This window comes from Euprymna scolopes, chromosome 2 (assembly GCF_053919585.1).
Source record: "Euprymna scolopes isolate OS-2025 chromosome 2, ASM5391958v1, whole genome shotgun sequence".
Taxonomy (NCBI): Eukaryota; Metazoa; Mollusca; class Cephalopoda; order Sepiida; family Sepiolidae; genus Euprymna; species Euprymna scolopes.
The window spans coordinates 104,627,367-104,771,545 of NC_136483.1; the positions used below are offsets into that span (position 1 = coordinate 104,627,367).

The following is a 144,179-nucleotide window of genomic DNA, read 5'->3' on the forward strand; positions in this document are numbered from 1 at the left end:
GAGGCGGAGACTCTTGACACTTCAAATGACTCATTGGAATGGCTACAGGAAGACTTTGGTGATTGTCTCATCGTTAAGAGCTATCATCTTGAATGAGTTTCACGCTTAACAGGCGATAACTCCCGCCCGGATTTTTAGCTGTGGAATTATCATTCATACGTTTTAGTATTAGTGGATAATGTTGAAGATTTTGGAATCAATCATATGATGTTAAAATCATATGAGATCTATTATGGTCATTTGTGCACCATAGGGAAATGTACGAACCCAAAATCGCTCTTCAGCTATGGGTAAAAATAGCAACTTGTGTTCAATTAATCATATTCAATAAATTCTTCACAACTTTTGATTTTGACATTCTAAAAATACTGATTTGCTGTAAATACTATCTCGTTGATTTAGGAGATTATTATTGCCAATAATAACATTTTCATAGGTGGCACTTTTATTTCGGGGATTGGGTCACCCTGTATGTATCTTGGTAGTTATATTTGCAATCTTTCAGCTGATGCATTTATGGTTATAGTTAGCTAAATGTGCTTCCTAATTTCTGCCATAGCGCTACCAAAAGTGCTGACAAAGCAAATCAGTTCCTTCGCTTTTTCTTTCACACCTGTATCTCCCCTGTACATGTACTTTTTTTTATTATTACATTTTTCCCCGATCTTTCTTTTTTTATTTAATAATCATTAAAAAGTTTTGTCAGTCTTATTTATTTAAAAATTATTGAAATTAGTTTTTTTTGTGTGTTTTTTTTTAAAAGAATTATTGAAAATACTTTTTTAAATATTTTAAAACTATTTTGGAAATATTATGTATCGGATGCGTTTTTTTTTTTTTTTTTAATGATGTATGAAATTTTGTTGTTTTGATTTCAATAATTTCATTTTTGTACTTTCATAGAGATATTTATAATATAAATTCAATTTTAAAAAAAAAAATCTTATTTTTAAAATTAAAATAAAATTATTTTTATAATTTCATAAACATATTTCTTAAAAATTTCAAATAAAATAAAAACTTATTTGTTAAATTTTGTTATAAAAAGTGCAAATAAAGACTAATTGCGTTATTTTTATCTTTTTATAATTTTTAAAATTTTTATTGTATATTTTTCAATAATGTCCTTTTCTTATATTTCATTTCAATCAATCGCTTCACAATAGAAATACTGAAGAATAATAAAAGTAAAGGAACTGATTTGCCTTGTCACCACTTCCGGTAGCACTCCATAGAAAATTAGGAAGTATGTTAACTGACTATAACCATATTTATTTATCTCCATTCAGAGTGGTCAGGCACGAGATTGAGGAAAGTGTTTTTGTGGAACGAACTAGATTTGAACCTGGCACACGCAGGCTTTTAGTCCGTGTCGTTAATCACTTAGCATCCATGAACCATAGTTTCAGCCAATGTAACATGCATCTTGACTCCACAACTGAAACTTGGTGAACACGTTACCAAATATGGTCGGAATTGCAGAAAAGATTCTGAATTTTATTAATGTTTACATGGCGGAGGAGGCAGGAGTGGACACCTTGTATTATTTGTTACATTACTGTCATGTTGTAATTTTTTGCTTCGTTTTCCCTTCCACAGATTTGTATGTGGCAAAGTAAAAAAAAAAAGAAAAAAAGATGACCCCATCAACAAATAAGAAAGGCATCTCCACAATATGCTGTAAACCAATGATTATCTTCCGTACAATTATTGATTAGAGTTGACCAAAACGAAGGCGAGGCCTCACATCTTAAGGTTATATTTGCTGTACATGTAGACCGAAGAGCAGACCAACGAGGCACCCAGTACAAATTGTATTGTGAGATGAAAGTCAAACAGGTACATGGAGGCTATACACGAGATTATAATCGCTGCAGAAGTTGCAAATCCTTTGAGGATATTGTCTGCATATTTTACGACCACTGCTACCAAGAGGCCACCAAACGACTGTAACGAAATGGCGACCCACACAACCACATCATAACCAAAGAAAAATCCTTTTTCCTGAACTTTGATCCCATTCTGGATCTCCATCGTGATTAATCCGATTATGGTACCGAGAAATCCGAGTTGGACATTACGCAACCACAAGTTCTGTTTTGTTCCTTTAAGAATCTTTTCAAAATAGACCCCAGCAAAGCCAGACATTAAGCAGGCGGCAATGACGGCCATCAAGCCTTTAAGGGGTTTTTGCTCTGTGCTGACGTTTTCAGATGAGGCTTTTGTCTGCAGCTGGACGCAGGAGACGCCAAGAAAGAGGATGAGAAGAGAGAACCACTGCATTTTACTCAGCTGTTTCTTGAGCATGAACACGGAAAACATGGCCGTCGTGAGAATCTTGAGTTGATATGTTACCTGTGAAATGTAAAAAAAATCAAAAACAGTTAGCAACTGCTCAGAAAAGAAATAAAATACTTTCTTTTAAATACTTATGCAATCTTAGGAGAGTATCAAAACTTAGATCTTAAGGAGATTAAAAAGTGGACTTTTGTTTCACTTTCAGCAACCTCGTAACTTTTGCTTCTCTTATTTCGTCCTTACTCCTCACATTCTATGAGTGAAGTTTCTGACAAAGAGGGAAAAATTGCTGTTTTCTTGGTTGGAATTTATCTTCATTTCTGACATTGAAGTGTTTTTTTTTAGCTTTTACATTAAGTAGCTTCATGCTTTGTCTAGAGCCATTTCCATTAAAAAAAAAAAAATAATGTAATTATATATTCTGCTAAAGAAACTTCATCTCAGGCTACAACTTCTCTCCGAGAAGTGGTTAATTTATCACTAATCGTTATTGGTGGCTAGTTTTTGACCTCAAATAGCATTTTTTTTTTTTTTTTTTTTAGCTCCTTACATCAGATGGCTTCATGCCTTGTCTGGAGCGATGTCCATTAAAAAAAAAAAAAAAATTAAAAGATTTTACCTTTAAAGAAAAATTATTTTATTGTAAGTTTGAGAATTGATGAGGACACTGCTTGCATCCAGATTTCAATGTGATCACATATAGAACCAACAACGAAATAAACAAACTTTAAAGAAATAAGAAATATTACGAAATAAACAAACTTAAAATTACTGTCAAAATATTGAGAGGAGAAATTTCAACTTAAAGAATAGCAATCGTTCCCAACAGGCAAATCACAGAAACTTTTTCAACACACATACAACATAAACGTATTTACTTTCCAATTTCTGTCCCAAATGATAAATTACTCCTTTTTGTATTGAACTTAAAAATTACTTTTTCAAATAGCGCCAGCATTAAATTATAAGCATACTTATTGGTCAAGGGAGATAACTAACTATGATTTATTTACCCTTCTTATTTGTTTCTTTGATTTGATAAGGATTTTCTTTTTGTGTTTTTTGTTGCTTGTACATTGAAACAGTTTCATATAATAATTTTATTTATGGCAGGCTATTATTCTCATCTTTTTTAGTTGTTGTTTCACGTTTCGGCCAACTATTTCTTTGGCCTTCGTCAGGTGATAACTGCGACGGGATAGGAACGCAGAATCTCCTAACTGCATCCTCAGCAGTTATTGCCTTCCATAGTTGTTGTCTCACCACGTTTTGGCCAACTAAGCCTCTAGTTGGCTTTCAGTAGGATTGAAACCGCCATCTTCAGACAATGCTCAGGTTACCACCTGATGAAGGCCAGAGGAATAGTTAACCAAAACGTGAAACAACGAAAAAAGATGGGGATAATAGTCTGCAATAAATAAATAATACTCATCTCAATAATGAATTCCAATTAAATAATAGTTTAATGTAATATCTTTATTTACTGACGTAGTTGATCTAGTAGGATCGCCAGTAAATAAAAATGCATTACATGAAACCGTTTGGAAGCACGAAGAGGCTTTATTCCCAAATGTAAAAAAAAAAAAAATAAAATAAAAAAAAAAATTATCAAATGGAAGAGACATTTCCGAGCAGACAAGAGGGGATAACTATCATACATAGGACATCCCCCTTGACGAATAAGTTTGCTCGTAATTTAATATTAGCAGTTTTCATAGCGCTGATCATGCAAAAAATATTTGGATAACCAGACAAACACATCTCGACTTTGCTGTTTCAAATGTTTAAAATAGATACATTATGAGCCGTTGTTGTTCGTTATCACTGTTATAATGCTCGAATTATGAATAGTGCAAAACATGTGTTCTTTAAGTATGTGCAAAATGAATGGCCGATTCCTAAAATGCACAAACATTTTGACCTCTCCCTACATTTAAAAATTAATCAAAATTCAAGAAATTAACTAATTTTAATGATATTTTCAGTATTTATTAATTAATAATTGCAGAATATAATGAACTTACTATTTTTTAATTTAGTGAAAATGTATTTTTTTCTGCAAACCAAAAAGAAAAAAAATTTGCTAAAATTTTAAGTACTAAAAAAAGATGCATTATGTTTGTTTTTTTATTAAAAAAAAAATAAATAAAGCATTGTAGACGTTAATTCAACTTTTTTTTTTAATATTTCAGGAACATTAAGAAAAAACCCTTAAAGTTTGTGTTAATGAAATCAATATAACTTGAAAAAAAAAAATTTCTCAAACTATCGATATTATAAATAGGATACTTAAATGTATGTATATTTTTTTTAATCATTGTTTATTCAATATTTTCACCCAAAAAATAATACCAGTGAATTAATATTTCATGTGATTTTTAGTAACCATTCTCACAAAAATTCCAAATATATTTTCTTGTACACATAAGAAATTGTGTTTTTATTCCTGAAAATAAAAAAAAATTAACATCCAGGATAGCTAAGAAAAATATAATTTAAAAAAAAAAATGGTATTATTTTTAATAATGATCATTTTAGACATATACTGATGAGCAAAATTGTGAAATAATAAAAAAAAAAATTTTTAAGCAGGATTTGCATCCTACTCGCCGTATCCTTTTTAATTAATAAATAATTGTTTTTGCTTATTTTTTCAATGAATAAATTGTCAGTGTAATTAGTGATTTTACTTGACTTTTTCACACTTGAAATGCACTTTTAATTTATTTTCAAAAAAACTAATTTATCGATAAGACATGTTTGAGAATAAATCGAGATGTAATGTAAAAAAGTAAATAAATATTCTAATTAAATACGCACTTCCTTTTTTAATACAAAATACTTAAATTAATGTATATGTTTTAGAATCTTCAAAAATAAAGAAATAAATGTATATTAATGTTTCAATTTCTCTATAAATTCAAAATTAAACTGATTTTCTGACATTTTGGACTTCTGTAGAACTTATGTGCAACGCTTTGTTGAGCGACGCACATGGTGGGAGGGAAAGATTGGGTTGTCTGCTTATTTCAAGTCAATGTTCATATTTACAGCACATCAGCTCTTTTGGCGGGATTATAAATAAAAGCAAGATGTACCTTTCTATATCTTCACATCTATTGATCGTGTCAGCTACACTGGAACAAAAGCTTATAACAACAACGCAAGTCTCATTCTCTGGACAATTGGAACTTTATTTGTTTTACAGTTGAATGCCACGCCCTTGGTCTCTGCCTATCTTTAGGAGGAGGATGGGAATCTTTCTATTGATTCATCTTCCATCGACTATGCTTGTCGGACTCAGAAACTCGAACTGAAAACCCACATTGAAGACTGTAGACTAACAGTAAGTACATGCTCCCTCCTTTTATTATTAGGGATTGGAATGTGTATGCGATCTACAACCAGATGCACCTGCAACCAAACGCATTCACATGTCAGAGCAGTGTTGTCTGCTTTGACGAGTCTTAACCTTTAGACCCCCCCCATCACATCAAACAGCATACCGCACTATTCATGTCATGAACTTCCTAACAGTTGAAGTGATTGTGTGAAATTGAATCCGTTACTAAACTCTCACTTTTGGGGGTTCACTAAACTATTTTTATGCAAGAACAATGGCGTTTTTCTTTTTAATTTAATCGAATATCTTAAGACTTTACTAATTATCTTTGAAATAATCTAAGAAAATTAGTATTTATCTTTCAAGGGATTTTTACAATGAATTTATTTAACTTTCAAATTTAGCTAAACTTTTCAGTTTCCTATGCCGCCGTGAAAACATGTTTTTTATAACTTTTTTATCACATGTAATAATACTTTTTCCTTTTAGAGATTAACTTTAGGTTTTCTTTCAAACACAATCAAAAAGTATTCTTTATTTTATTTATTTGCGGACTATTATCCTCATCTTGTAGTTGTTCCATGACGTCAGGCCTTCATGTGGTTAACCGCGATGAGATAGGAATGTGAAATCTCTCAACAGCATTCACAGCAATTACTGCCTTCCATAGTTGTTGTCGTCTCACCATGGTTTGGCCAACTAATCCTTTGCCCGACTTTGGGTGGGATTGAAACTGCTACCTTCAGACAATGCTCATCTGGAACCGAAGATATTCCACATCTCTATCCACTGCGCCACGAGCCCCAAAGGGCAATCAAGATTGGATTTTGGGGTCTTATAAAGCCACGTTTTTATATTTGTGTTTCCATTGTCAGACCCATGGCGCAGTGGATAGAGATGCAGAATATCTACGGTTCCAGGTGAGCATTGTCTGAAGGTAGCAGTTCCAATCTTACCAAAAGGCAGTCGGAGGATTAGTTTGCCAAACCATGGTGAGATGACAACCACTTTGATTGCTGCGGGTGCAGTTGGGAGATTCGACATTCCTATTCCATCACAGTTAACCACCTGACGAAGGCGGGAGGAATGATTGGCCGAAATGTTGTGACACAACAATTAGAAAATGAGGATAATAGTCTGCAAATAATTTTTAAAATAATACAAATTACTCATCTAAAAAAGAATTCCAAGTTAATTCAATAAAATAACATTCCGTATACACTGACTGTTATTTCAGCACGGTACAATAAGTGCATAATAAGTATTAGGTTGTGTTTATCTAATAACGAAACCGAGTGAAAACTGCTTTTCTCAATTTTATATGCGTAATACTAACTGGATAACTAATGGTAATGATTCCTCATTTAGTAATGCATAATACAAAAATACTTTTAATGCATAAATAGATTTTTTTCTCATGTTCTTCAATGACTGCAATCGTTATAAAAATCTCCATCAATGACACATTTGTTAATGACAGTACACTGTGTGCCAAAATTATATGTATTCGATATTTTTGTTCTAATTTCAATAGCTTTTTTAAATTATAGAAGTTTGGCGAAACTAACACATTCACAGATCTAGAATTCTAAGCTAATCTGTGCAATAGAAAACAAATGGCAACAATTCTTTCAATGTAGCCCTACAATCGAAACATCCTGTTTTGAGTGCATCTTCCTATATACAGACCATATTTGATTTTCCTCTGAGGCCATCAGATCTAATCCTGTCTTTAAGACCTATGTTACACATCCATGCTATTGTTCTCATATCATTTCTTTCCATGCAACACGTGTCCTCAACCTTCATTGGCCAGGTTGCATTTCAGTACAAATGGATGAGAAATATTTTTATTTTCAGGATTCCAACCTAATTTTATGAAATGTGGACATTTAAAAAAAAGATTTTGTTCCATGTCAAAATATTTGCAGGTTACTCTTTATTGTTATAATTGCCACATTTATCAATTGATTCTAATTGCTGAAGAAATTCTATACTTATTCGGTCAGCCAAAAAGTTTGTTTGTTCTTTGAAATGACATCTTTACAACTTTACTAAAATTCATTTGACATTCCTGCTCTTCAAATTCTGTATTTGGTGTCGCATGTGTACGTATTTATTTACTTTTTTTTTTTTACAAGCGTATCATCACTTATCAAGACCCGAAGACCACTCGAGGATAAGAGTTAATGAATGTAAGGTGGTAGTGTAGTGATCGTTAATGCTGTAAATTGGGTAGAATTTGATTTTGTTTACATTGGACTTGAAAGCTACCATATTGTAATCAGCCGGGAAGCAGACCAGCAGAACAGTATTCCATAGGCAGGCAATTCTAGGAAAGAATGATGTCAGTGCGTAATAAGTAGGGCTGTGACAACAGCATATTCTTTTGACTTTTGAGTGTGTATCCGTTAACATCTTATATGTTTTTATATAGACTGATGTGGTTCTCGGTTGATTGACTGTGTCTTACTGTGTCGGATATATATATACTTGAGAATGAAAAGAATATGCTGTTGTCACAGCCCTAGTAATGAGCAGAGGAATTCTTATATTTTGGCTTGTGTTTCAGGCCTTGAAATGGAAGATCAAGCAGTTCACTACTGATATCTGATGCTTTTTTTTTTTTAACTACAGAAAATGTAAAAAAGCTACGGAAACCCGCATAAAGATATGCTATAACAAATCCTGTTACAGAACAGACGTGCTAGAAATGATTTACTCGTTTCCAAAAAGTGAAATTTTTAGTGAAAAATGTTACTTGCTCTGGCCGACTAAAGATGATTGATAATGATAAAGTTAAAGCCGTAATTAAACAAAATTGCTGTTTGACAAACAGACAAATCCAGAACATTCTCAACCTGCAAAAAGATATGCTAGGTGTATGGGGCAAATGCAGTTACAGAACAGATGTGCTTGATCACATGATGCAATGGGGAAAGAGGTGGCTGGTTAAATAAAGCCATTCTTAACATTTGAATTTAAACATGAATTTAACTTGAAAATACTATTAAAAAAATAGTGCCATACAATAAGTGCAAAAACACCCACAACATCAAATAAAATTCAGTGATCATTTTGTTTTGTGTTGGCTTATTCAAGTTAAGTTTTCAAGTTTATTTTTTCTCAATTATAGATGCGTAATACTAACTGGATTTTTTTTTATATGATAATGATTCCTCATTTAGTAACATTTAATACAACCAAAAAAATATTTTTAATTCCTAAACAAATTTTTTTCTTGCATTCTTCCATGACCGTGATTTTTATAAATTGCCGATCGATGTACAAGGAGATGGAGTTACTAACAACTTCATCTTGTGCAGTCACGTTATACTTAAGTCCCAAACAAGTAAGGCAATACCTGTAGCAGCCATCAAGGGAGGAAGATCATGCGGTATGTAGTTCATCGGGGATTGAACCCCGACCATTCTGCTCATAAGATAGAATCTTATTTCTTGTGTAATGATAAGATTTCACTTATGCAAATGAGCATCATTTTGCATTAATGAATTCTTGAAATAAAGATGAGAGACTTTTCTCTTGAGAAGAGAGTAAATTTGATGTACCTGGTAGAAACTACATTGAATGTTCAGCAAGAGAAAAGGAGAAAAAACCGAGTTGTCATCGTTTGTATCGTGTTACATGTTTTGGACAAGTGTTAATTACAATTTGAGAGTCATAGTTTTTGAGAATTGGTATATTTAGGTTTTGGAAAATTGTTCATACAATTTGAATCGGATTTTGATTTATTTTTTGTTGTGTGTGCATATTTAACTTTCATTTCTACAATAGCTTTCTCCTCTTCATCTGTACGATTTGTCAACATGAGCATGCAAACAGGCGAGACACACAAGATTAATATTAGGTTGAGAAAAAAGTTCTTGTGGAATTTTTGGATTTTGATTTCAAATGATGTATTTTTAAATAAGTTTTGGTTATAATACCTTTACTTTATATATACTTTTAAAAAGCATTTTTCGACCTATCTAATCATTTAAATTACAATTATGTCTTCTTTTCAGAATATTGAATACAAGATGAAATAAGAAAATTTGCACAATTTTCTTATTTCAATTCAAGCTAGGCCGAAAAGATACTGAAACAGTTCATAATATCAACAAAGGATTTGTCTCAGGAACCACTATTGAACGCACAGCACAATGATGGCTTAAGAAATTCCATGGCAATAGTTAGTGTCTTGAAGATGATGAGTGTAGTGGTCAGTCAGCGGATGTTCGCAACAATCAATTAAGAGCCTTAGTTAAAGTCAATCCATGCACAACTGCTCAAAAACTTACTTTTGAATTAGACCTAACATATACAATGATTTCCAACCACTTCAGAGAGATAGGAAAGGCAAAAAGACTTGATAAATGAGTGCCTCACAAATTGAACAACCAAAAGAAACGTTGGTATGAAGTGTCAACTTCCCTTCTTTTACACAACAAGAATGATCCGTTTCTTGACCGGGTTGTGACTTGCGATGAAAAGTGGGTTCATTATGACAATCAGCAATGCTCAGTTCAGTGGTTAGACACCGACGAAGCTCCATGACATTTCTCAAAGCCAGAGTTGCACAAAAAGAAGGTCATGCTGACTGTTTGGTAGTCTGCGACTGATCTCATCCATTAGTTTTTCTTTAATGCAGGCGAAACCATTACAGTAAAGAAGTACTGTCAACAAATGGATGAAATGTACCAGAAACTTCGATAACAACACCCAGCATTAGCCAACAAAAAAGGCCCAATTCTCCTCCGTGACAATGATTGACCGCCCATTGCTAAACCAACCCTGCAGAACGAATTGGGCTATGAAATTCTGCTTAATCCACTATACTCTCCAGACCTCTCCCTAACCGACTACCACTTTTTCAAGCATCTCTACAACTTTTCGCATGAGAAATGCTTCAAGAACCTATACAATATCAAAAACGTCTTCAGCGACTTCATCACCACCAGAACGCAAGATTTTTATGTTACTGGCATTGCGTTGGCAAATATGTGTGCTGATTTTGATGGTGCTTATTTCAGTCAATAAATTTTTGTTTGAGCCGAGATATGTTCATCTGGATTTAAAAGTTAAAAACCACAAGAAATTTCTCGTCAACTTGATAATTAATTTATCTACTTGAAGTAATTAAAGGATAGTGTGCTTACTATTTATGAAAATAGAACAGAAAAAATAATATTTTAGCCAAAGATTATCAGATTATTATAAGAAGGGATTAATGGTCTAATAGACAAAAAAATATTTTCTATTCAAATTCAGGGATCTGGGTTCAAATTATCTTGTTTAGACATTTGGTCAAATTAATTTTTCCATTAAAACTTGGACAACCAATGTGAGAAAATGCAGAAAGGCATGTCTTATCTCAGTGGAGATAAATTACGAAATTTCATGAATTATCTCCCCTTCACCTGTTAGGAAGATATTCCAGTGTGTCTCTTTTTTTTTCTATATCTGCTGATTTTCTTTTAGACTGTCAATAATGACGAGTTCATTTTGGTGACAGTTACATTATAAATAGCTGCACGGAAGACGAAAGACTTTCGTAGTTAAGTTTGTTGCATTATTTATTGTTATTTTTTATTAACTGCAAATGTTAATATTAACCATTTATTTCAGTTTTTAATTTATATTTGATTTGTTTTCTTTAATAATAGATCTTCTCATCCACTGATATCTAGCAAGTACAATATTAAGTGTCATTTTTTTTTTTTTTTTAATGGAGAGTAGACAATGCATTGTGGATGCGCTATCGGCAGCTTCCGTTACTCTCGCTTCTCCTAATTTGTCCCTCAGTTCTCATTTTAATGAGCGATTTTTCTGACTAAGAAAGAAAAAGCTGTATTCTAGGTTGGCAGTATTTTGTGTGAACAGTCGCCAAAGTTGTTGGAAATTTTCTGTTTCTATATCTATCCTTGTGGCCATGTCACTAGTAAAGGTGCTGGAGGTAAATGTTTTATCTGGGCTGACGTTATCCGTCTGATAGTCAGGGACCCGAACCTTAGATTAACCACTAAGGAGGCTGACCTATCAGCAAGTGCAAAGTACTGAGGCTGTTGTATTGCCATTTGGTGAATGGATTCACCAAATGTAGCTTCTGGTGGGGCTTCTCGATGCCATATTAGTGGGTAATTGTTACAGCTTTACCTTTTCATGTGCTACAGAAAAAAAAAAATTTATTTCTTCATTTCTTTTTCTCTCTTACTTTCCCTCTCTGCCCTGCTCTAAGCAAGTCTGTTGACCTATTCCACAAATCCCAAAACACCATCATGAAAAGTTTCCAGAAAAAATACACGATTAAACCCGGATCTCCAATTACCAATGTAGACCCCCCCCCACTACCATGTCTCATTCTCCAACATCAGGTGTCTACGTTCTAACCTTCCAGAGGTTGAAACCCAACTACAGAAGAGTAAACAAGACCTAACTGAAACTGGCATTGGACCGAGTGTTTCCCTAGATGAGTTCGTAGTTAAAGGATACTCTAACTTAACTTCCAAATCTGACCCCCAAGATTGCCATGGGCATGGAATATGTGCCTTTTATTAAAGATAGTTTTCCATGTGGTAGGGACATCTCCAGAGAAGATGTTCACAATGTGGAATAGTTAACCCACTCAAACAAGACAGATAATGAGGGGAAGTTCTGTCAGTTCTCCATTGCTTATGACCTCACTCAGATTGTTACAGATCCACCAGTGTGCAAGACACTGATGGCCAGTATGCTAGTCTCCTATACCTTTTTCTCACAACTTGCCCTGAGCTATGTTCATCTTCCGTTCTGTCTCCACTGGGATCTTCGGACCACTCGGTTGTATCAGTTAAGATAAAAATGAAATGTAATAAGTTCTCAGACATACCTCTCCATCGTACAGTATATCGATACGCTATCGCTGACTGGGATAGCTTTTGTACATTTATATCAGATCTACCTCTGCATTCCATGTTTAAAAAGGATGTGTCCTCTGTAGTATCAAACCTGACAGAATGGTTAATTGTAGGTACCGACCATCTCAATCCCTCGGAAAAATTCCAGCAAAATTCAAACAGTCAAGCGTGGTTCTCTCTAGAATGTGCTGCTGCCATTTACCACAGAAATCACTTTTTCCATTGCTTCCAACATAATAGATGTATGGAGACTAAAGCTGCTTTCAGGACTGCCAGGAACCACTGTAAAAGAGTAATAAAGAACGCAAGAGAGTTGTATGCTCAGTTTGTCAAGTCCAAAGTAGCTGAGCAGCAGCTTGGTTCCCACCAGTTTTGGCAAATAGCAAACAGGACCCTGAACAGAAGCGTGTGCTCTTTCCCAACTATCATCAATGAACCTGAGGTAATCTCGTTAGCATCAGACAAAGCCAAACTCTTTGCCAAGAACTTTGCAGCTAATTCTACACTATCCGACCAAGGCCGCCAACCCCCAGTATTCCCTCCTGTATCAGAAAACACTATGCGGCATACAAATATCTGTGTGTGATGTTGGCAAGCTAATCAAAAACCGTGATTCTAATAAAGCAATTGGCCCTGACGGCATTCCTATTATAGTGCTAAAAAAGCTTCAACCAGAACTAGCATTCATACTTACAAAACTGTTTAAGCGTTGTCTTAAGGAGAATTGCTTCCCAACACCCTGGAAAACCTTGTCAATATGCCCTGTATTTAAGAACTCAGGTGATAGATCATCTCCCTCTCAATACAGGCCAATAAGTCTCCTGTGCATCATGAGTAAGCTGCTGGAATCCGCGTTAAATAGAGAAATAATAAATAGTAAAAATAACATCCTTAGTGACGTGCAATATGGTTTCCGTTCTGCTAGATCTACAGCAGATGTGCTTACAGTTATATCTCAAAGGATTAGTTCATCTCTCAACGGAGGCTTTTTTTTTTTTTTTTTTTTTTTACATGGGGGTTACCACTTATCAAGGCCCGAAGGCCACTCAGGGATTAGGGTTATTGCGTGTACAGTAATCAATGAGATAGTATTGTAGTAATCATTAGTATTGGGGTTTTTGATAGATTGTCTTACTTAAGGGGGCGGTTTGTCAGAAGTTTTATATTTTGGACTTGAAGACGTCCAAGTTGTAGTCAGGTGGGAAACAGGCAAGCGGCAGAGAGTTCCACTGGCATGCAGTTCTAAAAAAGAAGCTTTGCTCATGGAATCTACATTTGGATTTAGGCACAGATAAAGAGTGGGGAAAATTATTGACAGTAGTTTCAGCCAGACGGGTGTTTCTCGTGAAAGATTGGTGAGGGGGAACGAGGGATTGGAGCTCAGACGAGCACCTGCCATGGAAATAACGATAAAACAAAGAGGCTCGCAACGTCTCTTCTGTGGGAGAGAGGTTGCAGGGAAGAGAAAAGGATATCCCCCCACTAAACCACAAAGTCTATTTTGTACTCTGTCAAGGTAGGATAGGCTGTTTTTAGCAGTTCCTGCCCAGATGTGGCAGCAGTATTTCATCCTTGGACGTACTTGGCTTTTATACAGATAGAGAATTGCATTAGTAGTGAGATATCTTCTGGAGCGGTAGAAGGATCCCACCATTTTCCCCAGCGTCCCTGGCAACAGATTTGATGTACATGTTTCATTTCAGATCAGGAGTAACGGTCAAACCCAGAAGCTTGTCAAAACATGGAGCCTCCCCAAGACGAGAGCCATTCATTTCAATTGATGCCAGATGGGGATCAGAGCGTTGATGATGTAAAGATAGAAGTTTGGTTTTGGATGCATTAAAAGTGACCAGCCACCTCTTCCCCCATTGTACCACGCGCTCAAGATCAGAGGACAGAGAATTAGAGAGAACTTTGTCATTTACAGCCTTTGATGTGTTTCCATAGATGTTTTTTTTTTTTTTTATTACATTTTCACCCCAAACAAGACAAATTGCTACTTTGGTGTAGGGGGCTACTATCAGGGGCAACAACTACTGGGGTACTATGTAGGGATTTGGGCAGCAAGATGTCAGTTCACGTTACACTTGAACTTCTGAACGTCAGTACTGATGGGGAAGCAGGAACCTGGAACGGAATTCCAGAGTCTAGCGGTTCTGGGGAAGAAACTATTGGAGTAAAAAGATCTTTTACATCGTGGGATCTCTACAGTGTGGGGGTAGGATTTAGCAGCCTGTCGGGTTTGTCGAGGGTGCTCACGTCGTGGGGGCACAAGTGATTGCAGTTCGTCAGAGCATTCACCACTAAAATACTTGTAGAAAAGGCAGAGGGATGCAACATTTCGTCGATGGGACAGAGGCTGAATGAAGCTTAGATGCCAGTTCAGGGCCTATCAGGTTTGCGACTCTTTTGAAGCTTGTCAAGGAGCAAGAGACTAGTAGCAGATGCACCAGCCCAGATGTGGCAGCAATACTCCATACATGGGCGAATGGTGGCCTTATAGAGGTACAGGATACTTTCGGGTGTTAGTAGTTTTCTAGCACGGTAGAGAGAGCCTACCTTTCTTGCAGCGGCCCTGGCAATGCCTTCAATGTAATTGTTCCAACTCATGTTTCCTGTGAACGTTAGGCCAAGGAGTTTGAAAGATGTACTCTCAGATAAAGAGTCGTTGGCCATTGCTATAGGTGGTAGAGAGGGTTTCTTGTAATTATTGAATGAAACTAGTTTAGTCTTGGCAGCATTGAACGCGAACCACCACTTTTGTCCCCATTCCACTACAGATTGGAGGTCTTCCTCTAGTGTTTCTGCCATTTCTTTAGAAATATGTTCATTCGTCTTCCTGTCGTGCCTGCCATAGAGTGTAGTGTCATCAGCATATATACCCATCTCAGAGGTAATTTTGTCGGGGAGGTCATTTATGAATATCAGGAACAATAGAGGTCCAAGGATAGAACCCTGGGGCACCCCCGCATTTATATCATATTGTTTAGATGTACGACCGTCGAGGACAACCTGGATTTTTCTCTTATCTAAGAAGGATTTAATTATGTTAAGTATTCTACCAGTGATACCGTATGATCTGATTTTCCTGAGGAGACCCTCATGCCATACCCTGTCAAAGGCCTTAGATATATCTAGAGCTACCGCTCTGCCCTCCCCCGCTTTGTCCAGTGAATGGTATATACGTTCAGAGATCACAGTTAGGATGTCTTCTGTGGAACGGGCTTGTCTAAATCCATATTGTTTGTTAGTCAGAAGTTTAGCATCTATAAGATGATGGACTAGAGCATGGTTAATTATGGTCTCAAATATTTTGGCAAAAAGTCGGAGGAGGCTAATGGGGCGATAATTTGATGGGTCAGTCCTTTCGCCAGAATTCTTGAATACTGGTACAACAGAAGCAGTTTTCCAACAGCCCGGAAAGTAAGCTTCATTAAGGCATTTGTTGTACAGTTTAGAGAGAACTGGAGCTACTTCGGCTGAGCACTTTTTTAATAGCACAGCTGGGATAAGATCGGGTCCACATGCTTTTGAAGTGTCAAGGTTTTTTATGATAGCATGCACCTGAGCAGGGGTGGTTTTCAGATCGTCTAGCGTGGTGTCTGTCCGCATAGGAAAGTCAGGTAGGGGGTGGTTGGAAGGGTCCAGTGTGGAGTTTGAGGCAAACCGACTGACAAGCATGTTAGCCTTGTCGGTTGCTGAGGAGACAACCTCGTGATTGTTGGTTAGTGGGGGAATTGTTGATTGCACATTATTTACTACACTGTTGTAGATTTTCCAGAAGTCTCGAGTTCCTAGTTTTTGTGCTTCGATGCGCTTTTTAGTGGTTTCCGTAAATTCTCTCTAAGCTGTCGCTATTTCTTTCTTAACGTTATTTCTAGCTTCTATATACTTCAGTCTGTTTGAACTGGACTTATGTCGGTTAAACCTACGGTATGCATGCTGCTTTTGAGCAATGGCAGTTGCACAAGTCGATGTAAACCATTGGGGAGAGTGGGGCTTACTATAAAATTTCCGCATGGGAACATACGCTTCGATTGCAGTTTTGAACCAGTCAGTGGTCTCGTTTGCACATTGTTCAGCAGGGAGAGAAAAAATATTTCTCCATGGGGCATCTCTAATTAGTTCCCGGATGGCTTCCCAATCAGCCTTTTTATAATATCTCGTTGTTTTGAGCACTGGCTCTTCAGTTTTGGCTCTAGAGTTTAGGGCGATTTCAACCATTATCACTGCATGATCAGCGTTCCTGAGTGGGCTGTGGGCCTTCATTATGCAGTCATCGGGAACTGTGGTCAAAAACAGATCTAGAAGTGATGCGTGTTGTTCTTCCTGGTCAGGGAAACGGGTTGGAAACGTAACAATTTGTGATAGGGAGTGAGATATAGTGAAGCTATGAGTTGTACTGCCCGCTGCATCTGTGTAAGTAGAGAATCCAAGCCAGTTTTTGTGGTGGACATTAAAGTCACCAAATACATGTATTTGTGCGCTAGTGTCGAGGGACAGTGCCGTGTCTATGCTGTCAGATACTTTGTTTATTATGGTGCAGTCCTGAGTCGAGGGAGAGCGGTAGAGAAAATAATAGTAGCTAATATTGTGTTGCATGTTTAGTCTAAAGCACACAAAGGCTTGACCATCTGTTTCTAGGTTTGTTTCTCTAGTCAAGGGAAGGGTATTACGAATGTAAACTCCAAGTCCGTGCATATGTCTGTCAGAGTCCTTACGGCAGAGTGGCAGATATCCAGGCATGTTAAAGTGGTTAGAGGGAATGGAGGAGTGTAGGTTAGTCTCACTTAGTGCTAAGATATCCGGGGTATTTGTTAAGAGAAATGCTTCAACATCAGCTAAATTAGTTCTAAGCCCACGGATATTTGTGAATGTAAGCCTCAAGGGAGGAGGCAAGTTGAATTTGTTTGTCCCTAATCCTGGTTTAAGCTTATTTTTAGATTGTACTGTCGTCATATATTTTTTTAAAGAGTTTCGGTTTAGGTAAGGGCGAGCTAAACAAGAGGTTATGCAGAGCTTCAGACATGCATCACAAGTAGACCATCAGCTGACCTTTCTCCAATTGGGATTGTGGCCTCAGGAAAGCCCACCAGGGATGAGTGCAGGGTCCCTTTCCATGCGTGTCATGGCACTACAAACAACCCGATATTACACAACTGTTGATGAAGCAGCCGCTCTAAGCGCTACCAAAGAGTTAGGGCTCCTGTACTACCAGTCGGGAACAGCAGCCAGGAACTGTCAATCCGGTACCCTCAACCCATTAGAAGAAGGTCAACCCAATCTAATTGCTCAGGCATATGTGGTACTCAAGCATTCTCAAGTGCCCAGCTTTAGGGGTGGGGTGTGTCAGGAGTGGGGAAACGGCGTTCATTGCCCTAGACAAGAAACATGATCTACCAATGGGTGTTTCTGTCGAATCACTGTGATAGTATCTCTGCGCCTGACTAATAGGCAAAGAAGGAGTATGGAAGCCGGGCGATAGGCAGGACCTATCTACTCCTTAAGCAATTTAGGTATTGCAAACCGGTGAATTTGTTTGAGTTACCAGCTCTAGGAAGGTTGTCATCCAAGACTGAAGAGGCCTCCCTCCCCTTTGGTTTAGTTTCAGAGTTTTCCTTCTCCTAGACGGATGATCTGGGAAGACCTACTGGGTCCGTCAGCACTGAGAGGGTTTTCTCCGCACCTAGGTTCTAATCCAGGTATTTCTGCGACCCCGCATGGTTAGTTAGTGTTACTGGGTTAGGTTGTGGGGGTTATATCTCTGCTGATTAGTTACACTCCTCAAAGTGATTTAGGGACATGCTATTTAATTGTTAATGGATAAAGGGGGTGAGTGAAGTTCATGCAGTGTAAGCGTCTATGATTGTAAGAAGGCTTGTTAGGGAGGAGATAATGTGGTTTTAGTCTTACCCTTTTTATTTATTTTATTGATGTTAGCTTAGGTCTAGGATAATGTTACAGTATGAGTAGGTATTAAGAATTGAGCTACGAGTTGTGCCCAAACTATTTTAGATGATAGGAGGGTTAAGATGTAAGTGCAATATAGTATGGATAAGACAGCAAGTTTTGAGTCATGCATAATTAGGTGAATAGATATATGGGCAGGTTTTCAGTAGGTGCGAATAGAGTTGAAGTTGTAGGTATTTTCAAGTAAGAGTCATGGGACATTTTGCATAACAAGGAGTGTCGTTTCAATAACGTATTAATCATTGCAAAACTCTTGAGAAGACAGTTATGTAATGCAGATCGCTTTGCTTCTGAGTACTTTGGCTGTTAAATACCTTACTGGATAGGAATGAGCTGTAATGCATACCTTAGAGGTAGAAATGTATAGATGGTTGTGTTATCAGCATAGATGTCAATGAATGATTTAAGTATGTGTTTTAGGAGATCATTGATGTAGATCAGGAAGAGAGTTGAGCCCAGAATGGACCCCTGAGGGACTCCAGCATTAATACTGTGGGCCTCTGATTTCTGCCCATCAACCACTACTCTTAGGGCAATCGCTCGACATATCAAAGGTCTTTGATAAGGTATGGCATAAAGGTCTACTCCACAAAATCTTCAGCTACGGTATAGCTGGAAATGTCTTCTCAATTATTAAATCATTTCTCTCCGATAGGTTCATAAGAGTAGTGGTTGATGGGCAGAAATCAGAAGCTCTCAGTATTAATGCTGGAGTCCCTCAGGCGTCCATTCTGGGCTCAACTCTCTTCCTGATCTACATCAATGATCTTCCAAATCATATACTTAGATCATTCATAGACATTTATGCTAACGACACTACCATCTATGGCAGTATATCAAAGACTGTAAATGACCAAGTTCTCTTTGATTCTCTCTCTTCTGATCTTGAGCATGTGGTACAATGGGGAAAGAGGTGGCCGATTTCTTTTAATGCATCTAAAACCAAGCTTCTGTCTTTACATAATCAATGCTCTGATCCTCATTTGGCATCAATTGAAATGAATGGCTCTTATTCGGGGGGGAGGGGGTGTCAATGTTTTGACAAGCTCCTGGGCTTGACCATTACTCCTGATATGAAATGGTACATGTACATCAAATCTGTTGCCAAGGTTTCTGGGAAAATGGTAGGATCCTTCTATCAATCCAGTAGATATCTCACTGCTGATGCAATTCTCTACCTATATAAGAACCAGGTACGTCCAAGGATGGAGTACTGTTGCCACATCTGGGCAGGAGTTGCTTGGAAGACCTTATTCTGCCTTGACAGAGTTCAAAATAGACTTCGTAGCCTTGTGGGGGATGCCCTTTTTTCTTCCCTGCAACCTCTTTCTCACAGAAGAGATGTTTCAAGCCTGTCTCTGCTTTGTCGTTATTTTCATGGCAAGTGCTCGTCTGAGCTTCAATCTATGGTCCCTCCCCTCACCAAACTTTCACGAGAAACACTCGTCCAGCTGAAAACACTATCAATAATTTCCCCCACTATTTATCCGTGCCTAAACCTAAACGTAGATCCAATGAACAAAGTTTCTTTCTTAGAACTGCACCCCTATGGAACTCTCTTCCATTTGGCTGCTTTCCGACTAATTATAATATGGTCGTCTTCAAGTCCAATGTAAACAAGTTCTTGAGCTGTTCCTTTTAAATAATATAATTTACAAAATTTCCACTACTAACAGTTATTACATCATTGTCCCATTGATCACTGTACACTTACTAACCCTTATCCTCGAGTGGTCTCTGGGCCTTGATAAGTGGTGACTCCTTCGTAAAAAAAAATGACTGGTTCATTTGGCATAATGGTTAAAACTGTTCACTAATGGGTCAGGAGATCACGGTTCAATCTTCGATCGAATCGTACCAAAGACTTTTAAAAAATGGTACTTGTTAAACACTCTGCATTCAAGAGTAAGTGGAATAATCCTGGGAAGGGAGTGATGCTTTCCCCTACATCTGTGTAGTAGCTAAAAAAAGAGAAACTGGATCGCCCTCAACTGTAGTCGACCATTTTATTATTTTACACAAGTTTGTGTGTCTATATTATTTCACAATATTATTATTAGTGTTTTCTGACAATACATCATTTTTTAAATATTTGCTTCAAAACCCGTTATGACATTTTAGTTTTCATTAATTTTAAACATAAATAGGCTTGACACAGACACATTAATTTATATGAATGCATATAACACACATACGCATACATTAATTTGCTACTATCACTACTGTTTTTAAAGGCTTTCCATTATTTTCATTTTTTTCGTACTGGCCTCTATAACTAAAACACAGCAATCCATTTGAATGTTATTGTTGACTTGTTTTATAGGCCAGGATCAAAATATATCTATTCTGTCCTCAATCAGAAAAATAGAAATCTTTCTTGACTTGGGCAATTTTCATTTTTGTCCCGTTCAGATCAGAGTATGTTTTTTTTATGAGGGGGGAGGAGGAAAGAGTAATGTTATCCCCACATAAAAAATATTACTTTTTGTCAAACTTGAATTTTATGGAAAATCAATTAAATAGAGACTGTTTCTAATTTAAACGATGAAGAACTTCATATTCTGTTTTTCATTTTGGCTTTAACCGACAAACAAGGACATGTGTTACATCAACTAAATTTTACCTGTCTCAAATCATTGTATAAATAAATACATTATTACTCTTACAATAGTAGTTGAGCACTCTAGCCAATTTTTCTCATATTACACAGTATTCACTAATATGCATTAGTAGCGGTCTAGGCTCGTAAGTTAAAAGTGACTTGAGTGAGTTTCGAATCGTGCAACTGAAAGAACAGTCATCTTCCATACTGATGATTCCCAAAAAAGGATGAAACGTGTGTAGATAAGTTTTTCAAATATATTGATCATAATATTGTTTATAACCCACTTAACATAGGATGTGAAGTTTAACATAATTAAAATTGGGTTGCCAATTAAAGGTGCCACACAAAGTTTCGTCCAACTAGATTGTTGAACACTTATGACAACCTAATAAAATATGTCCACTTTTATTGACATAAATAGACCTTAATTTTCCCCTTTCCCTGTAGCGGTTGGATTTGCAGCATAATTAGATATTCAAACTCATTAGTTAAAGATTACTTGGATCTGGGTGTTCACATGTGACCAGCAGAACTCTATACTGATGATTTCCGAAAAAGGATGGAAAGTGTATGTAGATAAGAAACTTTTAAATATATATTTATCATATTATATATCGTCATGCATAGCCAGCTGTTTTATTGTATTACTAGCTGAAGTACCCGGCGTTGCCAGGTTGTATATGATATATTTGAATATAAGCTTCTAGTTAAACTGGTTAAAATTAAAAATAGAAAAAAAGCAAAAAGTTCTGTTTATATTGTTTAAAATAAAAAGAAAAATATTCATATTGTTTAAAATAAAGTGTTTCTTTTTTTCTTTTAAGTTGTTTTTATATTGATTATTTTTTTTTAAAGAAGTTCTGCTTACTTAAAACTCGACTTCTGAAATACCGATGTCATTGTTTATATATTGTTGGCATAGTAACATAACGGTAATTAGGGAGTTTGGTTCCTTTGATTTGATAGAGGGTTCGAGATTATTTTGTCACCTAAACGCCCATCTTGACGGAATTTTTGGTACTTGTGCAGTGATTGAACCATGCTGAAATAACATTATTTAGAAAACCATTCTTAACATGGGGAGGGGACTTCTTAACTATTTTGCCCTTTCACCTAACAGTTCAACGAAAAAAGAAGCTATGTAAATTAAGGATATTATTTGGAGAAAAGAAACTTATCTGAAGGAAACAGGTGTATTAATTTAAAGAGAAAGTAATGTCGATTGGCACTTGTATCGATGCGAGGGCGGCCACAAACGAAACTTTATAAATAAAATTTCATTTTTAGAGCAACATCAAATTTTATTTAATTTTGTTTACAAAAAAAAAGAGAAAGAAAACTTCTGTTTATGTTTGAATGATTGCTTTAGTGTCAACCTTTCATGTGTTGAAATGATCTTGTAGCGATGTTTTGATTGAAATAAGTGGCAGACGACAATCTGACTATTTTGGCAGATTTTCATCAGTCAGGGATTCAAACGTGAATATATGATTTGTTTTTGTTATGAAAATCATATTCATAGAAATTACTTATTCTACTGTAAGTGAAGTAAGTGTCGAAGATAACAGAGTGCATGTATTTTTATGATAAATCATCGAGCTTTATTGTATGTCTTAATATGAAAGAGCTGTGTGACTGATTTGGTATGACAAACAAGGGAGATGACTCAACTTTAATGAAATTAAATTAAGGGTCCAATATTTTTAAACAGAACGTAACTGGATGATTCTTTTTTTCTAAAATATATCAAGCACATCTTCTCCTGGATCATTTTTCATAATTTTTGGAATTTATACTAATTTCGCCATTGCACTTAAATACGTAGTAATGTTTTCACCTGAAATGTGTTGGTTTAAAAGATCACTAATGTAAACAAGCACAAAAAAAAAAAAAAATGCCACAAAACTCTCAGTAATGTGAGGACACTTCTAAAAACGAAAAAGGGGAAACAGACTCACCTGATAGGTGGCAGCGTCCAAGTTTGAGACGGCCACATAGAGTAAATTGTTTTGTAATGTGTACACCAAGGATGGAATGGCAATTTTAAGACAGTCTACGGGTTGCATAATAATGTTTTCATGCAAATGTTTCAGCCACTTGGAAATGCTCCCTTCTTGGACGAGGATGATGATAAGACAGGTCGTGAACTTTAAAAATTCTGCAACGACGACTGCTGTTGTGGCCATGAACATGTCACCTGTACGAGTGCGCACATAACGCATGACAAGTGCCAACAAGGCATTCTGTAGCGTGAGTGATACCAAGCTAACGTACTTCATTGTTTTAGGTGGTTCTGGAAATACAAAAAGACAAGAATGTTCTGGAAATACATAAAGACAAGAATGTTCTGGAAATACATAAAGACAAGAATGTTCTGGAAATACATAAAGACAAGAATGTTCTGGAAATACATAAAGACAAGAATGTTCTGGAAATACATAAAGACAAGAATGTTCTGGAAATACATAAAGACAAGAATGTTCTGGAAATACATAAAGACAAGAATGTTCTGGAAATACATAAAGACAAGAATGTTCTGGAAATACATAAAGACAAGAATGTTCTGGAAATACATAAAGACAAGAATGTTCTGGAAATACATAAAGACAAGAATGTTCTGGAAATACATAAAGACAAGAAACAAATATAAAAAATATATATATAAAAAAAAAACGCTTTTTGAGAGGAGATCTTAGTAACCGACGCTGATAGATTCTGATTATATATATATCAATTTCCCATTACTGGTACTACTAATAAAATAAATATTTGTTGTTTTTAAACTACTAGTAAAATTAAAACCTATAAAACATAAAAATATGATATAAATTTGTTTTACTAGTGTTTAAAAAAAAAAAGAAAAAGGGAAATGTGAACTTTTGTCCAGTCCCTTAGCATTGGCAAGCTTGACAATGGGTAGCAAAAAAGTCTGGAAAAACATTGTAACCTGAAAAAAAACGTATCCTAGGGCCACTATATATGGGGGTTCTACTGTAATCTATAATATAAACCTTACCTGTCTGTTTAAATGTATGTATGTATGTATGTTTGTATGCCTGCCTAAAACTTTCGACAGCGGCGATGGATTTTCATGAGATTGGTATCGTTTTGAAGCTTGACCCGTCGGGCAACAAATATTGAAAAATTAGCTAAAAACAATTTCTTCGCCCACAACTGGGCACTTTTCTACAAGGAGGGGGGGGGTCACTTTTTTTTCAGATATTTTCGAAAGTCATCAACTCTTTTCGATTTACTAGCCTTAATTTAAACCTTTGCCACTTCCGATTTGGCGATGGACGTAACGGCAAAGCCGTCACTTTTTTTTCACATTCTTTTCCTCCTTTGCGGTAGGAGTTCAACCCTGCCTGCCGACTCCTCAAAAAAGTAAAAATATAAATAAAATAAACAAATGACATCAACGTTGCTTGATATGAGACAAGATAGTTGTGAAGAGTTGAGGAGGGTGGAGAGACTTAAGAGGGAGAGCACTAACCAGACCTCCATTAGAAGAGGGCAGAGAGTACTGTGACCTTGACGTTTATTGCCACCCAAATCCTAGAGAAGAGCAATGACATGTTGCCCACTATAAATCAATAGTAAGCGACTGTTGCGATAATGCAAAGTCATCTGCAATGTTTATCGGAACAAGTGGAGAGTATTGAAAATCTGAGAAGACTTTTTCTCACTCAAACTCCAGAGAACACAATCAGCTATTATCATTGAACAATCACTGAAGATGACTTAAATGAGGACTCCTATTGGGTTGATAATAATAGTGAGGATAGAAATAAATAGAAATAAAAAAATAATGAAGTCTAATAAGAAATAATATATAAATATGTTTGCGTGTATTAAAAGGTACACATAACTGAAGACATGTAAATAAAACATAAATCAATAAATTTCAGATGATGTGAAAACATTGTTAACCTCACGACTCGCTCAGCAGCCACCGATAGCATAATGGTTAGGAGCTTTGACTGTCGTACAGACAGTCGGGTTTCAACGCTGGCTAGTTTCCTATCTAGCCACTCTGATGAGCTGTGGAACAGCGAAACAATGCTGTATGTGGATGAATATATATATATATATATATATTCTCAGATCGTCATATAATGGTTAGATCACTCTGACTGACGTTAAAAGCATTTAATAAGAATAAATGTTTAAATTTCAACTGCATCTCTCGGGGTTGACAGTAACGGAATGGTTCAGGTCCTTGCTAATGAAGCCAGACATGACTTCTGTTGCCGGGGTTCGAATCTCTCGACTGGCATTAATCGTGATACCCTGCACTGATGATTCCCGAAAGGATGAAACACTAGTGTCTAGGTATTTAATAATTATAGTAAATAATAATAATATATACATATACACATATATATAATTAAAAATTTGATAAGAGTAAAATTATGGTTATGTTAACCTAAAACTATACACAGATTAGTATTACATACATCTCAAATACATAGAATATGCAAGTTAATAGACCTAAACATATGTGCATGCATCTAAGACACACACACCACTAAATAAATGCTCATACAAGCACAGGTAACAGATCTACATACACAAGTCCAAACCTATTATACATACACGCACACACGCTACTAAATATACTCATTCATATACTAGTACACTTATACATGCAAAAGTAAGACATCTGCATACACAAGTAAAAACCTACATACATAAGTACAGACCCGTTTATGGTAGATCCAATTAAACAGCTACAAATCATAGGGAGGAAATACAAGCGAGTAGCCAAAACCTCACTGTACCAGTATATCAGCATTTAACTGACAATATGAATTGCAAACAAAGTCAATTATTGAACAGCTGTGCAAAGAGATACAGACACAGTGTGTAAATATCTCCACTGGACGATCTATAAAAAGTTGAATATTGAATGCAGCATAGTTGAAAGAACTGTTAGAAATAAGTCATATGTCTGTATGTCTGCCTAAAACATCCACCATGACTATGTAATTCTTACAGCTACCTACCTTGAAAACAGAGCTATTAACCCTGACATAGTGATGTGGGATAAGTAGGAGAAAGAAGCAACCTTAGTTGAAGTTAGTGTTCCCAATGATACTGGGTTAAAAAGGGTCAAGAGGAAAAAAAATAAAACACCAACATGAAATGAAACAGGAATCTTACAAAGATATCATTCCAGTAATCATAGGAGTAACTTGATTCATGAAAAAGAATTACAAAACTACCTGGAAAATATACCCGATGAACCAAGTGCAAGGCAGATTCAATCAATTGCACTTTAAGGGACCGTCAGAATATTAAAAAGATCTCTGTTGAAATTGGTGAATGTTTGGCATCCGTGGTTCACTACAGATTGTGCAGCTGCCATTGCACAAAGACAACATGCACTCCACTGGTTCGTACGTCATAAGTCAAATGCAAACAGGCAAAAATTTATAGATGCTAAAAATCATCGTAAGAAAAATAGCCACATCCAAACAAAGGCATGCTGAAATAACCAGAGAACGCAAAGAATTGTAGAAGATAGGAACTCATGAATTCTGAAAAATTTATAATAACGTAGTGAATAAAGAGCAATCAGTAATTCCCCCACTATCCAACAACGAAAAGCTTGCATGCACAGCAACCAAGAAGGCAGAACTGCTTGCTCAGCGATTCGCCTCCAACTCCACCTTAGAGCCAACAAACAACTCCCTCCCAAATTTCCCTATGCGGAGGGAAGCCACAATTAATGATCTGAAAATCACATCTTCTCATGTTCACGATATAAAAAAAACGTATACACCTCCAAGGCGTGTGGGCCTGATCTCATCCCTGCTATACTAATTAAGAAATGCTCAGTGAGCTAGCCTCCGTACTTTCCAAACTCTACAACAAATTTCTTTCTAAATCTTGATTCTCTAATAGCTGGAAGATGACCTCTGTGGTACCACTGTACTAGAATTCTGGTGAAAGGATTGATCCTCTGTTGCAATCAGGTGGTCGCTGGCAGAGTCTGGGTGTGGCAGCTGGACTTGGCATCAGCCCACAAGTCCAAAGAGACCCAGGCTTGGCTTCAGAAGGAGTGCTAAGACTTTGTACCCTTCTCTCACTGGCCTTCTTTCTCCCCCAACCTGAACCTGCAGGAATACTTCGTTTGGTCATATGCCGAGAACATTACTAACATGACTTCCCACAACACTAATGCCAGTTTGATCGTCGCCATCTGCCAAGTATTCGCTGAGCTCCCGCTAACGCTTGTGGAAATGGCATACTCCCAGTTCTGGACCCATATTGAGGTGGTGATTGAGGCTGAAGGTGGCTACATTGAATAAATGTCAGCGTTACTACATAATCAAGTTACCTGAATTTTTTTTTTTTTTTTTTTCAATAAAAGCTTTAAAATAGAGCTGTAATGTTTTCTTTAGGGCGATCAATTTATCGTTCCACCCTGTAGTAGATTGAAAATTCAATGAAACTAGCTGTTGTAAAGAGAAAAAATATATATACAGATGATAGTAATACTACTAATAATAATTATAATGGCAACTTCTCTCCCCAAAAAACTTTTTTTTTTTTTTTTTTTTTTTTTTTTTTAGGTGATTATGTGTAAACACCGGAAAACTTAATGGAAAGTAAAAAAATATAAGAAACAGAATTTAGAGTGGGAGCTCAATTTTGTATATAAATTTTATGTAAAATGATCATTTCCAAGCTATTTTAATTTTGTGGAATGTTCACTAAATTTTTTTACCACCAAGTCTAAATCAAATTGGTAAGGTTGTAAAACAATGCGTAAATTGCTTAAAAATTAGCCCCATTCCCCTCCTCCGAAAATAATAAATCAAATGCACACTATTTACCAGAGCAAAATAATTTTCAAGGGGGGGGGGTTACTACTCTAAAACGTAAGAATGTCTCAGAAATATGAAATTTAGATTTATGTGTGAAATTTATCACCTATGCTAATTTCTTAGATAATTGTTTTTATATTTTTTTCAGGGTGTTCACAAAAAAATCTCATTTTTGAAGGAAGAGGGGATTTAGCGGTGACCAAGCAAAAGTCCACGAACAAAAGATAAATTAGATAAATTATTTTTTATAAATTAAAAGAAAAATCGTTTTATATTTGATTTTTTAATCATTAATAAATGTTTATCAGTAATATTTTTTCTTGAATAAAAAAAAGAAAAAAATAGTTATTTTTACTTTTAAATATTTCTCCAATTCTCCAATATTTAGTAGATACTGAATTCTTATGAAACTATTGTTTTGTTTCTTTCGCCAATTTGCAGTTATAATTTTTGTTCTGAAATAAAAGTATTACTGACTGATCCCCCATGCTAAATTCTCAAATCGTTTCATATTTAATTTTGTTTATAATTACCAATAAAAGTTTATCAAGAAATTTTTTTTCTTGACAAAAATGTTTTTCATTTTAAAATATTTTTCTGATCTTTTGTAAATATAGTATACTTATGAAATTATTGGTGTTTAATTTTAATTTTATTTATTGCAGACTATTATCCTCATCTTAGATGTTTCATGATGTTTCGGCCAACTATTCCTCTGGCCTTCGTCAAGTGGTAACCGTGACGGATAGGAACTTTGAATCTCCTGACTGCATTCACTGCCTTCTGTAGTTGTGCATCGTCTCACCACGCTTTGGCCAAGTAAGCCTCTGGCCGGCTTTGGGTAGGATTGAAACTGCTATCTTCAGACAATTCTCACCTGGAACCGTAGAGATTCAAGGTCTCTATCAACTGCGCCATAGGTCCCGAAGAGACGTTGAATCTCTATGGTTTCAGGTGAGAACTGTCTGAAGACAGCGGTTTCAATCCCACCCAAAGCTGGCCAGAGGCTTACTTGGCAAAAATGTGGTGAGACAACAACAACTATGGATGGCAGTAATTGCTGAGAATGCAGTTAGGAGATTCAAAGTTCCTATCGGTCGCGGTTACCACCTGACGAAAGCCAGAGAAACAGTTGGCCGAAAAGTCGTGAAACAACTAAGAAAAGATGGGGATAATAGTCCGCAAGAAATAAAATAATACTCATCTCAATGAATTCGAATCAAATAATATTATTGGTGTTTGTTTCTTTTGCTAATTTGCAAGTATAACTGTTTGTTCCGAAATTAAAAAAAAAAAAAAAAAAAAAAAAAACATGAGGTATTCTTATTAAATGCTAATTCATCTAAGAAAAAAATGTGATCCTGCAAGAAATAAAACAATTACATATGGTTTTATGACATTGTCAGTGAGACCTAGGGTTGGTGGTAAAAAAAAAAATTTAATTAAACTGCCCTAAAAAGTTAAAATGGTCCAGAAAGGGGGGGGGTCATTTTACGGTAAATTTATATGCACAAATACCCCCTCACATTGTAAATTCCATAATGATTGGGTTTTTTTTGGGGGGGGGGGGGAAGGTCAGTATGTTTACACGTAATCGATTAAATAAAGATCAATGATTTTTAATTATAAAAAGAAAGGAACAAGATAAATCTTGCATAATATATCTTATCAATGGTTTCAGTCTGAAAATTCTAAAGTGTGTGTTGCTAGATAAACTATACATCCTCCCCTCCCCTTAGAACGACTCTCTAATTGAAAGGCATAGATTGTTGCTATTAAAGGTTTCCAGTTTTAATCATTTACCAATATCATTCTTAACATTTGATTGCAGCTATTTAATATAAAGTGTTCAATATTGGTGTTGTATTCAAACCTTCAAATACAAATTATGGTCAGTCTATAACAGACACGAGGGGGAAAACAAATGAACACACATCTAAAATAGCTGAAATCTTAGAGGACGACATCCAGTCTGTAGTGAAATGGGGACATAAATGGATGGTAACATTCAATGCTGCAAAGACTAAACTTCTTTTCTTTAATAATAACCAGAAACTTTGCCAACTGATAGCCACGGCTAATGATACACTACCTGAAAGCTCTTTGTTAAAATTCCTCAGCTTAACATTCATAGATAACACGATTTGAAACAAATACATTGAGGGTATTGTGAGGCTGCTGCGAAGAAGATGGACTCCACTAGAAGGTTACTCACATCTGAGAGTGTTCTGTACCTCTACAAGGCTACAATTCACCCATGCATGGAGTATTGTTGCCACATTTCGGGCTGGCACATCTGTTACTAGTCTCACAGTCCTAGACAGGGTTACAAAAAGAGTCGCCAACCTAATAGGTTCTGCACTTTCAACTAAACTCCAACCTCAGTTCCATTGCAGAAATATTGCATTCTTGTGTCTGTTTTACAAGTATTTTAATGGAAAGTGCTCCAACAAACGCTAGGCACTTGTGCTCTCTCAATGTAAACACTCTCAACTGACCAGACAAGCAGCAAAACTGTAGAGACCCCTAGATAATGGAAAAACTTCTATTAAACTAGTTTCTTCCCTTGAACAGCTAGATTCTTTCCTGCTTCCCTGAATGTACTGACATGCAGAAGTTCAAGTGTAATGTGAATAGATATCTCACTGCTCAACTTCCTACATAGTGTCCCTGCAAATATGGTCCCAAACGTTAAAGAGCCACTATACCTTGTTTGAGGTGAAATATCAGTAAAAAATAAAATGCTTTTTAATTTGACCTGAAGGAATCCTTTACATTTTCATAAATCATTAGAATATAGGATTCATGTTTCACACGTTTACAGAAAAGTTGAAATGACAACAGCTGGATACACACTGAGTTCGGTTTATAAGATGCGTCCACTATTTCGAAATGAGTTTTCTAATGATTTTTTTTAACAAGTTTTCCAAAGGCAACATATGCTGCATGCATTCTGTTCTTAATGTTTTTTCGGCAAATTATTATTCTTAGCTTGTTATTTATATCACTTGGCATTTCTATTTATAAATATATTTATTTCAATGCTTAAACAATTAAGTTTCTTTTTCTTGAAGACATTCACACTATCAAGAGTTGTGTTGTCGGAGGTTTTGGAGAGAGTTGGAGCCAGGCTGGTAAGAACGTTCAGAGCCAGGCTGGTAAGAACGTTCAGAGCCAGGCTACTAAGAACAGTAGGTGCTGGCTCATGACAAATTGGAAGCAAGGTTGTTTTTTTGTTACAATATCACTAGAAGATTGCCATATAACGCAAACGGGTCCCTCTGTCTCTTTTTGTCAACAGAGCCTTACTTGCCTACATATATTGACTTCACCACGGCCAGGGAACTGCATTTACCCTCTGTATGGTAACCCTCTAGAATATCAGAGTGGGGTTAACGAGTGCTATACCTTGCTCAAGGGTCACCTGGAACTGTGCAAAGCATGGGCATTCATCTGCATGAGGTATCATGTATACCTGCTTACTTGATACATACAGCGCCTGGTATTCACAAATGGTAACCCATCTGGTACTGGCCAGAATCAACACTGCTCAACTTTTGTGATCTAACAAAAAACTGTGTCAATATGATTATGTAGGATGCTTGATAATGATTGACACAAAATTTAAGACAAGTTTACACATAAGCACATCAGTGCACCACAAAACAAAATTTTATTTTGACAAACATACTATTTAAAACTGAAACTGATACAACTGACCGCGCCTTATTTTTATGTTTTCTTTTTTGTCTGTTTCTCTCATTCTATTCTTGCTGTAAAACTTGTAACAACAGAATTCATAGGAATTTACTTTTATTTTGTTTTAGTGAAGTTCATTAAATATTGACAACATATTGAAAAAAAAAGTTTTGAATTCGTATAAAATATATTCATTGAATGTTGTTGAAGATTCATCACAATTTTATTGATTTTATTTCCATTGTTCAGAGGTTGGTTGAACAAAATTATAAAATTAAAAAGATAAAAAGAGTGACAGTCAGGGAGACAGAGGGGGGGAGACAGAGGGGGGGGAGACAGAGGGGGGGGAGACAGAGGGGGGGGAGACAGAGGGGGAGAGACAGAGGGGGAGAGACAGAGGGGGAGAGACAGAGGGGGAGAGATAGAGAAAGGGAGAGAGATAGAGAAAGGGAGAGAGATAGAGAAAGGGAGAGAGATAGAGAAAGGGAGAGAGATAGAGAAAGGGAGAGAGATAGAGAAAGGGAGAGAGATAGAGAAAGGGAGAGAGATAGAGAAAGGGAGAGAGATAGAGAAAGGGAGAGAGATAGAGAAAGGGAGAGAGATAGAGAAAGGGAGAGAGATAGAGAAAGGGAGAGAGATAGAGAAAGGGAGAGAGATAGAGAAAGGGAGAGAGATAGAGAAAGGGAGAGAGATAGAGAAAGGGAGAGAGATAGAGAAAGGGAGAGAGATAGAGAAAGGGAGAGAGATAGAGAAAGGGAGAGAGATAGAGAAAGGGAGAGAGATAGAGAAAGGGAGAGAGATAGAGAAAGGGAGAGATAAAGAGATATATATAGATAAAGAGATATATATAGATAAAGAGATATATATAGATAAAGAGATATATATAGATAAAGAGATATATATAGATAAAGAGAGAGAGATAGATAAAGAGAGAGAGATAGATAAAGAGAGAGAGATAGATAAAGAGAGAGAGATAGATAAAGAGAGAGAGATAGATAAAGAGAGAGAGATAGATAAAGAGAGAGAGATAGATAAAGAGAGAGAGATAGATAAAGAGAGAGAGATAGATAAAGAGAGAGAGATAGATAAAGAGAGAGAGATAGATAAAGAGAGAGAGATAGATAAAGAGAGAGAGATAGATAAAGAGAGAGAGATAGATAAAGAGAGAGAGATAGATAAAGAGAGAGAGATAGATAAAGAGAGAGAGATAGATAAAGAGAGAGAGATAGATAAAGAGAGAGAGATAGATAAAGAGAGAGAGAGATAAAGAGAGAGAGAGATAAAGAGAGAGAGAGAGAGATAAAGAGAGAGAGAGAGATAGAGATAAAGAGATAGAGATAAGAGAGATAAAGGGAGAGAGAGATAGAGAAAGAGAGAGAGATAAAGGGAGAGAGAGATAGAGAAAGAGAGAGAGATAGAGAAAGAGAGAGAGAAAGAGAGAGAGATAGAGAAAGAGAGAGAGATAGAGAGAGAGATAGAGAAAGAGAGAGAGATAGAGAAAGAGAGAGAGAGATATAGATAGAGAGAGAGAGATATAGATAGAGAGAGAGAGAGATAGAGAAAGAGATTATATATATATATACAGTGATGATCATATTTATTGGCACGGTAAAATAAAAGTTGAATTTTGTCTAATAAATTCTAAAAAAGGGATTAAATTAAAGAAAATTACAAAGTATATTATGTATTTTTAACTGGCCTTTCCGATGCAGCAATCGGATTTTAGAAAAAATAAATAACAAAGGAACAACAAACATAATTGCAAAAAACCCTTGTTCAAAATTATTGGCACGGCTTTGTTTTTCTTTTAGTATCAGTATAATATCAATCAATTTCCGGTTTACGTGCTTTCTGAACTTTTTTATAGCCATATTATGCTTGTTTTCTTTTACCTAGCATACCAGTCAAGGATGTCTTTGGAAATCAGTTCAACAAGGACCAGGCCATTATAGTGGCTATCGTACTCGGTCTTACTAATCCTAAGAGCTCCCCTCTCTCAAGCATTGTCTTCTCGCTTTGGAAAGGGGTTGGTTTATGGCTAATTGCTAAGGAATATCAACGAAGCTGCTCAAACAATATTTTTTTTTGGGGGGGGGGGGCACTGGCTACATCTCACCACCTTCTAACCTTGTGTTACACCTTCCTATAGGGAGATATTTTGCTGTCACTTTTTACGACAGGAGTAATTTTAATCTCAATTGCAAAGTTGATCAATTACACAACAGTTTTCCATCAGCAACAGGAAAATTAAGTTTTACTTCCTCAAAACAATAGAAGGTAATTTATTGTCAATTTTTTTTTCATCAAAAGCAACTTACTCATACCCAATATAAAATGTAAGAAAAGTGTACACTTTTTTTTTTTTCACAAAAAAACACTCCAGACAAGACATGAAACCACTTGATCTAATTTAATAAGGTAGCCAATGTGAGATAGATTCCGATCTAGAAAATAGAAATCTTTCCCCGATTGTCAGAAACATCAATCATGGAACATGAGAACTAAAGAGTAAAATAAGGAAAGCAAGAGTTACATGTATATCAGCAGACAACACACACACAACTTAATATCCAAATAATCTCCAAACTATTCTGGAACTGAAGAAATCCATCACAGCCTAAATCAGTTGCATCCAGGTATGGCTCCAGCAACAAACTGCACACTTGGAACATATCATTGAGTAAGGATAAAACAAAGACTGTTGGACATTAATGACTGAAACTTGGTAGACAAGCCAGACATATAGCAAAGTTTATTTCAACGGAATATGGTTGGATTGCAGAAAGGATTGTGAATTTTATCAACGATTTCCATAGTTAGATGTTTACTTTGGCTCACCCCGCATACACACAAAAGCATAAGCCAATCAACTGCTGATCTTGATTGTCTAGAAACAATGATGGAAAGGTACAGAAGAATGTGGTATTATGATGTATGTTCCTGGATTTTCAGGAACATCAGAAGTATTGAAAGATGAAGCATCTTGGAAACAAGCGATACATGATAGAATGTATTCTGCAGTGTGCAAACAAAATGATTGCAATCTTTGATAGTTACGAAGTTACATGCATCACTGTACACCTTGTATGAATGATATAACTGATTTGATGAATGAACTGTTCCCACATTTTTATGACGTCAACAATGAAAAACATTACAAAATTCTAATGAATCTTATTTAAAATATATCTAAAACATGTCTTTTTTTTTTTTTTTACTCATCAAACAAGGGATATCGCCAATTGGACGTAAGGGGCTACTAATTGGGATCATGCTTAGGGAAGATTAACAAGATGTTGGTTTACATTAGATTTGAACTTCTGCATATCAGTACAGTCAGAGAAGCAGGTAGCAGTAAGAGAATTCCAGAGTATAGCTGTTCGAGGGAAGAAGCTATTAAGAGTAGAAAGCTTTCTGGCAATTAGGGACCTTAACAGTGAAGGGGTGTGATTTTGTTGCTAAGTGGGTTTGTCAGGAATATGTACGTCAAGGGGGCACAAGTGAAGTGAGCTCATCAGAGCACATTCCATTAAAATACTTGTAAAACATGCACAGGGATGCAACATTGTGGTGATGGGACAGAGGTTGGAGCCTAGTTGACAAAGCAGGACCTATTAGATTGGAGACTCTTTTCTGGACCCTATCCAAGATGGAAAAACTAGTGGTAGATTCATCAGCCCAAATGTGGCAACAATATTCCATGCATGGGTGAATGGTGGCTTTGTAGAGCGACAGGATACTCTCAGGTGTGAGTAGTAGACTAGCATGAAAGAGAGCCCATCTTCCTTGCAGCAGCCTTTGCAATATCTTCAACGTATTTGTTCAAATTCATATTTCCTGTGAATGTTAAGCCGAAGAGTTTGAAGGAAGAATGATGTTAACAAATGCTTTGAATTATTTGGATTATCACAACTCATTTTGACTTTTATTCTCATAATGTTTTCGTCAATATGACCTCTGACCTTCTTCAGGTGTTGTCAAACTCTAGAATCAACACAAAAGAACCTGTGGAGTAACAGATAAGGTGCAAGGTAAAATTCAGTTCCAAGTTTTGAAGGTTGAAGGTTTAATCCTCAGTGCAGACGATACTAAGAATACAATTGCAAATTACTTAAGGACTTTTACTCAGTCATAACTGACGGAATGAGAGCACACTACCTATGGGGATTAAATAAAGGGTTTTGTTTGAAACTTTGTGCATATTCCAGAGTTTGACAAGGTACACCTGAAGAAGGTTAGTGGTTATGTCGGACGAAATGGTACGCGAGTGACACTCAAGATGAGAACAGTAGTCCGAATAATACAAATACAAATTATCAATGATTATCTCAAAAATTCAAAAACATAATAAGCAAATTCTTGGTTTGTTTCATTTTACTTCAGTCGAAGTTCTCAGAAATCAAGGGGTCCCTTCTTAGGGTCTAACACTTGATCTTCATATGCGATACATAGATATTCAAATATTCCATTAAATTCTTCTTTATCTCTCAAACACCGAGTTAGTAAAGAAGTTAAGAACATCATTTTACTCTTCCCAACCGACCATTTCAATATGTTATATCTTCCTTTTGGTTTCTTGGTCTTACTGGATTTCAGGACAAGAATTCATCTAGTCTGGTGGAGAGTCCAGCTTTGTGTTGTTATTTGAGGTAACATCACTTGGAGAAGGTGCACCTTTCCTCATGGGTTAACCAGACTCAAGAGATCTTATTTGGGTCATGAATATTATGTGATTTTGAAGATTTAGTCAGAGTTTACTTGAAGAGAAAAATATTCTCATGCAAGGTTGACCTGGTAAACCTCTTTACAGAGAGACCTTAGACACCCGAGGGCAGTGTCTAGTAGGCATTCATATGGCTACTGACGTGTATTATTATGATCGGTTTTTATTTATACAAGTGAAGCTGTGAATGAACTAAGCAACATTTTTTTTTGATGTCAGCCATTTTAAACATTGCAAACTACAAATTTGTAAAAAAGTATTTAAACAAAGTTAAAGTTATTACTGTAAAAATTTGGAAGGTAATTCCATATTAAAAAGGTAGAAGTGGTGTGTAACTAGAGGAGGGAGGAGGGAACTACACCCCCCCCCTCAACAAAATAGAGTGAAGATTTTGATACATGATTTCAAAATAAAATGCTGTTTTGGAAAACATGATCAAATTACTCCATGATAATTTTCAACTAGTTAAAATAAATTTTAAAAATACCTTTCAAATATCCGGAGTATAAAATAAATTCATTTTCTCTCTCGTGAAAATCTATACCGAGTAATTTTTATTTTAATTGCATTATGGGATTGTTTAATGTTTTCTGGGCTTCAAATTTTGTTGAATCATTTTATTTTGACAGATTATTCTCAAAACATTAAGCAGAAGAAAATAGATACATCCAGGGCTGACCACTCATTTTTTAGTTTGCGAGATACTTTTTTAAAACAACCACATAAAAATATGCTAAACATATATTAATGTATTTATATATACACAGTTTATTAAAAACTAACTATATCTCTTCGGCATTGCCCAGGATTCTTCATATTTTTAAGTCTGTTTGGTTCATTGCAAACCCAACTCCTACCCCAACACTTTGTCCTTTTTATTTTCCCCTTATTTCTTTTAAAGACCACTCTATCCTGTCCTGAAAGAGTACAAAACCGTATACGCAATCTAATGGAAAGGAATCTCATCTCCTCACTTTTATCATACTGAAAAAAAAAAAAAAACAAATGTTGCTAGGCTCTATTTATCTTTATGTACATCGTAGGTGCTTGACCGAGCTCCAAGTGATAAAACTATATGTTAGTGATCTGGCAAGGCCACAGGGGAGACAGCTAAGCAAAAAAACTAAACAAAATTCATCCTAAAGCAGCAGAACTAAAGCTGGCTTGCCACCACATTATATATATATAGAAATACAGGCAAATTTGGGCATTTTATTGGTTTGAAAATGTAGGTTCTTTTTACCAATCCTCATAAAATTTTAATCATAGATTAGTATTATAAATTTCAAAAAGCCTGCAAATTTTCATCCCACAGAACCAAAGATATGAGCATTTCAATATTCAATTTAGCTATGAGTATCCATATAATATACACACACCCACCACCTTTTTTGGAAATTTTATAAGTTCAAAATCTCGGCAACTATTGATCAGAATTTAACAAATGAAGGCTCATTGGAAAGCTAATGACCTAAATTGTGTAGTAGGCTATGTGACATTAAGGTCACACATTGTTTCAAAAAGTGGGAAATCACTTTTCTATATTAACTTATTGTAAAGAGCACCCACTTTATGACAACCTTATTTTTTTTAGGGGTGGTGTTTATTGTGGCCTGGTAGACCAACATAAAACCTACTTTAAAAAATTTGTTTACAATAGGTTTTTGGATATGTTGAAAACGAATATCGCATTTAAATTTTCCGTAAATAAACATTTTACCGGGTATTAAGCAAAAATATATGCGCACTTGTGCATACAGCAATGATCACCACTTATTATATAAAGAATTACATTGCTTAATACCCAGAAAAATACTTATTTGCAAAAAATTTAAAGACAATATTCATTTTTAGCAAACCTGAAAACCTAAAGAAAACAAGATTTTTAAGGTAGGTTTTGTGTTGGTCAACCAGGCCACAATTACCAAACGAATACCACCCCTAAAAAAAAAAAAAAAAAAAAATAGACGACCCCCCCCCTCAAAAAAAAAAAAAACAGGCGGCTATAAAGTAGGTCTTCATTTTACATTAAATTAATATAGAAAAGTCATTCCTCACTTTTTAAAACTATAATTTCTTCATATCTTGGAAACTACTCGTTTCCTGGGATTTTAACTGTTATTTTCATTTTCAACACCCTCAAAAACCTATAATAGTGGTAATTTAAAAGGATTTTTTGTGAGTGGAAAGATACTGCACCTTTACCAATATTTCAATCATAGTCATTTGTTTTTCCTAGTTTTGCATATGAATTACAAAATATCTGATATTTCCCCAAAACATCTGGCGTTGATGGAGAGGAAACTAAAACTTGCTGCTATGGTTTCAAATGATCTGAATTAACAGCAAGGGGAGATATAACATATTTCTCATATGTTATAACTCCCCTCTTCTGGAAATAGGGTGCGATTATGAATATCCCCAGTATCAAATAATCTGTATACACTGAAATTTACTTTAGGTATGAAAACCAAAGAGGACAGATATAACATAAGAGAAATATTTGGAATCAAGTCTTACCTTGCTGTTATTTCAGACCATTTGAAACCATAGCAATAAGTTTTAGTCTCCCTTCCATTGAGGCCAGAGGTTTTGGGGAAATATACCATATATTTCAGCATATAAGGCAACCGTCAGATAAGACGAAGTACAAAACTGGAGCAAATTTTAATAAATTTATCATATATCGGTTGTATAAGACGACTGCTAAATCACAAAACCATGTTTGTTTCGCCTAGGCTAGAGATTGCAACACCTGGTATCTTATGAAATATTGGTTTTTAATATATATGTTTCATAATCCAGTGGATTGTGAAACATATATATTAAAAAACAATAAAAAAATATGTTTGTTAAAAAAACATCCTCACCAGATTGGTATAATCAAATATTTGCCAGATATCTCATCTAACCAAAGGAGAAACCAAGGAATCATGCCTACTTCGGATTGTTACCTTGTGCCTTGGAAGAATTACAATATACATTGGATCCTTTTTACCTCCCTGCTACCAAAAACTCTCACTTCAGGATTAACCATACAATTTGTATCTGAAGTTCAATATCCTTTTCATTCTGCACCAATATCTAATTTCCCTTATTCTATGATTTAAAAACTTTTAATTATAATTTTCTATGTTTATTACCTTTAGCAAATTAGGTGCAAACCATTTATAATATTTGCTAATATTTTTTCCTCTGAGGTTGCGTAAACATCGAAAACTCATGGGTTAAGGAAATATACTTATTAAAATGTATTCTTTGTTTTGCATATAATAAAAATTCTAGATTTGAGATTTAACCGTTTCAAATCATAAAATTTAAATTACTAAATTATGATTCATTTGCTCTATCTGATTCATTAAACAATTTTCATTTAGCTAGGATTGTCTTTATAAAATATTACATCCAATAATATTTTGTAAGACCGATAATCACAATCAGTAGATTTGTTGCATTACATTATTCTGAAATATTTTTTTTTTTTATTACATTTTCACCCCAAACAAAGCACATTGCCACTTTGATGTAGGGGGCTACTATTAGGGACACAGGCTACAGGGGTACTAGGTGGGGAGTTGGGCAGCAAGATGTCAGTTCATGTTACACTTAAACTTCTGCATGTCAGTACAGTTGGGGAAGCAGGAACCTGGAAGGGAATTCCAAAGTCTAGCGGTTCTGGGTTCTAGAAGGCTCTCTTACATCTAGGGATCTCTACTGTGAAGGGGTGGGATTTTACTGCTTGTCGGGGGTATTTACGTAGAGGGGGTACAAGTGCTTGCAGTTCGTCAGAACATTCACCGTTGAAGTACTTGTAGAACAGGTAGAGGGATGCAACATTTCGTCAATGGGACCGAGGCTGAAGCTTGGATGATAGTTCAGGACCTATTAGGTTGGTGGCTCTCTTTTGAACCTTGTCTAGGAGTGAGAGACTAGTAGCAGATGCACCAGCCCAAATATGACAGCAATACTCCATACATGGGCGAATGGTGGCCTTACAAAGATACAGGATACTTTCGGGCGTTATATATATATGTATATATAATCATGATGGAGTTTACTTAAAGTATTGAATGATATGTATTCAGGGAAGTATTAGAAAGCTATCATAAAGAAACAGAAAGTTGTCTGTTGAGAAGGAAAGAAAAAGAAAGGAGTGATTTTCTATAATTTTATCTCTATCTCTCCTTAGGCATTTTGTTTATGTGTGAGTTTGTTCTCTATGGACTCAGAAATGACTGGACAGATCTTTATGAAATTTCACATAAATGTGCTTTATCTATCTGGGAGTGTCTTTAGATAGGTTTTGTATCTGAATGCCTCTAATAAGTATGTGAAATCGGTAACCGAAAAAATCCAATTAAAGAAAGAACAATCAAATTTGGACCAACGGTAACTCTCTCATACAACCTAACATCACAAGATTACATTTCTCACATTTTAGAAGTTTTCTCACTGGACAAGCAGTAGATTCAACAGAAGGTTCTTTAATATGACTGGGGCGTGTTTAAAATGAATCTATCTGTTTAGAGCACAACTGAACCATGATACTTCACTTTTGCATTTTAAAGTTTAATTCAAATCATAAAATAATTTCATAAAATCAACAGTAGTTTCCCTATAGTGCAATGTAGACAACAATGTATTGTGGACAAAGTCACTGTGGGGAGTGCCTTATTTTCTCAACACCGAACACCTTTTCATATCTTGCATTGTTGTAGCTGTCTAATAATTCCTTAAATAAATAAATATATATTACACAAATAAATGTACACACACACACATCTCCCCGGTGCATTACGATGGGACCTCGACTTGTATGAATCAATTTGATTGTAAAAATAGGCAACTTCATTGATTTCGGTGACAATAAAAATATTGGAAATGTGGAATATTCATTGATCTTCAATCAATACCGGACAACGTAGAGTATGGCCTTGTTTGCATGTGGAACGGTCTACCAAACTACTCTATAAATTTCTGGTCTACAGACTTGAATTTGTTATACAGGAAATTCAGACCCGTGAAACAAATTCGATTTAGCTTTTAACAGGTAAAAATAGCTGCTCAGAGGACAAAATTGAAAAAATTGGAATTTGGCAGGCATGCGTCAACTAAGCGTATATCTTATGTATGCACAAATATACATTTATAGATTAAAGTCAGTTATTTTTTAAAGATTTTATATGCATGACTTAGCTCAAGTGGTAACGAATAATGCTGGAGAGCTATAGGTTTTGGTTTCGATTTTAGCTGACAGCACACAATTAGTTTTTTTTTTTGTTTTTTCAACTTTTGAAATCACTACAATATATTGGGTACAATATAATAATCAATAGAGAATTGGTTTTATAATAAATATGAAACCTGTATAAATTAAAATACCATGTTTAAGCATATTTTATGACTGGGCAACTGCAGGCAGTCTGCTAGTATATATATACTATTTGAAACACCTGTCATTTTTACAAAGAGGCTTTTCCTCAAAAATATATCATGCAACATGGTCACACATATTAGATCACCGTATAGAAGTTTTGATTTTTCAAGTTAAATTTATTATTGGATTGGTTGGTTGTTTTTATTTTATGGCATGTCAACCCTTTTCAGGTTATTTAATGCCGAATTCAATGATTTCGAAGAACAATTTTTTAATAGAATATATTTGTTTGTTTTTTTTTTTCAAGTCAGTTTCTATTCAACCCGTAGTTGGGACCCTAACAGGTACTACCACTCCACGTTAGAGTGGACCTGGGAGCAATGGTAATTAAAGGGTGGCTCCACACTCCCCAAAGCCCACAAGCTGGGCCTCACCATCGGATATAGTTTAAGGTCATATCGAGAATCTTATTATTGGAATATATACATACAGAGGAACTTTGTGTGCATGTGTGAGTTTGTTACCATGAGCTCCAAAATGGTTGAGTTGATTTTTTTTTTTTAATTTTATATGAAAGTACTTGATGTATTTGGGAGTGTTCTTACATAGGTTTTGTATCAAAATACATTTGATAAGTATCAAAAAAAAATCTGATTAAAGAAAGTACAATTTTGACCAAAGTTAACACTTTTATACAACCTAACATCACAAGTGCATTTGAGAAGTTTTCATCACACAAGCAGAAAAGCTCAGTCTATAAAATTAACTGCAGATTCTTTTATAAGACAGGAGTACATTCAAAATGAATGTTTCTTTTCAGACCACAACTAAACCATGATACTTGACTTTTTTACGTTTAACTTTAATTACAGTGATTAGGTAAAAATAATTTCATAAAATCAACAGTGGGTTCTTTGATAAGACAGGGGCGCGTTTGAAACAAATGTTTTTGTTTAAAGCACAACTGAACCATGATACTTGACCTTTTTTCATTTTAAACTTTAATTGAAGCCATTATTTACATTATGTTATAGAATCAACAGTAGATTCTCTACAGTGCAATGTAGACTACAATGTATTGTCGGCTAAGTCACTGTCGGGAGGCATGTGAAGCTTCCGCTTGGTACACTGTGGGGCTGGAAGTCCCTAACTAGAGTAGGCAAGCAATCGATTTGATTAAAAAATGAGTGATTTCACAGATTTCGATCACAATAAAAGTATGGGAAGGGTGGAACATTTTTTGATCCTCATCTAATCCCGGACAATGTTGGGTCTCCCTGCTAGTATATTTATGGCCATATTGAAAGAATTGATGAGAGTTCTTGGATTAGAAGATATAGAACAGTTGAGATAGCAGGTTTAGTTCACAGGGAAAGGCAGAAGAAAACATGGGAGGAAGTGGTACGAATGGACTTAAGAAAAAGAGGGATAAATTGTGACAAGCATCGTGGACCCGGACAACGTTGGGTTGTCTTGCTGTTGGGTCAGGAAGATTTCTGGGTGGTTCTTTTGACACGAGTAGAGAAGATTCAATATTGGAAAAAAATGATGGGGATTTTATTTTGAGGGGAATTGGGTTATAGTAATTAATAGCAACATGAATGGCTTCCCTGGAGAGTGTAAAAATGATGTCGGTATTTGTAAGTGCCAGATCAAAGAGATTGATAGAGAGAAAAGAGAAGGAATGGAGAAAGAGAGAGAGAGGAAGAAAGACGAAGCCTCAAATAAATTAGAAGTTACAGAGAGATAAGTGACTTCTTGGTCAGTTTTGGAAAGTTTGTTGATGAGGTGAATTCGTTAGAGAGTTGAGGTTTTGAGATCCTGGCCGTCGGACGTGTTTTTGCATCCAACGGCCTAGATGAAAAACTTAATTTCAACCATTATAATCCTGCACCCAGAAGTCAGTCTGATTCCTAAAGTTTAAAAAGGCTCCGAGTTCATGTTCTTATATGAGACTATACGTGTAACAATTCTGAATAAGTTCTGGATAATTATTTGTTACAAAAAAGACTGCCTTTGTGATTCTTTGTTGTTTGCCAGCAATTGTGAAATGAATTCTTCCCCAGATTGATGTTCAAGCTGCAGCCAAGAAGATCGACATGCCTGCCTGTGAAAGTGGACCTCATCTCCAATGTCCAACAATAGGTGGCCAGCCAAAGGACCTTTGTAAGGTTCCCGACCAGCCATCATGAGAGCAGAACTGCCACCTGGACTGGGTTATGTACGAGTTGTGTGTTTGATTAGAAAAAAAATGAGTTCCAGCAACCAGTGAGCGTCTGGCATAGATATTAGGGTCCTAACCATTTGATGAAGAAAGATGAAGATGAGGATAAAAACTAGACGAAGATAAAAAAAAGCAAAGACGAAAAGAAAATGCAGATAAAAAAAAAATAGATAGCCACTAGATGAACAAAAGAAGTTTTAATAAGTTATGAAAGAACTTTAAAAGATTAGAAAGACAAGACGAACACTAAACCAAAGATAACGACTAAATGATTAAATCACGAGACAGAGTTTAAAGAAGTCTTCGTCAGTAAAGATTTAATTCTTGAAGAGTTTGACAGGAGCTTTTGAAAAGTTTTGAAGATTAAAAGCCTTTGGCTACTTGAAAGGTCCAGATGCAAAGTTATTGAATTTATTTGAAAAATTTTTTTTTATTATTTTATTTTTATTTTTAAAAATGTAACCCGAGTTGTAAGAGGTGGGGTTACCTTTAAGGTGGAGCTCAACTTTGCTTCCGGCGATGGGCGATGCAGCCCATAGGGCTATATTATGGTCCCGTAAACCAGGATTGTGGCAAATACAACCTAGAGGTCATAGGGTTGTAAATAAAGACCTGGCCAGAGATAGGTTAATTTAGAAGTTAATTTTTTATCCTCTCATCTGTATTGAGCATTGAAAGATAAGAGTAGAGTTATAGCTTCAGACAAATATCAAATTTCCATTCTTAATAAAAGTATTAGTACAGTTTCAGCTTCAGACAGGCATATACCAAATCTCCATTAGTAATAGTGTAAACTTCTGTACGCAAAAGAAAAAATTACGGTTTGAATGAGAAGATAGTTAAAAAAAAAAAAAAGATGTTCTAACAAGCACAGTATGTTATATAGTTATTATTATTAGTATTATTAGACGATACCACTTGTGCGCGTATGTTACGTGAGTTCTTATTAGTAATGATATGTGTCTTAGTGAGAGTTCTTGTCTTATTACATATGTTGTATCTTAGAGAGAGAGATGTTGTTGTAATGACATTTTATAACACAGACATAATAGCAATACAATTTACCTTTTTGTAGAAATCACAACACAAAGATGAGCTTTATCCAAAACACATGATAATTTATTTTCTTACGACCGGTCGGGATTTCCTCATTAAGAACTCAAAGTTTCACATTTTAGTTTCTGAAGTGACGTCTCGCTTCAGACGTCCGCCTGTCTCTGAGTTTTCTCACTGACCGTCTCCCCTGACTGTCTCTCCTGACTGTCTCTCTGACAGTCTCTGACTCTCTCTACGACCAACTAACTCCCACCTCCTATATTGAGAAATCCATGCATCCCGGCCACGTGAGCAAAATTCACGTGTTTCAACATGCGCGACTTTGCACGTTTCCGACATTGATTTCCCAATAACCTATTTTTCTTGTGTTGTTTCCACAAAGGAATTTAACCTACATATCTAATTTATTTAACCATATTTTATTATCCACATTCTTTTAACAATTGAATAGTTTATTTATTATTTATTTCATCCGAATTAACAATTTACTGGACATTCCATTTAAACCTATTGTTCTTTAAAACTTATGTCCAGGGTTCGATTTCTGCTTTCTCTTATTTTCATTTTAACTAATCTCTCTATTTTTATACTTACATGAACAGGGGACAGCCCTTATCATGTAACAAGTAAACAATAACTGAACATGCGTTAAAACAAATGTAAAATTTCATGCTTTATAAAAAAGAAATGGGGAAAAAAAAAAATTTGCATATTTTGACTAAAGAAAAATCTTACAAATTAACTGAAATCTCATGCCACAAAAAGAAATAAAATATAAGACATGCAGAAAAGGAAAGATAATGTCTGTTTACGAGTCAACAAACCTGTAATCTAAAAAGTTATCTATATAATATTCTGCTTGTTCCTTCATTTGTCTGTACGTTACACTTTGGAAAAAGGTCAAATACAATTTTTGAAGGTCAAAGTGCTTAAAAAAAAAAAAAAAAAAAAAAAAAAAAACACTAAATTCACAAAAGTTGGCCTTTAAAAGGCCAATCTAGCAACCCTGAACATGTATACGAGAATGACCTCCCTTTGATGTAGCCTTGGTTTTAAATATCATTATAATAATGTATGATCATTGTTGTAATAGTGTGAAAACTCTTCGTAATTTCCACATTGCAGCATTTCTTCAGAGAAAAAGTCAGCGAAACGTTATGCAAAAAAAAAAAATAAATAAATAAATAAAAAGGAACATTCAAAAGAAACAGGACAACAAAAAAAAAAAAGAACATTGTCTGCCAAGATGTGCCAGACTGAAAGAGCAAATCAAAGATTGTCTCTTACACAATGTGATTTTATTATTTGTATTGAACTATGGAGCACAATATTACTTTCCAAGTATTCATCAATACTCATTAATTTATCTCAATTGGGTCAGTTCTATATTTAAAATACAATGGATACTATTTTTATAGAAATATTAATAAACTCCTGATTGCTGTGTGTTATTGTTTTCTTTTTTTTCTGTTCAACGAATTAATTTTTTTTTGCGTTATCAAGAAAATTTTTTATTGATTAAATATATTTCTTATTTTGTAGAATTTCCACGGGTCTTGCTAGTTCAACTATCTGTCATCCAATCATATTTAGGTGGGAGAGTTACCTTGTTACATATATTAGCAAACACATTAATGGTTAGGATGGGAATAGTAGTCTGAATGATACATGTGCATAGTAGTTTGAATAATCTACATGTTAAATATTCAGGTAGGTAAGTTAACTAGTACACATATTAGCTGTTATTATTTGTATACTTCGGACTATTTTCAGTCTTATTTACACAACGATATTGGACGATGTAACCTCTGACCTTCTTCAGGTGTATCTTGTTGAACTAAGGGAATTTGCACAGAATTTTTTAACAGAACCCTTTATTTAATCGATGTGCTTTTATTTCGATCAGCCATGACTGGGTAGAAGTCCTAAATAATTCACAATTGTATTTTGAGTATTGCTCGTTCGATTGTAAAATGACATCTTTCTGGAAGTTGGAGGTCAGTGCTAGTGACGCTCAAAATACAATTGCAAATTACTTAGGACTTCTACCTAATCATGGCTGATGAAACAAGAACATGCTACCTCTTCTAGATCAAATAAAAGGGTTCCATTCGAACTTCCGTGCAGATTCCAGAGTTCAATCATATACACCTGAAGAAGGTCGGAGGTTACATCAACCAAAATGTTATGAAAATAACACTCAAGATGAGAACAGTAGTTTGAAGAAATGAACACCTTTTTAATAGATCAATCATGAAACCGCAGCAAAGTATTCATATGTCAAAAAATTCTTTTTATTATGTGAAAAGAAATTTAGCTCTTCTACCTACATCTAGCATGCTACTAGATTTTTCATTTTGGTTCAGTTCGGATTTGTTATTTTTGTCTGAGCGGCCGTTTTTATTACATTAATTACTGCATTACAGACTAAGAGCAAGGACCAACAAATGTGTAAAAACAAATCAATAAAATCTGTACTTAAAATAAATATTTATAATTTAAGTAAAAAGCAATAAAAACCAATCATCATTATATAACATATTGCATTTGATTATTTTATTTTAAACAGAGTAGAAAGTGGATCTGGGATTTATTTTTTACAGCATTGTAACTTTCATTTCCCTTATTTTGTCCTTCAGTCCTTATAATCTATGACCAATGTTTCTGACAAAGGAGAAAGAATTGATATTTTAAGGGTTGGTATCTATCCATCTAACACTAATTACTGGCTAATTTTTGACCTTGAAAGACTATCTTCTTTTTTAGTTTCTTACATCAAATGATTTCATGCCTTGTTTAGCGCGATTTCTATAAAAGAAAAAAAAAAAAAGAAAAAAGTACTTCTTTATTATAAAACAATAGTACGACAGGCGCAACACTGACTTTTTGGCAATTCAACCTATCTTTTAATCAAGACAAAATCATGCTATGACAAAATTTAATAATCAACTGCATGTAATGAGCCATCAATTTATTTAAATTGCACCTGCTGTCAGTAGTCTCCCTTTATTTTGAGATACTAAAGCATTTCATGTCCATAGGTATATTACATAGACACACATTTAAAGAAGAATGAGGTCTTCTAATCAGCAAAAATGGTAAGTTGGTGATTAATCTGATGTCACTAAGATAAAAAAAATTTTGGTCTTACCGACTTTAAAATCAAATACACCAAAATCAAATTTTATCATTTCATTGACTATTTGAAAGAAAGAAATCTTTAAAAAGTGATATTTGTCTTATTGGATTTAAGTTTAAAATTATTGTTACTGTAAGAAAACAGAATAATTACTACCTTTTAAAAAATTAAATCACAACAATTTTAAATAAAGAAAGACATTTATTTTATTTAACTGATGACAAAAAGAGGTGAGCATCCCTCTGCTTGTTCTACAAGTACTTTAACGGTGAATGCTCCAACAAACTGCAAGCGCTTGTACCCCCTCGATGTAAATACCCCGACAAACCCGACAAGCAGCAAGATCCCATCCCTTCACAGTTGAGATCCCTAGATGTAAGAGAGCCTTTTGTCCAGTAGTTTCTTCCCCAGAACTGCTAGACTTTGGAATTCCATTCCGGGTTCCTGCTTCTCCAACTCTACTGACATGCAGAAGTTCAAGTGTAATGTGAACCAACATCTTGCTGCCCAACTCCCCACATACTACCCCTGTAGCTTATGTCCCTGATAGTAGCCCCCTACATCAAAGTGGCAATGTGCTTTGTTTGGGGTGAAAATGTAATAATAAAAAAATACTTTTCTTAAGTTTAATCCTAGTTATGACTTCACAGGCGAATTCAAACGGAACCAATGATGTGAAACGGGGATCTATTTAATTTATTAGTACTCGTCTGTATAAGAACCATGTTAGCTACTAGTTACATATTAGCTATTGCATATTAATCCTAAGAAAATACTAGTTATGGCTTCACAGGCAGCCATCATGTTAAACGCAAACGTGGATCTATTTAATTTATTTACTTACATTTAATACTGGTTTCTAGCAAGTTTCTACAGGTGGTTTAAACAGATGCCTGATGTATAACTAGTGGGTTAGGGGTGTGTTGATTAGTTATCATCAAGTTGAAATCAGATAACGGTCAATATGGCAACAAATGTTCTCAGACCAAGGCTGATAGAGAATCATTGTTGCACCTGTACTATTAATAAATGTTCCCATTTCTGTCTTTCAGAAGGGAGAAACAAAAAGTTTATGGTAAGGCGACATTGACATCTTATTTCATGCAACACATGCTCGAACACCAAAAAAAAAAAAAATAATTAAAGAAAAATGAAAGAAAAAAAGGAAAGATTTAAAATAAAATTTAAATTTTCCAGTATTTTTTTTTTTTCTGTTACTTAGCATTTCCATTGGAGAATGAAACATGAACAGTGTACTCATACGTTTTCGGTTGTAAAATATTAAGGTAAAACATATGACCAATTAGGATGAGAATAGTAGCAGTACAAAGGATACAAGTGAATAGTAGTTTGAGTAATCTGAATGTTAAATATTCAGGTAGGCGAGTTAACTAGTACATATATTAGCTACTATATATTAAATCAAATTAAGATGCGAGAAGAAATGTCATTGACAAAAGATCAAAATGTCAGAACTAAGCGAGAATCCAGAATCGCAGAAACCAAGTTCATACTTGTAAGAATACTAAAAGTCAGACTTTTTAATTCTTAAAGAATCTGTAATTTCCAAGAATTTGTAACAAGTCACCTGAAGAAGGCAGAAATGTAAAATGGCTGAAACGAAGCGATAAGAACCAAATTATAAATGTTGTGTGCATTATTTTAAATTATGGAAATACTAGAAAAGTATCCGTCCCATGACGGGTAAAATTAATTTCTAAACAGAATAGTTATGCACCACTTTTATGTCTCCTTTATGAAGATTAAAAGCGTGTTATGATGATGCCAGACCTTATGTCTAGAATACTTATTAATTTCATGATTTTGATTTTAAAATATGTTTAAGGCTTAAGCTTGAGTGGTCAGAAGGAGTTGAAATTCAGGATATCTTGTTTGATTAGTATCAAATTATTATGAATCAAATTCAATGCAAATTTTATACATTTGAATCTTAAATTGTATTATGAACGCTAAAAACTCTTTAAAATATTTCAAAGAAAGTGAAATTTAGAGAATATTCATCAATAACGATTATTAAAATTTCACTGAAAATGTAGAGATATCTGAATTTTCACAAAAGGGTTTCCACCAGCTTCTGCATAAACCCAATTTAAATTAAATATAACCCACATTACCCACTTTTACACCTAGCAACTGTGTTCCGAAATTCATAATGATCTGTTAATTAGTTTACTAGTGAATCCTGTACAGAAAAAATATATAAACACATGCATACAAGATGCCTTTAATAAGTTTCCAAACTTTTTTGGTACGGGAATGTTGTAGACTCTTGAAAATTCAATATGTTATTGCTATACATCTCATGAGATGACTGACCAATTTTTATGATTTCAGGTTCAAATGAACAGTTACAGCAGGAATTTGAATATAACCTACTAGAGCCTTATTGTCACAGTTGGTGAATTTCAAAAATGAAATCTGGACACGAGGACACTTTAAAAGAACAATATGCAATAAAATTTTGTTTTAAACTTTAAATAAAGTGCCACAGAAACGTATGGAATGTTTCAGACTGTTTTTTGACCATCTTGTATGAATCTTTATGATGTTTTTGAGTGGCATAAGAGATTCAAAGAAAACAGGGAGTCTGAAGGATGATGAGGTGTGGGAGGAGTAAAGAAGTCAAAATACCAGAGTTGATTCGCCAAATCAAGAATTTCATGGATAAGAACCATTGTGTGTTTATAGAGACAATAAGTGAAGTGTCTGATGTCAATGTGAAAACTGTACGCACAATTATTTGAGAGAAACTGAAGATATGGAAGATTTGCACAAAGTTTTTCCTAAGGGTGCTTCATTCTTGTCACAGACTATTTGACCAAGATGGACATCAAGACAGTTCCTCAGCCTCCCTATAGTCCAGACCTTGCTCCCTGTGACTTTTGGTTATTTCCTAAGCTCAATGAAAGCCTTAGAGGCTGTCGTTATGAGAAAATTGAGGAGATCAAAGAAGCTGTGATGAGAGTCCTTGACATGCTCACAAAAGAGGACTTCCATGGGGCCTTCCAAAAGTTGTTGGGCGATACAAGTACATTGCAGCCAGAGGAGATTACTTCGAAGGGAACTAAAGTTTCATATGTGTACTATCAATAAAAGTGCCCATATGAAAAAGTCTGGAAACTTCTTTAAAGCCCCTTGTACATCCAACTTAATATAAATAGAGATAAAAAGAATTGTAACTGTATGTGTATGTGCGTGTGTGTGATTGTCCGAAGATGCCGGAAAGGCAGTTATTATATGTTAAATGTTATTTGAACTGGAAATTAAATGTGATATATAGAGACATCCATGCTAATGCATAAAATTTTCTTCTTTTGTTTCTGTCTACATTTGAAGTAACTCTCCAAATGATATATGTGAATAGTAGTTTGAACAATTCACATTAAATATTCAGGTATGCAAGTTAACTAGTACACATTAGCTAGTACATATTAAATCAAACTAAAATGGGAGAGAACTGTGATATTCATTGAAGTCTCAGGCAAAAGTTTTTTTTGTTTTTTTTTTTACTCTTATTTACCCCGGTGCTTCTTCATTATTAGAGCAAAATTTGAAATATTGAATTTCAAGTAATACTAATGGCATGTACTTAATCGTCCTGTCGCATTAATGAAAATATCCAAAAATCAAGAAAAACGATGAGGTAGAAAATTAATTATTAACAAAAACAGTTTTCAAAGACAATTAGGGAAAATTTAACTTTGCTAAAAAATAAACCAGAGAGCTCCAATCATACCAAAGGAGGTAAGAATTTTCTGAAAGCTTACAATCTTAGGTCAATTTAGTAAAACTCAATTTTTGCTAATTGCCCTTGGACGATGCCTGAATGGACGAAGATGACAGTGGCTACAGACAACATTGAACAACTCCTTTGTCTCTACCTGAAAGACAACTCACCGTTTCTAAGAAATAAAACTACAAGACAGAAACAGAACAGTCATTTTTTTTTTTTTTTTTTTTTTTTACATATGCACCAGCACTTATCAAGGCCCAGAGGCCAGTTGAGGATAAGGGTTAAAGAGTGTACAGTAGTTAATTGGACAATATAGTAAACGTTAGTAATGGAAATTCGGTAAATTTCTTGTGGAACGGCTCATCAAGAACTTGTTTACATTGAACTTGAAGACAACCATATTGTAGTCAGCTGGAAAGCAGGCAAACAGAAGACAGTTCCACACGCATGCAGTTCTAAGAAACTTTGTTCATGGAATCTATGTTTAGGTTTAGACACAGATAAAGAGTGGGGGAAATTATTGATAGTGTTTTCAGCTAGACGAGTGTTTCTCATGAAAGTTTTTGGCGAGGGGGGACCATAGAGTAGAGCTAAAGAATATCCTATTCCTAGAATCCAAAGTTTTGTCAGAGAAATGGGTAATGTTTAACAGTCACTGTCAAAAAAGAATGCAAGAAAAACATTCTGTATAAGCTACAAATGGTTTTATGTTGTTTTTTGTTGTATATAACTAAGAAATCATTTCCATTTAAAATCCACTTAATATTATGCACATAAAATTGAAAAAGCATGCTTAAAATATGTCATTTTTTTGTGAATAAGTTAAATCAAAACAAAATACCTATTGAATTTGACCTGATGTAATTAAAAACGAAACTAATTTTCACTCTAAATTATTCCTGTGTGTGTGCATGTGTGTCTAAGCAATAGTTTCTACTAAACTATTATGCCAATTTTTTACCTATAGACTTAAAAACTTGATATATAGGAGATTTGGACTTGTGAAAAATATTCAATCTAGTTTTTAACCGGTAAAAATAGCTGCTAAGTAAAAATTAAAAAACATTGGAACTTGGTAGACATAAGTCAACTATATGTGTTACTTCCACGAACGTTTGTTTTTATATGCATGTGGATTTAGCACAGACAGTAATGAATACGGCTAGAGAGCTACATGTTTTGGTTTCAATTCTAGTCGATGGCACCCAAGTGATATTGTTTTTCACTTTTGAAATCACTACTACATATTGGGTACAATATAATAATCAATAGAGCATTAGCTCTATAATTAGTAATATGAAATCTGCATAAATTAAAATATCATATTTAAGTATATTTTATGTCAGGCCAAATTGGGCAGCCTACTAGTCTAATAATATTTATTAATAAAAATATCTATTATATTTCTTTTAGGATGTGTCCGTCTATCCATTCCACTTTTTCTGACTGATCAGGCCGATCTGGCTAAAATTGTGTATGAATCTTCGTTATGATAAGGTGTATCAAACTAAGTATTATGGTATTCATTTGATGCACATTTAGGGGTTAACAGGAATTAGTCACCACAATACCACATTTACTCAAGAAATTTTGTATGAAGCACTCATTTTGGGTCAATGGGCTATAACTTTTGCTCATTTCATTGGGCAAAAAGTCTAGTAAATTAATATTTAACAAAAACAACATGAAACTATTTTTAATATTTTTTATACAGAATTCTTTTTCATTCTTCTCTGATTGCGACTTTTAAACATTATTGAGAAATGTTTTGTAAAGAATAGAATCTAAAGGGTATTGTGAAATTGCAATAAAAGCAAACTGAGGAATGCAACCATAAAAAAAGATTTGGGAAATGTATCGGCAGAAGACAGCACACAAAAAGGAACAAAAGAAAAAATAAGGAACAAAAGAAAAAAAGGGTACCTGAAGGAAATGGTGAAGCCACTGTAAATCGGGATCAGTGATAGAGAATTTCTGGAATTGGTTTACCATACACTGAAAGAGGTATATGACAAAAAACTGTGGATCAGGGTTACCTGGAAGGGCTATTTTGAGGTAATAAAATTAACTTCAACAATTATTGAAGCATGCCATACAAGAGAAAATAGTTTCTAAAACATTTTTTTTTTTCACATTTCCATGTAGAAAATTAAGTAAATTTTATGCATTACAGTCGTTGGAGGGAGGGAGGGTGTAACATGATTTGGCAAGAACCCGTGTGACTGTGACGTCTTACATAGAAAAGGAGAGACATCCTCTTTGTTTGTGATGATGCTGACGACCTCTTCAATCCATGCTCCAGACTCATGAGTAAAGAGAAAATCTCCACTCTTCTGGCATTTATTTTGCCTCCCCCCCCTCCTCAAAACAGGTCAGACAGACTGTATGAGAGTTCATATTTAAGATGGATGGAAGAAGCCAGCAACAGCAATATAACTCATTTTTGTTGCCGCCATCAGGATCTCATAGTCAAAGATATTTTCGCTCTTCACAGTTATAACAAACAGGTCCAGGGGAAAAAAAAAAAAAAAAAAGATAGTAAAAATAGAAAATTAGACTAGTCAGGCCACGTATGTTAAAGATGATGGACAAAGGAAGCCAGCAGCAATATGAGATTGCAATATTTCGTTACCATTACCAGGATCACATTGATATAGACATTTTCAGTTTTCATAGAATAACTAAATAAAAAATAATAAAATAACAAAAGAAAATATATCATCAATAATATAATTAATATAATCAGTGGACAAAAAGCAAAAACTAGAGTAAATTACTCCATTTAAAAAAAAATAAACAAATCTCATAGTACAACACAATTAGAGAAAAAGAATTGAAGATTTATGCATTACCAGTAATTCTGATAGCTTTTCAATTTAGTGAGTCACAGATTTGGTTTCAACGGGTATTACAGTTGAGACAATAACTTTGGAATCAGAAAAATCAGAACTTTTGGAAGTATCAATATCGGAACCGGAAAATTTGTATCTAGTTTCCGATACTAAAAAAAACAATGTTTTTAAATTTTTTTCATTTTAAAAATAATTTTCCATGGTTCATATTAATGATAAAAAGATAACTATTTATTGATTTTAAACTACTAGTAAAACGAAAATTTATAGATTAATCCCCCATAAGTGTATTTTTATGTTAGCGAAAATATGTGCACACATATTTCACATGTTTTTACAGTGAAAAGAAAAAAAAAAAAAAAAAAAAAAAAAAACACAAACGACTCTAGAGCTAAATATTTAGAGATTTTAAAAGAATCAAAATCGGTGATTGTATTAGACTCGGGAATTTAAAAAAAACTTTGTAATCATATCGGAATCGGGGGGGGGGATATTGGAATCATCTCCTCACTAATGGATACTCAGAAAATTCCAAACAAGCTTTCATTTATGTTATGATTCCCCAAGTATCTAGCTGTTTATGGGATGATAAATAAAAAAAGATTCAAGATGAAGAAAAAAAAGAATTAAAAAGAAATATTTTATTCTTTTTAACAAAAAAGAAAAAAAGAAAGAAAAAAAGGGTTATAAATGTAAATTATACTCCCTAAGAGATCACATGACTAAACTTCAAAAAAACAAAAACAAAAAAAAACGGTGATTTTGTGTTCTATATCATGTTTTTAGAAAATATTAAAATGTATTTCACTAATTATCTTGAAATACGGTTAAATAAGTAGGGAAAGAAAGAAACACAATCGATTTTTCCCCTCATGTAAGTTTTCATTAAAAAAATAAAAAAATTAAAAAAAAACTACTTTTGCATAATTACATTGATAAACCAATTCTCATTAGATCACTGAAGTTAAGCGACGTTGAGCCTGGCCAGTATCAGATGGGTGACATTTGGGAATACTAGTTGATGTATGTATTCAGGTAAACGAGTGTGTATAATACATCAAGAAAAGGACTTCTCTGCTGTGCATAGTTCCAGGTTACCCTTGGGTAAGGCGTAGCCTCCCTTTGATATTCTGGAAGGTTACCATAGAGAGAAGTAGATGGAACTGTGGTGAAGGCAATACATCTAGAAAAGGGGAGCTCTGCTGTAAAACCAAAATTGGTAAAAGGAAGCCCGTTGACCCTGAACAAGAATCTTGTATTGATGGTGTCAAGAAAACACCGGCTTCCAATTTGTCATATGCCAGCATAAAAATAGTAAGACTCAGAAAACCGTCATGAGGATGTTTGTCAGTGCACAATTCGCTACCTAAACGGAGACAGCAAAAGATAAAAATTTAAATGAAAGAGAGAAACAGACAGAGAAAAAGAAAAAAACAGAAAAGGGAGATCATTTATCTTCTGAGGAGTGCATATGTATATAAAGAATGAGGCAAATTTTACACTTTTTTGGAAAGAAAAAGACAATATTTCATACCTTGGCCGATCGATGATATATTCTTAAAATTCTAAGTGTATCTCTCAGAGGATCTTTTGGGAAACACAGGGTAGAATGATAAAATTGTCGCCCTAGAAAAGACAACATGATTCCATTTCCGTTTGATGAAAACCGGTTTTCTTTTTTTGTGCAGACCATCTACTAGTTGGTAAGCTGTGTACAAATCCTAAGAGTGATAGGAGCGTTCTATCATGTCTGAAAGTGACACAATGTTCAACGAGCGAGATTAGAGATGCGCCGCTGCTCTCTACTGATCCAAGTTATGACAACAGGACCATTGCCATCACCCTCAAAATGCAAATCCGGACAGTTCAGAACTTGAGGGCAATGCTCAACAAAGTTTCTGGTCATGGTTATTGTCTTTGGTGTGGTTTCAATCGAGGGCCACCTCAGATCTTCGAAGTCGGCTTTAAAGTAAATATTAAAGTGTACCTAGATGTGCTGAAGAGTGTGGCGATTCCCTGCTGCAATTAGATGGCCGTTGGCAAACCTTGTGTGCGGCAGCAGGACTCTGCACCGGCCCACAAGTCAAAACAAAAAAATAAATAAAAAATAAAAAAAAATATATATAAAAAAAAAAAAACAAGCTTGGCTTTAGGAGGAGTGGTTACAACTTTGTACCCTTCTCTCAGCAACCTTTTTGAGAGAAGAGGGGTGGGAGCAATTGATTATGCAGTGTCTAAATTAAGGCCCATAGTAATAAATATAATGTAAATAAAATTTTGCATGCTTAAACTGCTCTGTCTAAAAATTTGTCTTAATATGAAGGTTTTTAAAAAAAAAAAAAAAAAAAAAAAAAAGTAATTTCCAAAACTTATTAAAAAAAATGACTTACTAAGTGACACTAATTGGATAGTCAGAGTCCAGCTGTTAAGCTGGCAGACCAGATGAAAGTGATCCACGGTATCGAAGGGGTTGCCAACCCATAATCTAGCTAGTCCTTTTACAGAGTTATCTCCCTGTATATCCCCCCTCGTCTTCAGTTGGAGCAGTGCAAGTTTTATGAATTACAATGCTGCTTATAACTATGTTTTCACAGCGAGCTACCGTTTGAAAATACAATATAGCTGTCTTTTGTTTTTCCTTGTTCAACATTACGTATCATTTTAAAGGAACCAGCTGTTGTTACCAAATACTTTATGGCTGAAAACTAATCTGAAATAGAAGTTGCCAATGGAAAAAAAGTAAAAATAAACTCCAGCTGTTGCAGTTTAATAGTCTTTATATCAATCTGATTTTGTAATGGAAAAATCTCAGAATTCTTAAAGGTTTCACAAATAGATTGTTCTTAGAGTTAAGCATCTAGATTCAGGAATAAAGAATTAGGTTTCTGATTGCATGCGACACAGGATTGAGGTCAATTGATTGCTGTGAAATATATATTTGAATATTTTAGTGCAAATATAATTGCACGTGGCCATTTCTGAAATCTGATATTGTTTGCATAATTTGAGAAATATGAGAAAGAGAGAAATAGAGATTGCCAAAGCGCACATACGGGGGAGAGAGTGCTAGAGATGGAGATATATATATATATATATATATATATATATATACTAGCATTTCAGCCCGGTGTTGCCTGGGTGTTTGGAGGTTTGGAGGTGTATGCTTAGCAAAAAAAAAAAAAAAAGTGGTAGTAGAAAGGCAGGCTCGAACCCGTACCATGAAGGAGAAAAAGAACGGGGGAAAAACGTGACATCTTTGCTGTTACAACCACTGCCAAACTAGAAGTGACGTAAGTTTAAATTAAAGCTAGACAATCGAAAAGAGGGGATGACTTTCGAAAATATCGGTGATAAAAGCGACCCTTCCCTGTAGAAAAGTGCCCAAGTTCAGGGTGAAGAAATTAATGTTTTTAGCCAATTTTACGGTATTTGTCGTCTGAAGGGTCGAGCTTCCAAACAATACTGATCTTGTGAAAATCCGTCACCTCTGTTGAAAGTTTTAGGCAGACATGCAAACATACATACATATAAACATTTATATATTGGTAGCTCAAATTTTTTACCCAAGCCAATTAAAAAGCTTAACCTATCTCTGAATACCCTTTATGTAATATTTCAAATGTTTAGACCAGAAATTGTCTGAGTAATTTGGTAGAGACCACTAAGGTCAATTTTTTTTTTAAATTTGACCCCTATTATGACCTGTTAACATTTATTGTTTTGGACTCAAATCAAGTTATTAAGTTAGATTCATATCCAAGGAACCTATATCTAAAATTGCAAGTGTTTAGACCCAAAATTGGCGGAAGAGTTTGGTAGAGTTCTCAAAGGTCAAATCGTTGAACATTGACCCCTTAACAGCAAAATTTCTGTCCGAAAACAGATTGCAAAGATTTTGCCAAATCTCACTACCTTGTATATCAAAATTAGAGTCTGTAGACTGAAAATTGACAGAGTTATTGCGTAGGGAAATGTACAGACAGACACTTTCACATTTATAGATATATATACACACACACTAGCATGGAGACTCAACGTTGCCGAGATTGAATGAGGATCAACAAAAGGGTGGACCCTTCCCATACTTTTATTGTCATTGAAATCAGTGAAATCGCTCATTTTTTAATCAGATCCATTGATTGCCTGTCCTAGTTAGGAACTCTCCCCTCCCCACTGCAATGTACCGGAAGGAAACATCACATGCCTCCCTGTAATGACTGTCCACAATATATTGTAGTCTACATTGCACTGTAGAGAATTTACTGTTGATTTTATAAAATTATCTGTAATAAATGGCTTCACTTAATGTTTAAAATGCAATAGTCAAGTATCATAGTTCAATTGTGCGCTAAACAGAAACATTCATTTCGAACGCTCTCATCTTATAAAAGAATCTACAGTTGATTTTATAGGCTGAGCCTTTCTGCTTGTGTGGTTAAGTGAAAATCAGACTTCCTTCTTTAATCAAATACAAAACCTATGGAAGAACACTCCCAGACACATCAAGTACCATCATATGAAATTAAAAAAAAATAAAATAATCGGCCCAGTCGTTCCTGTGACACTCTGGCAGTATCCAAATAAATAGTAATTGTCTCAGTATGAAGCGTTTCCCCTACATTGACCAAGGACCAATTACAGAACAGATACTACCCAGCTCGAGGGCCAGGCATTTGCGTTTAAATAGTTTCACTTTATTTATATGAAAAAGACAAACAAACAGCCGACACGACGGGATGGTAGGAATTTTTTAAAACTCAATAAAGAAAACATTTTTTAAAAATAAAAAAAAATTTTAAAAAAAGATAGAGACAATACCTATTTGCAAATCTGAAATATTACAATCTAGGAAGTATAAGAAAACTTCCCGCAAAATGTAACCGATGCAAGAACCTCGACGCAAAAAGTCTTTCGTGGACATACACAAACACGCGTGCCTATTTTGCCTTTTATATATTAAACTAACAGGGGTACTTGGCATTGCCCGGGTGTGTGTAGTAAGGAACCCCGGGAGGAAATAAAAAAAAGTGGTAGTAGCGAGGTGGGGGGTCAAAACAACAGTAGGCAGTTTGAGTGGAGAAAGAGGTTAAAAAAAAAATAAAAGTGGTAGTAGGCAGGCAGGCTCAAACCCGTAATGTGAAGGGGGAACAAAAAAAAAAAAAAAGTAACGTCTTAGCTGATGTGACCATGGTGCAAGCTGCAAGCAGAAGTCAAGAGTGTTGAAATTAAGCATAGTCAATCCAACTGAGACGATGACTTGCGAAAATGTCGACAAAAAAGTGACCTCTCCTTGTAAAAAACAGCCGAGCTGAGGGTGAAGGAAGGAATATTTTTGGCCAATCTCGTGATGATCCATCATCTGTGTCAAATTCACACACATATTTTGCCTTTTATATATTAGACTAGCGGGGTTACCCGGCATTGCCCAGATGTGTGTAGGTGGTGTAATAAGGAACCTCAAGTAGTGGGGAGAGGAGATAAAGAAGTGGTAGTAACAAGAGTGGGGAATCAAAACAACAGTAGGCAGTCTTGGTGAAGAGCAGTGTTAAAAAAAAATAAATAAATAGTGGTAGTAGGCAGGCTCGAACCCGTAACATGAAGGAACAAAAAAAAAAAAAAATGTAATGTCTTAGCTGATGCCCCTCTTGCGCAACCGGAAGTGGCAAGCGTTGAATTTAAGCCTAGTCATTCAAAAGGAGACAATGACTTGCGAAAATGTTGATGAAAGTCCTCCTTGTAAAAAAACGGCGAAGTTGAGGATGAAGGAATTCAAGTTTTTGCGAGCAATACAAACACACACACATTTTGCCTTTTATATATATACTAGCGGGGGGGGGGGTACCCAGCGTTGCCCGGGTGTTTGTAGGTGTGTGTCAGGGACGGGGGGGGGGGGGTAAATGGAAAAAAAATGGCATGAATAAACCTGTCGGATCGAACCTGCAATCTTAAGATAACAACGCTGTGTGTATAGAGGAGGGGGGAGAAGTAAACTGTTGCCTGGGTGTTTAAAGGTGTAAAAGAAAAAAAAAATAGTTTTGGTCGGGAGACGGGATTGAACCCAGAAGCCTTGACGTGGAGGTGGAAACAAAAGCCAACTACTTAACCGTCTCGACCACGAGTGAGAGTAATTGGTTAGTGTGTTAAGTTAAGGCTTATAAAGCGAGTGAAAGGTTTGATTGACAGGAAGACGCTAAACGAGGTCATCGCAGGATCGTTACGATGACGTGGCAGTATTTTTAGTTTTCACTTCCCCCAGATGATGGTGGGGGGGAAAGCAGCTCCCCATTGTCCAAATCGAATAGCAATTGTCTGATATAAGGAGAAACTCCACATTGATCAAAAGCTGATTGTTTTCTGGACGTTTCGGCACGAAAGCCGAGAACACGACCCGTTTGAATTTAGTTTCACCGTATTTATACTAAAAAGCAGGACAAACAGGGGATAGAGCGAAATAGCGTGAATCTTATAAAAGTCGACGTAAATAAATCTAGATGCGACCCGCGTTCCCAAATCCTAGATATTATTATCTAGAGGGTATATAAATACTTCTAAGCAATAGTAACAACCCCGGGACCATCAGCAAAAAAAGCCTTTGAGACATACAAAAAATGCGTGCGCACATTTGCCTTTTATATATATAGACTAGTGGGGGTGTCCGGCGTTGCCCGGGTGTTTGTAGGTGTGTGGAAAAAAAAAAGTGGTGACAGGCAGGCTTGAACCCGTGACGCATAGGCGGAAAAGAATGTGAAAGAAAACCTGACACCTTACGACTAGGCCATGACGCAACAAGTGAAAAGCGTTCAAATTTAGTGATGTCAATGAAAAAGCTGACTTGCAGAAATGGATAGTCACGCAGGTGAAAAATGAACATCTGGCTTTCTGCCGTTTTATTTGTTTCCCCACGATGTTTGGGAAAACCAGCTCCCCCGAAAAAGGGGAACTCTCAAATGAAAATGAATGGTCTGATATGAAGGGTTACCCCCACATTGATCAAAACTAATTGCCTTCAAAAGGTCTCGGCACTTAAGACCAGGCAGATGCATTTGCTTCAATCAATTTCGCTTTATTTCTATGAAAATGACAAACACTGGAAAGGACGGGACAGCAGGAATTTTTTAAAAGTCAATCAAAATAAACAGAGATGATGTCTGTTCGCAAATCAGAGCTATTTTAATCTAGGGAGTATAAGGAAACTTCTCCATAATAGTAACCTTGTCGAGAACCCAGTGAAAAAAGCCTTTCTTGGACATACAAAAACGCTCATGGCCATTTTGCCTTTTATATATATATATATATATATATATATACTAGCAGGGGGTACCCGGCGTTGTCCGGGTGTTTGAATGTGTGTTGGGGGGGGGGATAAATCGATGATGTTAAAACTTCTTAAAAACAATTAAAAAAATCAAACAAAAAAAAAGAACCAAACGTATAAACGAACGATGTTAAAGGTTTTTTTGGGGGAGGGGGGGGCTCACTAATTGTTACAACTTTTTATATACTTTGTAGATTATAATATCTCTGATTTACGAAACAAAATTTGCGCTGTGATTTCATTTCTCCATGGCGTGATGTTTGACCTAGAAAACCACACGTTGACATTCATTTAACGACCTGCTTTTTTAAACGTTTAGTTTCAACCGGTCCCACTTTCCTGCCCTCGTAGCATCATGGTAAGTTATTAAGGCTATTCACCTCAAGGCTTCGGGTTCGAGCCTACCTCTCTACAAAAACATTTTTTGCAAGTCATCGTATCGTTGTAACAATTTGATTGACTTTTCTTAATTTCAACGTTGCGAACTTCCGGTCGGACGATGGGGCATCGGTAACGTGTCAGATTTTTTTACTTTCTTTTCTGCCTTCGTGTCACAGGTTCGACCCTGCCTACCTACCAGTGTTATTTAAGCCATTTTTCAAGTAACATTCGCTTTTTTTTTGTTTACTTCACTTATCCACCTCCGACCACATCCAAAAACACCCGGGTATCCTCCGATTTTTTAAATTTTTAAATCGAAACAGGCTTATTTAAGCCATTTTTCACATGTTCGTTTTTCTGTTTTCATCGTTCGTTTGCCTTACGTTAGTTTTTTTTGTGTTTTTTTCGATGTTTTGATTACCCCCCCCCCCCCGCTTTAGTTTTAACGTTATTTTCTTTTTTTACTTTGCTTATAACAAACAAACCTGGTAATTGAGGTTGTCGTCATCGTAACGCTCGACGACTTCCGTGCGCGCACCTGTCAATTTGGTTCTTACTTAAATTCAAAGATCTTTCAATAACTCATTCTGGCTGGCCGATTTTATTTTCAAACTCCGCCTTCACATCATGGGTTCGAGTCTACCTGCCTACTAACAGTTTTTTTTTCTTTTTTCACACACCTGCAAAAGCCGGGCACCCACGCTAGTCTATTATATAAAAGCGAAAATGTGTATTTGGGTGCCTGTTTACTGGTGATAAAAACAAGTTCTAAATATATAGCAGGGAGATGGGTGAAGATAAAAAGCAATAAAAGATTATAAAAAAATTATTATTGAAACCGTTTTGCCAGTGGAGTTTGTTTTGGAACAGATAAGACAAATACAAACTACAAGATTAAAATTTTGGCTGTCATCATAAAAATGTAAATTATATAGAATTTAAGTAGATTTTTTTTACTATATAAAATTACTACTTATTAGTTTTATTATTTATTTATTTTTTTTTTTTTTTTAAATAATTCTCCAACAAAATTCTCTCCCCTAAATAAAAGCAGTATTCTACATTTTTTATTAATACTGTCAAATTCAAATGAGAGATATTTCAAATATTTTGTTGCAATCTTATAGAACATACAATTCCAGGAGTGACAGGTCTGTTTCAGAGAATGTTTACTGTCCTGTCATGTTAGAGTCAATATTATGTAATCATTTTCATCAGATTTTTATTTTTTTTTTTTTCAGACTTTTATCCTTGGACGAAGATTTAATAATTGTCCTTTCTTAGATATAATACTTTTTCAAGTGCTCCATCAGTCAGTAAGAATAGGTTTGAAAATGTATGCTGCAAGCCCTTTAAAATTCATAAGAGTCAAAAGAAAATTTGAAGGAAAATATCACAGGAATATCCGGATAAGAATAGACAATTTAAATTAATCCCTGGTAAGAAGATTTGCACACAATGTCGAAAAAAAAAAAATTACATCACCTGAGTCTTTTGATGCTGTTGTTTCAACAGATGAGGATCAGCCACAATCAGCTGAAGTCGAATCTTCAGACATTTTTGTGGATTGTGAAACCGAGTTACAGCTATTGAATGAGTCACTTTCAATTATTAGTGAATCACCAGTAAAGCAATAAAAACTTGAAAAACATACCATTTATCAAAAAAATAAACAAAATATTGAAAAAATTACAGCCGCCATATCTGATAGAATCGGTATAATTTCAAACATTTCTCATGAGGAATCAACTAGTGCAGAACAACAAAACTTTGAAAGAGAAATTATGACCCAGTTGAAAGAAGTTTGCTGTAAGTGAAAAGATATCACAAAAACTTCAAATTCTGACCATAGTTCCAAATATAACTATGGACTGCATCACCCGTTGCTAGGAGCAGAGTTGGGCCGCACCTTAAAGGTAACCCCACTCCTGACGACTCGGGGGCTACATTTTAAAAAAATAAAAATAGAATAAAATATAAAACTAATCAAATAAAATTCGATAACTTTGCGTCTGGACACTTCAAGTTTCCAACGGTCTTTAATCTTCTTCCAAACTTTTCAGAAGCTTTTGAGAGCCTTTAACTCTCAAACTCCTTGCGAATTAAAAGTCTTTAAACTGGCGAAGACTTATTCATAACTCCTTGTTGTGGCTTGATTGTCTAGTTTTTATCTGTTTTCACGCTTTCTTTGTCTAGTAGTTAGGATCTTAATATCTATGCTCGCTGGTTGCTGGAACTCATTGCTTTTCTACTCGAACACGCAACTCGTGCATAACCCTAAGTTCATGTGGCAGTTCTGCTCTCATGATGGTTGGTCGGTAACCCTACTACAAGGGTCCTTCGGCTGGTCGTCTGATGTTGGACATTGAGGAGGAGGTCCTCTTTCATAGGCAGGTGTGTCACTCTCCTCTGCTGCATCTCGAAACATCGGTCTAGGGAAGAATCACAACCACAGGCAAACAACAAAAGAAATCACAAAGGCAGTCTTTTTAGTAATATTAATTATTCAATGTTGTTACAGGTATAGTCTCCGTAAGGACATGAGCTTGGTAAATCAGACTGACTTCTGGGTGCAGGATTATAATGGTTTGAATTAAGTTTTTACACCCAGGCCGTCGGAACTCCTCACCAACGAATTCTGGCCAAAACACATGCCTTTTTATTATCTCTATAACTTTTAGTTTGTGTCCACTTTCTATTTGGGGCTTTGTCTTTCTTTCTCTCTGTCTCTCCCTTTCTGTACCCTTTATCATCCCTCATGGGAGGAGGTTCCCAAAGACAATATGTAGAAGGTAGGATGTGAATCGGTCATCATAGTTATATATATAAAACTCAAGTGGCAATTTTTTCAACAATCCCACTTGGGGAGGGTGGAATCATTTTAATTATCAGTTAAAAACACAGATTTCTTTTTTCCATTATCATCATTATCACTATTACATTCACCAATGTGAAATCTCCTGAACTCATGTCAAAAGGACAACCCAGAAAACCGATTGCTTCTTGATCCAACAGCAAACTATCCGGCATTGCTCGGTGCACCATCTGGTTACACAAAAAGCTGGAATCTAAGCAAAATACAAACAGAATTTGGCACAAATGTACATGGCGAGACAAGCAAAAAACTGGTGAACAAGGAAGGAATTTTAGCTTTGACAAATACATGAAAAACTAGATTCCCACAAGATACAATTAATAAAATGAAGCAATTTTATAAAAGTGAAGTCAGTAGAGTGATGCCTGAAAGAAAAATATCTGGTTCTCTATAGCCTGAAAGAGGCATTTGAATTATTCAAATCAAAGGACCAAGAAAAAATAAGCTTCTATAAATTTACTGAGCTCAGATCAAGAGAATGTGTGCTAGCAGGTGGTGCTGGGACTAATACTATCTGCATTTGCATAATCCATTAGAATATGAAATTGATGATTGCAGGATCTCATCTTGCTAAACTGGCTGAAGAAGAAAGTTATCATTTGACAGATTACCACCAATGCATACTTGCTGTTATATGCGATGAAGCATCAACAAATCGCTACTTAGGTGACTGCTCAACTTGCAACAAACTGATGGATGATTTTGTTTTGTATATGGAAGAAATTTTTCACAAAAATTCAGTTGATGCCTTTGTATACAAACAGTGGTTATCAGCTGATAGAACCATTCTACAAACTATTACAATCTACAGAGGAATTTATTGAAATTTTCTATGCAGACCTTCAAACATTGAAGAAGCATAATTTCATTGTCAAAGCACAATCAAAATTTTGTTCTGATAGAAAAGGTTCTTTGAATGTTGAAGTCTTAGCAATAGCAGATTTTGCTGAGAATTAATTTATTTTTCAAGATGCCACTCGAGGATTCCACTGGAATAATGATCAAGCTACATTGCATCCATTTGTCTGCTACTATAGAAATAGAATTGACCTTGAGCATATTAATTTTGATATTATATCTTAATGTCATAAGCATGATGCAGTAGCTGTTCATTTGTTTCAAAGAAAATTTACAGAAAAATTAAAAGAAATTCTTGATTTTGATGTCCAAAAAATTATATATTTTTTGATGGGGCTGTTTCACACTATAAAAGTTGTAAAAACTTTAACAATTTGTGCAACCATAAATCTGATTTTGGTATTGATGCAGAGTGGCACTGTTTTGCTACTTCTCATGGGAAAGGACCATGTGATGGATGAGTTAGATGGCAAAAGACCCTATAATGAACAAATCATGATGCCAAGACGACTGTATTTTTATGCATGAAAAAATATTTCTGGAATACGTTTCTTATATTCCTCAACTGCAGAATGGACAAAGGAAAAAAATCTTAGAAGACAAATTTAGCAATTCCACCACGATTATAAGAACACAGAAATTACAAACTTTTATTCCTGTCTTTCAGAGAGGTGGAAATAAAAACAGTGTCAAGAGAAAATAAAGGAAGGATGGTTTGAATCATAAAACTAAACAATGTGGAGTTCGAAGACATTAACAGATTTGTGACAGTACTTCATGAGATGAATTGATTAGGATGTGAAAAATATCCAGATAATGGAGAGGTGAAATTGATATTTTTACAACCAAATGAACCCTCTCCATCCATCTATTATCCATCACATCCAAATATATCAATTTTGAAACATTCTGATATTCTTAGCTCAGTTGAGCCAATAACTAAAACAGGAAGACCTTATAAAATTTCAAAAAATGAAGTGAAAAACGCAAATATTTTAAAAAGAAAGATTTTGAAAGAAAAATCTAAATACGTTAAAGTTCATTATAAAAAAGATGTTTCAGTAAAACAGATTTTTCATTTTGAAATGTATCCCAATGAACACAGATTGATTTCTTGTGGACATAGTGCATCACTATCATGTCAAAGAAACTGTTTACCATCAACATCAAATGTTGTTTTTATTATTTTATTATTGTTGGTCTTTATGTAAATATTAACCAACATTAAAATAGCTTTACAAAGATATCAATTTGGACCATATTGTGAAATATCAAAATGTTTTTATATGAAGCAACAGGTACGTATCGCCATTTTGAATTTTGCCTACTTCTATAAGATGCTTGTAGACACAGTTCTAGTGGAATGCCCATCATGAAATTTGGAATATGCCATAAGATAGACAAATCTTTTGTCAAAATTAAAAAAAAAAAAAAATTAAAATAACGTTATTTTAAAAATTTTTCTTTTAATTTATTTATTTATTTTTTTTTTTTTTAGATAATTCAGGTAAAAGGTCATGTTCAACTTTATTTGACCTTGAAAAAAAAATATCCCCAGATAAAATTGCAGATCTATCCAAGTACTTTAAAATGATATATGAATGAACTTTGTAGGCCCTTAAACAACAGAGATATCATCTTCTGAAGTTGGTCACTTCATAAAAATTCACATTTTGTAAAAAGGTCAAGGTCATATCTCAGGAACCCTTTTAACAGGTGCCATTCAATTCCTTTTATGGAGATCTATAAGTGTATTAAATTTGAAAAAAAAGTCTGTGTCGGGCATGGTATTTGTGCTCCCCCCTCCCAAATTTGTCGATTTGACACGGAATGAGCCATATATGTATACACATACATACAAACACATCCATGCATAATCATAATCTTTAGAAATAAATTAAAGTTTTGAATTCCTAACTGTCTGCATTGGGTCACTCATTAAAAGGGGGTTAAAAAAGAACTATAAATTGTTTAATATCTTTTATACGACTTTGGTCACTTTATGAGGAATATTTGAAATACAATGTAGTTGGAGTGAAAATACCATCTTATAGCAAGACTGAATGCAGGATGCATACATGAAGCAAAAATAAAATTTTCACTTTTAGGCTAAGTGGCTATCAGAAATTAGGTTAGCGATCATGTCAAGAAAGTAATGATTTATAGAGATATGTTGTAAACCTGTGTGGTACCCCTGCCCTCTTGACAACAAATGCCAACCCGACCCCAACACTGTCTCCATGGTCTTCATTATGTCATCATCTCTTACATTGGCAGTTGTTAAGAGAGGCCACATATGGGTTCACAAGTATAAAAGAATAATATAAAACAAAATACAAACGAAAACACAGACTGACACGTTCTATAAATATTAGTTGCACTGTGTGTGGGTGTAGGTGTGTGGGTGTGACACTCTAAGGTCCACATCTACATCTACTGTCGAAGTCGTGTTCATCAGTTGGTTGATCAATTCATTTCCCCATCTCCTCTGATCCACAGCTTGTATTCAACTGCATCAAACTTGCAGTTGCCTTCAGTTTTGTCCAACTGGCAACTCCCCTCGACGGCAGTCAATCATCGTAAACTGTTGCAAATCCCCACAGTTACTCTCAAAACTGCCTATAAAATAAATAAATATGCTGTCCATTTGTTCCTGTTATTGCCATATGCTGATTACAACCCCACCTATTTTAGCTTTCTTTTATCTTCCTTGGTGAACAACTTCCTATATACTATCTCTCCACCAACCCTATTTCCTATATTTTTATTCACTTGTCTTTTGTCATACTTTTTTTTTTTTATTTCTCCCCATTTACCAACATTTTCTTTCGGGGGGGGGGGGGGGGTTAGTATCACAACGTGGCAGAAAGAGAAAAATTAGATGTTCTCTTAAGTTTTGTTTGTAAATCAAAGCAGATATTCCAAAGATGTTGTTCCCTCCCTCAATAGGGGGAGGGGATAGTTGGGAAAGATAATTATAGTGTAATGTAAAAGAAAAGAGAAATGTTTTTATTATGCATTTAAACTATCTCTTTGTTGGGATCGACTAGGCGCCAGTTCTGTTCTAGGAAGTGACACTACCAGGAAGTAGCTACCCCCTTGCTTTTAGGCTATTTGTTAGGTATAACCTTAAATTTTTTTTTTAAAGTAATAAATAAATAATAAAAAAAAGTTATTTTCCTTGGATCAAAGGAGATTTATAGCCCTTGGAACCTTGGAAAAGAGTAGATTGGCCATGAGAGTTTAAGAAGTGAACAAAACATGTCCTGCATTACAGGCTTTAACTATCACTAGGGCTGTGACAACAGAATATTCTTTTCATTCTTTTGACTTTCGGGTATATATCCGACACAGTTAGACAGTCAATCAACCAAGAACCACATCAGTCTATATAAAAACATATAAGATATTAATGGATATAGACTAAAGAGTCAAAACAATGAAAAGAATATGCTGTTGTCACAGCCATACTCATCATGCATCTAGTAGCTTCCACCTCAGCATTTTGCTCTGCAAGTCATTGACTAAATCTGTTAAAAATTATACATTTGTAGAACACATTACCACAAGGCTGCTTCCCAGCTGAGAACAAAATGTCCAATGTTAACAAGTTCTTGTTGAACCATCCTCTTTGATGATCAGATTCTGACAAAATCTGACCTGGTTTGCCACCTGAGAATGAATAATTATTTTTTAAGACGAGAAATGGGCATCTACGGCCGGCATGCAGTGGAGTAGAAAGAAAAACACTCCTAGGTAGATGGACATGTGGCCCCACAGTGGCAGCGAGAGACTTTTTAAGCTGGTGTCAAGACGAAGAGAAAGGAAAACGGTAATAAACGACTTGTGTTATTTAAAAAAAAAAAAAAAAAAAAAAAAAAAAAGGCGAGTTTGATTTATTTATTTTTGTTTGTTTCTTTTCGACGATCTGGGAATGCAGTCGGGGCTGCTTGGGCATTTTTATAAGCAAGGGTGCAATTTTATAAACCCACCTGATCTTGTGTCTAACATCCTGCAAAGAAGGTAAATATACTCTGCAGAAGAAAAGTAATTGCTATCTAACTTAAAGAATCTGATATAAATTTATATTAGACGGCATTGCAAAGGGGAAAAGTTTAAAATAACTTCTATCCTTCTCTCTTTTCCGCCCTCACACATTTTCCCCAACCCACTCCTCTCTATGGAAATACACACACACAGAACTGAGAGGGAACGAAAATAAAATACCAAGATCTTATGTACAATATGAAAAGAAACTAGAATCTTAGGAAGACCTCCATCATTCCAGTAATTATATAAGCAACCAACCTCATGAACAAGAATTTCAAAAACTACCTGGAAAATATACCTTGTGAACCAAGTGCAAGAGAGATACAAACAATTAGAGACGGTTAAAATCTTAAAAAGATCTCTTAGTTGGAATATAGGAGATAACGACAATAGTTGTAGAGGAATTGTAATTTTTATTAAACAAAACTGATTTATTATTTATGTTAAAAACTAAATGGTGTTATCAATATTATAAGTTTTATTCAGTAAAAAAAAAAAAAGACAACTGCTGCAGCCTTTTTTTTCATATTTTCATTGCTGTGTTATTAAAAAGTTTTATTTGAAAAAAAATTATAATTTCCTATTGTTGCATTTTCACGATGTTAAAGACTAAACTGCTTCCTAAACCTCAAAAAACCTTACCATAACATTCACTTTTTAATTAAAAAAAAAAAAAAAGTCGTAAAAAATGTAGAAAAAAGTTGCAGCAGCTTATCGTTGATTCATTGGTTTTAGTGGTGTAAATTATGATAGGAAGACAGAAATGATTGTTTTAATAGTCGTGTACAGACTACGTTTTGTATTAATGTTATCAACTTTGTTACATTAAAAAAAAAATTGTCACAGCTTTCTTTTAATGTTTCGATTTAATAAAAATATCGTTAATTTGAGCGTCCTAAATTATGAGATGAAAAGATGAACGAATCTCTTTGTAAAAGAGAGTTGTCTCCCTCAACCCAATGACAAATTGCAAAACATCGCCAATTTAATAGTAATTTTTTAAAAATAATAAGGACGTATAATTATTCTTTTAGAACAGCAACTATTACATCTTTTGTACATGGTCTTGAGTTACCCATTTTTGGGGAAGTTGTAATTTAAAAACGAGCTTGTGTCATGTAAAATTTATAAAACAAGAAGACTTTTCTTTCAGTGTCTAATTTTTTTTTACATTTTCCAGCTGTCACGACAACCAATTATGAGAAGGAAATATGAGACAACACAGATAAAGTAATTTGGTTGCATCCATTTAGAGAGATTAATTTTGTTGTCACTAAGTGTGATGTCAAGACTTTCACAGTCCATTTCTCCAACCTTACTGTGGAAAATTGACTAAAATTATATTACAATACTTGCTGATCCATTATCAAACCTTCTGGGGATAATTGACTCCTTACAGTTTTATTCATTATAATTTCATGGCCCCAAAAAATTATCAGACAAAAAAAAAGTGCATGTCTGACAGGAGCAATTTAGATAATTAGTTTAAATATTATATTATTATTATACTTGTATAACATTGACACAAATAAGTATAAAAAGCAAGATTGCAGAGTCAGATTTTTTAATTTCCAAACAGTTTGAATATTGGAAGACTTAAAAATAAGGAGTCAGAGTCAAAAGTTTTGAAATCCCAAGAAAGAGAAAGATTTTAATTTGGTTTTGTTTTATGGCATATCAACAATTTGGGGGGGGGGGGGTTATTTAATGCCAAATCCAATAATTTTGGAAAAGTGTTTTTTATGCTTTAACTTAAAACATAAAAAAAAAACTCTTCCCAAAAACTTAAGTTTAAGTTGTTTATATCTTCAAATATTTATTCACTGTTTGGTATGGTTGTTTTATTTTATGGCATATCAACCATTTTGGGGTTATTTAATGACGGACGCAGTAATTTTGGAAAAAGCTCATGCTTCAAGTTCTTTATATCTTTAAATATTTATTCATCATTTTTGTTTTTGGTTGTTTGGTAGAGGAAAATTGTTTTTGTTTTTAACTTTGCAGAACATGATTAACTTTTGCAATGGGAAAAGAAAAAAAAAAGGAACAGCATCAATGTTTGGTGCATTTTAGATTAGGAAGTCAGTATCTTCAGAAATCCTGATCTGGTAGCATCAGAGAGAGAGAGACCCATGAATTAATCACTCTTTTTTTTTTCATGTTTGTTTACATATGTTGAAAAAGTTTAAATTTTCTACTTGAACTTCTTCATTGTTTTTACTGACCAATCCTAGCTAAATATATGTTTCGCCCTGATAATGGTGCAACTTTTCTCTGTGTGTGAATTAAGGTCATTAGATTATAAGATGAAATAAAATATCTGTGCTGCTCAGGGATATCAACCATGAACACAAACATTCCTCATGATATTACTGTAAAAACAAATAAATAAATAAAACATGACTGTCAATGTTCAGATACTCAATGATATGAAGTTAGAATGTATAAGGTTTGACGCCTAGGCCTCTAAAATATCCAACTGACTCCTTATTTTAAAAGTTTTCCAATATTCAGATCGACTTGATTCTTCAAGAATTAAAAAAAAACTGACTTCAACTAGCCGTTTTACAACTCAAACTCCTTCCTAAACCTCAAACTCTCTTTGATTCCGCTGTTTAAGAATATAAGATATTAACGCAGACTTTTTTTGTAACATTGTTAAAAAAAAAAAATTTTAAAGACAGGCTTAGTTCAGAGGAAGATTAAGTATGGCTGTATTGAAAGAATAAATAAGAGCACATGGATTAGTACAGATGCAGAACAGTTGAGGCAGTATGTCCAGTTTACAGAGCAGCAAAGTCCAGGGAAATGTATGTTAATGTTCTTTTGGTTGATATGCTGTTGAATCGGCTGTAACACTTTGACTGTAAATGGTCATCAAAGTTCAAGTCTCTTTTCTATCACTAGTTAGCAAAACTTTTTTCATTTTTACTTCTTCACACAATCCCCAGTATGCATTCCAATGGGCCAAATTTCAAAGTGGCCTGTATGCCAAAATTAATGTTTGTATTACTCACTTTCAACTTGCATATTAAATTCACCAGTACAATGTCTCAAGTCTATTTGCTGTCTCCATACACACACTTCCATAAAGTAGTAGCAATAACTAATTTAAAAAATGGGAGAAAGTGACAAAAATGGAGCTGAATGAAAGAAAAAAAAACTGGCTAGAGATAGGTTACTTTGGAAGTGATATCTTAAAGCTGTCAACTCATGCCAGCATATAATAAAAGTTAAACCGAATATGATGATGATGATGAATGCTCAAGTAACAAAAACAAAATACAAATAGTCCAGTAATTGTGTTTCCAGTGATCCAGTTTTAATTTCCTTTACTCTAAGGCGCCTATTTTCACCATATGACCTTGATGTGCTTTTGTGATGAGAAAAGAAAGCTGAACCTGACATAAAAGCATACAAATGTTGAAATGAATTATGACCGACTTGTCTCCACTTTCTTATAAAGTGTCTACCATTATGTCTACTTATATATAAACTAGAACTTTGTCTGTGTGTGTGATAAACTTATAAAATCAACAGTAGATTCTCCGCAGTGTAATCTAGACTACAATGTATTGTGGACTAAGTCACTTTGATTGAAAAATGGGCGATTTAAAAGATTTCAATGACAATAAAAATATGGGAGTGTAAAACATTTGTTGATCATCATTCAATCCTAGGCAACATCGGGTCTCCCTGCTATGATGGATGGATTATATATATATATATATATATATATATATATATATATATATATAGAGAGAGAGAGAGAGAGAGAGAGAGAGAGAGAGAGAGATCTTTATCTCTACTATTAGATAAAAGGAACTGTGTCTGCGTGTGTGTCTGTGAGCACGAGTTCGTTCCTTCTGGACCTAAAAGCGGCTGGGTCGATTTTTATGAAATTTCACAGAAAAGTAGTTTATGGAATGTCTTCAATAAATAGCAATAATCGATGATCAAAATAATCCAATGAAAGAAGGAACAGGCGATTTTGACCAAAGTTAACACCTTACACAGCCTAACATCATAAGTGCATTTGAGAAGTTTTATATGCTGAAAGCGCAACATATAAAATCAACAGTAGATTCTTTGATATAACATGGCATGTTAGAAATGAATGTTTCTGTTTAGAGCACAATTGAAGTATGATACTTGATTTTTGCATCTTGAACTTTAAGTGGTGATTCCTTTGTGGGGGGAAAAAAAGACCTGGCTTACACACATTTTGGATTTTTAATTTTGATTTATTTGTCAACAGTATAAATCCGAGTTCTCATGGGAACATTGACTCTTGTAATCATTTCGTCTTGAAAACACTTAACCACTTCACATCCTTTGACGTGGATTTTTAATCTTTGATTTTTAATTTATCTTTTTTATTTTGCATTTCTTTTCCTCATTTCATAAACTCTTTGCATCATAAATTTAAAAAAAAAAAAATTTTTAATTTATGACTAATTTCTATATAATGCTATTTCAATTTATGCCAGTATCAGCAAATTCATAGCTTCACTATAATATTTATTGGGTTGGGATTACTATATAAATATTAATATTTATATTCACTTTCAGAACATTTTGGTTTGTAAAATTTATTTTTACTTCTTGATTATTAATATATATGTTTCAACAAAAACCAAGACCTCAAAGAATGGGTTGATAGCAACAAATAGTGTCTTGGTTTTAGTTAAAACGATATATGAATGCTCAATTATGAAATATGATAATTTTGTAGCTTACAGTTTAAGTCATCTCTTTTTGGCTTAAAATTTATTAGTATATGAACGATTACTGAATTATATAAACCCAGTAAAATTCGGAATATTACAAATAAGACACACACACATATATATATATATATATATATATATATATATATTATTCTTAAAAACAGTGATATACGGACACGACTGGTTCGGAGTCCTACTCCTCTTCAGAGAGTAGCTTGACTGTTGTTGGGATTCGAACCACTGACCTTACATATTTCAGTCCAGCGCCCTAGCCCATTACGCTATGACGCCACAGACAATTTACTGTTTAGTTGTTATCGCTTATCTGTTTACGGAGTTTGTTGTTGATTTTTGTAAACGATATTAAGGTTAACGTCTCCGCCTCGGAGATCCGTTTTTTTTTAGAAAGTCGCCCATTTATATATATATATATATATATATATATTAATAATATGTAGTAATAAATAGTAATACATAATGATAAGTAGTAAGATTGTATATCTAGAAACAAAATAAGTTTAAGGCTCCTTAAATTCATATTACAATTGTCCATAATGCAGTGGATATAGTACTTGGTAAAATTCAGTTTCAAAGTTACACTCTTTTGGAGGTTGAAGGTTCAATCCTCAGTGCAGACGACACTCAGAAATAGAATTGTGAATTACTTAGGACTTTTCTCCAATCATGGCTGATAGAATGAGAGCATGCTATCCCCATGAATTAAATAGAGGGTTTCGCTTGTTGTTGATTATTGACCGAGAAAACAAAGATAGAAGATGGCCCTGCGTCTATAATTGGAGCTTTTTTTTTTTTTTTTTTTCTAAAGGGATCACTACTTATCAAGGCCTGAAGGCTATTCTAGGATAAGGGTTAATGAGTGTATGGTGGTCACTGAGACAACAGTGTAGTGATCTTTAGTGGTAGAAATGGGGTAGAATATTTAAGGGGGCAGTTGAACAGAACTTGTTTACATTGGACTTGAAGATGACCAAGCTGTAGTTAGTAGGAAAGCAAATCAACAGAACAGAGTTCCACAGGTTAGAAGTTTTGGAAAAGAAACTTTGTTCATGGAATTTGTGTTTATATTTAGGCACAGGTAGAGAGTGAGAGAAATTGTTGATAGTGGTTATAGCTAGATAAATGCTTGTTTTGAAAGTCTGCCAGGGGGGGGGGATCATTGATTGAAGCTTAGACAAGCACTCGCCATGACATAATTATATATAGATAATGATAGAGCAGAGACAGGTTCACAATGTCTTTTCTGTGGGAAAGAGGTTGCAGGCATCATCTAGTAGGTTTCAAAGCCAATTTTGAACTCTGTCGAGGCAGGATAGGTTCTCTGAGCAGCTCCTCCCCAGATATGGCAACAGTACTCCATTTTAGGACATATTTGGCTCTTGCACAGGTAGAGGATTGTGTCAGGAGTAAGATACCGTCTGGAGCGGTAGAATGATGCAAACATTTTTACAGCGACCTTGGCAAAAGATTTGATGTAAATTTTCCATTTCAGGTAAGGAGTGAAAGTCAGTCCCAGAAATTTGTTGAAGCAGGGTGCTTCTTTGAAATGAGTTATTTATATCAATTGGGATCATGTGGGGATCAGAGTGTTGGTGGTGTAAAGATAGAAGTCTCGTTTTGCATTAAAATTAGCCACCTTTTATCCCATTGTAGCATATGCTCATGGTCAGAGGAGACAGAGATTTTGGTCATTGCTGGCCTTTAATGTGTTGCATAGATGGTGTTGTCTGCATAAATGAACTTGGAATCTGATTTAGATCATTGATGAAGATAAAGAAGAGAGTTAGGTCCAAGATAGATCATTGAGACACGCTATCATTGATACTTTGAGCTTCAGACTTCTGCCCATTACTTGTATAAACCTATCGGAGAGAAAGGATTCAATGGAAGAGAAAACATTTCCAGATATGAAATAGCTGGAAATCTTGTGAAGTACACCTTTATGACAAACCTTATCAAATAACTTTGATAAGTTAAGAGCTATTGTTCTAGATAAGAAACCCTCATTGATAGATTCACTGATCCTGTGAAAATACAGTCAGTACATCAACTGTAGACCTCACAGAATGGAAACCATATTGCTTGTCACTGAGTAGGTTGTTTTTGCTGAGGTGGTTGACAATTTTCCATTTAACATGGATTCAAGCAACTTAATCAAGACACACAGAAGACTAATTGGTCTGTACTGAGATATAGAAGACCAATCTCTAGTATTTTTAAATACTGGTCAGACTAATGAGGTTTTCCAAGGTGTTGGGAAGCATTTCTCCTTTAGGCATTGATTGAACAGCTTTGCAGGAATGGCTGCTAGTTCCGCTTGCAGCTTTTTGAGTACTATGATGGGATTATTGTCAGGGCCAGTTTCTTTGCTGACATCAAGGTTCTTGATGAGTGTCACAACATCACAAACAGATATGTAGGTGTTGCTCAGATTATTTTCAGTCCTGGGAGAAAATTCAGGAGGTAGGTGGCCCTGATTGCATAGGGTTGAGCTTGATGCAAAGTTCTTGGCAAAGAGTTTGGCTTTGTTAGAGGCGGATGAAATCACCTCAGGCCTATTGATGGCCAGGATAGAGAACAGGAAATAGTTTTGTTTTGTTTTTTTTTTGTTTTTTTTTTTATTTGCCAAAACTCATAGGAAGTAAGCCTTTGTTTTTCTACTTTGAATTTGATGGACTGAGCATATGACTAGCCCTTTTAGCAGTGATTACTAGTAGTCCTAAAGGCAACTTTATTTTCAGAACATCTCTTATGTTTAAAGCAACTGAAGTAGTGGTTTCCATGTGCAGTTTAAATTTGTTTATTGTTTGGTCCTGGCAGAAAAAAAACCTTCAAAAGGATTATTCGTACAAGTTTTTGAGAGAAGCATGATTATTATGTGTACGTAAGTATGCATCATCTAGGAAATACGTACTGGTTGTGATATTGTGGAGGGGTGCATATTATCAATCTTATACTTCCATTTCTCTTGACATATCCTTTTCTCATAAGAGTATCATCTCAGAATAGAGATGTCAGTTTTCTAATCCTAAATAAGAGAGGTCACGTGTAAGAACACAAGTACCTTGGGTTGCTTATATTCTGCGGAGAAAACATCTGCATTATGCCAATCTGATATTGATAAAGTAAATTATGTTTTCGAGAGTTTACTGAAAGTTATAGCTTCCTAAAATTATGTATAAAATTAATTATAGACTGTACCATGGCTGACTGTTCAGTTTCTGTTGGAATTTTTTTTGGAAGATATGTAGCTGTCTATGCTGATGGTTAACCAATCAGTTAAGTCAGATGTTATAGCGGACGCATTCTTTTTAAACATACAGCATAGAGGTAGTTCTGATATGAATGTTTGAAAACCGTTCCAGTCAGCTATCTAATATCAATACATACATAATGGAGAGGAGTATTTGGGGTTTTGTTACCATTTGCTTTTCTTCTTAAGACAAAATGATCAGAAGATCCTAGCAGAGAGAAAACTGAGGATGAACACAGTTCAGGGCATGTTGTTAGAAAAAAATCTAGAAAACTTGCAAATTCTCAATAAGCATTGGGTACCCGAGTGGGTTCGTTAACAATTTGTATTAGGTCATAAGCAAAAGAGAAATCATGACAAAATCTTCCTTCATCGTCTCTTTTGTTTGAGTGGACTAGCCATTAGTGTTGAGACAATTAATCGGAATTGGGAATCGGAAAAAAATCAGTTTTTTGGGGGTATCGGAATCAGAAATATTTGAGCCTATTTTCTGATGCCAAAACCGATTCCTTAAATTATCTTTCTTATTTGATTTTTGTTTAAGAAACAGTAATTGCAATAATAAGATAATAAATATTTATTGATTTAAACTTTCAGTATGACTAAAATCTCTAGATCATTCCCTCACAAGTGTTTTTATGTTTGATAAAATATAGGCACATTTAAGATGTGTTTTTACAGTAATCAGGACAAAATAACTCTTTTATAGTTACATATTTAGAGATTTATAAGTAATCGGAATCAGTAATTGTATTGGAATTGAGAATTTAGTACAGAATCGGTACTTGTATGGAATCGGGAAAAATATTGGAATCGTCCCATCACTACTAGCCATTCAACATTATGAACATTGAAATCTCCACAGATATGAATGGTGGCTGAGGGATGTGCAGACAGAGTATGATCAATTTGCTTAGCGATACTCTCAGAAATAGCTACTCCATTATGTTGGGGTTGGTAGAGGGCAATATAAATGTTCTACTGTGAGTAAGTGCTACTCTGAAGCACATCTAGGGAGTTTTGTGGTTTTCTTTGAAGATGTCCCTGCCACAGTAGAAGCTATCCCTAATGTAGGCACATATTCCATACCCATGGTGATCTTGAAAAGTTAACTAGCAGCTACACCATCTTTTTAATATACTGCTTATGTATATACAATATCAACTGCAAGGTTAACTAATTTGCATATTGATTTTGAAAAAGGATATTTTATTAATTAAATACTATTATAGATTTTTTAATCAATTATTGTTTTGATTTTAATATAAATAGTTCTGTTCCACAATATTGTTTTATTTCCTATACGAACATATAGCATTTGTGTTCAAATGTTCTTTTTATTTAGATGGACCAACTTGATTTTGAACAAGTTGTGATCTATTTCTAAATTGCAAGTGAAAAGCCAATCGATTTTTCTTTTCAAGTTAAGAATCTGTGTCAAAATTACCAAAATGTGAAAGATTGTTTCATGTTTACAAAGTTATGAATGAAATGTTTAGTATTTTAAACTAGCAGGACCAGTTTCTCGGCATTGCCTGAGGAGATATAAAAGCATGTTAATTAAATTGCTAAGTTTTTTCTTACTTTTCTTATTTTGTGTAAAAATTGATTATTTGTGTTTGCACGTACGTGTGCAACCCCGCCCTTCCTAAGAAATTCACCTGGAACTTTGTTTTGCATTTGTGCGTATATGTGAACTGGAAACACTTAGGCATGTTATTTCAGAGCAGTAGCAAATAAAATACTCTTCCTATGTTAGTGCCATAAATTAGTAGAATTGTAATTCTTTTGTTTTATGAAGCGGTAGGTAAATTAAGACTAAAAAAAAAATTTTTTTTTTAATCGAACAATACTTTGATGTATATTAAAATAGTTAAAAAAAAGAAACGGGCTGATGATATGCCAGCAATCAAATATTTTGTTATGAAACTGAGAATTACTCCCATCCACAATAACCACAAAAGAACAATTAAATATTTCTGAAAGACTTGTTAGAAAATGCTGAAACCATTAGATCTGTGAAGGAGAAATCCTCATAGACCGAGGTGATTTTGTCAAAAAAAAAATTGGACATCCATCATGAACATTTTTATGTTTACATGTGAACTGGAAGCATTCGATGTAAGTGATACGTGTTATTTCAGTGTGGTGGACAAAAAAAATGTAATTCCTATTTTTGTCTCGTCAATTATTTAAATTTTATTTTTATTTCTGAAGTGGTTAGTTAGTTACAAATATATACATGAAAGAAAAAAAAAATCATACAATATTTAAGTGTTACTTTTCTTCCTAGCTGATAACAAATCTGTCAGTCCTTGAGCTTTCCAATGAAAAAGCAATAACTGTGCCTCCCCCTCCAGTTTTTAAAAAAGAAAGAGTAAATCTTATAAATAGTATTTTGAAATGCTGAAACTATTCATGTTTTATTTTCCCTAGTCTTTCCGATGTTGAAAATTCCTCCGAGACTTTGGTAATTATAAATTTGTTTGAACTAAGCAATTTCCCCTAGACTGTGGTAAATATAAATTTGTTCGGAATAACTATACAAAAATGCTGAAAGTTTGTTTTTTTCGTTATCTAGAATCTTCCCTTGTTTGAGGTAAAAAGATTAATGTTTCATGTACTAGAGGTGTTTCAAAAGTAATGCGTCCTATTTTTTTTTATTCTGCCTGAATGGGCCAGAGAGGATTGCAAATTGCATTTTTATAATGACTGAATTTATGCATTCATGACCAAAAAGTTTCATCTCTCTGTTGCACGTATTGGTGGTGTGAGACTAAGAAAGCAATCTCTGTCACATACGGACATCATTGAATTTCTGGCTAAAATGCCTTGAGAATGGTAGTGACTGCAGAAAAAGAAATTCTGGTGTACAAAAGGTTGCTCGTTTTAATAGTACCATCTCCATCTTCATAGTTCTTCAACATTTTGAGTTTAAATTAAGTGAAGCATGCATGGTCCCCTGTGAGTGCACAGTGAACAAGGCATAAAAAATATGACTATGTTCAGCATTTGCCCCATTTAGCCCCAAAAGTTCCCAGGGCATGTCAAATCCTAGTGAAAATGAACAAACGTTTTAGGCCTTAAATTTGAGTTATGCACCATGCAAAAAAAGAAATGATCAAGTCCATCATTTGCCCTCCCCCCCCATCCCCATTTAACCCCAAAAGTCCCCAGGGCCTTAACATATTTAAATTTGAGTCCAGCACAATGCAAAACTGCTAAATAGACACACACAGAAAATTTTGGACAAATATGGTAAAATAGTCCCAAAACTGGAGTGTTTTTATTAGCCCTAAAAGAGCCCGAGTTATCGCGAAGTATAGACAAACAAAATTATATAGAAATCACTTAGTTACGACTTTTCAGAAAGTTTTATAAAATCCAAGGCATCAATTTTTTTTTAATAAGCACAAAAGTGTCAATTTTTAGCCATTTTAACCTGAAAGGCACCCCTAGAGTGGCAACCGCAGTTTGTGGTGTAAATGAAGAAAAAAGAAACAAGAACGACCGACCGCGTTTTTGTGTGGCTTACCTCGTGTTCATAATGAAGAAGAAAGAAACAAAAATGGCTGCTCTGTTTCTTTATATGCCTACAGGGTGACCACGAGGTATGCAAATGAGATGCTCCTGATTGGAGATAAAAGAGGAGTGATTTGGGGAAGGAAGGCATTCTGAAGTTAGATTGCGAGCAGAGAAGTTGTATTTGTAGAAGAGAAAAGTCGGATTCGGGGAGAGAAAAGCTAAAGTTGCAGAAGTTCGTTTTGGAGTGGAGAGAAGACGCGGCAAGTGGTAACCAGAAAGTGAAAGTTCGGACAGCAGTGTCACGCAAACGACACAGTTTTCCACGAAAATCCGTTTTGTTACTTTTTTTACTCATATCATGTTTAATGTTTGTGCAAAAATTCCAAGGTGTAGTTATTGAGAAAAGTGCAGACAGACAAAGAACAAGGGTGAATTTACAGGTCCACCCTCCTTTTGTTGGGTGGGGATAGGGGGGACAAAAAATAGGATGCTTTACTTTTGGAACTATCCTCATATTTCTGGCAGTGAACTCTTGTGAAGATATATAACAAGTTGGTAAAGCCAACAACAGTAACAAAGAAAGAGGGGGAGAGGATTCCACCTAATAAAAAAAAAAAAGTAAAAGGAAAAAACAGGCTGATAGAAAAGCATGCAAATCTATAATTATATTCATTACTCTTATTTTATTAATAACCTTGTTGATATCCCTGTAGAAATCAACATAAAAGACTTCCTACATTCCTGAAAAGATTTATGACAGAGATAAAATTAACCTTAATAATAGGCAACCATCATGCTTCAGTACCTGTGTACTTATTGAGACATTTATTTCTCTCCCACGATGAGAAATATGAAACTGGGGTCTGGAAAGTGGGATTGAAAAGTCAGCATCCCGTCCCTCGTGCCTGCCAACCATGTCGCCATTCCCTGGTAGGGGCGCCTCAGGAGATTAGCAATAAACTAACCCCTTCTCAAAGAGAGATGGCAAAGTGGACTTTCTAGAACTGCACGAGTTCTACATTATTCCATAATCGACAGATTTTAACAAGACTGGTCTCAACTGTTGATTTTAGTGCCGCGGTAAAAAAAACAAAAAAACGCCAGTAGTGCCACTACTTATTAAGAAACTGTCCTTTGATAGAAGCAAAATATTTTAAGTTATTTGCTGATCCTTCCAAGAAATGATCTACACAATCTCTACTCTTATATAAAAGGCACTTTGTGCTTGTGAGTTCGTTCCCTATGGACTTGAAAACAGCTGAGCCTATTTTTATTAAATTTCACGCAAAGGTACTTTATGTGGCTGGCAGTGTTCGTAGATAGGTTTTGTATCAGAATGTCTTCAATAAATATCAAAAATAATTGAAATAATCCAATGTAAGAAGAAACAGGCAATTTTGAAAACTTGTTCTCCCTCAGTGGAGGAGCAATCCTTCACGACTGAGACAATTTTTATTTTTGTTCCTTTTCTCTACGTTAAAAATATCACCCTGGTGTCTAACTCCATCCCGTGGGGAGGCATTGTAAATAGGAACATCACAACTGCATTTGAGAAGTTTTATTACCACACAAGTTGTAAGGCTCAACATATAAATTTTATAAAATCAACAGTAGGTTCTCTACAGTGCAATGTAAACTACAGTTTATTGTGCACTAAGTCACTGTGATCACTGTGAGAGGCATGTGAAGCTTCCTCCCCAGAACAAACAATCAATCGATCTGATTGAAAATAAGTGATATCACCAATTTTGATTGCAATAAAAATATGAGTGTGAAACATTTGTTGATCATCATTCAATTCAGGGCAACGTCAGATCACCCTGCTAAGGCTCTTCATGTTCGTACATACTTTCACACCTATTTAAATTTTGCAGAAGTAAATAGTTATCGAAATATAAACAGTTGTATTATGCATTGTATTCTTTGGCAGCCATTTTTACTCAGGTGCACCATAAACAAATCTACTCATCTCTGACTGCCAAAAAAAAAAAATTCTGCATGAATACCATTCTTTTTAATTTTGTCTTTTGTTCAATTTTTTGTGTGGGCTTTTAGCAATTGCAAACTAACAAATTTAACCAAAATGCAAAAAATTCAATAATTAAATAATTTTGCTCAGCTTCTAATACAAATCCTAGTAAATCAATCCCTCTTATTAGAACACTCAAGGGAAGGACGGGACCAAATTTTTGTCAGTATGTTAGGGAGAGGTTCTATTTTTTTTTTTTTACAATATCTTAAGCAGATTTGACACTCAGTTACCAGATTTTTATGGGTTGCTCGTTAACTTACGATAAAACTTGCGAAGTATGCGCTTGTTTACGGTTGTTGTAAAAATGGAATGGAAATTTAAATTTTGCTCTGTTTTAATCTTTTTTTTTTTTAATTGTGCTTCTCCCAAACAAATATAATCAAAATAACATTCAACAATTGTACTTTATATATAAAATACGAAATATGAAAAAAAAAAAAATATTAACGAAAGAGAAATAATTCCATTTTTAAATGAAAAATGTCAGTTTAGTATATAAAAGTTCCGTTTAGTGATGTCACGTGATGGCACGCGGTGTGAAATTATAGTCCCCAAATAAAAAAAAATGGCCCATCCATACAAAGAAAACCACCTATTTATTATAGAAAAATTAAGTATAATGCTATAATTAAAAAGAGATATATAAAAACATGCATGGGTACAGTAAACATATACTAAAATGCAGAAGCAGTCCTTCCAGTGGTTATTTAGACTATTAATTATGAACGAACCCAGAGTTATTATATATATATATATATATATATATATATATATATATATATATAAAGGAGATTAGAACAATAGTCTAAAGAGCAGAGTGTATTTTAATGTAATAGTAAAATTACTAATTTAATTAAAATACAGGGAAAGAAAAAGTGCTTGTTGTAATTTAGATATATAATAAGCTCGATAGGTAAATATCGTAGAGCTAATTTAATATTCAGTAATGTGATTGATAATTTAAAATTCAAATTAGAATTAAATTAAAAATCCGTTTTACAAGAAGGAACGGATTTTTAATTTAATTCTAATTTGAATGTTAAATTATCAATCACATTACTGAATATATATATATATATATATATATATATATATATATACACACATACTTTTGTGATATTTTTGATACACAATAGGGGTGCATTCTCCCTGAAAGTTGGGAGATTCTATTTATAAACGGTTCCAAGAGGAACTGACGAATCAAATTAATTCACGTTTTGTTATCAACCAATCAGAAATTGCTCCATAAAAATTTAATCTTTTAGCATTCCAACACATAATTTTCTTGTGTCAAAACGAGAACAATCTTTTGCTCTTTGCTTGCAAAATTATAAAATCCAGAACCTGTACAGAACAGCGACTCATCAGAAACTCTTTTGAAATGAAACATGGCTTCCAATTCAAGATATACACTCCATTTGTCACTGGCATTTAACAATGTCGATTCAGGAGAGGTGTGGTTGGAGATTGTGCACCTCTTGCCACAAAAATTTCATGCGTAGACACCCCTACAGTGGGCATCCACAGACTGTCAAGACTGAGGCACAGGTAGTTCCTGGTCCTGTCAGCCCCCAGACCCTTTAAGTCTTCTTAGTTTCTCAGCTAGGCGAGTGAATGCCCTTCTCCTCCAAAATGCCCGCTCCCCGTTTTTTTTTCCCCCCTCCTGACTTCCCCTAAATTGCACTCATCTTGGAAGGACATCACATACTCCCCTAACTCCCCCACCCTACTTTTTTTCTTTTCCCATCTAGATTTCAGCCCCATGTAGAGATCAAACGGACCTGCTTGTTTTCGGTTCCTGCCAAGCCGGAAAACAGTGGGCAGTCTACCATTTAGGCAGGGTTGGAGGGTCTTATTAACATCTGTTTGTTTTTTCACCTCTCCACACCAATGAAACTATTTTAATAAAAACGATTTATTTAATTTAAAAAAAAAAAAATAAAAAAAAACTCGATTTGGCAATCTTAAGTAGAATGACTCTTTAAGTGAATTTAGTCTTATGGGGATTGAAGATTATAGCTAGGAAAAAGATAGACATATATAAGAGAGTGAAAAGGATGACCATAGACCCCTTCCTCAACACTTTTGAATGGCCTGGTGCCTAATTTATCTTTGTATTATAAATATTTCCGAGTGTCGTATCTCTTCTGATGCTACACTTTAATTTGTTCTTAGTCAATGTAGGGGTAACCCTTCTATACTAAGGTAATTTTTATATTTGCCTACTGCCAGAGTGCCTCTTTTCTAAGGAGCTGGTTTTACCCCCACATTAAAAACGACCTTGTTATTATTTCAAAAGAAATCTTCTATATAAATAAAATGAACTCATTTTTTCCCCCGTCTGATTTTGACATTAATAGGATTAAAAATCAAGATATTTCATGCAAATATAATATGCACAAACGGCAGAACAATATCTGAGGTGTGTTATAGGCTTATTATTTCTCAAATTCCTCGATAATCTTAGATTTCTATACTTTTTCTGCTGAGAAGTCACGGCCAAAATCGGTTAAGATCAATGGAAGTGGTAAAATATTTTCTCTAATAAATTCCTCCTCCCCTTGCCACCACTTAACACCGTTTGGGGATCGTTCACAAGGAACAGTTGAGAAGAGAACACCGGTTTGGCTTCGTAGTTCTTTCATGTGAAGTTATTTAAAATCACTAAACTAAGCTGCAGTGCTCTGTGGCGTAGTGGTTAGCGTGCTGGACAATTCACATTATATTTTCACGTTCGCGCCGACCTACCGTAGTCGTTTTTTTTTTTTTTTCCTAAACAACTGGAATGGACTTTTCTTGGTGGCCGAACTGTTAACGTTGCAGATGTTTTTTTTTGTTTTTTTTCACACTTTATTTTCCTACTTTTACTCATGACTCCGGGTTTGATCCTTCCTACTTACCTACCATAACATTTTTTAAAACTCCCACTCGTCCCGGAAACAAACACTCGGGCAACGCCGGGTACCCCCGCTAGTATTACAATAAATTATATAGACTGATGTAGGAAACTATTGTGGAATTTCCACAGTCATGCTAATCAGTTTATATACGCTAAAGCAATTTCTTGTCTGTATTAGGTTGGTGCAAAAATGTAATTTTTATCATATATATATATATATATATATATATATATATATATATATATATATATTATATATATAAATGAAAGTGTCTGTGTGTCTGTCTGTGTACATTTCCCTACGCAATAACTGTCAATTTTCAGTTTACAGACTCGAAATTTGATATACAGGGTACTGAGATTTGGGAAAATCTTTATAATCTGTTTTCAGACAGAAATTTGGCTGTTAAGGGGTTAAAGTTCAATGATTTGACTTTTGAGAACTCTACCAAACTTCTCCAACAATTTTGGGTATAAACAATTGAAATTTTAGATATAGGTTCCTTGGACATTAATAACTTGATTTGAGCCCAAAACAATAAATGTTAAGGGGTCATAATAGGGGTCAAAGTTTTTTAAAAAATTGACCTTAGCGGTCTCTACGAAATTACTCAGATGATTTCTGGTCTAAACATTTGAAATTTTACATAAAGGGTATTCAGAGATAGGGCAAGCTTTTTAATTGCTTTGGGTCAAAAATTTGAGCTACCAATATATAAATGTATGTTTGCATGTCTGCCTAAAACTTTCGACAGACGCGACGAATTTTCACTAGATCAGTATCGTTTTGAAGCTCGACCCTTCAGACGACAAATACCGAAAAATCGGCTAAAAACATTAATTTCTTTACCCTCATCTGGGCACTTTTCTCCAGGGAGGGGTCGCTTTTTTCACAGATATTTTCGAAAGTCATCCCCTCTTTTCGATTGGCTAGCCTTAATTTAAACCTATGTCACTTCCGGTTTGGCGGTGGTCATAACAGCAAAGATGTCACGTTTTTCCCCGTTCTTTTCCTCCTTCGTGGTAGGGGTTCAAGCCTGCCTTCTTACTACCACTTTTTTTTTTTTGCCTCATTCGTTATCAACAGTACTTGTACTTGAAACGACATTCACCCTGGAGGAGTTGAGTCGGCTTCATGAAGATGCACATCTCGTATCGCTGCGGCCCAAGCCCGGCGATCGGAGGCAAGATCCCGAGTGAGCAACAGCCAGTCACGTCTCCAACGAGACAGGCCATAGATGAGCGGGCCCGAAATAAGTTCAGCGTCGGTTTTGATAGTCCCGAGCCACGTTCTTAGCTGGCCGCCGACACGTTTTTTCCAGCCGGGTAGAGATAGGCTATCTCCCCACGTCCTCTACCCGGCTGAACCCCCCCCCCCCGTTATCAACAGTGATTGTTTGACAGATCTTGCATGACGTCATTCTTTAGTGATTGGGCCTACTATTATGAAGGTCATGGTTGTTCTCTCATGCTCAAGTTTTTTTTTTTTCCCCAGCGTCACGCTTTATGATAACAGGTGTGTCGATTGTGATAATTGCCAGAATATATGCTAAAAATTTGAGTTAGAATAACGCAGGAGTTTTTTTTAAGTTATTTTTTTTTTTTTAAACATGATTGGGGGAGGGTTAATTTTATTCTTGTTCAAATGTTTTAAAGACTTTCAACAATTTTATAGAATCATTTTCGTTTCCAATCAAACATGGAAAATATACCCAATGAACCAAGTTCAAGAGAGATTCAAACAACTGCACTTAAAGGGACGGTTAGAATCTTAAAGATCTTAGTTGGAATGTATGAGGTAGCAGGAGAGTGTTTGGTATTTAGTAGGATGGCCCATTCCCAGCTAGGAGAAAATAAGAAAATTTAAAAGAAAGCATATTTTTTTTCTTCTTTTTAGATTACCAAAATCTAAAAATCTTCCCTTCCTTAATACCACTAACACTAAATTTGGGTGGAAGCTCCCCACCCTATGCTCAAGTCCAGTAGTATTGTTCATTATTGCTGTTTTGGTATTCTAAAAGGAGAGAGAAAGAGACAAGAGGGTTTTTTAAAATTAAGTGATACATTGCCCCCCATTTAACAGCCTCGCCACAAGGGTAGAGTTGGACACATGGGTCAGTTCTCAATGTGTCAAAAAAAAAAAGGGGGGGGGCACTCTGGATATAAACAAAAATTTAAAACCAAAGTCCAGGTATGATTTGGAAAGTACTGTTAATATATGCTTTTTGTTAAAATTATAAAAAATCCCCATCGAGTTTCTTTGTCTTTGTTCCTTTGCGACCGTCTCTGCATACAACATACTGGGTCTGTTAAAATGTTATGGAAAATTATTCGGAAGCATTAGAAAGGCTGTTTAATGTTACATTAACAGATAATTCTAGTTATTAGAAGGATACACATTTTTTATTATTTGTGACCAAGAACACCCATTTTCTCATCACACTTTAGATAGCCTTGTGTCTAATTTGATGTAGAGATAATATTTTTTTTATATATATTTCTACAAATAAATAAGGCAAGGTGTAGTATATGTTTTCGGTCTAGCCTTAATTTAAACCTACGTCAAAATAAGGGTCCTATTTTTAAAAATTCATAAATTCATGTAAGTTTTAAGAAGTGTTTTTCGGCCAAAATTTGTTTTGTTCATTTCAAAAAAATCTCGGAAGGGTCAGTCTACACACACATAAAGTTTGGTGAGTTTAACTTTTATTTTGTGGAAGTTATTAAAATTTAAAGATAGGACCCTTATTTTGGCCCACTCTGTAGAAGGAGGCATTTCTTTTGTCTGTTTTTTTTTACATAATTATTTTGTTTTAATCCAGAGTGTTTTCTTGTGGTTAGCTGAATTTTTCCCCCACATTAAACAAAAAAAAAAAAAAAAAAAAAAAAAAAAAAGGAGGGGGAAGCAAGTAAATAAACACAAAATATTTGTCTGATTTTTTAGAAGAAAAGCCTTTCAAGTGATATTTTATCTCTGATGAACATGCCCACGCACACACCTTAAAACGTGTTCACTGAAGCCTTTCTTGAACAGGTACACACCCGATTATGTCAATAATGTTCCATTTAGTAAACGAACCTTTTTCTAAATAAAAAAGAAATTATTATAAAAAAAATCTCAGTTTATCAAAGTTACATAGGCAAGAGACACTCCTCCCCACGAACTCTTGCCTATACAAACTTAGATAAACATACACTGAATTATTATATTGTATTTACTCGGCATTGCCCGATTAGAATTTTGAGGGAAGTTTTAAGTTATTTACTTTTAGTTTATTTCATTTATTTATTTATTGGTACTTCTGCAGTTTACGGATCATGCTGAAATAAAAGTTGTTATAGAGAAACGCATTCTTATCCTGGGGGCTCTGTTAGCTATAGCGTACTTTCACTTAATTTAATAAAAGATATCATAAAAACTTGAAAAGCATTATCTATAAACTTAAATGGTTTGTAAACTTTTTAATTTCAAAATTCTTGGGATTAATAATTTTAGATATTAAAGTATATTTTTGAATTGAATGTTAAAACTATGTATTTTAATTAAATTTAAATTTTAAAAAAATGTAAAATTATTGAATACTATTTCTTTTTTAGTTTAAATAAAAACATAAAATGGAGTCTCCAATTGAATTGAAATTATTTTATCTTATAGTTTTAAAATATTAACTGCAAGAAAATTAGATAGTCATTATTATTATTGACATAAATTATCTTGACACAAGTGCACTTTAACTCGCAGGAAGTATTTTTTTTTTTCAGAAGAGTTATACAAACAAAATGGGAAGACAATCCAAAATTGCTTTCTAACTAAACTTCCGATAATTCAAAACAAGCTCAACAGAAAGCATGAGATAATGAAGCAGTTATTGAATTTCATTAAAACTGTTAAAAACTTTGCAAAAATATTTCAAAATAAATTATATTTAAAATTTACAAATAAAATGTACATAGCATTCTATTTTTCAAAATAATTATTTTCAAAATATTTTTATATAATGCACAAATAAAATATGACATTCAGCTTAGAATATTATGAAATGACTGGAATGTATTTTGTTATATAACTTCTTACTCTTTTTTTATAAAACGATAAATCTATTTAATCGGAATCATTAATTGTAAGAATTGTGTATTTTGGGGGAAATCGGAATCATATTGTTAAAAATACCTTAGAGTTACGATTCTTTCATTACGATTCTCTTCTTTTTTTAAGTTGAACTGTTTGTTTGAAATGAGATTATCAAAAATTTATGATAAAAACGTCAGAACTTTTCATAACATATTTAATATGATATACAAGAATTTTATTAACTACTTTAAAGGTAATCTTTATTTATCTTAATGAGTTTTCTTATTCCATCACATACATAGGTGCTGTCTGTTTGTTTCGAAACTTGCACGGTTGCAAAACTTTAGGGGCCGCGAGGTAACATTGTTTTCATTTGTGAACGAAGTTTATTTATGTATAAAACAGCCTAACTACGTCAAGTCTATGAAAAAGTTGATGAATACTTAACCCTAAGAGAAAAAAGATTTTACAGCGCTCTCATTGCGAGTAAATCATTAAAAATCAGTGGTTTTTCCAACTGGTGACTAAAAAAAAAAGGGGGGGGGCGCTTATCTTTTGGCAAGTTTTTTTTTTTTATTTTACTGATACTTCCATTAGTAAATGAATGAAAAATCTCATTAGTAAATGAAAAATGTCTTGTCAATCTTTATATTTTTAAAAAATAAAACAAGCAAAGTCAAATTATTTAAACAATAAAAGGTTTAATAGAACAATATATTTTCTAAATGAAGGCTGTTTCAGGAAATATTTCTAAAACTAAAGTGAAACTGATTACGTTGTATCAGTTCGCAAAACTTTGACAGTCAGTCGGCTTTTTTGAAGTATCCAAAAACAAAAACGTTAAAACTACATATTATGCTGACTGATGGTTCGCTTAAAGTCTTTCAAAAACTACAAAAGAAAATTCTTTTGCTATCTGTAAAATAAATGCAGTAAGTGAATTTAATTTTTTTTCTTTTAGAAATTTACATTTCATTAAAATATTATGCAAATGAAGCAATTAAACATTTCTTTCGGAACTTCTTTGCACAAAAAAACAAAATGTGAAAAATTTGTTTAAAAAGGAAAAAAGTTTAACTTTTTCTTCTTAATCCTTTGAACCCTAACGTTGCAATCTAACTAGTCATTCAGAGCCGTAGGGGCTTGGTTGACAATCACCAATGCCTGATATCACAGTTGTGATGTGAGCATAGGTAAATGTTTCCCAACCCCTAATAAAAAATAAAAGCTTATCAGAAACAGCATTAAGGCGGAGGCGATTTCGAAAGTTCAATAAATGACTTATTTAACAATAGAAATAAACAATTACCAAAAATTTACTTTTTTATATAGAAATAAAGAGGTAAATTATGACATTAAATAAGAATAAACATTAAAGGACGATAAGTATATAATTATATAATAAAAATAAATATAGAAATAAACCAATTTATTTAGATTTAAAAAAATAACATTATTATTGTTAAAAATATTTTTTAAAAAGTCAAATAAATAAATAAATAAATAGGTATAATTTGAGACAATTGAATATAAAAGGCTAAAAATTTAATCAAAGATTTAGTTATTTTAAAATTTCATTAAGAAATGACAATATTCTAGAAAGTGGAATAAAAATCAGTTAGCGATCGAAGCCACAAAAAAAAAATGTTGAATTTTAAAGAGTTATCAAAGATAAAGAGAAAATAAAACAAAAAAATGAATATCAAAAGATAAGCAAAACATGTATTCCCCCTTGAAATTTGATGTCATTGTATTTTTGTTGAATTAATCATGACTTACTTTCTTTATATTTTTTGATATATAAAATAACTTCTGAAATTGATTGTCCTTAATTTCATGGTGCATGTTTAATTATGGTTATAATATTTGGTTTTATTTTTATCTTCAATGAAAGAAATCTTATGAAAAAAATCAAATTGTTTTCGAAATTCCTTTAATTGTATTTCCACTTTTTTGCGGTATCAAATTTTTTCGCTACACAAAAACTGTCAATCGTATAATGGTATATTTCAAAATAACAATTCCACGGAAATCGTAATTATACTTAGTATTGGAATCGTTAATCAACATTTCCCTGGGAACGGAAAAATTTAGGAATCCTCCCACACTAATAGATACCATTGTTTTCATGTGAAATTCAGTATTATGATTTTCAAAATTTTGTCCCAATAGTGTAGAAACGCTCACTTTCCTTAGACGTTATAAAGTAGGTAGTAAGAGTTTCCATGTAGGGGGCATAACTCCGAAACATATTTTAGATTACTTGTGTCATGGCTGCAATATTTGTTGTCTATGTCGACAGACATTATTTTACTAAAAACACAATAGTAGTTCTACTCAATGACTTTTCGTAATTTTTTTTAATATATTACTATTTTCGACAAGACAATTATGTACATAACATTGTTTTTGTTTAAAACTACATATTTTTTTTAAAAATCGATTTCTCGACTATATCTTAATAAGCACCAAAAATGTTTTTTTACCTAGTCATTTGTAATCTTTTTTGTTAAAAGAAAAATATTTAAAAGTTATAAGCATTTAAAGGTTGCATATTCTAAGCAAAGTCACCATTTTATCTTACTGACTGACTAAAAATAACTTCTCAGAATCGGTATATGCAAACTATATCATAAGCTTCTATTAAGTTTATTATTATTATTTAACACAAATATGTCAAATAAATAGGTAAATCAAAATAAATCGCTTTTGACTAATTTCCCAACTGTATTTCCTTTAAAATACTTTGTGTTAGTGAATAGTAATGATTACAAAAGAATAAATACACTAAAATTTCAATAAACAACAAATTTTTTTTTTTTTTTTTTTTTTGGAAGATTATTAAATAACTAGTTTTGGGGTATTTTTTACTACAGACAAGCTGAAAAAAAAAAAAAAAAAAAAATCAACAAATAAATGTTACCAAAAGCAAGATAAGTTACTCTTCTACTTACCTGGATAATTTTTTAGTGTTTTAACTTATTTTAAAGCATTTATTAAGTTTGAAATACAAGTAGTGCTGGCCGCTTAAATTAAAAACAACAAGATGGTAGACAAGAGGGTGCCTATCTTTGTAGTCTAGATAATCGCTCAAAACTCGAAAAGAAAACAAAAAATATGTCACCAATTAGTAACTGCCCCAATTTAATTAGTTTAACGGTTGGTAGAATCCATCTCCATTTTAGCACGGGAAGGTAAAGTTTACCAACATTTTGTATCCAATGGCTTTGGTATAATCCTAAATGTTATTTAAGAATCCAGAATGGAAAGCGGTAGTTGATGGTTTCTACTGTATCTCCAGGGAACAGGGTTTGCTCTGCTTAATTTAGCTTAAACTGACAATGTTTATGCCTCGCCAAACCTCTGGTCCAAATTCTGGGAGGTGGTAACAAGGCTAAATACGAATGTTGTGTATCCTGAAATATGATGCAGTTGTTAATATATTTTGATTTTTTTTTCTAAAACCTCCAGCTGGTAACACGTCTATACCCAGACAATGCAAGTTACAAAATAGTTATGAAGTGTTTTTTTTTATATTGTTAAAATGATTTCTGCACGCAGCGCATAGCTTTGACTCAGCATTAAAAAAAAAAAAAAAAGGAAATAAAGAAGAGTAAAATAAAACTAGAACCAATTGAATGAAAAATAAGATTATGACTACTTTGTTTTTTTTAGTCATGCATGAATTGCCTTTTGAGCTGAGAAACCATTGTGACAACATCTCAGGAAGAGACCAGATTACATTTATGGACCAGACGGCTAGAGAATACCCCTTTCTGAAGCCCTCCCTCCCTATTCAGAAGCACTCTGACTCCAATGAAAAATGCTCACCTGCCCGAGAACAGGAATGGGGTGTTCAAAAGTTGCTATGACCAGATGGGGTTCCAAAACTGATCCAACCATCTGCAAATGTGGAGAGGAGAACTATAGGATGCGACACTCTTGTCTGTTCTCTTCTGCCCAACAAGTGCAGCTTGAAAGATCTTGAAGAATACAATAATAATGCAAAGGACTTCATAAGAAATGCAGTGGCATTTGATCAGTATGTATACATACAAGTCATGGGAATTGTTCAATTGAGCGATGATTTATCAAAGTTGTTTGTTCGATTATGACTTTCATTGACGTCATGAGATCAACTGAATTGCAACTGGTTGGTGGCGGTATCAAAAGTTTGTAGGAAAGCGGTTTATGCACCTGAGAGAACTGTTCATATGTTGACAGGTCTTGCATCTTATAGCCCCCCCCCCGCCCCGTGCTGGCACAAATTGTCTAATTTGAGTTGCTTTTTGATAGACAAATTGTTGAAATAACTTCAGTTGCCGATTTTTCCTTTCCAAAAAAAAAAAAAATAAATAAATTCGTTCTTGCAACAGTTGCTTTCTGGTAGTAGTTAAATAAATTGCCTGTTGACTTCATTTCCTTCCTTCTATCCCTCTTCTCACACCGTTTTTATCCCTTTTTCTCTCCATCACATAACCTGTAAACATATGACTCTGGTTTGGTATTAAAGCTCAGTCAATCTTCATGGCATTTCTCTTTCAGATCCCACCTGAAGATAAGTTTGTTATTGTTGTAATTTTTATGTACAACCACACAATGCACAAACATGTGGGCGCTTGCTTCTTTGATGACAAATTCCCATTAAAAGTATTTACACCAACATGGATCATTTAGTAGATGTGGTTGAGCTAATCTTGAAAACATTTGTGTGATCAAGCCGGTAATGAAAATCAAACAGGCAAACTATGGGTGTTCCCAGTTTTGTAAGTAGGACTGCTCTGAATTATTTCAAATATTCGAACTACTATTCTCATCTTGAATGTTATTTTCATAACATTTCAGTCAATGTAACCTTGATGTAACCTTCTTCAGGTATATTTTTTGTCGAACTCCGTAATTTTTCGGTCAAACTCGGGAATATGCACCATAATATCGAATGGAACTCTTTATTTAATTTGCAGGTAGTATGCTTTCATTCTTCCGTCAGTTCTGTTGGGACAATTAATCAGAATCAGGAATAAATTAAAAAAAAAAAAAGAAAAAAAAATTTAAAAATCGGGACTTTTGGGTATATCGGAATCAGAAAAATGTAGATCTATTTTCCGATGCTAAAAACGATTCTTTGTCTTATTCTTTACTAGCATGCTGCCCGGCATTGCCTGGTAATAACATATGCATAAATATTGTATTGCAATTAATACAAATTTCCTAATCATTACAAACAAATATCATAGGTATTAAACGTAACATTAAATTCCTTTAAAAATGATGAAGTAAAAGATGGAAAGAAACTAAGATGTGCATGTGAGTATTGCTTTTTCTAAACAGTTCACTTCTTGTATGTGTAAAAAAAAAAAATACTCGAGCTGAGATCGAAAATAAAACCTAAACACAGTGAGTCAAGTATGATAACCATCAGACTAGATTGCCACGATCTTTAAAGAGTGTTTTCAAACCTACTTATTAACATAAGGAAGCTGTCATGTTTCACAACCGCACATGTGCCGTCTTGAAATAGTTGCCGATGACTCCCCCCCCCGTAACAAATTTTTAATCCTGACTCCTTAGCAGCCCTTTTTTTTTCAGATAAAAACCAACTAAAACATTTTCCTCGTCATTGAATACCTTATATACCAAATTTCAAGTCTGCAGATCAAAAATTATTTGAGTGTATAGGTTGAGAAGGGTACTGGGTACTCTGACACACATTCTCACTTTTAGATATATAGATTTTCATTTAAACTTGATTTTCCACGGCTTGTATTAATGATGAAATGATAAATATTTAAAGCTACCAATAAAACTAAAATTTATAGGTTATACGCATAAGCACATTTTTACATTCGTGAAAATATATATGCACACATTTGATGGGTTTTACTGCAATCTGACTTCCATCCCAGCCCCCTAAAATAACTTTATATTTAGAAATTTAAAAAGAATCAGAAATTGTATCGAAATCGGGAAAAATATTAGAATCGTCCCATCATTAATTCTAAGAACTCTTATAGAGGTTAAAGGTTTAAATCTTCAGTGCGGGCAATATCAAAAACTGTAAATTGCATAAGACTCCTACCTGATTATAGTTGATGGACACAATAAAGGGTTCCATTCAAAATTCCATGCAGATTCCAAAGTTTGACAGAAAGATTCCAGAGTTCGACAAGATACACCTTTAAAAATGTTGGAGGTTAGATGAGCCGAAACATTGTGAAAACAACATTCAAGATGAGACCAGTAGTGTGAATATTCAAAATAATACAGGATTGTCCTGCTTGAATATATGTAAAATGCATATCGGAACAGAAGGCATCATATAATAGGCACGTTATCATGATGAATATGGCAACCTTTGAATCAATTGAAAATATGATTTGGTTTTATGAAATGTCTTTTTACATTTAAATGTCTTTAAGTAGGTAGAGCTCATCAGCCGTGGAAGACAGTCCATCTAGAGGAAGGTAAACCCCGATTTACAAACCTTCTTTGTCTTGTGGAATAGTCAACCATAGGAAAGTAAGAAGTAAACCTTGAGGAAAAATCCTGAGTGGAGACCCTAAGGCAGTTGCTTGCACTTTCATTCTACCAGCTCCTGTGACAGCATTGGTGCCAAATTAGGACAGATTTTCTGTTCTTTTGGATTAGTCAGCAATGAGAAAATAGGGGGAACATGCTACATGGGCAACAGCCCGTCTTCCATACTATGCCACCCAAGTTAGCATCTCAAGGTTGTATCACCCATGGTCGACTGTGACTAATGGAAGCATACATTTTTCATAGTTTTAATTAATTATGTGAAAAAGGGTTTGAATGTTGCATTGTGAGCAGAAAGGAAATAAACAATATTTTATTTTGACTGTTTGATCAGACTTTGGAATTATTTCTTTGGAAATCCTCAAAGAGACTTTTCTAAGAAATAAATCACAAGGTTGGTGTTGTCAATGGGTGCCAAATATTAAAGGGTAGTTTATGTTTCTACTACAACTTTCTTCGAGTAACAAGAGCACAACATTTATGTGGAGTTACCAATTCGCCAAAGTTGTGGCATTGCTTCCACTGTAGTCTTCAGGAATGTACCAGGATTATGGTCAATATTTTCGTTTTTTTTATGGAAATCACTTCAGACAAAGCATAAAAACACTTGATTAAAAAAAAATAAGAATGAAAAGTGATTATTGCAAAGACAAAAGATGCCTATTGACTTTAGTCTTGAAAAGACCAATACTATATAGGTAGGAGGAAAACAGTAAGCAGGAAGAAAATTCCACAAAGCCTGCAGTTCTAGGAAAGAAGCTACTAGAATAGGAAGCTGTATTACAATGAGATATCAAAACAGCAAACTAATGAAGACCAGTAGACCAACAAGCTGGAACAAAAGAAGCAATAAATAGATCAGAAAAATTCTGCTTTAAGAGTATTTATAGAAAAGACTGACTAGGAAAATCACATCTGTGAAAGAGAGTGCAGAGAAGAAAGGGTAGGAAACTAATCAAATTACAAATAAGTTTCTGCCCCTTATCAAGAATACTTAGATGGGGCAGAGATTCACCAGTCCAAACATGGCAACAATACTCCATACATTGTCAGATAGTAGATTTGTAGAGATAGAGAATAGCCTCGGGCATGAGAAAGTGTTTGGAGTTATAGAAAGAACCAACTTTACGAGAAGCAAAAAAAAAAACAATGGATCTAAATGTATGAACTCCAAGAAAAATTTGATTAGAAAGAACGACCAAGAAGTTTTAGAATCGATTTCTCATCAAGTGCAGAATCGTAATGTAATAGTTATGAAGTTCTAGCAACAGTTTGTAAGACATAATCGAAATACTTCATTTAACCAGTGTTTGAATGTATGTTAAATGGCAGTTTTTTTAGTCATTTAGAACTGCTTTAAAGCTTCACTGCTCACTCATTTTTTTTACCAAATTTCAAACAATTATTACAGTTTATAGACAATCTTCTCAGCTATATTGTGAAAAAAAAATTCAATTTTCATCAGTGAAATAAGTTTTGATGAATTTTCTGGTGTTCAAAATCGTAAAAATATGTAAGGAGATTAGCGACGCTTTTTATGATTGGTTTCCATAGCTACCACATTGCTTCAGCAACTACTGTTGCTACTAATTCACTACTGCCATGAAAAGAGAAGTAACAAGTGAAACAGAGAATAAAAGGGAGATAATTGGGGGATTTTTATTGAAAGCAGACGAGTGCTGTACATTGTTATGACATATGTATATATGATTGGTTGGTTTGTTTATTTAACCAGCATATCGACCTTCATTGGGTCCTTTAATGCTGACGATCATTTTGGTTAATTTTTTCCATAGTGTTTGTTTGCTTAGTACTTTTTTTGGAGGGGGGGGGCCAGTTTTATCTGTTTTAGTTGAAAGTTTTGCTTTTTTTGTAAGGCCTCGATGTTATATTTTAGGTATAGCTGTATCTCTCTCAGAAATGAGAGAATGTTGTCTGTGCAGGTGTTTTTAAAAATGTCTTTCATATTATTGGTTTTTAGGTAGTGATTTCTCGCGGTAGCGTAGGCTCTACATTCCACAAAGACATGTTTTATTGTGTAGGTCTTCTGGCATGTTAGGCATTGTGGTGGTTGCTCTTGCCAGAGTATGTAGGAATGAGTAAGGTATGTATTTATGGGGGGGAAAAAAATAAGACTTAAATTAAACAAAGAACAAGTGAATTTATTGGAAGCCTGGAAAAGTCATGGATTACAATAGAAAAATGCGAGCATGAAAAGTAATATGATTAAGCTTAAACATGGAAAAGAAAAGGACTAGTTAAAACTGGAAAAGAAAAATATTCTAGTAAAAAATATAAATTTTAACTTAAAATATTGCAGCATAAAGAATTTTTTTTTTAAATTCAATTTATAACATTATATAATGAATTCTTAATGCTACAATATTTTAAGTTATAAATTTATTATATTTTTTACTAGAATATCTTGTCCTTCTCTTCTCCAGTTTTAACTAGTCCTTTACTTTTCCATGTTTAATCTTAACCATATTACTTTTTATGCTCACATTTTTCTGTTGTAATAAAATATGAGTTTAATTATATTTGTGGAATACCTTGAGCCTGCAAGCCAGTAGGACATTCAATGAAACTTCCTTATGCTTGCATATTAGTTTTGAAAAAAAAAATTATTAATTAGTTAACTTCCTCCTCAATTAATTGATCAATCAAACAATTTTATATTTGTTTTCGATGCTAGTTCATAGCTCTCCACCCATGAAAAAACAACAAAACTTTATAAAGTAGGTACCCATGATGGAAAGAAAATATTGTATTCCAAAAAAGTTGCATAAATTGATAAAGTAATTTTATTTTTATAAAGAAAATCATTCTAAGTGACTAATAGTTAATTCATAGGCATTATAATTATGCACAAGGCTGATTTTAAACTTTATTTCTGAAGAATGTTTTAAAGGGAGATTATCATGTTAAATTTTAGTTTTTCTAATATCTTCCCTTCCACATGTTAAGCATGGCTTTCTAAAATCTTGCAAAATTTGAACTTATCTCCCCTTGTCTTTAAAACTATTTGCAAGATGGTGTCAAGAGATCATTGATCATTATATAGTTCGTAGAATTTGATTTTTTTTTTTAAACTACCTGATCAATTTACATGATTTTTTATTTAATATTTTCTTTCAATCACAAATAAAACAAAAATAAAAATCACTTCTTGTCCAGAATTCCCCCTATATTAAAAAACAAAAATAAAAGTCTGTATGATGTACCTATCTGTGACGAAACAAAAATTCCAAAAGTAAACTGATCAAGTAGTTTTAAGTTTCAAGTGATTAATGAGAATTCAAAAGCATTACAACATAAATCTTGCAAGTTTTGAATAACTGTTGAGTTATCTCCCTAGTTGTGAGATCTTTTTTTTTTTTATCGGTAAGCGAGACGGTTACTCTTCGAATACCCATAAAATTTTATTTTCTTCTATGAAAATAACACTACTCGATCAATTTTACTTGATTTTTTTGGAATATGATATTTTTGTTTCATCACAAGTACGTACATTATACAGATTTTTATCTATTTTTGATATAAGGAAAATTCTGGACATCTTTATTTTTATTTTTTCATGCAGGAGGGGGGGGGAGTTTGGACTCGCAACTTGTTTCTTTTTATATTTTGACATTTTTAATAAACTGGTGCTTGTGTAGATTGGTGATCTTTTAAACCAACGCATTTCAGGTGAAAATATTATCATGTACTTACCTGTCATGTCAAAATGATTATAAATTTCTAAAAATTATGAGATCAAAACTGAAGCAATTTTAAAATGAAAAACCATTCGGTATTCATTGTTTTTTTTAATATATTAAAATTTGATATATATAAAAATATCTAATTCAGAGCAAAACTTTTTTTTTTTTTCAACATTTTCTGTTTTCAATTTCTAATCATAAATATTCATACATGAATGATGCTTCTCAAGATATGAACATTTCCTTATTCAAACACAAAATACCTCAAAAACCTTTTGCAGACATTTTTTATCTCAATAGGAGGCTCGATCCTCCACCTACTCTCTCCACTGGATTATTACCAATAAAATGAGAAAACAGAAATACGAAAAAAAACTAAATCTAGCTCCAAAGAAGATATTTTTATATATCGAAAGTCTTAGCATATTAAAAAAAAAATGATTTTTCATTTTAAAATTGTTGGTTTCAATTTCTGTTATAAATGACATAGAGAGAGAGAGAGAGAGAGAGAGAGAGAGAGAGAGAGAGAGAGGGGGACATTTTTTTATTCTTTTATGTAGTTTATCTTAGATTTTGATAGACGCATTGTGAAATTTTCATCTACATCTTTTCAATGTGACATTATTTTTCATATTTATCCACTTGTACCATTTTTACCTGTGCCATTATTACCTAAATTCATTCCAAGGTTTTGGTACAAGTGAGTAGGGATTTTTATAGAAAAACAATTGATCAGTGATTTTTTTTTTTATTGGTTTTCCTTTATTTTTTTGTAACATCTGTGTTTGTTATAGAGTAAAATAACATTTTTTTTCTGAAGCATTGTTATAGATTTTTTGGTTTGTTTGTTTTATTTATTTATTTATTTATTTATTTTACAGGAATTGCCGAGAAAGTATAACAGAGTTATTTTTTATATTATATGAATTCTTCAGTTCTCATTTTGTGTTATTTTCGCAACGTTTCAGTAAACTTTTTTCAGGTGTATTTTTTCAAACTCTGGAATCTTTCTAAATACAAGGTTCCATTCAAAATTCTGTGCAGATTTTCAAGTTCAACAAGATATACCTGAAGGTTGGAGGTTTTTTTTGTTTTTTTTTGTTTTACACAGTGATCACCACTTATCAAGGCCCGGAAGCCACTCAGGGATAAGGGTTATTGCAAGTACATTACATTAGTGTGGAGATTTGATGAAGTGTTTACTTAAGGGGGCGGTTCATTAGGAATTTGTTAACATTGGACTTGAACACATCCAAGTTGTAGTCCGGTGGGAAGCAGGCAGACGGAACAGAGTTCCACAGGCGTGCAGTTCTACGAAAGAAGCTTTGTTCATGGAATTACATCGACCAAAGTGTTGTAAAAATAACACTCAAGATGAAAACAGTAGTCCGAAGAAGCTAAATAATATGAATAATCAATCCTCATCTAAAAAAATCAGAAACAAAGTTGTTTTACACTTTAACTAGTTTAGACAAGATATGTTCGCTTCATCATTAAATTATTAATTGAACTAAATTGTTATAAAATAGTAACTAATTTGATTACACTAATGTTTTTTTTTTTTTAAATTTTTATTCATCCTAAACAAAGCATACTGCCGCTTGGAACCATGTCTACAGAGAGAGTTGAAAAGCAAGATGGTTGTTGACATTACATCTTAACTTGAACATGTTAGGGAAACAGGAAACAGGGAAGGAATTCCAAAGCGAAGAAGCCCAAAAGTAGAAACTATTAGAATAGAAGACTTTTCAGCATCTAGAAACCTCTACAGTGAAACGGTAGATTTTTGCTGCTCGTCGAGTTAATTTAGGATATTTAAGGGGCCACAAGTGCTATGAAAACTTGTAGCACTCGCAAAACAAGCACAGGAATGCAGTATTGTGGTGACAGGACAGGGATTGGAACTATTAGATTAGAGACTCATTTTTGGATCCTAAGAGGGAGAGCCTACAATGCCTCAACCTAGATGTGACAACAATAATCCATGATGGACAAATGGTGGTTTTGTAGAGATAAAGGTGGGAGTAGTTTTCTAGCATGGTAACTGGAAATCACCTTCCTTGCAGCAGCCTTGGCAATATCTTCCAACATATTTGTTTCAATTTATGCTGCCTGTGAATGTTAAGCTGTGGAATTTGGACGTTTTAATGGTGAGCTCTCAGAGTGTTATTACTGACAATCGATAATTGAGAGGTTTCTTGTAATTGTTAAAGGAAAGAAGTTTAGTCTTAGTAGCATTAAATGTTACCATTCATTCTCCTCCCCATTCCACTACCGATTGAAGACCATTTTCCAAGATTTGAGCCATTACCTTTGATATGTGTACATTAGTTTTCCCATATGTCTATTATAGAGTGTGGTGTCATCAGCAAATATAATACCTATCTTGGACACAATTTTATCAAGGAGGACGTTTATGAATATCAGGAATGATATAGGTTCTAGGGTCAACTCCTGGGGTATATTCACATTAAAATCATGCTGTTTGGGTATAGGGCCATCAAGGATAAAAAAATTGTATACATCCAGTAATACTATACGTTTTTTTTTTTTTTTCACCCCCAAACAAGGCAAAGAGACATTTAGTCATGAGGGTCTACTATTTGGGACCAAATTTGCAAGGATACTATTTAGGAAGTTAGGCAGCAAGATGTTTGTTTACATTACATTTGAATTTCTGCATGTCAGTACAGTTAGGAAAGCAGGGGTCAGGGGAGAGAACTTCAAAGTGCAGCTGTACAAGGGAAAAAGCTATTAGAGTTGAAGGTTTTACAGCATCTAGGGATCTCTTCAGTGTAGGGGTGGGATTTTGCTGCTTGTAGAGTTTGTTCAGGGTATTGTTGTCGAGGGGGGTACTAGTGCTTTAAATTTGTTAGAGCAGTTGCCATTGAAATTTAATTTTTGTGAGAATAATTTCATGCCAGACCTTTTTATTAAAGGCTTTGGATATATCAAAGGCTACCATCCTAACTTTCTCTGCCTTCACCAGTGCATGATATATGCATTCAGAGATGGCCGTAAGAATATCCGCAGTAGGATGGAGTTGTCTAAAAAAAGACAGTTTAGCATTCATAAGGTGGTGGATTAGTGTTTGATTGATTAAAGACTTACAGATTTTGGTGCTTCTATATTATAATAACGAAAAAATATTGAATTTCAAGTAAAACAAACGGTACCTACATAATAGTCATGTCATAAATAGTAAGACATCCAAAAATTACAGAAAACGATAAAGTAGAAAAATAATTATCCATGAAAAAACTGTTCAATATGGGTAAAAACAGTTCTGATAAGGTTACATGCTGGTTCGGACACATATTTACTTTATAACATTTAAGAAAAATGCAATTTTACCCAATTTTCCGTAACAATTAATTTTTACCTATAACTAACTTTCTACTTCATGAATTTTCGTAATTTTTGGATATATTACTATTTTCGACATGAGAATTATGTAATATTGTTTTTGCTTAAAACAATAAAAAAAATTGATCCGTTGAATCTATCTTAACAAGCACCACCAAAATTTAAGGTTCATTGTTTGTTAATCACTCCTTTGATCTTTACAGAAAAATTTTTATAGAATGAGGCAGGACATAATAGGTCAACTCGCAGATTTATCTTATTTTATCTCAACCTAAAGTATGCAATACTAACTTTAAGTTGCACCATCCTTAGTAGTAATATCTAAAAACTATAAAAAACACTCTTCCTATGCTCTCCTTCCTGGAGTTACTGATTAACTTGGTGAATTTGTGTTGGTAAAATTGTTTCATCTATTTCTGAAAAAAAAAAAAAAAAAAAAAAACAGGAACTGACTGGGGAAAACACCAACATTTTAAGATAGTAAACTCTACTTAAGTTTTAAAATTTGATTTGAGACATTACTGACAGAATTACAAAAAAAAAAAAAAATCAGGATTCGATCCATAGAGTGAATGTGGTATTTTGGGTGAGTGTCAAGCGTAGGGTAAGTCCAAAAGGTATTTGACAAAATATATGACAATGGACCCCCAGCCCCCACAAAAAAAAAAAAAAAAAAAAAAAAAACATTAGGAATTCATACCTAAGCAAAATGAAAATTTTGTGATGTTATATTTTATGGCATAAATCATTGCGATTGTTTTGTTTATCTTCTATATATTAGGTTCATGCAAAAATGTTTTTTTTTTTTGGTTCTTTTTTAATCTGAAAGATAAGTTTGTAATCGATGAGATTAACGTGAAAAAAGAAAAAGAAAGTGTGAATTGTGAAATTTAGAGGTGGGGGTCAATTTCCTAAATGTCTGCCAACTTGTTTGTTTGACCAAGAAAAAATTGAAGTTATCGCCCCCTAACAATAGCACCATCTGTAATAATGCAGAAGTGTCAAATAATCTTTATAAAAAGGCTAAACTGGTTAAAAAAAAATGGCTAAATTCTTGTCGTAGTCAGCTGGAAAGCAGGCCAGCGGAACAGTTCCACATTCTGGCAGCTCTAGGAAAGAAGATATGTTCATGAAATTTCCGTTTAGATTTAGGCACAGATAGAGAGTGGGGGAAAATTGTTGACAGTGGTTGTAACGAGTGCTTTTTGTGAAAGTTTGGCGCGGGGGGGGGGATATTTGCCATAAAAACAACGATACAGTAGAGATAGGCTTGCAACATCTCTTACGTGGAAAGTGGTTGCAAGGAAGAGAAAAGGGCATCACTTACTCAGGTTTGAAAGCCGTAGTATAACATTTTTGAAAAAAGAAAAAGTATTTTTTTTAATTTTATTTAACATTCTTCCAAATCGATCAATTATGCCCCACCCACCCTACAAATTGGTAGTAAACCTTGACACATTTGGATTCTAGAGTTTGGATTGCTAGGGGTACTGCCTAGTTGAAATATGGCATTCTTCCCAGGCATTATCTCCTTCGGGAGGTAGGTTATTGTCGGCCGTCTGCGGTGCCCCTACTGAGGAATGCCGAAGGATCGGTACGTTTTGGCTATTTCTGTACCATTCTTTCAGGGTGCCTCCTCCGTGGAGCTGGAGCTTGGAGCTGTCATTTTCTCACCACGAAAAAAAAAAAAAAAAAAACTCCACGTCTAACCTTGCTATAGTAAACGGTAACAGAAAATAAAAATCGGAAGTGAGAAAGTCCATTTTGTTTTTTTGTTTTTTTCTGCTTGTTAAGATCGATTTTTTTTTTTTTTTTTTTTTTTTTTTACAAAGGCATCACCACATTATCAAGGCCCAGAGGCCACTCAAGGATAAGGGTTAAAGAGTGTACAGTAGAAGTTGGTCAATTTAGTAATCATTAGTAATGAAAATTTGGTAAATTTAATAACTTATATGGAACGGCTCATCAAGAACTTATTTACTTTTTATGTCATTTTAAGCCAAAAGTACTTAATTGTCATGTTGAAAATAGTAATATATCCAAAAATTACGAGAAATAATCGCATAGAAAGTTATTTATAGTTAAAAGTGTATATATATATATATATATATATATATATATATATATATATTACAGAAAATTGGGTACAATCGCATTTTTCTTAGACGTTATAAAGTAGACAGTAGGAGTTTATACGCAGGGGACATAACTGCGTAACGAATATTTTAGATTACTTGTTCATGGGTGGCTGCAATATTTGTTGTCTAACAATAGACTTTTTTTCTTTTTTTACTAAAACTACAATTTTCGTAATTTTTTGATATTATTTTCGACATACGTAATATTGTTTTTAGTACTTGTTTACAAGACATTAAAAAAATGAAAATATTGAAAAAAAAAAAATATATATGTATATTGTACGTACCCGTTATGGAATAAAGTTCTCATTAAAAAAACTTCACTTAATTTGATCAAGTAGGGTTTTTTGTTTGTTTGTTTTTTTTTTTTTTTTTTTTTTTTTGACAGGAAAATCAAATTCTTCTGAGATTGATCGTATTCCGACATCTTGCCTATTTGCTCGTCTGAGCTCCAATCTCTGCCTCCCCCTCGCCAATATTTCACGAAAAACACCTGTCCAGCTGAAACCACTGTCAATAATTTTCCCCACTCTTTATCTGTGCCTAAATCAAAATGTAGATTCCATGAACAAAGCTTCTTTTTTAGAAGTGCACGCGCACACCTGTGGAACTGTTCCGTTTGCCTGCTTCCCACCTGACTACAACTTGGATGTCTTCAAGTTCAACATAAACAAATTCCTGATAAACAGCCCCCTTAAGTTTAACTTTATCAAATCTCCATTACTAACGATTACCACAATATTATCCCATTGATTAATGTACACGTAATAACCCTTATCCCCGAGTGGCTTCCCGGCCTTGATAAGTGATGACTACCATGTAAAAAAAAAAAATTCGCCAATGAGGTGGGGCGTCGCCAAGGGAGATAACTCCATATTTGGCCTTCGGGACAAGATCAAAGTGTAGTATCTGTTCTTCAGATGCTGCATGCTGCAGTGCTGCAGCTGCACTTCTATTTCTTGTTCTCTTTCGGTGGAGGAGAAATCCTTCACGACTGAGACAATTTTTATTTTTGTACCTTTCCTCCACGTTAAAAAACGACCCTGGTGTCTAACTGTCCCGTGGGGAGGCATAGTAAATAGGTACAATGGCTCTCCACGGGGCAGAGTTAGACACCAGGGTCGTTTTTTAATGTGGAGAAAAGGAACAAAAATTAAAATTGTCTCAGTCGTGAAGGATTTCTCCTCCACTGACAGAACAAGAAATTGAAGTGCAGCATCTGAAGAACAGATGCTACACTTTGATCTTGTCCCGAAGGCAAAGTCAGTCAAAATTTAACGAGATTATTTTGAAACATGGGCATAAATATTTTAGCTTCCCCCCCCCCACTTATTTTACAGAGTTTCTCTAGTTTTTTTATTCTTTTCTTTTTTTTTTTGTAATCTCCAAGATCAGTGCTCGGAAAAAATTAAGCTACCGGACATGGACATGGTTAATTGTGTAAGGCAACCGAACGGAACGGAGTCACGAAACCGAAACCATATATTTATTTTTAAAAATACTACTTCAGTTTTAACACTTCTTGTGTTATTACGAAACAAAAAGAAAACACTTTTTGTATTATCAAATAACAAAACAAATATTTTACTCAGAAAAATTAATTTAGTTTCAACACCTTTTTTGTGATCATGAAACAAAAAAGAAATGATTTTTAAGCAAAAAAATCACTTGTAAATAATAAAACAACTATTTTATTAAAAAGATTTAGTTTTAACACTTATTTTACGACGAAACAAACAATTATTTAATATGAATTATGTAATTAAATATTTTTTTAAAAATTAAAAGATTAAAACAGAACGAAATTTAAGTTTCCGTTCCATTTTTTACAACACCCGTAAAACGGAGCCTCCTTTGCAAGTTTTATCTTTCTTCGCATTAACACAAGAAGTGTTAAAACTATTTTATTTTTTTATTAATAAATATATAGTTCCGTGTTTCGTGACTCCGTTCCGTTGCCTTACACAATCAACCGTATCCACTTCCGGTCGCTTGCTATTTTCCGAGCATTGATCTTGGAGATTACCTCTTTTTCTTTTTTTTTTTTTAATTAATTTTTTCTTTTCATTTTTTAACGTCGTGATTAAACTAATCAGTTACCTTGTTTAACGATATATTTAAAAAAAAAAAAAAAAACGATTTGTCGACTATATCTGAACAATCACTTTTTTTTTTTTAAACTATATAGATTATTTTGAATACTTACCTGTGCTTTTCGAGGGGGTGCCCCCATCCGTTTCATAAACTGTAGAATCGTCGCCTCTGAAAGAATTTGTCGAAGAAACACCGACCGATTCCTTCTCAGTTTCCAAGAGCGGCTGTGATAATGAGGACATAATAAATAAATAAATATATGGTTTTATTTTCTTTTAAACTCCTCCACCGGTTCTTTCTTTAACTCAAACTTTTCTCCCTTTTTTTTTATCATTGAATTTATGTCCACATCAGATTGAGTTTATGGATTTTCAAAAAATAAATCAGTTTCTGATTGTCACGTGACTTGAATTGCTTTCAAATCTCAGCAATCGGTCATCGTTTTGTTTATAAATTTTTATTGTAAAAATTTATAAACAATAATAAAAAAATGTTTACATTAATAGAATGAGACAATTTCGCGTGTATTTGTGCGTTTTCATCATAACTACGTAACTTGCAGACATATATTTATTAATCATTATTGAGTATTCATTTTAAATTTAAAAAAAATGCAAACTATAAAATGTGTTTTTAAAGTCATTTAATTGCAAAATTAAATCCGCAGGATTATTTTGAAATTGGTGTTTATGTTTTTTTATTAAGTTTTGAACCGGACAACCAACTGGCTAAGATACAATTTAAAAAAAAAAAAAATCAACAGTCTTAATAGAAAGACAAATATATTTCAAGAAAACAAATCTTACTTGGTTCCAAATCAGAAAAATATTTTTAATAAAGCACCAAAAATCACATTTTATGAAGATTATTTTCGTCTATGTCAGTAGATGGATCTAAAGTTGAATTTAAATATTTTAATTAAAAGAAGCCTTTGTTTTGTTGGTATGTCTTGTAATTAAAATTAATTAAATTCTAGTTTTACTTTTCTTTTCTATTTTTTTTTTTTTTTTTTTATAACACAAAAACAGGAAACGTGTTTTTGTTTGTTTTGCAATTAAAGTACTAACAAAGACTGGAGTTGCTGCTTTGAGAAGACGGTGTGAATTAAGGGGGGGAAATGGGCCCTCCTAGGCCAGATGAAGGCCTCCTGGTCGAAGTGTTGGCATGTCCAGGCCAGATGTAAATATGCAACGCGCAACAGAATGGGGGAGGGGAAAATGCACGGAGAATCTAAAGACGTGGACGCCGTTGACAAGATTAGTCGTTAGTCACGTGGTAGAAAAAAAAAAAAAGAACACCGGAAAATCCTGGCGACGTTTCTAGTGATGCTAACGTTCCACTTTTCTCGTGTTGTCTCAGATACGGATGCACATCGGCGAAAAGAATAATCTTTCAGTAAAAAGGCTTCTTTTTGTTCTTTCTTTCTTTTTAATTTAAGAAACTAATATCATTTTTATAGGTATTTATTGCTTTCCATATAATGATATAAAAACTTTATTAGTTGAATTTACCTGGCGATGCCCGGCCATAAATAAGCGGGCTGATGATTTACTTGTTTTTCCCGTCAAAGTAAGATCTGACACATTTTTTCATGGGGCAAGAACATTTTGGCTGGGTACAAATCGCAGCGAAGAACGAACACGATGACATTCCCTGTAAAGAGTGGTTCGAGCGATTGACGAAACCCTCGGTGCTTCTTCAGATTGGCGCTTATGGCGGCAATTAAAAGTAACGTACCAATGACGTTACGAAGATGAAATATTCCAAAAATCACGTAATTTGATCAAGTAGTTTTTTTATTATTATTTTTATTTATTTAATTTTTTTTTTTTTAATCAAATTTTATGAAGTAAATCGGGTTTACGGGGAATGTGGACCCTGCGTAAACGAGATTTTTTTAATGGCTATTCCGGGGTTCCCTGAAAGCGCAAAGGATTTTCTTTCACTTTCTTCATATATATATATATATATATATATATATATATATATATATATATATATAATCAGATTTTTTTTTTAATCGCGTGTGTATTTATTTTACTTTTGGAATTTTTTTTTTTTCTTTGATAAAATTTGATTTATACTTTTATTTCGTGCGTGTTTTTATTTTATTTTCGGTAAAGTTTTAGTTTCCCGACTCCTCCGCATTCACATTTAATTTGTCGACTTTTGTAGGTTTTTCGTGTACGCTTTGATCGAGTAGTTTTTTTTTTTTTTTTTTTTTTTTTTTTTTTACAGCAGAAAAACACGTTTTTATGACAGCTCGTTGAAAGTAGACATCTTTGAATTTTTTTTAACACGCCACGGGGAGATAACTCAGTTTAAAGCGCCGACATTCCCTCCCCATCTAGCTTTTCTTCCTAAAAATCGAACCTTTTGCTTGTTATCATAACAAATTGTTTTTTCGCTATAAAAAAAAATTACTTGATGAAATTAAGTAAAATAAATTTTTCGAACTTCATTCCATAACGAATACGTACAATATAACCTTTTTTCAATATTTTCATTTTTTTTTAATGTCTTGATTAAACTGTACAAGTACCTATTTATTTTTTTTCATGTATTTCAAATAATTCTTTTAACCCTATTTTTTTGCCTCAAATAGTACCTTCAAAAAAGTTTTCGTGATTAAATAAACCAATGAAAACCTTTTGTGCATGCGCTTTCAGGGAGCAGCCATTAAAAATATATATATTTACGCAGGGTCCACGTTTCCCGTGAAGTTGAAGTGTTTTCATCGACCATAGTTAAAGGAAATAAAAAGGGGGGGTGCAACTCAAATCGAAGTGTCGAGGTAAAAAAAAAAAAATCAATCCTACGTTCAATGCAGTTTAGTAGTAAAATCGCTAACAATCGTAGATTTTGAATTTCTTAGTTTTAAATGAAACTACTTGATCGATTTACGTAATTTTTGGAATATGACATCTTCATTCTGTAACGAGCATGCGCACGATACAGATTTTTTTTAATTTTCTTTATTTTTAATTGCCGCCATAAGTCCCAAGTCTGAATAAGCACTAAACCCTACCCAACGCGAAAAAGTACGGCATGATATCGAACAGAAACTCGTCTTAACAAGGATAGGCCTGGCTCTGCAGTCTCTCGTTCGACGCCATATGATTTAGTTCCTGGAAAGGGATTCTGGGTTGATTGAGAGAAAAATACTAAAAAAAAAAAAAAAAAAAAATAGCCATTGTTACAATATTTTGTTACTTATACAGAATACGAATCGAGCTGAAATAACGTTAGAAACTGATTCTTAACATGGGAGGGGCGTTTTATAACTATTCTTCCCCCTAACAATGTGACACATGGACATTTCTGCATTATGCGGCCGAGCGCCATGTTTTTTTTTTGTTTGTTTGTTTTTTTGGTGTGTTTTGTTTCACCAAACTGTCGCCAGGGGACCATAAATGTTTCATTAAAATTATTTGTTATTTTAATTTAAAAAGTGTTTCGGGAAAAAAAAAATCGGTCAATGTTCTCCGTTACGCCAACAACTGAAAATGACACATTTTCTAAAAAAAAATGATGACTTTTATAAGTTTTCGGGTATGGTGAAACGAATATTGCAGGGAACATTAGCACAGGCATAGGTGTATCAGAATCTTTGTAGGAATTTTTGACACCCCTAACACGAAACTGCGAATAAAATATAAAACTTTAGCAGACGTACATGAAGAGGTAGACACTGAGTCTAAAAAGTGTGTAGATCAATTGCCAAATCGCCCCAAAAACCTCCCTTTTCCCGCAACAGAAGATAACATAGGCAAACTTAAGAGCTGGCTCCTAGAAAAGTTTGCCAAAACGACATTCAACAAAGATGGGATATTTCCAGCCATGTCCGGCCCAGCTGCCCACATTCACCTCAAAGAGGGAGCAATCCCTAAAGCCAGGCATAACCCAATTCCTGTACCCTTCCACTTCAAGGAACCAGTAAGACAAGCCCTTTGGAAGGATGTAGAAAAAGGTATCATAGCTCCAGTACCCGTGGGTATGCCTACTGATTGGTGCAGTACTATGATAATAACTGCCAAAAAGAATGGTAATCCAAGGAGAACAATAGATTACCAACACCTTAACTCTCAATGCAAGCGAGAAAACCACCATACTGGGTCGCCATTCCAGTTGGCACTGCAAGTGCCACCTAGAACAAAGAAAACAGTCCTAGACGCTGTTGATGGATACCACTCGATTCTCTTAGACAAAGAATCTCAACCATTAACCACCTTCATAACTGAGTGGGGAAGATACATGTATCTTAGGATGCCTCAAGGATATGTCGCATCTGGGGATGCTTACACTCGCAGATACGATGAGATAAAAGATATCCCACCACCGCAATGCAAAAATAGTAGAAAGATACAATAAATATACCCACAACCTTCCACCATTACAAGCTGGTGACACTGTAGCCATCCAAAATCCAGTCAATCGCAGATGGAACACAACGGGCAAAATCATCAGTTCCCTACCAGATCGACAATACCGAATCAGGGTTAACGGATCCGGAAGGATCACACTTAGGAACTGCCGTTTCCTCAGAAAATGCGAACTTAAGCCTGCACCAATCCCAATACCAAGTGCAGCACTAGGACCAGCAATTCCCTCAAGCGATACTACATTCTTGCATCTCCCACTATCTCCCTGTAATAGCACATACACAGCAACCAAACCCCAACAACAAACCACACATATCCCCACGCTTTCGATCAAGATTTCCCCGAGCTCTTTCTAGGTTACTACCACACAACAAACTAGGCCTAAAAGAGTGATACACCTCTCACACAACCCAGCCTACTCGTGGGGGGGGGGGAAGAAGGGAGATGTAGAATAATCAAAAGAACTGTGTTAGTCAATAACACACAACAACAACAATAATAATAATAATAGCAGCAACACTTACCAAGGGTCCAGCTCATGCACAAGACAGACATCAGATTGAGCTGGACTGAGGGCTTGTATTTATGTACAAGCATATCCAATCAGGTGATTCAGCCAATCACAATCCAAGGAAAAGACTGGCCCATGTGTGCACAATGGAATCTCCCATTGTGCCATAAATAGTTCTCCTCTTTCATGAGAAGGACCTTTAGTCTTCGTCTGACTACGACTTTATCGCTCAAAATTTGTTGGTTCGTATATTGTTATTCTGCACGTTATATTGTTAATATTTTGTTATCACCTTGTTAAATTTGTTATTGCTTATCTTCTTCTTCCCCCGGCACCACTTTTTTCAATTACCGGATTCTTTTTTTTTTCTTTTTTTTTTAAATTTTTTTTTTGGACTGTTATCTTTCTCTCCTCTTGTTATACGCCGGCCATGGCATCTGCCAGCTGTGTGCCGACGGTTGAGGTGAAGGAAGATGAGGCATTAGGTGGATGGACAAAACCACCAAAAGTAAAAATTGATGTGGTTAAATTTGTCGAAGACGCAAAGAAATGTGTTGAATTTACGACAGAAACTGGTATAAAGTTGGAACAACCGCGGTTACAAGAATTTGCTAAGAGGACTATTTCTCTATTTGTAATAGACCGCAAAACAAAAAAACTAATAAGGTCAACGAAAGATGTTGTCACCAAATTAATTGCATCAGCAGGTTTAAGAGCTGAGCGGATTACAAAATGTAAAGGATACAACACATGGGCAGCTCTGTTTAAGACGGAAGACGAATGCGTAGCTATGACAAAAAAAGAAATTATTACCAACGAGTACGTTCTGAGAATGGAATACTTAGGAAGGCGAAGAACTACAGTGTCCATTTTTGAAGTTCCTGGTGCTGTCCCCGGGGAATACCTAGCCGCTTTCTTACTTAAGTTTGGGGACATAACCGGAATAGAAGAAGACCATTATAATGGAGTATGGACTTTTGACATTCTGCTTAATGCAGAAGCATTTTTACGTATACCTTACTACCTGGAGGCTGGAGTAGAGAAGCTGCCAATCGTGGTCGCAGGCAGAAGACCAGCATGTTGGATATGTGGGGAAGTCGGCCATCTCACTTACACATGCCCCAAAAGGAAGCCAGCCGTAAAAGTTATCCCTACAAATGAACGGAAAATAGGTTATGTAGAACCTAAGGACAATTCCCAGACACCAGCAGAAGAGAAAAAAGAAATCACACCTGAGGAGTTTGAAAAGACTTTTAATTCAGAGCAACAATCCCCCAAAAAGAAGGACAACTGGACACTCATCCCTCTTTCAAAAAAATCCCCACCCAAGACTTATGCTAAGTCCCTCTCCAAAGAAGAGAAAATTGAAATTAGGACAAGTAAAGACCCAGGGGGCAATAAATTCAAAACCCTACTGAAACTAAAAGAAACTCTTGATGAGAAAAGGAGAAAATCTGAGGAGAAAGAGTTCCCTGAATCCCTTTTCCCTGAAAAACCGACCTCAAAAGAAAAGCAAATCCCTCGCAAAGCCCCCCCTCTTACTAAAGCTTCTCTGCCCCATAGAGACACCAAAATGACATCTCTAGGTTCTCCCTCCAAAAAGACCCCCAAACCGTCACCATTCTGCTCGCCAAACAACACGCCCAAGAACACCCCTCCCCCTTCTCCAATGAAAACAGACATGCCCCCTCCTCCCCCCTCAGATAAGAAAAGACATAGAAGCCCCTCTGTAGAGACTGAATCAAGGAAAAAAAAACAACAACCCTTCTTTAATGGGAAGGATGTGTGCAAAATCACGGCGGAGCTGGAGACCATAACGTGGTCCCATAGCAGGAAGGAATACAGAAGCCTCCTCGCTTTCAAATCATACCAAAAAAAAGACATTACTAACCCTGAAAATTTTAAAACAAACCACATACTAACAGTTGTCAGGAAACGCGAGGAGGCCAAAGGACTATGGACTATGCTGGAGGAAGCAAACTCTGCTTTCAACCTTTATCCTCCAGCAGCCTATTTCAACGACAACGAATTAATCGAAATTAGAAAACGATGTGTTGGACGGGTCCCCATCAAACTCCATCCTTCACTTTATAGGGCAGTTAAACTAACCTTCCCCCTAGACATCGGCGGTCTGTCCCCTGACGGGTCTATCACCACTGAGATGACCACGGGATCATTGGGGACAGCTGTCGGTGTCTTGACACCGTCTATGTTTGATTAGGTTTCTCAACCCTAAGTAGCTCAAGATGGCTTCCTTAAGATTAGCTAGTTTAAATGTCCGAGGGTTGAGGGACGCCTCTCGTAAACTTCGAGTTGCACGCGACCTTCAACGCCTTGGTGTGGATATTTGCTGTATACAGGAAACTCACTTCATTCCTAGTGATTATCAGGGTGTGCTCCTTAGAGACTTTCAGCTCTATTCAGCACATTATGATACCCATACTTTCAGCTCTATTCAGCACATTATGATACCCATACTTGGCTAGTTAAGCGCACTCTTGATGCGTCGTGTGACCCTATTTATGCAGATCCAGAGGGAAGATTACTCGTTCTAGATGTTACCGTAAAGGATGTGGCATTTCGTTTTATTGGGGTTTATGCGCCCAATAACCATGCTGAGCTAGTTTCCTTTTTTCGGCGAATCGAGCCTTTCATGAATTCGTCTCGACGGTTAGTTTTAGCGGGAGACTGGAACGCGGTCCTGGATCCCGAATTAGATCGCGGGGTTAATACCAGAAGGGATACTAATCAGAACCGGGATGCTAAAGCGTTTCGAGACTTTGTCGACAAGTTTGATCTTGTCGATAAATTTCGGAACGAAAAACCCGGGGATTTAGCATGGACTTGGACAGGTAGACGCGGCTCCGATTCGGTGCAACTTTCGAGTTACATCGATCGGTTCTTAGTTAGGAGAGTCGACTTAGGGCTTTTAGACTGTCCAAGTTTTCATAGTATAGTTTATTCGGACCACAGGCTTGTCCGGGTTCGAGTAAACTTAGATAGTGTTAAACCTAGGATGGCTAGTTACTGGAAGTTCAACACGTCGTTGTTCGATGTGAAGGATTTCCGGGAACAGCTTCTACTAACAATACAGAGGGAATTGACGGGGGCTATCATCGGGAATAAGTGGTGGGGCAACCTTAAAAAAGTCATTAGGTCCTTCGCTGCTGATTTTAGTCGCCGGCTCAAACGTAGTTCTAGAGCAGCGAAAGCGGCGCTAGAAGATAGATTAGAAAGGGCGGTGGAGGAGGGGGATAGTGCTAGCTATACTGTAGTTAAGGCTGAACTGGACTCCTTGGATAACAGGGAGGACCAGGGAGTATTAGTTAGGGCTAGATTAAAAAGAGCGCCAAATGAGGCAACAAACATGGCCGCGTCATTGCGTGCGGAGGAGTTTCGACGTTCTGCAGATCGACACATCGCCAGTGTCACATTGCCGGACGGACGAACCGTAACTTCAAACGACGGAATCTTGGAGGGTTTTCGGACTCATTTTCAGGAACTTTTTACCAAGGAGCCCAGTCTGACTATTGAAGAGTTTGACACCTATTTAGCCGACTTTTCTCGCCTGGAGGCGACCGAAGCAGCTAGGTGTGAAGGTAGCATAAAAGAGGAAGAAGTCATTGAGGCCTTGAAACAGGTCGGGCTAGACAGGACCCCTGGGATAGATGGTCTGCCCTACGAGGTGTATTTGAGGCTGTTGCCCATTTTTATCCCTTTGCTGACCGTACTTTTTAACTCCTGGTTTAGGAACGGGTGCATACCTCAGTACTTTACCAGGGGGATCATTAAATTGTTACGCAAAGATAAAAATGGAGGGGATGGGATAGGTAATTTCCGGCCCTTAACGATGTTAAACACAGAGTTAAAGATTTTGGCCAAGATCTTAGCAAATCGTCTGCAGATTGTCTTACACCGTCTAATAAGTCCCGAACAGACTTGTTCTGTTAAGGGTCGGACGATTCAAGACAATTTGCACACGATACGCTTGATCGTAGAAAAAGTCGACACAGAAGCCGCGCTGATCAACTTAGATCAGTCCAAAGCATTCGACAGAGTAGACCATCGTTACCTAGAGGCTGTTCTTCGCTCGGCTGGGTTTGGTCCCCAGTTTCGCTCTTGGATTTGCCTCTTGTATGCCAACCCTGGTGCTATGGTAGAAGTGAATGGGGTGAGGTCGAAACCCTTCATGTTAACAAGATCGATCCGTCAAGGTTGTCCGTTATCCCCAATGTTATATGTGCTGGCGCTTGAGCCATATTTGCGCCAGCTTCGGGTGAATCCGGTCCCTCGCGGGATTACTTTGCCAGGTGGCTCTACCCCGGTAAAGTATACCGCCTATGCTGACGACGTGACTGTGCTTGTAACGAGCAGTGCCGAGATTAGAATCGTTGACATAGAAACAAGTCGGTATGCCAAGGTCACAGGGGCCATAATTAACTACGTTAAGTCTATTGGCTTACGTATCGGTGCCTGGAGGGGTATGCCCCTTCAGGGACCCTTTGGTTGGGCTGATGGGCCATGCAAGCTACTCGGCGTCTGGTTTGGCCCCGGTCTCCAGCTGGAGAAAAATTGGTCGGAGGTATTGGAAGCGGTCAAGGTCGCATCTCATTTGTGGGCCTTGAGAAATCTGTCTTTGAAGGGTCGGGCGGAGGTATGCAATTCTCATATCTACCCCCTGATCCTTTACCGTCTATCAGTACTTCCACTCCCGGAAACCACACTAGTTGATCTGGTGCGTGCTCTTTTTGCATTCTTATGGCGCGGAAAGCAAGCCATGGTTACTCGGGAGGTCTGTTACCTGCATCCGTCTGAAGGCGGTCTGGGTATGCCTAGTGTGCTAATATGTAGACACACTCTTAGGCTGATATACCTGGATCGAATGTGTACACCAAGTGAGGGAAACGGTGTCTTCTGGATAGAAGACACTAAGAAAGCCTTTCCGGCTTTGGAGAGTGTGCATTCGGCTAGAGGAGAGGCACACATGTTGTTCCGAAACGAGTGCCCTTTCTATCGCGAGTGTCGGCAGGCCTTGAGATTTCTTCTACGGGTCCAAGAAAGCCTCTCTGACACCCAGCTGTTGTCTCGCAAGGCGCTATATCGGGCCTTAGTGAGGGGATCCGTTCGAGACGAAAAGATTGAGGAGTTCGGTTTTACGAAGGAGGAGCGCCGCTTAATATGGCCTTGGGCGCCTGGGTCGAGCTGCTTCGATAATTACGAGGCATCACTCACCTGGCTGGTAATACGAAATGCCCTCTGGGTCGGCAAAAGACTTTACGCAGCGGGTTTTACGGAGACACCCATTTGTGTCCGATGCGGAGAATGGGAGGAAGACCTTGATCATGCTTTCTTCCACTGCGCCATTGTTCGACCGTTGTGTGAGTTAGTTGAAGGCTTCACGGTTCGCATGCTGAGCGAGCGGTTTTTTGTGCTGGAGTCGGTTTCCCCGTGCTGCAACTGGGCACCGACCATGAAGAAAGAAGAACGCTATGTTTTTCTGTGTTTATTAGCAGTTATGAGAGGCGTGATTTGGACGACGCGACAGAAGGAGGTTTACGGAGGTGAGACCTTCACTGCTCCCCAGCTTGTCCTCATTTTCAAATATCGATTGAAAATGCGAATTAAGCTGGAGAAGGTGAAACTCACTCCTGTGAATTTCAACGACAGGTGGGTGAAAGTTTCGCGATTGTGTAAAGTGAATGGAGCTAATCTTGAATTTCTTTTTTGAGTGGCTTAGGTTTTTTTAAGGATTTTGGGTGACTTGATCAAACATAGACATGCATCGGACCTCCTAGAGTAGGCTAGTTAGGCATTTTTGTTCGATTTTTAACTTAGCTAGAGTATGCATGCTATCATCGCCCCAATCCCCCTTTTTGGTTTTCCCTGTCCCAGCGTCCCCCCTTTTTTTTTTTTTTTTTTTCCCCACTTTTGGTTCGATAACCCCCAATCCCGGCCCCTTAGGTGATGGATAAACTGTTTTGCCAGAGATGTGGGCCATTTTTGTTGTGTTTGAATAAAGTCAGTTTTCGTGGGACCCACATCTTTTCGACTGGCAAAACTTTTTATCCGCCACAATCAGTAGTGAGGGGGTTCTTTTTACTAACCACCTTTTAGCATTGTATATTTTTCATCCAATTTTGTATTTAAGATTTTTATCCCCAAACTCCCCCACATCATGTATATATATTTGTAACTTTCGGGGTTTAAGTAGGATGTCCACAGAGTGATTCTGGTATTTTGGTGAAAGAGTCTAGTTAAGTTAACGTTATGTTAGTTAGGTCAACATTAACCCCCATCCCCTTTTTCGGCCTTGTGCCACATTTTTATTTGTGTAATTTTATTTTATACAATAAAATAAATATTACCTTTAGTCTTCGTCTGACTACGACTTCATCGGTCGAGTTACATGGTTAAAAATTTGTTGGTTCGTATATTGTTATTCTGCGCGTTATATTGTTAATATTTTGTTATCACCTTGTTAAATTTGTTATTGCTTATCTTCTTCTTCCCCCGGCACCACTTTTTCAATTACCGGACTCTTTTTTTTAATTTTTTTTTTGGACTGTTATCTTTCTCTCCTCTTGTTATACGCCGGCCATGGCATCTGCCAGCTGTGTGCCGACGGTTGAGGTGAAGGAAGATGAGGCATCAGGTGGATGGACAAAACCACCAAAAGTAAAAATTGACGTGGTAAAATTTGTCGAAGACGCAAAGAAATGTGTTGAATTTACAACAGAAACTGGTATTAAGTTGGAACAACCGCGGTTACAGGAGTTTGCTAAGAGGACTATTTCTCTATTTGTAATAGACCGCAAAACAAAAAAATTAATAAGATCAACGAAAGATGTTGTCACCAAATTAATTGCATCAGCAGGTTTAAGAGCTGAGCGAATTACAAAATGTAAAGGATACAACACATGGGCAGCTCTTTTTAAGACGGTAGACGAATGCATAGCGATGACAAAAAAAGAAATCATTACCAATGAGTACGTTCTGAGGATGGAATATTTAGGAAGGCGAAGAACTACAGTGTCCATTTTTGAAGTTCCTGGTGCTGTCCCCGGGGAATACCTAGCCGCTTTCTTACTTAAGTTTGGGGACATAACCGGAATAGAGGAAGACCATTATAATGGAGTATGGACTTTTGACATTCTGCTTAACGCAGAAGCATTTTTACGTATACCATACTACCTGGAGGCTGGTGTAGAGAAGCTGCCAATCGTGGTCGCAGGCAGAAGACCAGCATGTTGGATATGTGGGGAAGTCGGCCATCTTACTTACACATGCCCCAAAAGGAAGCCAGCTGTAAAAATTATCCCTACAAATGACCGGAAAATAGGTTATGTAGAACCTAAGGACAATTCCCAGACACCAGCAGAAGAGAAAAAAGAAATCACACCTGAGGAGTTTGAAAAGACTTTTAATTCAGAGCAACAATCCCCCAAAAAGAAGGACAACTGGACACTCATCCCTCTTTCAAAAAAATCCCCACCCAAGACTTATGCTAAGTCCCTCTCTAAAGAAGAGAAAATTGAAATTAGAACAAGTAAAGACCCAGGGGGCAATAAATTCAAAACCCTACTTAAACTAAAAGAGACTCTTGATGAGAAAAGGAGAAAATCTGAGGAGAAAGAGTTCCCTGAATCCCTTTTCCCTGAAAAACCGACCTCAAAAGAAAAGCAAATCCCTCGCAAAGCCCCCCCCTTACTAAAGCTTCTCTGCCCCATAGAGACACCAAAATGACATCTCTAGGTTCTCCCTCCAAAAAGACCCCCAAACCGTCACCATTCTGCTCGCCAAACAACACGCCCAAGAACATCCCTCCCCCTTCTCCAATGAAAACAGACATGCCCCCTCCTCCCCCCTCAGATAAGAAAAGACATAGAAGCCCCTCTGTAGAGACTGAATCAAAGAAAAAAAAACAACCCTTCTTTAATGGGAAGGATGTGTGCAAGATCACGGCGGAAGTAGAGAACATAATGAAGTCCCATAACAGGAAAGAATACAGAAACCTCCTCGCTTTCAAATCATACCAAAAAAAAGACATTACTAACCCTGAAAATTTTAAAACAAACCATATACTAACAGTTGTCAGGAAACGCGAGGAGGCCAAAGGACTATGGACTATGCTGGAGGAAGCAAACTCTGCTTTCAACCTTTATCCTCCAGCAGCCTATTTTAACGACAACGATTTAATCGAAATTAGAAAACGATGTGTTGGACGGGTCCCCATCAAACTCCATCCTTCACTTTATAGGGCAGTTAAACTAACCTTCCCCCTAGACATCGGCGGTCTGTCCCCTGACGGGTCTATCACCACTGAGATGACCACGGGATCATTGGGGACAGCTGTCGGTGTCTTGACACCGTCTATGTTTGATTAGGTTTCTCAACCCTAAGTAACTCAAGATGGCTTCCTTAAGATTAGCTAGTTTAAATGTCCGAGGGTTGAGGGACGCCTCTCGTAAACTTCGAGTTGCACGCGACCTTCAACGCCTTGGTGTGGATATTTGTTGTATACAGGAAACTCACTTCATTCCTAGTGATTATCAGGGTGTGCTCCTTAGAGACTTTCAGCTCTATTCAGCACATTATGATACCCATGCAAGGGGGGTTACCTGGCTAGTTAAGCACACTCTTGATGCGTCGTGTGACCCTATTTATGCAGATCCAGAGGGAAGATTACTCGTTCTAGATGTTACCGTAAAGGATGTGGCATTTCGTTTTATTGGGGTTTATGCGCCCAATAACCATGCTGAGCTAGTTTCCTTTTTTCGGCGAATCGAGCCTTTCATGAATTCGTCTCGACGGTTAGTTTTAGCGGGAGACTGGAACGCGGTCCTGGATCCCGAATTAGATCGCGGGGTTAATACCAGAAGGGATACTAATCAGAACCGGGATGCTAAAGCGTTTCGAGACTTTGTCGACAAGTTTGATCTTGTCGATAAATTTCGGAACGAAAAACCCGGGGATTTAGCATGGACTTGGACAGGTAGACGCGGCTCCGATTCGGTGCAACTTTCGAGTTACATCGATCGGTTCTTAGTTAGGAGAGTCGACTTAGGGCTTTTAGACTGTCCAAGTTTTCATAGTATAGTTTATTCGGACCACAGGCTTGTCCGGGTTCGAGTAAACTTAGATAGTGTTAAACCTAGGATGGCTAGTTACTGGAAGTTCAACACGTCGTTGTTCGATGTGAAGGACTTCCGGGAACAGCTTCTACTAACAATACAGAGGGAATTGACGGGGGCTATCATCGGGAATAAGTGGTGGGGCAACCTTAAAAAAGTCATTAGGTCCTTCGCTGCTGATTTTAGTCGCCGGCTCAAACGTAGTTCTAGAGCAGCGAAAGCGGCGCTAGAAGATAGATTAGAAAGGGCGGTGGAGGAGGGGGATAGTGCTAGCTATACTGTAGTTAAGGCTGAACTGGACTCCTTGGATAACAGGGAGGACCAGGGAGTATTAGTTAGGGCTAGATTAAAAAGAGCGCCAAACGAGGCAACAAACATGGCCGCGTCATTGCGTGCGGAGGAGTTTCGACGTTCTGCAGATCGACACATCGCCAGTGTCACATTGCCGGACGGACGAACCGTAACTTCAAACGACGGAATCTTGGAGGGTTTTCGGACTCATTTTCAGGAACTTTTTACCAAGGAGCCCGGTCTGACTATTGAAGAGTTTGACACCTATTTAGCCGACTTTTCTCGCCTGGAGGCGACCGAAGCAGCTAGGTGTGAAGGTAGCATAAAAGAGGAAGAAGTCATTGAGGCCTTGAAACAGGTCGGGCTAGACAGGACCCCTGGGATAGATGGTCTGCCCTACGAGGTGTATTTGAGGCTGTTGCCCATTTTTATCCCTTTGCTGACCGTACTTTTTAACTCCTGGTTTAGGAACGGGTGCATACCTCAGTACTTTACCAGGGGGATCATTAAATTGTTACGCAAAGATAAAAATGGAGGGGATGGGATAGGTAATTTCCGGCCCTTAACGATGTTAAACACAGAGTTAAAGATTTTGGCCAAGATCTTAGCAAATCGTCTGCAGATTGTCTTACACCGTCTAATAAGTCCCGAACAGACTTGTTCTGTTAAGGGCCGGACGATTCAAGACAATTTGCACACGATACGCTTGATCGTAGAAAAAGTCGACACAGAAGCCGCGCTGATCAACTTAGATCAGTCCAAAGCATTCGACAGAGTAGACCATCGTTACCTAGAGGCTGTTCTTCGCTCGGCTGGGTTTGGTCCCCAGTTTCGCTCTTGGATTTGCCTCTTGTATGCCAACCCTGGTGCTATGGTAGAAGTGAATGGGGTGAGGTCGAAACCCTTCATGTTAACAAGATCGATCCGTCAAGGTTGTCCGTTATCCCCAATGTTATATGTGCTGGCGCTTGAGCCATATTTGCGCCAGCTTCGGGTGAATCCGGTCCTTCGCGGGATTACTTTGCCAGGTGGCTCTACCCCGGTAAAGTATACCGCCTATGCTGACGACGTGACTGTGCTTGTAACGAGCAGTGCCGAGATTAGAGTCGTTGACATAGAAACAAGTCGGTATGCCAAGGTCACAGGGGCCATAATTAACTACGTTAAGTCTATTGGCTTACGTATCAGTGCCTGGAGGGGTATGCCCCTTCAGGGACCCTTTGGTTGGGCTGATGGGCCATGCAAGCTACTCGGCGTCTGGTTTGGCCCCGGTCTCCAGCTGGAGAAAAATTGGTCGGAGGTATTGGAAGCGGTCAAGGTCGCATCTCATTTGTGGGCCTTGAGAAATCTGTCTTTGAAGGGTCGGGCGGAGGTATGCAATTCTCATATCTACCCCCTGATCCTTTACCGTCTATCAGTACTTCCACTCCCGGAGACCACACTAGTTGATCTGGTGCGTGCTCTTTTTGCATTCTTATGGCGCGGAAAGCAAGCCATGGTTACTCGGGAGGTCTGTTACCTGCATCCGTCTGAAGGCGGTCTGGGTATGCCTAGTGTGCAAATACGTAGACACACTCTTAGGCTGATATACCTGGATCGAATGTGTACACCAAGTGAGGGAAACGGTGTCTTCTGGATAGAAGACACTAAGAAAGCCTTTCCGGCTTTGGAGAGTGTGCATTCGGCTAGAGGAGAGGCACACATGTTGTTCCGAAACGAGTGCCCTTTCTATCGCGAGTGTCGGCAGGCCTTGAGATTTCTTCTACGGGTCCAAGAAAGCCTCTCTGACACCCAGCTGTTGTCTCGCAAGGCGCTATATCGGGCCTTAGTGAGGGGATCCGTTCGAGACGAAAAGATTGAGGAGTTCGGTTTTACGAAGGAGGAGCGCCGCTTAATATGGCCTTGGGCGCCTGGGTCGAGCTGCTTCGATAATTACGAGGCATCACTCACCTGGCTGGTAATACGAAATGCCCTCTGGGTCGGCAAAAGACTTTACGCAGCGGGTTTTACGGAGACACCCAATTGTGTCCGATGCGGAGAATGGGAGGAAGACCTTGATCATGCTTTCTTCCACTGCGCCATTGTTCGACCGTTGTGTGAGTTAGTTGAAGGCTTCACGGTTCGCATGCTGAGCGAGCGGTTTTTTGTGCTGGAGTCGGTTTCCCCGTGCTGCAACTGGGCACCGACCATGAAGAAAGAAGAACGCTATGTTTTTCTGTGTTTACTAGCCGTTATGAGAGGCGTGATTTGGACGACGCGACAGAAGGAGGTTTACGGAGGTGAGACCTTCACTGCTCCCCAGCTTGTCCTCATTTTCAAATATCGATTGAAAATGCGAATTAAGCTGGAGAAGGTGAAACTCACTCCTGTGAATTTCAACGACAGGTGGGTGAAAGTTTCGCGATTGTGTAAAGTGAATGGAGCTAATCTTGAATTTCTTTTTTGAGTGGCTTAGGTTTTTTTAAGGATTTTGGGTGACTTGATCAAACATAGACATGCATCGGACCTCCTAGAGTAGGCTAGTTAGGCATTTTTGTTCGATTTTTAACTTAGCTAGAGTATGCATGCTATCATCGCCCCAATCCCCTTTTTTGGTTTTCCCTGTCCCAGCGTCCCCCTTTTTTTTTTTTTCTTCCTCCCACTTTTGGTTCGATAACCCCCAATCCCGGCCCCTTAGGTGACGGATAAACTGTTTTGCCAGAGATGTGGGCCATTTTTGTTGTGTTTGAATAAAGTCAGTTTTCGTGGGACCCACATCTTTTCGACTGGCAAAACTTTTTATCCGCCACAATCAGTAGTGAGGGGGTTCTTTTTACTAACCACTTTTTAGCATTGTATATTTTTCATCCAATTTTGTAAATAAGATTTTTATCCCCAACCCCCCCACATCATGTATATATATTTGTAACTTTCGGGGTTTAAGTAGGATGTCCACAGAGTGATTCTGGTATTTTGGTGAAAGAGTCTAGTTAAGTTAACGTTATGTTAGTTAGGTCAACATTAACCCCCACCCCCCTTTTTCGGCCTTGTGCCACATTTTTATTTGTGTAATTTTATTTTATCAAATAAAATAAATATTAACTTTAGTCTTTGTCAAGTTATCCACAACTTGAACGCTGACCGAAAGTCCACTACACAATCCAACAATTAGCGCAGGCATAGGTGTATCAGAATCTTTGTAGGAATTTTTGACACCCCTAACACGAAACTGCGAATAAAATATAAAAAAAACTCGTAATTTCTCCTTTAAAAGTGGGTTGTTTATTTTCTTTATGGATTACACTTCCAAAATAAACTATTAAAGTTGTATAAAAAGTAATAGAAATATTATTTTTTTTATTTAAAAAAAAAAACGGTAATGAAATTAATTAAATTTTACGAGTTCAGTATTTTTCAATTTTTAAACTTTAAAAATCTATCCAAATTTTTCTATTGATTCTATTTTTACGATATTTTTAGGGCCAAGGTGAAATTTTATGCTCTTTCCAATAAACCGTATGTAATATTTTAGACAAACGTTTTTTTTATTCACGCCATCCCTCATTTTGAAATGTCTATTAAAAAGTAAATAATTAATTTACTCACCAAATTTACTCACAAATTGAAAATAAAAGATCAATAAATAATATAGTCAAATTTAAAACGAAACAAAAAGTGCTTTTTAGAAATTTAAAAAGTCCAAAGTTTAAAACCTTTTTTTTTTTTTTTAAATACGTTTGTTTTTTGTTTTTAATGAAAACTTGGTCCTTTCTCCTTTAATTGAAAAAAATTAGTGTTTGATTTACATTTTTCGAGTAGTTATAAGCTTGGAAAGACAGGGGGTCGAATTAATTCACGGCCTCCCCCATTTTGAAATGTCTATTAAAAAGTAAATGATTAATTTACTCACCAAAGTTTTATATATCACAAATTGAAGATAAAAGATCAATAAATAATATATTCAAATTTAAAACAAAAAAAAAAGTGTTTTTTAGAAATTTACCTGTAAAGTCCGAAGTTTAAAATCTTTTTTTTTTAAATTACGGTTTTTTTTTTTTTTTTTTTTAATGAAACCTTAGTCCTTGCTCCTTTAATTGAAAAAAAAAATGTTTGAATTACATTTTTCGAGTAGTTATAAGCTTGAAAAGACAAGGGATGGAATTATTCAATATTTTTCATGAAGTTTCTGACACACCTAGCGCAGGCAAAAAGTTTTCGATATATAAATACCTGTATTATGCAATGTAATTTCTACTTGTTTTGAATTGGTCGCCATCTTTGTTGTTTCGATGAAATGGTGCAGTAGTGCACAGTAACTTTAAAGTTAATTCTACGACATGCAAATGTTTATTCAACCTCATTCTTAGCTAATTCCACAAATAATTACTTTCAAGAATCAAAATTCAAGAAAATTCTGTCAGTGTACACTGTTTGTCCAACCTGGTTATTCCGGAAGCCATTCTTAACATGGGGAGGTTGAAAATAAGAAAACGCCTTTCGGAATAAACACCCCCTAACCTCCGTATGTTAAGAACAGTTTTTGGAATAAACACCTCCAACCTTCCCATGCTAATAACGGTTTATGGAATTGCGCTGAAAAAACATGAGGGTTTGCCGTTTTCGTATGCGTCCCGTTCAAACATGGCCGCCAGTGATTTACATTTCAAAATACAGGTATTTATATCTCAAAAACTGTTTGCCTGCACTAATTTTTCCTGCGATATTCCTTTTCAGGATACCCGAAAAGCTGTAAAAGTCGTCAATTCATCGAAAATGTTGAGGCGTCTTCAGTTGGCGTAACTGAGCACATTGACCAAAAAATTCCAATGTTGCGTTAATTCAGAAAAATGCTTCATTTAAATTATAAATTTGTTGTTGACCCTTCAAAGTTGCTTTAATTCGAAAAATGTTTCATTTAAATTATTTATTTGTTCGACCCCCCCTCCCCTCAAATACTATATATAATATATATTTTATAAAAATCCAATGTTGCTTTAATTCGAAAAATGTTTTATTTAAATTATATTTTTTTACGCAGACTTTTCAATAAATGTTTTTACAATTATATTTTGATACATTTTTATACAATAAATGTTTCCTTTTTCAAATATTTTTGTGTTTGGAAAAAAATTTTGTTATTGGACCAACAAGAAATTGGAGTTAATGCCCCTTAACTCGGACGCATAATGCAAAAGTGCTGACACGTATACATGCATTCGTGCACTTTAGCTAACCGGAAGTATTTTTTGTTTTCATTTACGGAAAAGTGACAAGAGGAGACAACCCAAAATTTAATGATCTTTAGTCCTTTGAAGGCTTTATTTAGTGCATATTTAGGTTTGCAATTATAGCGATAAGCAAAAATGCAGGAAAACGTTTTATTTTATACCTTCTTGTCACAGGATGAAGATCGTATATTACAAAAATTCACAGTGTATTTCCTTCAATTTTAAATGCTGCCATAAGTGCCAATCTGAATAAGCACCCTTTATTTTTATTTTGTTTTATCAAATAAATTTATCTTTTTTATTTTTTTCAGATACAGTTATTGATAAAAAACAATTGTAAACATTTCAAAATATTCTCATTTGACTGTTGTGATTTTTGCATCTAAATTATATTTTTGTAAAGAAGTTATAAAAAAAAAAAGAACATTTCATTCTTTTCGTGATGTATATAATGTTATATTTTATTTGTGCATATAATAAACTAGCGGGTGACGAGGGGGGGGGCTTTGCTCGGGCGTAAAATACGCAATTTTGACCCATTTTTGACCCCTTAAAAACAATTTTAACCGGCTAAAGACCCATAAGAGAACAGCCCGTAAAAAATCCAATCATTAGAGGCCCCTATCGCCGCTCTGCAATGTTTAGTATCGAACCGACAGACAGATAAACATATAACCATTTATATATTAGATTATTTTGAACCCTTAGCAGCACTTTCTTCTGGATGAAAATTGATTAAAAAGCTTTCCACGTGTCTGAATACCCTATATACCAAATTTCAAGTATGTGGATCAAAAATTCATTGAGTATATAGGTTGAGAATTGTATTCACACACATACATTCTCACTTTTATAGATATATAGATTATTACTTGGATTATTTGGATTATATTGCCTGCTGTTCTCATCTTGGATGTAATTCTTACATTGTTTCAAACGATCTTTACTAAATATACTTGTTCTTTTTTTTGTTTTTTCACCCCAAACAAGGCACTTTACTGTAGGGGGCTACTTTCAGGGGCAACAACTACTGGAGTACTATGTAGGGATTTGGGCAGCAAGATGTCGGTTCACATTGCACTTGAACTTCTGCACGCCAGTACAGTTGGGGAAGCAGTGACCTGGAATGGAATTCCAAAGTCTAGCGGTTCTGGGGAAGAAACTACTGGAGTAGAAAGATTTTTTACATCTAGGGATCTCTACAGTGTGGGGGTGGGATTTTGCAGCCTGTCGGGTCTGTCGAGGGTGTTCACGTCGTGGGGGCACAAGTGCTTGCAGTTCGTTAGAGCATTCACTATTAAAATACTTGTAGAACAGGCAGAGGGATGCAACGTTTCGTCGATGGGACAGAGGCTGAAGCTTAGATGCCAGTTCAGGGTCTATCAGATTTGCGACTCTCTTTTGAACCTTGTCAAGGAGCGAGAGACTAGTAGCCGATGCACCAGCCCAAATATGACACCAATATTCCATACATGGGCGAATGGTTGCCTTATAGATACTTTTGGGTGTTAATAGTTTTCTAGCACGGTAGAGAGAGCCCATTTTCCTTGCAGCGGCCCTGGCAATGCTTTCAATGTAATTGTTCCAACTCATGTTTCCTGTGAACGTTAGGCCGAGGAGTTTAAAAGATGTACTCTCAGATAAAGAGTCGTTGGCCAATTGCTATAGGTGGTAGAGAAGGTTTCTTGTAATTATTGAATGAAACTAGTTTAGTCTTGGCGGCATTGAACGTGACCATCCATTTTTGTCCCCATTCTACTACAGATTGGAGGTCGTCCTCTAGTGTTTCTGCCGTTTCTTTAGATATGTGTTCATTTGTTTTCCTGTCATGCCTGTTATAGAGTGTGGTGTCATCAGCATATATACCCATCTCAGAGGCAATTTTGTCGGGGAGGTCATTTATGAATATCAGGAACAGTAGAGGTCCAAGGATAGACCCTTGAGGCACTTCCGCATTTATATCATATTGTTTGGATGTACGACTATCGAGGACAACCTGGATTTTTCTCTTATCTAAGGATTTAATTATGTTAAATATTCTACCAGTGATAGCATATGATCTAATTTTCCTGAGGAGACCCTCATGCCATACCCTGTCAAAAGCCTTAGATATATCTAGAGCTACCGCTCTGCCCTCCCCTGCTTTGTCCAGTGAATGGTATATACGTTCAGAGATTAGTTAGGATGTCTGCTGTGGAATGGGCTTGTCTAAATCCATATTGTTGGTCAGTCAGAAGTTTAGCATCTGTAAGTTGATGAACTAGAGCATGGTTAATTAAGGTCTCAAATATTTTGGCAAAAAGTGGGAGGAGGCTAACTTGTGAAAGTTTGGGTTAACGAGAGACAACATAAAAGCATGTTTAGTTTACGAGTGCCACGTCTGAAAAGCAAGCGAACCTGCTTTTAATCAAGGGCAAGTAACTCATATCTAAGGACCATAACACACTAGAAGAATTGCTTGTGTAGAGTTGACTAATGAAAGTTGCCATATATAACTTTCCTATAGACTATATTTTGGAGGTCTTATGACACGATACGACCTAGTAGTTATTGGTGTGTTATCACTAGGGCTATGACAACAGCATATTTTTTTCATTGTTTTTACTCACGAGTATATAACCGACACAGTTAGACACAATTAATCAACCAAGAATCACATCACTCTACATAAAAACATATAAAATATCAATGGATATATACTTGAGAATCAAAACAAGGAAAAGAATATGCTGCTGTCCTTTGTGAGCTACTTCGGATAGAGTGTTGATTTATGAAATGACAGCAATAGAACTTTAGTCTGCATATGGTTCTGTCGTAATTGACTTCAAGATTTTACAGAAAGAGGTGATAATATGGTGTAAGTTATCTCCTCTGTTGTATCTCACGAATAAAGAAAACAATATATCTCGGCCTAACTGTAATCTCTAAATGTATTTACCATTCACTGGACAAAGCAGGGGAGGGTAGAGCGGTAGTTCTAGATATAAATCATATCACTGGAAAAATACTTAACATAATTAAATCTTTTTTAGATAAGAGAAAAATCCAGGTTGTCCTCGATGATCGTACATCTAAGCAATATGATATAAATGCGGAAGTACCTCAAGTGTCAATCCTTGGACCTCTATTATTCCTAATATTCATAAATGACCTCCCTGACAAAATTGTTTGTGAGATGGGTATATATGCTGATGACACCATGCTCTATAACAAACATGACAGTAAAACAAATGAACACATATATAAAGAAATGATAGAAACACTAGAGGATGACCTCCGATCTGTAGTGGAATGGGGACAAAAATGGATGGTCACATTCAATGCTGCCAAGACTAAACTTGTTTTCATCAATAATTACAATAGCAATGGCCAAAGACTCTTTATCTGAAAGTACATCTTTTAAACTCCTCGGCCTAACGTTCACAGGAAACATGAGTTGGAAAATTACATTGAGAGTATTGCCAGGACTGCTGCGAAGAAGGTAGGTTCTCTCTACCGTGCTAGAAAGTATCCTGTACCTCTATAAGGCTACCATTCGCCCATGTATGAAATATTGTTGTCATACTTGGGCTGGTGCATCTGCTACTAGTCTCTCGCTCCTAGACAAGGTTCAAAGGAGAGTCGCCAACCTAATAGGTCCTGAACTGTCATCTAAGCTTCAGCCTCTGTCCCATCGACAAAATGTTGCATCCCTCTGCCTGTTCTACAAGTACTTTAATGGTGAATGCTCCGACAAACTGCAAGCACTTGTACTCTCTCAACGTAAATACCCCCGACAAACCCGACAAACAGCTAAATCCCACCCCTTCACAGTAGAGATCCATAGATGTAAGAGAGCCTTCTACTCCAGTAGTTTCTTCTCCAGAACTGCTAGACTTTGGAATTCCCTTCCAGATTAATGCTTCCCCAATTGTACTGACATGCAGAAGTTCAAGCATAACATGAACCGACATCTTGCTGCCCAACTCCCTACATAGTACCCCTGGAGCTTATATCCCTGATAAGTAGCCCCCTACATCAAAGTGGCGATATGCCTTGTTTGGGCTGAAAATGTAATAAAAAAAAAAAAAGACATGTTATATCGCAAGATCCCCACACAGTTACATAAATGAAGCACGGGACGAGGAGGAACTAGGGAACAACAATGGCGGCGTGGAGACAGATATTGTTTGTCGGCAAAATGTTCAAATGTTCAGAGTCGTATTAAACACACATCGGGGTGTCAAAACACATCCACTCCCACACCCACATCAACAGCATAACCCGCAAATCATCCGGGTGGAAAATACATTAACGACATCAAATAAATTAGTAGAAATATTAATAATACACCTGACAACCCCTCTCACATGCACTTCAAACATAAATAGTTAGGTCACGGAGTACGGTCGCAACGTATTTCCTACATAAGCTGATTCACAATGTTTACAGATTTGATGGGATATATACAACTGACTATACCTCCAAATAAGCGAATCCCTGATGTGTGGTTAATTACGGAAAACTAACACAAATAAAAAATACGACAGCCATTTTTGCCTCGGAGCCGCTATGTCCTCTACTACGTCCACGCTCGCTGTATAAATAAGCCGACCGTCAGAGAAAATTCAGTTACCGGCAGACTGCCAACCAGAGCGGATCGCCTCGCTGACGGCAGCAGCAGCAGCAGCCACGCCAGTTCTCTTCAGCTCTTCCCAGCAGCAGCTACGCCAGTTCTCTTCAGCTCTTTCCAGTATCAGTAGCAGCCATGCCAGTTCTCCTCAGCTCTTCCCAGCAGCAGCAGCTATGTCAGTTCTCTTCAGCTCTTTCCAGTATCAGCAGCAGCAGCAGCCACGCCAGTTCTCCTCAGCTCTTCCCAGCAGTAGCAGCCACGCCAGTTCTCTTCAGCGCTTTCCAGTATCAGCAGCAGCAACAGCCACGCCAGTTATCCTCAGCTCTTCCCAGCAGCAGCCACGCCAGTTCTCCTCAGCTCTTCCCAGCAGCAGCATCAGCAGCCACAGCTGATCCCCTCAACTCTTTGCAGCAGCAGCCACAGCCATTCCCCTCAGCTCCTTCCAGCAGCAGCAGCGGCAGCTCCCCTCTCGGCGACAGCAGTTGATTCAAAGGTGCTTAGTCACCTATCACTGTTCGTTCCCTGAGGCCTACCACCAGAGGACTCCAACCTACCATAACACTTGGATCCCTATTCCGGCCTTCCTGACACCTAGTAGACTGTGTATATCAATTCACCTTGACCCTAAATAAAGGTTTGAACTGAATTACTTTGTTTGTTCTCCTTGCTTCCATACGCTCGTATTATTATATAACAGACATAACGACTTTCCTAATAAAGATGGGCGTTTGACTACATTGGAATGTCATTACCTTTTTTGTGTATTTAGGCCTCCTACATAAAATAGAGCACAGTTCATTTTTGTATCAAAAAGTTTTTCGTGACACAAAGTTTGCTTTGAATGTAAAATAAACTTTTTTGCCCCCCCTCCCCCCGCTCTACACATTGTCAGCAGAAAAATAAAAATAAGATTCAATCTTTTTGTTTTCATCATATGACCATACCTTGAAAACAGATGGAAAATTAGAATTTAAAATAAATAAAATATTTTAAACGCTAGAATGGAGTTCAATTTACTGCATAAATATAACTTAAAATGATCACTAAATTCTTGCCCAATTAGCATAGGACATCATGGGTTAAAAATGATTTGGCAAGAAAATTATTGATTTGTCGCTTGCCAAAGCCGAAAAAATGCTGAAAGAAAACATAAAGACACATGCAACAGCAATAAATGATAATCTACTTATATATAAAAAGCACATCGTCTGCATGTGTGTGTTTGTGCATCTGTGAAGTCATTCCTTATGGGTTACGAAATGGTAGGGATTGTAATAATATCGCTGCTCTTTCGTTTCAGTAACTTTTATATAGCCTTTTTCGTTTCGGTTTCTTGATCTAACTTTTGTATGCACTCATGCATGCGCATAGCAATCTATTAATAAAGTGGTACGCCATTATTTCATTTCCTTTCTTACCAACCAGACACACGTGTTCCAAGTCTCATTATTACACATCCATGCACAACACAGCACGACATGGTGACAGGCGGTATTATGATACAACACATAACCTTATAACGTCACGGACAAAAAAAAAAGAGAAAGAAAGGGTAAAACAGTGAGTAAAAGAAAAAAATAACTTTTTTTTCCTCTTCCCTTGCACGCTGAATGAATTACCGTGCGTTCGGATTTTTTAAAATTTCTTTTCTTCCTAACCTCCCACACCAGACAAATTGTACTTTTTTCACACTTTCATATCGTAATGGCCACAGTTTCGTTGCAAGTCCCTAGTTTTGATTGGGGCTTGACATATATTGCTGAATCGTTCAAACTATTTCGGAAACGAATAGAACTTTATTTCACCATCAAAGTGATGAAACACGAGGATAAAGTCCCTCTAATTCTTCTCGCAACCAGTGAAGGTTTACACCAGTATAAACAGTTGGTCGATGTCGGATGATGATCGCAACGATCCACAAATGATATTTGCTCCATTTTTGGAGCAGCTAGAACCGGCAACAAATCACCGCTTTTGTAGACTGGAACTCGGAAAATACCAGCAGAAACCAAATGAAACAACAGACATCTTCATCAACAGATGTTGACTGTTGGCAAAGAAATGTGATTTCAATGCCGACGAATTAAACGAACGCCTCATCAAGTTACTAATTGCCAGCACACCCATACCTGAACTGCAAAAGGAACTGTTAAACAAACCGCATCAACAAACCCACAAACTGGGTAAACATAAAGGCATTGAACAGTTCAGAAAATCATGCAGTATCTGTCAACAACATCAGCCCTCCCAAATGCAAGAGCCACTTATGCAACATGACATCCCAACAAAACGATGGGACCTGTTTGATCTCCATGGAAGTCAATGGTTGACCATAGCTGACTATTACTCAAAGTATCCTATAGTCAAACGCCTACCTGATCACTCACCAAGCAGTGTCATAGTGAACAGCACATGTCAAATCTTCTCAGAGTTTGGCATACAGTCAAAGATAGTCAGCGATAACGGACCACACTTTTCAAGTCATCTCTACCTTGAATTCGCCAAAGAATGGAGTTTCCATCATGAGATCACATCACCTTGGAGACCACAAGGGAATGGCTTCATAGAACATCAAATAAGGACTATCAAGACCATTCTCAAGAAAGCCAAACAGTCGGGAACAACTTCTGAGATCACTGCTGCACTGACGCTACTCCCAATTTCAAGTGTCATACCAAGCCCTGCACAACTACTCATGGGTAGACGAATCCAATCTCCACTGATCACCAAAATCAGAAACGACAACCATGATCAGGATCAGATATACAGCGCATTCCAACAACCTCAGCAGAACCAAAAGAGGTATTTTGACCAACATGCACTCAAGGAAGATCTACCACCCCTATACCATGGCCAACAGGTAAGGGTACAGAATCCTGTGTCTGGAAGCTGGGACCCAGCGACTGTAGTATCCCAGGCAGATGGTCACCGCTCCTATCTCCTGGAGAACGTCAATGGGCATGTGCTGCGAAGAAACCGACAACACATAAAGAAGTATTCCAGTGACGCCTACCCTACAAATGTCGCAAGACCTCCCCAACACAGCTCCCCAAAAATGTGTGACATCTGTGGATCCAATTGTGTGTGCAGCCCAAACATGCCAAATGACACTCAAAAATGTACCCGTAGTGGTAGGGTGGTATGACCACCATAAAAAATGAACATGATGAGCACACACTCATAACCTCCCAGCGAGCATCTCATGGGGCAGAATAATCCCTTGTTTCGTTGCAGCTGTTCAGGCAGTCTACCCTGAACAGCTTTTTTCCATTTTCTTTGTTTTGTTTTACATGCTAAGTCATCTTTGTTTTCAGAGAAAGGGAGATGTAATGATATCACTGCTCTTTCATTTCAGTAACTTTCATATAGACTCTTTCACTCCGGTTTCTTGATCTAATTTTTGCATGCACTCACGCATGCGCATAGCAATCTATTTAATAAAACGGGACGCCTTCTTATTTTCAGTTCTTTTCTTATCAACCAGACACACGTGTTCCAAGTCTCATTATTACACATCCATGCACAACACAGTATGACAAGGATGATTTTTTTTCTTTTAATTTCAAACAAATGTTCTTTATGTCTGTAAGAGTTCTTAGGTTTTTTATCAGAATGCCTCTGGTAAGTATCAAAAATCAATAATCAAAATATCCAATTAAAGAAGGAACAGTTTGATTTTAACCAAAGTCAGCAAGGGTACAAAGATGTGCAACAGCCTTAAATAGAGTTTGTAGGGAAAACCCTCAATCCTGCAAGATTTAGCCAAGTTGATCTGTCCCAGCGCCTCCAAGACTTCATCCTCTTTTATGCAACTTTCTCACCCACCTGCTTCATTCGCTCGAAGAAGGGCAAAGTCTGTTAATTAAATGTTGAAATGTACGAAAGACAAACTCCCTCCCAGAAATGAAACACTTACCTTTGTTTGTAGTCACAAGACGTTCATCTAACAATGTGACACGAGCAATGTGTTGATCAAAAGCCCAATGTACTTCTTCTGCATGCAGATTAGCGACCATGTGGGGAGGATTTATGGGCATTCTCACTTTTTGGTCTAGTTGTACTCCTAAGTGTTCACTCACTTTGATCTTTGGATTTGCTGTTGTTTTTCTATGTGGGCATTCGATTGTAAGGTGGATTATTTCCAAGAAAGCCTTCACCCAACTACAAGGATTAGAAGCTTTTCAGCGCCAATCTTCATATAATAAAGGGATATTTACAAAAGCTTCTTTGTCCAATGAGATTTTGAGCGTCCATGTCCCCAAGGTGTTTATCCCAGGTTATGGACACGATATTCCCATATTTCATTAAAAAAAAAAGGGCACCTAAGTGCACTCTGTGCACATGGAAAGGAATGTGGAAAATAGAGACAGATGTATTCCTTATACCCATATACTTCATTCGTAAAACATATTCTTGAGTTTTTATCTTTGATGTCTTCATGTTTGTTCACAGACAACATATTCCACGTGTGGTATTCTTTGCATTTTATGATTCTCTGTGCCTCAAATGTTGTGGTTGCAAACAATTTGCAGATTATGTCAGTTGAAATTCTAGTATTTTTGTTGACCACAAGTCTTTTTCGGTGCTTCTGCATTTATTGACCCACAATTTCCACAAAGTTGACTCTCTCTCTCTCTCTCTCTTTCTTTCTCTCTCTCTCTCTCTCTCTTAACCACCAAAGGTATAAAAAAAGATTAGAATAGTCCATTATATAAAAATTTTATATAACCACAAACAGTAATACTATTTGACCTGTGGTTAGAGAGAAACGAAAGAGAGGGAAGAGGTGGGGGGTTTAACAAACTCGCCTTTTCTTGATTCAAACAATTTAACCCTAGCTCAATGGTTGATCCATCGGATCACTTTCTTTTCTTTTTTTTTCTGTTTTTCTCATAATTTTGCAAATTAAAATATGTGTAAAGACTTAACCACTCATTTTTATTTGCAATTTGAGATTTTGCTATTTTTTTTTTTTTTTATGAAATAATAAGCACTTAAGGAAAAGACTGATTGTTAGAAAAATATGATTTAACAGTAATCATTCCAGAGAAGTACCGGCTCCCAGAAATCGGGAATATTGAATCCATCAAATATATTGTATTCTATCTATTTATCTATCTATCTTTCTTCTTTTTTTCTTCTTCTTCTTCTTTTGTCATTTTCTTTCACTTGAGCACCTGCCCTGAAAAAGTTCTCTGCGTGTCACTGACTTTTCAACTACTTTTTAATCATTATTTGGAATCATTTATTTAAAAAACCAACACCTAACATCAAATTCAAGATGGCGTCTTAACATGACCCCTCGTCTATTCGTAAGTAATTATTTCCTAACAAATTTATGCATTTCCGGTTTTATAAACGCACACAAAAAAGAATTATAAAAAAAAAAAAAAAGAAACTACTCAATAAAGTACACAATGTTCCGCTAGTTTATTTATAATCTTAACCATCCTGCCTTGCCAACATCAACCCAAAACATCCTTTTGGTGTACATTTGTCTAACACATGTGGACATCTCTATGAAGTCAGAAAATAGCACAGCTCCCATGACTTTCAGAAACGTTTTTTTATGCTCAGAATTGCTGAAACATGTAACAAACTGACTGTATCAGTTGTTGCCTACCATGAAACTTTCTTTTTACCACCCTCTTCTTCTATTCTTCTTCTGATAAGTTTTAGACATTTTCCTATCTATATGCTCCTTTTCTCAGTTAACCATTTAATAAAAAAATAAAAGAACAAATTGATTTGGATATTAATGAGTAAAAAGAAGCATGATTATGTTAATTTTAAACGTACTCTTGCGTTTTCTTTTTTTTTGGGGGGGGGGGTTGAGTTGGAGAAAGTAATGTCCGTTTTGGGGTAAAAAAAAAAAAGTATGTGAAATTGTTTCATATATGTATTTAAATTATCTGTCTTAGTGTAGGTAAAATTATTTTAAATATGTGTTGTCTATTATCCGTCCTTGCAAAGGTAAAATTATTTCATATACGGTCTGTAAATTACGTACCCTAGGTAAGATACAATTATTTCATACGGCTAATACCCGTCCTAGGTAGGTAAAATATTCTTTTGCTCGATATAGCAAATGATACATAAACATTAAAAATTCTTCTCTCCTAAGAATAACAAATATATTCAAAATGAAATTCATTGTTTATGCGGTCCCGAGCTAGCCCCGCTAGTTAAAATATAAAAGAACAAATTGTTTTGTATATTAATGAGTAAAAATTTGTTTTAAAACCAAGGAAAAAAAACGTTGACATATATATTTGTTCACATGTAATATAAAAAGAAAAATGCTAATAATAAAATGCTCAGTTCACACTTTTTTAATATATATATATATATATATATATATATATATATATATATATATATATATACTAGCAGGGGTGCCCGGCGTTGCTCGGGTGTTTGGAGGTGTATGCTGTGCAAAAAAAGCAAAAAAAACAAAAAAAAATGGTTAATTTTTTAAAACTTTGACCCCTATTATGACCCCTTAAAATTTATAGTTTCGGGCTCAAATCACTTTATTAAGTTAGATCCAGGTTCAAGGAACCTATATCTAAAATTTCAAGTGTCTAGACCCAAAATTGTCGGAGGAGTTTGGTAGAGTTCTTAAAAGTCAAATCGTTGAAATTTGACCCCTTAACAGCCAAATTTCTGGCTGACACCTGTCACATCGATTTTCCCAAATCTCAGTACCCGGTATTTCAAATTTCGAGTCTATAGACTAAAAATTGACAGAGTTATTGCGTAGGGAAATGTACACACAGACAGACACGTTTACTTATATATATATATATATATATATATATATATATATATATATATATATATAAAAGAACTTTGTCTGTGTGTGTGTGTGTATGAAAGAGAGGGAGAGAGAGTTTGTTCTTCATGGACTTGAAAATGGCTGGGCCGATTTTTATTAAATTTCACACAAAGGTACTTTATGCGCCTGGCAGTGTTCTTAGATGAGTTTTGTATCAGAATGTCTTCGATTAGTATCGATAATCGAAATAATCCATATGACAAAAGATCATTCAAAATGAATGTTTCTGTTTAGAACACAACTGAAGCACGATACTTGACTTCCGCATTTTAAACTTTATTTCAAGTCATTAAATATAAAAATAATTTTATAAAGTCAACAGTAGGTTCTCTACAGTGCAATGTTGACTACAACATATTGTGGACTAAGTCACTGCAGGGAAGTATGTGAAGTTTCCTCCTGATGTACCATGATGAGTCCCCAACTACAGTAGGCAATCAATCGATTTGATTGAAAACTGGGCAATTTCACCGATTTCGATGACAATAAAAATATGGAGTGTAAAAAATTTGTTAATCAATTATTATTGCTACCTGACTATGATTGAAAACTTCCTGTGCCAAAAAATTTAGAATAGGCCTAAACTATGGTCCCAACAAGATGGGGCAGTAGCACATATCACTAAAGAGATCATGATGTTTTTGAAGTAATGCTTTGGCGACAAGATTATCTCTCAGTGACGGCTTGTGCCCAGAGCTGTGGAACTGCAGCACTCCCAACTCATTTCTACTGAATATTAGCGATACACGTTAAGAATACGTTTATTTTTTTCTTTATTAATAATTATATATATAATCTTGAAGCTTAATGTCGATAACTGTCCCCATATTCATATAAGCATAAAAGTAAAACTTTTCTTGGAGCTGCAAAATTCACAGTTACACATTTTTAGTGAAGTTCGCTTGTGCGCATGCCCGCTCTAGACGGCCGATAAAAGCCAATTTGAAGGTGTCGTTTTCGCAGTTCCAAACGCTCGTGAAATGCGGTGTTTGCGTGTTTTCACTTATATTATTTTTTTTTTTTTTAAGAGGCTTCTTTACAAATGTTTTCTTTTATTATTATTAAAAAGTGTAACGTGTTCTTGTAAATAAAATCTCCACCTTAAAAAAAATTCTCACCTTTTAAATGCGATTTAAGCAAACAAAAATATACAATATGTCAAACTTTTTTTTTTAATTAAAAGTGTTCGGGTTTTTAGCCATAAAGCTACCAATGCGACTAATGTTATTTTTTCACCTACATGGCTTATTTTTTTTGTGTTTTTAAGTAGTTTGAAATCTATTAATTTTGTAGTAGTTAAACTTTACAGAATAAAAAATATTTACATTTTTTCTATAGAAAAGTGAAGAAAATTTTATTTTTAAAATACATTTTAGTTAGAAATGTTTTTAACTTATATATATATATATATATATATACGAGGGGTGTGTAATAAGTAATGCCCCTGACCCACTTCCAGTTGTCTGATCTAGCTGAAATTTTGAATGTTCAATGATTTATATCTCTACGGGTTATGTCGCAAATTACAGCTCTGAATTAATTGTGGTTTCTGTTTTACAGGTGTTTGAACTGAATCAGGTGTGAAATGGAGCCTGTTGAATGTCTAGCAGTGATCCGGTTTTTGTATTTGAAAGGACGCACACCACAGGAGACTTTTGATGAAATGAAAGAAACTTATGGTGATAATGCGCCATCATATGACCTTGTAAAACGCTGGCATCGTGAACTCAAACATGGCTGGAAGTCTGTGGAAACAGCTCCTAGACCTGTTCGTCTCCCTTCTGTCCATTAAGTTGAGGCTGCCATTTTGAAAGATCGGCGCATTACTATTCGCCAAATAGCTCAAGATTAGTATAGGGTCTGAGGGTCTGTGGAAACTATCATTCATGACCATTTGCATATGCATAAGGTGTCTGCCAGATGGATTTCCAGGTTGCTCGCACCATTCCAGAAGCGAGAACGCGTCGAGTGCTTGGGGATGAATTTGGAGATGTGCCAAGATGAGTAAAAGTTTTTCAAAAGACTGATTACACAGGATGAAACCTCGGTCCATCACTGTGATCCAGAGACCAAAGCCCAATCAATGCAGTGGAAGCACTTGGACTCACCACTTCTAAAGAAGGCAAGGATGCTGCCCTCCGCTGGCAAGGTCATGCTCACAGTCTTCTGGGACCAGGACGGAGTAGTGATAACAGATTTCCTGGCAAAGGGTACCACAATTACAGGAGCCTATTATGCTTCACTTTTGAGGAAATTAAGGGAAGCTATCAAAATTAAGAGACAGGGCAAGATCAGCAAAGGTACCCTCCTCCTGCAGGACAACGCTCCGGTCCACAACTCGCATGTAGCTAGATCAGAAGCACGGGCGTGTGGTTATGAAATCCTCACCCATCCTCTCTACTCTCCTGACCTTGCACCCTCTGACTTTCACCTCTTCCCAGCCATGAAGTTGTTTTTGAAAGGAAAGCGTTTCCCAGATGATGCAGCCTTGATTTCTGAAGTCAGGTCGTGGTTGGAGGACCAACCTGGGGTGTTCTACAAAAACGGTCTCCAGAGCTGCATCAAACAATGGGAGAAATGCATAACTCTGGGTGATTTATATGTAGAAAAAGACTAATAACTGTGCCAAGTTTCGTTGCTCTACTGCGATGGGAAGTGGGTCAGGGGCATTACTTATTGCACGCCCCTCGTATATAAGCTTTAGCATTTATTTACCTCCCACGAGGACAATGTAAGAAGTTTTACACTTTGAACAATGTTTTTTTTAATTAAAATGTGCAATAACAAAACGAGTAAGTAAAACCGTTTTTATAATAGCACAGTAAATAGCAAAGTTTGTTTGTTTTTGTTTTTATAAACACATTTTTAAATTTTAAATAAAACCATTTTTAAATGTTAAACTCCTAACTTTACCATCGTGTGCAGACAAGTAAATTTCAAAGTTTTTGTTTTTATGAAAAAATAAATTATTAAAAAATCTATATATATATAAAAGTGAAAGTGTCTGTGTGTCTGTGTACAGTTCCCTACACAATAACTCTGTCAATTTTAAGCCTACAGATTCGAAAATTGATATACAGGGTACTGAGATTTGGGAAAATCGATGTGATTGGTTTTCGGACAGAAATTTGGTGATTAAGGGGTCAAAGTTCAACGATTTGACCTTTGAGAACTCTACCAAACTTCTCCTACAATTTTGGGTCTAAACACGTGAAATTTTAGATATATATTGTTTTACGGTATGTCTTGGATAAAAAAATACTTGACCGCTTTTGGGGATTCTTTATTCCAAAAAAACAAACAGCTGATGGGATATCAAAATGTATTCTAAAACAATTAGATATAATCCTTCAAGGGGATCGCCAAAAACTGATAGCTCAGATATTTGATGATGCAAATGTCATGAAAGGCAAAAAAGCTGGTATTCAGGCGAAAATAAAAGTAGTTTATAGTAATGCACATTTCACTCACTGTTATGTGTATCAACTTAATTTAATAATGAGGAATGCAGCAAGCATTACACGAAATGCTAGAATATTTATCTCTAACATTTTTGCTATTCCGACTTTCGTTTCTAGATCACCACAGCGTCTGTCCACTCACAAGAAGCGTCTGGATGTAAGCATTCCACATCCATCCGCCACAAGATGGAACTTTAACATACGGATCATAAATAGAGTTCATGAAAATATTCAAGCATTAAAAAACTGTCTCGCTGAAATTCAGTCAACATCATATGTAGATAGGACCGTTGCAGAAGTGACAGGAATTCTGAAATATTTGAACGATGAAAATTTCATATTTTGGTTAGAGCTATTTCATCAAATTATGTCTCATGTTGAAATTATTTATAATCAAATGCAATCTCGGGAAATTAGCATATATAAAGTCAATGAATACATAACAAATTTCAAAACTGCTATTTTAGAGATAAGAAACTCCAAATACTGTGAAAATCCTTCACAAACACTCAAGGCCGAAGCTAAAGAACTGTGTGACTATATATCTGTTGATATAACGCTTTGTGAAAGAATAAGTTCGCTTTTAACATAGTTTATGAATACTCAGTGACGATTTTGCTGAGATGGGGGCAGCACTAGGTGTGTCAGAAACTTCATGAAAAATATTGAATAATTTGAACCCCTGTCTTTTCAAGCTTATAACTACTCGAAAAATGTAATTCAAGCCCTAATTTTGTTTCAGTTAAAGTAGCATTAAAAAAACAAAAAAAACAAAAAAAAAAACGTGATTTAAAAAAAAAAAGGTTTTAAACTTCGGACTTTACAGGTAAATTTCTAAAAAAAAAACACTTTTTTTCGTTTTAAAATTGAATATATTATTTATTGACCTTTTATCTTCAATTTGTGATATATAAAACTTTGGTGAGTAAATTAATTATTTACTTTTTAATAGAAATTTCAAAATGGGGGCCGTGAATTAATTCGACCCCCTGTCTTTCCAAGCTTATAACTACTCGAAAAATGTAAATCAAACACTAATTCTTTTTTTCAATTAAAGGAGCAAGGACCAAGGTTTCATTTAAAAAAAACAAACAAAAAAAACAACGTGGTTAAAAAAAAAGGTTTTAAAC

At 35.5% G+C, this 144,179-nt stretch overlaps 1 protein-coding gene across 7 annotated transcripts; it reads right to left on the bottom strand.

Moving 5' to 3' along the window:
• Positions 1-1,465: 1,465 nt before the first annotated feature.
• Positions 1,466-113,568, bottom strand: LOC145293762 (UDP-galactose translocator-like). 7 transcript variants are annotated; one of them, XM_080140289.1, is made up of 4 exons: positions 108,729-108,867; positions 53,841-53,912; positions 23,071-23,405; positions 1,466-2,355 (listed from the first exon to the last, which is right to left on the bottom strand). In XM_080140289.1, exons 3-4 carry the CDS (start codon positions 23,389-23,391, stop codon positions 1,744-1,746), a joined length of 933 nt encoding a protein of 310 aa, XP_079996415.1. In that variant the 5' UTR covers positions 23,392-23,405; positions 53,841-53,912; positions 108,729-108,867; the 3' UTR covers positions 1,466-1,743. The 7 variants fall into 7 exon arrangements, with proteins under 7 accessions (XP_079996415.1, XP_079996406.1, XP_079996399.1 ...); XM_080140280.1 differs by lacking the exons at positions 53,841-53,912; positions 108,729-108,867 and adding an exon at positions 113,523-113,568; XM_080140273.1 differs by lacking the exon at positions 53,841-53,912 and having other exon boundaries at positions 108,729-110,446.
• Positions 113,569-144,179: the final 30,611 nt, after the last annotated feature.

Excerpts from the sequence above, each read along its gene's own strand:
- LOC145293762 (XM_080140273.1), bottom strand. The coding sequence starts at position 108,858 with ATGTCCTCATTATCACAGCCGCTCTTGGAAACTGAGAAGGAATCGGTC. Across the intron at positions 23,406-108,728 it reads CACCCCCTCGAAAAGCACAG|AACCACCTAAAACAATGAAG; the intron begins GTAAGTATTCAA and ends TTGTATTTCCAG. Across the intron at positions 2,356-23,070 it reads TGGACGCTGCCACCTATCAG|GTAACATATCAACTCAAGAT; the intron begins GTGAGTCTGTTT and ends TACATTTCACAG.